General features: G+C 40.7%; 1 protein-coding gene across 11 annotated transcripts; it reads right to left on the reverse strand.

Moving 5' to 3' along the window:
* Positions 1-13,687: 13,687 nt before the first annotated feature.
* Positions 13,688-76,355, reverse strand: chl1b (cell adhesion molecule L1-like b). Of its 11 annotated transcripts, none has more exons than XM_051415472.1 (32): positions 76,218-76,345; positions 71,148-71,252; positions 43,100-43,301; positions 41,689-41,706; positions 40,523-40,631; positions 40,130-40,320; positions 39,407-39,529; positions 38,043-38,213; positions 37,717-37,743; positions 37,444-37,555; positions 37,087-37,268; positions 35,873-36,004; positions 34,635-34,775; positions 33,621-33,732; positions 33,162-33,328; positions 32,916-33,081; positions 32,670-32,794; positions 32,204-32,305; positions 31,683-31,880; positions 31,393-31,463; positions 30,383-30,605; positions 29,153-29,268; positions 28,726-28,930; positions 28,471-28,593; positions 24,295-24,474; positions 23,043-23,072; positions 22,155-22,226; positions 19,694-19,801; positions 19,346-19,504; positions 18,818-18,949; positions 17,767-17,839; positions 13,688-15,608 (listed from the first exon to the last, which is right to left on the reverse strand). In XM_051415472.1, the coding sequence occupies exons 3-32, from the start codon at positions 43,206-43,208 to the stop codon at positions 15,404-15,406; spliced, it is 3,882 nt and encodes a 1,293-aa protein (XP_051271432.1). In that variant the 5' UTR covers positions 43,209-43,301; positions 71,148-71,252; positions 76,218-76,345; the 3' UTR covers positions 13,688-15,403. The 11 variants fall into 11 exon arrangements, with proteins under 11 accessions (XP_051271432.1, XP_051271430.1, XP_051271433.1 ...); XM_051415478.1 differs by lacking the exon at positions 71,148-71,252 and adding an exon at positions 17,546-17,625 and having other exon boundaries at positions 15,514-15,608; positions 76,218-76,355; XM_051415470.1 differs by lacking the exon at positions 71,148-71,252 and having other exon boundaries at positions 76,218-76,355.
* Positions 76,356-143,906: the final 67,551 nt, after the last annotated feature.

Here is a 143,906-nt window from a genome sequence, read left to right on the forward strand (position 1 = left end):
ACCAAGGTGGATGAGAAAATTGCTTGTGTGTAGGCAGAAGCCCTGACTGTGGCCCACCTCAGGTTAATAATCACCAGCCACCACTGATGTGGTGCAAAATCCTATGCCAAGCTGTAGCAAAAAATTAATAAACATATACAAGCCATAGTTGTACTTTTAAAGGAATAGCTCAACATTTTGGTAAATAAACATTCCTTCTGAGATGATAATTTAAAGCAGTTCAATATCTGCACATAAAGTGCAGAGCGGAAGGCAGAGTGTGTTTAGCCTAGCTTAGCATAAAGACAGCAGCAGTGGAGAACAGCTAGCCTGGCTTTGTCCAGAGTGTAAAAAAAGACCAAGTAGCATCTCTTAAGCTCACTTATTAACATGTATTTTTAACATGTAATATCTTTGTGAAATAAACAAACATTGCACTGTTACTTGGTGAACAACAGCTGGGTGCAGTGTCTCGTGTCGCAGTGAGGTTCCATGGTTTGGTACCACTGAACCTGTACAAAATCTAAAACTGTGCTCATTAACCAGATCTGGCAACCCGCAGTATGCCAGAGACACTGCATTACATTTCTGTTAACAGCTGTACTCCTGTTGACTGATTCTTTTTACTGAGAGAAACTTGGATGTGCATTGGTCTGATGGTTACAGTGATTTTTATTTTAATTTAAAAAATGGTAATGGAAGTGTCTTGTCTTTTGACAATACATAACATAACATAAAGTGCTGTCACGTGTCTTGTGAACTATTTTCTCTATAAAGTTCCTGTGCATCATTAAACTATCTGCATTTATTCATTGATCATTGTTATGAGGACAACAAAACACCACAGCCAGGAATATTATACAAGTATAATAAATACTCCTTGTAAATGTTTAGTGAATAATTTCACTTCCTTGTATAAAATATGTTTGTGGGACCTTTATCTTGTCATAGAAATATTTTATTGTCTAAAACATGAAGTCACTAGCAGTGTACTGCGTCAGTTGTTCATTCAGGGCTTTGAAAGAAAAGAAAAAAGGCCTGGATGAAAAATGTGTGTAACTCAGCAGCTCCAGTCACAGTCTTTCATATGTATAGAGTGTGCACACACACACACACACACACACACACACACACACACACACACACACACACACACACACAAAGTTCAATGCTATCATAATGAGGGCAGGAGAAGTTACGAGCACCAAAGACTCATTATTACACTGTGGCTATTACTGTTTCATTTGAGTTTTTGTTTTCATACACGGATTATTAACTCCTCCTAATGCTGAAGCAAAGTGGGTGTGGTAGAGGCCTATGTGACACTGCATGGCTCAGCCCTCAACAGCTTCACCTCTTTTATTCCTACATTTCTAAGGCATAACTGTAACAACTTTGTTGCTTGTCTAAACAAGCAGCAGGAACATTTGTGAACATGGAAGGTTTAAAAGAATGTCAGTGTGTAGTCCTTTTTTACAGCAGACATATTGCCATGAAATGGTATGGTGAACACAGCTGTTGCCAATGCTACTAGTTAAGGTTGCATTCAGGTCAGGGTGATGCTATGGTTCATGTTTGGTCTCAATCTCTTGTTTCAAGTCTTTCATGCAACATGAAGGTAATTTTGTAAATAATGGTCCAATTTAGAATATAATAGACGATAAAGCTGTGTATACTTTTTTGCCAAAGCTACCTTGTGATTGACAGGTCATTCTCAGTGAGTCGGTCCAGCACATCAAAACTTAGAATCTTGATTAATATTTTTGAGTACTGCGTAGTTGGACAGTTTTATCTATTTCTCAAATCGTTTCAGGAACATATTTTAGCGTACTGTTTTGCTGTAATACAAGAATGTGTGAGACCAGTCGTCGTTGTTTCCTGCTACAGATGAGTAGAAACTGCGCAGCTGTCACCTCCACTGGCTCCAACAAACTGTGATGGTGACGACCATAATCCAAAACTCGAGGTTTACAAAACAGTACTCCACAAACCAATCGGTTACGTGTCATGATAGGTTTACACTTGGTTTTTCCACCAAATTAGCTCTGGTTCTTGAACCAGTTACAATCAAGATTCTTAAAACCTTGGTGCTATTTAGTGAACTGGCTCGTTTCTATCAGTTTTAATTGAAGCCATTGTAATTGGATGCATTATCAACAGAGGGCACGATGCACAATAACCTTAAGACACAAAAAAGCAGATGTTTCCTGGTGCAAAGGCTGAATGTCAGCGATGTCCAATATTACACACCCATACTCCTGATTCGTTCACCCTGAAGTATTATAACAACCAAAAGATATCTTTTTCTGATCTATTGTAATACTGTAGGTTTAAAAGGTTGTGTTAACTCCGGGCAAAGCAGTACATTTTATGCAAAAGAGAGAACTCAATGTGTTTCACATCAACATTAAAAGGAAATAAGAAAAAGGAGCTTCCAAATAGAGAAGTTAAGGCTAAAAAAGGAAGCAATATATGATTGAATGTGTGAGTGTCTGGAACGTGCTGTGCCTACAGATGGACAGCAGAAAAGTGGATTAAGGTGCAAAAATGGCTTTAAAACTAAAAACTCCTCTGATATTTTGCTTCTTCTCCACTCTGAGATCAACTGTCATTGTTTTCTATGTAGCAGTAAACTCAAAGACACATTTTAACAGGAGGACTACAGTGGGTGAATGCTTAATATTGAACAATGGTTTGGTAATTTTGCAGATGGAGGACCACTGTAAGCCAAATCTCTGAATTTAGGTAGACCTGAGCTCTAGTGTCAACATTACCGTCTTGCCACTGCCCTAGAAAACTTTTGTAGCTTCCTACAACCCCTCAACAAGTTTCTGTCTGAAGACATTCACCAAACTGCATGAGATTCAGTTTTCCTGAAGGTTACCAAGGACTGTGGGGCTTCCTGTATGAATGATGCCAAAACCTCCCCGACCACCTGAAGGAGAATCCCCACAGCCAGACTCTATTTTTTTAAGTTTTCAATTCCATTGACAAAACATTTTCCACATTGTGTTATTATACTGTTGCAACATCTCTCTGTACAGCAGTTGCAGTCACAAGTTTTGTTGCTGAATTTGAATGTAAGCAATGTCAGTCATACATAATAATTAGTGCTACATATTAACTTCGTCTGTAAATGTTACCCTGCTGTTTCCTTTTATTAAATATATAGCTGCTTGGTGCAATATTCCCAACTTGACTTCTAGATTCTGGAGCCAATGTCTGAGTGAAGGTCACTGCCTATAAAACCAAGCTGACATTACTTGTAGGTATCCATGTCAGAATGTTTAATAAAAAATAAAGCACTACTTGTCAAAAAGGTTTTAGCTGGCTTGTGGCATCAAGGACAGGTTTAACTTTTTGCAGTGAGATTCTTAAAGAGGACCAGTGTAGGGAAAACTATTGTGGCTACAAAACTATAAAACTATATAAAAGCCCCTATCTACAGCCACAGAGTTTGGTTTGTCCATTCTCAGCTACTGTAGAGGCTACTACTGCTACTGCAGGTGGTTCAACATGGCGGACTCCATAGAGGAGAAGCTGCTCCTTCTGTAAATATAATCCTCTCATTCTAAGGCAACGGAAAGACAATGATTCTTATTTTCAGGTGATTATATACTAATGAAAATATACGTATGAATCTTATATTCCATTTCTGACAATAGGAAATCCCTAAATTGTGCACACCTGCACGAACCTTCTGACCATTCTCACGATTTACTACAACTGGCTTGAAACACATCCCCAATTTCATGATTTGCATATGATGGAGCAAATGAAGAAGAGGGCCATTTTATGGAATGTGAATCTGGAGGTTAGGGTGGATCAAATTGACAAAAGAAAAATTTGTGGTACTGAGTTGGAGTGAAGTTGACTAACAAGGTGAAACACAGAATTGGGTGATAATGTTTTGCTACATGCTTTACAACCAGTCAAACCAAAAAAGGGAACAGTAATCTTAAAAGTAGCAATAGAAAACTAGAAAAACTGCTAGAAAACACAGTGAACTGAAAGTTAGAGTTTTATTAAAAATACTTGTGTCCCCCCCACCTCTGAAATCAAAATTTCGTCCTTGTCTGGCACACCCATTACGCACGGTTACAGCTTTTATATAGTTGCGCTTTAACCTGACCTGTTAACTGGTCACTCACACCTAAAGCTGTAGGTTATCATTGTTCTTCAATAATACAGGATGATAATGTCTTCTTTTTAATTATTTATATTTATGTTATTATCATTATAATAATGCAGTAACAAACATATTAACTTAAGATAGAACAAAAATAAGGCTTATCAAAAAAGGTTGTTAATTACACACACATCCCTATGTTAGTAAAGTATTTTTTAACCACAGATTGCATCCTAACACAGCGCAGTGAAAGAATAAAGCTCTAAATAGTGTCACTCACTTTTATTTTTTCCTTTTTTTCCAACTCACAACATCACATTATAAGACCCAAAGGACTACGGTACGCATGGTGTGAAAGATGTGTACCAGTAAGCACGTTTTCCATGCCTGTGAATTTTTACACATCTGGAAACCTGAGTGGTACACATTTCGTGTGTACGCATGGTTTATTCATCTGGCCCAAACACTACACTCATGTCTACCCAAGGTGCCTTTCCTCAAACACTGAATCAACCAATAGCGGGTCTCCAAAGAAGGAGCCAGAGCTGCGTCACATAATTCATCAGTTTAAGGTAACCCTTGCCATGACTTGTGATGACATTATATATGCATTATATAAGAAAAGTTTGATTATTGTTATTAACAGTTAATTCCTTTTTACAAAATGTTACTTTCATTTATGTGGACTGTATCAGTGTATACTATTTGGGATATTGTTCATAAAAATCTTAAAATAGTTACAGAAGGTTATGGTCATTTTAACTGATACTCCCTCCTAAGACCTAAAATGAACCTGAAAACCACTAATCAGTCAAACAATGAGACTGCAAGCAAAAAAACCAAACATAAAGTAGTGTGTGAGTGTAAAAGGAACTATATATAATACTGTACTTATTGTACCAAATTATTCAAAATCACACAGTTCAAAGTTACACTTGTAACAGTAATATCTTTAACACTAAATCATAATATTCACAATATTTATTAGATTTAAGATGTCACACATTGTCAGATTTCTAAATCACACATGAAAGAGCAGAATATTGCTTGGGCTGGTGGCCGAACAGGGTGGTGTCGGGGGTCATGGGGGGAGCAGCGCGGGGGGGGTCTTCAGACAGTGTTTGGTGCCTCGAGGCGAGTAGGGTGCTGAGAGTGGATCAGCTGCTCCAGGGAAACAAAAAACACAGAGGAGTCCTGCCCTATGAAACAGAAAAACAAGTCATGAGTAAGTTTGGACTCAACTATACAACCTTTGAATTATTGGTAGTTTATCACCACTTAATCTCACTAAAGCGGATTACTTACTCAGCCGACTGAAAGAAAGGGGACCACAACTCTCCAGCTGGTCCTGTTGACATCCATCCTTTTCATCCAGTGTGTATCTTCCATGACGACGATCCTGGATGTGGAGTCTCAGTCTCGCTCCTTGTGGGGAGATTGATGCTGAAGGCTGCAGGGCCAGACCACGGGAAGAGCTCCAGATTCCAGAAGCTCCACCTGGGGAGGAAAAACATCAAAGTATAACAGAGTGAGTCAGATGAGTAATCACTGAATTGTTAAATTAGTGATAAGACCTGCAGGAGACTTTCATCAAAGTTGTTTTTAATTATTAATTTACCCTGGTCTGTTACAGCCATCAGTGCCTGGGTGGGAAAAACAACAACAGAGTGAGTAAAATAAATAGTGACTGATTTCTTTTAAAGGTGATAATAAGATCTCCTGGAGAGTTTTCTTAATGTTAGCAATTATTAGCTCACCTCTGTCTGTTACAGCCACTTACACCTAATTAGAAATAGCTATACATGTAAAAATAATAAGTAAAATCTTTGAATGACCGGTGAGTGAAATTAAAAGCTGCAGGAGACTTTTGTTAATGTTTTCATTGAGTATTAACTTACCTTTGTCTGGAATAGGCACCTAAACCTTATAAAGGAAAATATATAACAATATAACAGAGTGAGTACAGTTAATAATCTCAACTATTCACAGTGACATTAAAATGTGCAAATTATTGTCATTGTTAACTTACCTGTGTTGACCTATACAGCTTAGTTAAAAACATCAAAAAACAAGCATGGTAGCTTTATTGTGTTTGTGTGTGTATGTGTGTGTGTGTGTGTGTGTGTGTGTGTGTGTGTGTGTGTGTGTGTGTGTGTGTGTGTGTGTGTGTCAGTGTGAAAGAGACACATTAAGGTCCTTTGGATTTAATGACTACATAAAAGCAGTTCATTTCTTCCAACCCCACTGATACGTGGGATGTATTCCTGGGGCTCCTCCAGCCTTGCCAGATCCAAAGGTTTTACAGTTTTCCTGCAACAAACAGGGCTCTGAGTCCGAATCAGAGTCGCTGTCATCAGCCCACATCTGGTACTCGAAAGCACCCAGCTGAAACCTCCTGGATCCGAGGCCTGAAGTAGATGGAGCTCACCCCCCATAGCTCTCCTCCCTGCTCCTGTTTGCAGAGGATCCGAGGTCTGAAATGGACGGAGCTGACTCCCTGTAGCTTTCCTCACACCTCTGCCTCTTCACACTTACCTCTCTCCTCCCTGCTTCTCTTCGTGGAGGAGCTGAGGCCTGAGGTCGAGGGAGCACACTGTTCTGACCTTTGGGAAGCTGAGGATGGACCTTAATCGGGTGGTTCCACCCACTGCCTAGTAAGCTCCTGATGCTGAACAGTCAGCCGCTGCAGAAAAGAAAGAGGACCGGGGAAAGGAGGACCAGCAGCAACAGGAGGATATACTTCTCTCCATCCCGGCTGAAAGAGTCCTGATCAGAACTGCTGTACGAGGGGGGAGCGAGGTCTGACGTGATCGTCTTCAAAGTCCTCCTCTTCATCCTCGTACATGGAGTTGTCTTCAGAATCTTCACTGACCCCAGTCAGACAAGCATGGTACCTTGCTTCCTTTAGTGTGTGTGTGTGTGTGTGTGTGTGTGTGTGTGTGTGTGTGTGTTTAAGTGAGTGTGAAAGAGACGCTATAAGGTCCTTTGGATTTAATGACTACATAAAAGCAGTTCATTTCTTCCAACCCCGCTAATACGTGGGATGGATTCCTGGGGCCCCTCCAGCCCTGCCAGATCCAAAGGTTTTACAGTTTTCCTGTAGCAAACAGGGCTCTGAGTCCTAATCAGAGTCGCTGTCATCAGCCCACATCTGGTACTCGAAAGCACCCAGCTGAAACCTCCTGGAGCCAAGGCTGTAAGTGGACGGAGCTGGCTCCCCGTAGCTCTTATCACTGCTCCTGTTTGCGGAGGATCCAAGGCCGGAAGTGGACGGAGCTGGATCCCCGTAGCTCATATCCCTGTTCCTGTTTGCGGAGGATCCGAGGCCGGAAGTGGACAGAGCTGGCTCCCCGTAGCTCTCATCCCTGCTCCTTTTTGCAGAGGATCCAAGGCCGGAAGTGGACGGAGCTTGCTCCCAGTAGCTTTCATCCCTGCTCCTTTTTGCGGAGGATCCGAGGCCGGAAGTGGACGCAGCTGGCTCCCCGTAGCTCTCATCCCTGCTGCTGTTTGTGGACAATCCGTGGCCTGAAATGGACGGAGCTGACTCCCTGTAGCTTTCCTCACACCTCTGCCTCTTCACACTTACCTGCTCTGCGTCCTTCTCCTCCCTGCTCCTCTTCGTGGAGGAGCTGAGGCCTGAGGTCGACGGAGCACACTCTTCTGACCTTTGGAAAGCTGAGGATGGACCTTCTTCGGGTGGTTCCACTTGCTGCCCAGGAAGCTCCTGATGCTGAACAGTCAGCCGCTGTGGAACAGGAAGAGGACCGGGGAAAAGAGGACCAGCAGGATCAAGAGGATATACTTCTCTCCATCCCGGCTGAAAGAATCCTGGTCGGAACTGCTGTACGAGAGGGGAGCGAGGTCTGACGTCATCGTCTTCAAAGTCCTCCTCTTCATCCTCGTTCATGGAGTCGTATCCAGAATCTTCACTGACCAGGTCAGACCAGTCTGAGGCCTCAGTGTCTTCATCCTCATCATCAGAAGAGAGTGGGCGGATGCCCTCGCCAATCGCAACCCTACGTTCCTCTTCCTCATCATCGGAGATGTAGATTGGGAGAAGTCCATCGTCGTCGACAATCATGATAACTTCAGGGAAGCTTCCGTCTGTAGGACGTTGCAGGATGTAGTCTACACCACATGAGGGGAACAAAGTTTCAGATTTGATCATATCATTAAACATTTGGGATTAAATAAACAACAATCCAAGTAAAAGTTATAAAGAATACAATCTACACATACATTAACTGCACTACACTGAGCCACCAACACATAAGTAATATCAAATATTGCTTTAAATCTGCCTTACAATAACAGAATAAGTATAATGTTATGCTGCATTTATGGGACACTTAATGGTATCCATTGTTTATGTTAGTTGCTTGTTTTTTTGTTTAGAAATGAATCATGTATATTAGTGTTACTGTACTGAGTATGAGCCATAGGGTCAAAATTATGTAATAAAAAAAGGAGTAATAATAATAACAATCATAATAATAATAATAATAATAATTAAACAAAATGTTATTGTATAGCTCCAAACCACAGTTAAAATGATCTCAGGACACCTTTCAAATGTAGACTCCTTATAAAATGATCTACAGTTTTTACAATAATAGTAATAATAATAACAACAACGATAATATTTTCTCTTTAACACTGTAGGGCTTTTAGTGAAAAGTGTTTAATCAAAGGCGCACTGTGAACGACGCTTTATAACAGCTGGATGGGTCGGAGGATCTCTGCCCATTGTGCGCTTTTACGCACGGCTATTTCCTCTTTTCTTAGAACGAAAATTCAAGCAACAGTAAATTGGACATCATAAGAAACTTAACGTTAAGTGTTTATGACAAACTCTCTATGGTTTGCAAAAAGTTGCGTAAATGTATTTAACATACGTTGCGGTAACGTTAGGTCATTACGCACCGAGAACCATGGGTAGATTTATTAAATCATGCGCAACTGACAGCAAGGCTTCTCCCTCGAAAATAAAACACCGCTCTAACGAGCAAAGAGCATTTCAATACCAACATGTCAACTACAAACTGTGTGATTATCGACAGTCAGACTTCATCTCCTTTACTCGTCCCTAACAACATCGATCTCTATTCTGAGGAATATCTAAAAATATCATTTCAGATATAATGTGATACACAGAGGACGAGGTGTTTCAGCATCATCACCGGATACAATAAGTCAAGCTTCAGCAATAAAAACAAACCAACTCAAGGCCCCATCCACACAGAGGAACGCGCTCTGATCACACCTGTGCGTCCTGACGCATTCGGAGCAAACAGTTCCATCGTTTCCATGGTGCGCAAGTAAAACATATTTTTAGCATTTTATAAAATTCGGCCCAGTCGCCATCTTTTCTCGATGCACAACAATTTGAACAATTTAATGTCCTCAAACCAAAATAACTGTGTTTTCAATTCACTGCAATAATTGTTAATATATTCTTAACCTGTCCCGGGATATTTGAGACATTCTGTCCATCAAAGAGTAGTTTTACACGGAGAAAAAAAAAGTCTGTTTTCACCAAATCGCTTTTTTTCCAACAGGCCAAATAAGATGGTGTTAACTGTCCACCTTTACATTCAACTTGTTACACTGATTTCTGTGCTGATAAAGCTTTTAAGGGAGTGAATCAAAGAAGCAGTAAAAGCTAAAATAATAAAATAACATTAGATGTAAAAGTTGTCTCACCTGCCCGGCTGTTGTCCAACTCAGGGGCGACTCCCATCCGCAGGTGTCCCTCGTTGAGCAGCGGTCGCCTGAAGGCCATACTCACCTTCTCCGGGTTTCCACAATAGTTCAGTGATCCAGTAGTTGTTGTTTGTCCTGTAGATGCTGTAAAGCGCTTCAGTTCTCCAAGAAAGTAAAATCTTTCCACAGTTTAGGGTTTGCAACGATGTCAATTCGTGTCAAAGGCCAAGTGAAAAGGGAAAGATTAAGAATCGTCTGCAGCTTTTATACCTGACCTCAGTCGGGTCATCTTCTGTTGCCATGACATTTACTGACGCACATGCGTTAAGTGACACAGAAAGATAAATATTAGTTTATTATTAATATTATATTTCCATTTTTCTCATTTGTTAAATATAATTCCATTTCATTTTTGTCAGTCCTTTATTTTTAACTATTTATTTTCATTTCATTATACTCCAGCTGTTAACATCAGTTGTGTTGTTTTTTTTCTTACATTCTGAGTTATAATTACATTATAAACCTCATACAACTTGCTTCTGCAATACTAATGCCAATACAACAAATCTGACCATGTCATGTTAGGCAAAGTCATTTCTAATGCCAAATGTCTGTGACACACTGAAGGCCAGAGCTCATTTTTTAGCTTCTACCTCCATTGCAGCACTGAAAAGTGTGGAGCAGCTTATTTTTTACCCTGACAGGCCAATCAGAAGCACTCAACAGAATATAATCAGTCATAACAATTATTTACATGGAAGCATCCAGGTCAAATTGGCCAGCAAACTTCAAGGTTGTATTCACATTTGGTGCAGACTTTCCACAACACAACAGTGTGCACAAAGTCAATGAGTTTTAGGAAGGAAAAAAAAAAGGTTAACCAATAACAAAACATAATGAGAGTTAAATATGTCTCTCCCAAGTCCCCCAGCTGCCCTTTTCAACTTAAAATCCACAGACTGAAGCTGCAACACTGTTGCAATTCATATCAAATGGAAATATTTGAACATAGTATTTTTGTCACTGCTGGCTGGTTCAGTGTGCATCTCATATCTGGGAAAACAAAAGTAAATGACTGCATCCATCGCAATAACCTCCTTAATACCATAATAACTTATTCTCAAGAAGGTATGGGTGAGAATACTAAGGCACCATCTGTGGGCCCCATGGAGCCTTCGTTTGCCTGGGGCTCCCAAATCTTCCCCTGGCTGCGAGGCTGCTAATTTTACTGACATATGGCCTTTGATTCTTACCATACATGCCCTGTTTTTCTTACCTGTTCTTGATGTGTTTAATAAGATAGACGTGAGTGGGGTATGCAGTATGGAAAGACCTTATGGAGCTGCATTGTGAGATGTATACGATTCAGTGTTGAAAAATGAAGGATAAATCATATTCTCATATCTCTGCATTTATTTGCAACATTTTCTTGAACCCCTGCTGTTATATTGAAAAAAAACACATCCATTATGTAACGGATCAAATTGACCTGCACTGTTTAAATACAGCTCCTGTCAGGAGACGGGTTAAAACAAACTACAGAGTCTCCAGTCATGCCAGTGGCTGTGTGAGGCTGTATACACACAGCAGTGCATTGAGCTAAAAATGCTTTACATCAGCATGTTCACAATGACGACGCTAACACGCTGAAACTCAGCAGACACAATGTTTAGCATGTTCACTGTCTTACTTTGCCCTTTAGTGTTAGCATGCTGATATTTGTTAATTAGCACTAAACACAAAGTACATTGCAGCTGAGGCTGATGGGAATGTCATCAGGGGATCAGCTGAGTCAGTGGGATTCATTCTCTGGGAACCATAGTGCCAAATTTCATGACAGTCAATCAAACAGCTGTAGAGACCAAACTGGTGGACTGACGGGCTGACATTTCCATCAATGGAACCATGTCCCTAGCATTGCTAAAGTTGTATTTGGTACACACATTGTATGATATATAACATACACATGTAAACGGGTAACATCTCCAAATAGATAAATAGATAGATGTACTTTATTTTTTTGGGGGGGGTATCGATACTAGCACCAATAGGATTGATACCAAAAAAAAAGGATCCATCACGTTAGATGATGTACAGGGCACATGAACATTCTTCTTTGTGCATCTCTGCTGCTGGTGTGTGCATGCGTGTAGTGATCCTAATTCACAGCAGAGTTGTACGAGTTGTTGTTGCAGGGGGCTGCAGTCAACAGTATACACCATGAACAGGAGTGGGCTGAGCTCACAGCCCTGGGGGGCTCCGGTTGTTGAGCACTACAGTGGAGGAGGTCTGAATCTGTCTGTCTGTCTGTCTGTTTGTGAGGAAGTCTATTATCCATTTAATTCCCTTACATGATATGATATGATATATATGATAGTATATAAGCTGTTGTCAATTAAAAGTATTGATATGGCCCTGGTATTAGTTTGTATCGCATTGAAACCATTTTTCATACCATTTTGTGGTATCACCCACCCCTAGCGCTGGTTTTAAGCTCACCCTGAACACTTAAGTCACCAGACTCTTCACTTCTTTTCGTTATTTCCCTCCACTCTCTGTCCTTTCGCCTCCAGTCTCTGTACGTTTACGAAGCAGATTCATTAAGCCCGGGGTACATGCAGATTTTCAATCAAGATGAAACATTTTCATCTCATGAGGACATTGTGTCAACTGGACCCGTCTCAGGCAAATTCATGTCTAATCACATATTTCCATAGACTTTGTATGCAATCACCACCTCTAAAATTCGCTTCGCCTTATGTCTGAACACAGAGTAATGGTGTGAACAGATTTTTATTTGATTAAAGGTGTATTTACATGTCCATATGATTGTTGAAAGGCTTGTTGGAAGTCTGGAGGATGCTGTCGCCAACTCAGACTGCTGAAGCCCTATTTTAGTTTCAGTTGAACTTTAGATCATATTGTCATAAATGACTGTGGGTTTTGTCCCCCAGCTCAAGTAAGCACTTCACAGCCAGTATAAACAGCAGGAATTATTACAGTGACCAATAACTCTTTCTTTGTTCAATGTGAATGTTGTATAACTTCAAGATAGACTCAAATCCAACAATCCTTTAACTCTCTACTACATGTCACATTGTCTTTCTACAAAGTATTTTCTCTAAGAAGCTTTGTCCACACAGCATTTCTTCTAGCTGTGATGTAATTCAGTTTCTCTCCAGGGAGCAGTAATTGTTATGTTGCAGAATTAAGCTCTGTTAAGTAGCTTCAGCCCAACCATTGATTGCATGTGCACAAACACGTCCAGCTGTTCGCACTGTTGCTCACAAGCTGAGGACCTTCAGTACGGCTACCAGAGGGTCCGCTATCGACACCTGAAGGTCGTATGTGTGAAATCTGAAGCCTCTAAACTGCTGCAGCTAAAGCAAACCTGGCTGATGACCGAGTATCTGAGGCAGATGTGAGCCACGCAGTTAGAGCCCTCACACTCATACTTTCCGCTCCCTACTATCGACCATCAGACATGATTACAGCCCTTGCTCTATGATCCAGTGCCTGTCTGAGCCCACTCCTTTGATTTCTCATGATTCTCTCCTGCAGCCACAGTAATCAAACAAGACGCTCAACTCAGACAGAGACTTGACCCTGGCGCGACATTTGTTAAAGTCATACTGCAAATGGGAACAATTTGTCAAACATCTTCTATTTTATTCAGAGGGAATGAGGACGTTTCACCAGGAACTGCTTTCTCTCAGGTCATATTTTACTGCTGACTGGCGGTAAAGGCAGAGATTTATTCAGTCATTTATTCATCTATGGGGGCAATACAAACAGTACTTCAGATATCAAGAACAATAATAACCTTCCGTTAGTGATGGCTGTGACCAAACAGGCAGTCAGACCATTACCAGGATGTAAGAAAGTAAAGCAATTTAATGACATCAAAAAACACCAATTAACATTCTTAACATGCAATGGCTGAATTTTTACAAAACATTGCAAATTTTCTGAATATGGTGCTAAAGTTAATGCAGAACAACATAGTGGTTGTGGTTTGATTGGCAGTATATTGAAAGTAACAGAGTCAGGCTTGTTAAGACTGGTGTAACAGTGTGTGACTACAGTATATTGTCTGTCAGCAGGGTAGGAAGCCAGATTACAGTAATCTGATTACAAAAAGAGTCTAATCCATCACAGGAACTATACACTTTCTTCTTAAAGGGCACTCCACCAATTCACACATGAAAATAGTTACGTTTATTGATCATGGAGGGAACTACTCAGCGGACATATACCGCTCTGGAGTTTAAAAAAATAACCCTGATGATGTCATGGTGATGTCACCAGGGTTAGGATTTTTAGACTACAAATGAGTGCGTTACTGGGGGCGGGGACTTTGAAAGACTCTGGTTTTTACCTGATAGCATCTTTCTAATGAAAGAAAGATGAATTATGGGAAGTGTGGGATCTAGCACTGGAGTTTGATGTACACTAGGGACTGTTCTGATTTTGACCAACATTATTTAAGAAAAACAACAGATCACTGGAGTACCGCTTTGATGGAATCGTTTGATGTCTCGGGAAATGTTTGGATGAGTTAGCTTAGCCTAGCATAAAGACTGGAAATAGAGGGAAACGGCTAGTCTTTATGCTAAGATAAGTTAGCCGACTGCTAGCCGTAGCTTCATATTTACTCTCTGAACAAAAAGCCCAATGTGTAAAATTATTTCTTTAAAGACTTTGTGGCGACCTGCCTGCCACCAGCTATTGGCAGCAGTAGCATTGTAATATATTTTGTCTTTAAACTGGACAGAACTGTAATTATAGTTCTAACACAGTTTTAACGTGTCATGGATTACATTTTTGAAAGTCTTCCAGATCTTACAGCAGTGACGTGTAATGGGCTGTTACGGTAAGCACAGACTGAGGTTTGTGATTTATACTGTCCAATGGCTCTAAATGCTAAACAAGACATAATAACTAAATTATATTTTCTTCTAACATCACAGGGTGATTCATGACTCGAGAATCAGTGTTTGTGATATGTAAGGATATGCAAATGTCCTTGTTATTTTGTCAGGTATAAAACCACTGGAAAAAAATAAGTTAATAGGCAACCTTTATACACATCTTACATCATATTTAATGACTCCATTTCAAATATAAAAGGTCAGTAATATTCACTCCAATTGAAAAATATCAACTTGATATGCCCACTTATGTGTGGTCTGCTACAAGATGACATCGGAGGCAAAGCTGCATATAATGATGTGCAATGGAGAGTGAAACATTTGTACAAACAGTACTGCAGCTGAAGTAATGGAGATAAAAAAAAAAAATCCAAGCCCTCTAAATTTTTTGTGTAATAATAATTATAAAAAAAAGACAATTCGCACATACAATATACACTATATATACACAGTATTTAGTAATGGCCATTCTGTTGCAACTTGACAAAACAGAGCTTTATAAAATGAGAGTGGCAGTGTGCAGTTGGCAATGACACATTACATTTGACACAAAACTTGTGCTCGGTATGGATAATGTCTGTTTCCTCTTTCATTTGTTCCTCCCAGCAGGTTTAATGAAAACGGTGTCCGGGGGACGATGGATGGATGGCGGTTCTGCTCCTCATGCCGGGGTCTGAACGGTGGCTTTGATCTCAGCAGACACCCTCTTCTCCTTTCGCCCGGCGTATTCGCCGATAAAGGAGCCGTCCTCGTTGAACTGAACGTCCTCGTCGCCGTAGTCCACCAGGCTGTCCCCGCTGTCCCCTGCTTTGATCTCTCTGCTCAGCGAGTGCTGGCTGCCCTTCAGTGGCTTCTCGTCGTTGTCACTGCAAGAGGGGCACAGTGGATTTAGAATCACCTCATTTCACCCATGGCTTCACTCTATGGTTTATTGGAGAGGATGGGAAGGTGCAGGCTGGAGCTATCACTGCCTCTATGATGAGCCTCTGTGACTGACATTACCTCTGGCTGACCAATGGGAAATAATCACACAGGCGCACATGTTGAGACAATATTAATCACTACGCTGCGCATGCATCAATGCGTATGACAAAGCGACGACTGGATGAGAAATGAGATATTGAGGGGATATTAAACTGGTGCTGATTTTTGAGGCTGCACATGCTGTGGTCCGGTGACGCATTTTAACTGCCGGACCACTAAACATAACGCGCTTTTATGTGATTAGTTTCATAAGTAACTTTCTGGATCCTGACCCTGGAGCCACTTGCACCACCTGTCGGTAAAGTCAAACCCAGCCTTGTTATATCATAAGTATTTGCTAAGTGGAGATCGCTCAGTTAAAATGTGTCACAGTGCACAAATGAGTTCTTAGCTGTAACTAAATATTTCAGTGTCAGGTGTAGGTAAGGTATTATACCACAAATTATAAAACGATATGCCAATAATGTTGGCTGACCCAGTCTACATGAGTACTGTTATGGACTGGATGACATATCAAGAGTTTGTGTTACGTTACAGTGTCACAGTGTTCAGAGATGTTAGTTTATTTAGAGAGTTTAGGATAAAAAGGGTCTTAAAAAGCATTCATACTTTCATTTAAAAAGGATGGTCACTTAAAGCATAAAGCATTACTTGAATGAACTCACTGAGTTAGATGGGTTAGATGGGGATGGATACAACTTGCATTTCTGTACATTAAATAGAGAATTGAATAATGTGTGGACAGATTTGTAAGCCTTCACCACCCATGCTGCTGAAGTTTTTGGGCCAAAATGGCTCTTTTGAAAGAAAAGGTTGCTAAAACAACTGTAAACAGAGGGAAACAACTAGCCGGCTAACAAAATCCACCTACCAGCACCTCTACATTAACATACATTATATGTAGCTTTTTAAAAACAAGCTTTATAAAGTCTCATGGTCACCGTACAGTTGCCAGGCAACCAGTAAAGACCCGGCCAAGACATAGTTTCTGCCAGTCTTTGTGCTAAGCTAAGCTAACTGGCTGCTGGAGGTAGCTTCATATTTTCCGTGCAGACATGAGAGTGGTCTAGATCGTCTCATCTAACTCTCAGCAAGAACGTGAATAAGTGTATTTCCCCAAATGTTGAACTATTCCTTTAAGTTTACTATATCATTTGTTCCCCTAAAAATATTATTTTTGCAAGTTATGTTCCAATCTAAAGAAACTTCTTGTTGTACTATGTTGCTGTTGATGTTTTTTTTTTTATTACAGATGTGTCCCAGCAGGAGGTCTGCACATTACTGAAGTCTTTACAATCTGAGACACAACCGAACATCAGCAAAGCACTCGTTTGAAACTAACTAGTAGTTATAAAACACACAAACTTCATGATATATTTATTAATAGCTGGGGCAACCTGCACCTGGAATCAACGGGACAAAGTACACTGAGGCACTTTTGACTTCATCACATCAGGATTTGTTGTGCTGTGCAGATCCCACTGATTGGAGAATTACACTCATACTGCGGTAGATTGTTATGAATTGGACCACTAAAGGATTAATGAAACGTGCCCAGATATTACTACCCTGGAGATGAGCTGCTTTACACTGATTGGTTTCAGCCTCCTGCTGTGTGCTGGGCAGCCTGCATTTAGCTCCATCCGGACAGAAAATGGCAACATCCGAACGACCCTGTGGCTCCCTTTATGATGCAATGTCTATCACAAACACCACCAACACTGTATCTAAGCTCACAGTGTCCTATAAAGGGATGCTACCACTCCTACAACACTGAGGTGTAAACAGCTGAGGGATGCTACTGCTGTTTATCACATACTTTCCGGTTACTCAGTCCGTCAAACGTGTTGAACAGAAGAAGTGTAATGCTCCACTTGAACCTCGTGCATGTGGGGTTGTCTTTTCAGCGAGAGGAGAAATGCAGAGAAAATTACTGAGAGAAGAGGATGGAAAACGACCGCTAGCAGAAGAGAAAATCATACACTGTTGCACGTGACTTGCAGTGAGGTGGTGAAATAGTGCTCCGAGGGTTAGGCTTACCTGTATTCACAAAATGTGTCGTCATTCATGCCCTGGGATTCCACGTCTGGGTGAAGGTCCTCTTTTTCTTTTACTGCTCACAAAATGAAGAGAAGATATCAGTGATTTCCACAAGAGACGGCTGCCAATGAAGATCACTGTGTCCCCTGACTGTTACGTTGTTTGAATAAGTCTGAGTCTCAGTCCCTGATTCCCTGCACTTATTCAATGAATGAAAGATCATGCAAGCCTTAGAAAAGATTGCAACGTGTCAAATAAATGTTTCAAATAGGTTTGAATACATTTGGATATCATGTTTCCAAATCTATTCTAATTCACTTCTAAAATTCAAGCTTTATCTTCTATAAAACATTATATCTACATGTTCTTTTTTAAAATAAATGCAGAGCAAAAACACAATGCAAATGAAATGTATAGTTCTATATGTGATGTAACAGAAAAGAAACACACGGCTCGGGCAAATGAAAGAAAAGGTTGCTGCAGCTACGGGTGATAATGAGAACTTAATAAGAAAACAAAGGACAGAGCTGCGTCTCGCTCTTTTTTCTGCTGACGAGTGAAGCGATCGCTGCCCAGATGACAACCTGATGGCCATTAGCTGTGAATAATAAAGCCGATAAGGACTCTCGTGTCCCCAATAGGAGGAATAACATTGAGATACCACAGAGCTTATGTCATCATTCCCTGAGCAGCCACCCCGTGTGCAGCATTTGCATTTTGTCTCGCTGTGGGCTGCACTTTGTTTAGATTGTAGCTGGAAAAAGCTGCATGTCTAAATGATGCAAAATTCAAAGGCCGGACATACAGTAGAAATGCTCATTTTCCTATCAATACACAAGCCTTTTTTATGTATAAATTTGCATTAAAATAATTCTGTGCCCCGAAATAAACAAAACTTATCAGCTTACGTATTCCTTTAATAGCTTCGAGAATGATTTATAATTTCTTTCATAGCAACAAACGGTGAAGTGGAAACATAATGATCCTCAAAGCAGCAATTAGTATTCAAGCAAGCAAGGTGATGTGTGTGTGCTTATAAGTGAGCACCTACCAGAATACTTCCCTCCTTTATTTCTGTTGACAAAGCAGGCGATCAACACAATGAGTGTGAGGAGAGCGATGGCACACATCAGGCCGATAAACCAGCCCTGGGTGGATATTCCTCCGTGGATGCTGGCCAGACCTGAGGAGAACAAAACCCGGTGACTTTGACACGCCTTGGCCTTTTCATCGGGACACTTGATTGAATGTTTACGATCGACAAAGCCTATCTGATGCAAAGGCAGGAGGTGGCAGGGCGCGCCGCTGATGGAAACGGTCCAATATTAATATTAAACAGCTAATCCTGCTTGTCTAATTAATCAAGTAAGGAACGCTGTACAAATGTAATTCCTCTCAGCCAGTCCGCGCGGCTAAATTAAATCCTAGTGACACCGCGAAGGACCACACACCGCGGCTTGAGTCACCGCTCAAGGACGCACTGGGTGCAGTCTGTTCAATGAGAGGTCAATTAGTTTTGCCTGGCTTTACTTTGTTTTCTTTTAGTTTCAGTTTGAGCTGTTTTGGTTTGCCTCCTCACCTGTTGACCCGGTCGAGATAACATCTTCAAATATACTAGAATTATCAACCCGGCTGTTTATAAGGCGCACAGTGTACTCTGCCCCAGGTTCCAGCCCGTCAATGATGTGGAAATTCTTAGAGGTGTTTAAGGCCTCTGATATCTTCCAGAGACCCTCACCTGTGCAGAGGGTGAATGATCAGGATGGGTTAGTTCTCATGGGAATGATATTGAATGTAGTGAAGATATGAATGAAAAGACATGAAGGAACATTTCAGACACAGCACATCTAAAGTTTCACCTACACAGTCTACTTCAGATCACTCTACCAACGTCCAGAAACGAACAGAGGAAAAAATATGAGCTTACGGTTGTTCATATATGCAATATAAAACTCCCTGTGCTCTCCTCCAGAAATCCAGCTGATATTTGCAAAGCTGTCACTAACAGCTGAGTGAACATTCAACAAGGCCGGGACTGACGGAGAAATGAGAGAAGATGAGAAAGGAGAGAAAGTGGCAAAGAGGGGTTAGTAAAGGACAAAGCAGATCAAAGCCATCGTGGAGGGGTTAGGAGTGTTGTTATTACGTGATGAAGGATGCTGCTCTTCACCTTCTGTGAAAGAGAACACTAACACTAACACTAGTGTAAGGAGGCATCAATTACGTCCGACAGAGGGGGACGTCGGGTGAATCCCTCAACAATAAAAATGACAAGAGTAATGTGGATATGGAAATGGGATCGCAGGTGGAGCCTGCGAAGCTAAATGGAGATCGGCAGCGATCTTAAAGGGAGATTTGTCATCAAAACTATGTGATGATTCCTGAATGTTTTATATAGTTCATGTTTTACATTATTGTCATATCACAGAGAGATATTCTACACGCCCACACTGGTCGATACTAGTTATACTCAAGGCCATAACCACAATTTTAGAAATACAGTACTGAGGTCAAATGACCCCTACTGAAAGGTCAGAATTCAGATTGCCTCTTTTTTTCCTAATTTTATTCATTAAATTCACTGTTATATTATATTTAATGTAATAATTCTGGAGAAATACCAAATCCTTCTGTTTAATATTAGTTTCCAAGTAATAGTCACTTTACAAGATGTTTATACTAATGATTATTTTCATTATGTATTAATCAATTGATTATTCAATGATTCATCATTTAGTCAGTGAAAAAATTAAATGAATATTTTTTTATTTTATTACAGAACACATTAATTAAACATTCCTAGAAAGTTTGCCAAGAGGCTGTTTTTCAGTGGACAGATGATACGAAGTCAACCTGCAACCATCTTCACTGACTCACTGGTCTCAGTGGGTACTGTTGAGTCCCTGTAATCTATGTTATAAGGAGTTCGGTCTAGACCTGCTCTATTTGAAAAGTGTCCTGAGATAACTTCTGTTATAAATTGGTGCTATACAAATAAAATTGAATTGAATTGAATTAAAATGCTAGCTACAGCCCTGATTATACTCTCTTTCTTTGATCTATCCAATTATTAGTGGGCTTTAATAATCATTATTTCATGTTATTAGCTTTGAAAGCAAGAGCATATTTCACTTGCAATAAGCTTCATCTACCTCCGACATATGTAATGTAGCCTTTTGAAACCCAACTGGGAAAATCTAATAATGTAGTGAATGATGTGCATCATTAGTATGGGGAAAGTATGCCTTGACAGCAGCTGTCTAAGCTAGTCAACAGAGCACAATCCACTTCATTTCCCCATGGCAAACATGCAAATCTTCTGCTGTGTCTCCAGCTCAGGTGCATTATTTGCTCAGGTTGATAATTCAGCACACACGGACACCTGCGTCTGTGCTGCCCATCCCAACCACTGCAAATGACACTCTCTGACTAATGTTGATGGATTAGTCTGCAACTACGGTAATTCCAATCATTGGAACTGCACGATGACTTCGACTGACATAGGCCCCTGAACTAAAAATATCCCAAGGCTGGCTGCCGTGTTTTGTCACTGCCGCGCCTCAGCTTGCTATTAAATGCTGCAGAAAGCAGCTGCTCCCCCAGCAGGGAGCTGATGCCCTGCAAGATGCTGCTTCAAAGTCAGCAGGCTTTTTTTCTTTTTATAAGGAGAGGCCAGAAAATATTCTGATATGGGAGCTTTCAACAGCTTCCACTTATCCACTTATCCCAGTGTCCTGTAAATATCACCCTCCCAGTATGAGCTCATACCTCCCCGGCACAGCCCAGGAGGACTTTCCACCTCACTATATTCTCTCAACTCGCATTCTGCCCCGGACAACCTCTTGTCTTGCCGTGTTGGTGTTTACCCTGTTGAAGATTACATGGAAATGTCAGGTGACTGTTGGGTCAATACACTGATGTGCACAGGGGGGGCTGGGGCCCAACAAATCAATCACTGACAATTAGACATATTTGTCCCCTTCAAGTGACTGCACTCTACAGCTACACTGTCGGCTCGGGATATAGATCTAGTATCCTAGATTTCCCTAGTGGTACAGCAGAGAAATTACAACCGGCTTTTTCATCAGTATGCACTTGTCAAACAATAAAATTGAGCTGTTAACCTAAAATTTCAACCCTTGTTTCCACTGGAAACAACATCAACTATAAAAACAACACATGAAACAGCTAATTAGCCCACATAATATTTAGTGTTTTTGTTTTTCAATGTACTTTAAGAGAAAAGCCAACCAAATGAGTCCAGGGAGGTCATCATGTCACCTAGCAACTGCAAAATGTTCAGATAAAACATGTATTTGGTTTCATATTTTTCCATATTTATGATTTCACTGTTTTTTTTGTTGTGTCACAATGTGCTGCAGCTCTACCTATGGTGGAACGAGTGGGTTTGGTCACTGGGGACTTTGGAGTGCTTGGAGGTGAGGGGGAAGCTGACTTGCCTGAAAAGAAAGACAGACCTTGTGGTTACAATTTGGATTAGAGCTTGGGGCACTGCATTCTACTGTTAGCACACATGCTATTTCCTGCTAAACTCTAAAGTTAGTAGCTAATCACAAAGGCTACATGTGAAATGCTGTTTAACTGACTTGATCATGAACCTTTTAAAAGTGAATTCATGTTCTTTTTTGCATCGTTAAAAGGAAGAAGGACGGATGTCTGGCGTGTCTGATGCTCTTCCTGGGTTTTGCTCTTAAAGCATCATTTATTTCCTCAGCTTGAGTTAGACAAGTTGCATTAAGTGTGCTGTTGCTAGGATAAAAGTCAATATTCGTTTACAGTCACTAATGAGCCAAGATTAATATGAATTTATAATTAGCTTACTCATTATCATTCGAGAGGAAGCCACAAACTTTATCTAAGAAGAAGTTGACATTTTTCTAATGAAAGGAGGCATCAGAGTGCTCTCTGCTGATGGCAAGGGCAAACAGCAGACAAGGTCAATTATCTGCAGAGGAACTGAGTGTTTGGCGCTTTGTTAATTCTGTACAGACAAAATAAAATGTGTAAAACTGTTTGACACTCAAAACCTGAATGATTTATTCAGGCCTGTAGCATCCACACCTGTCGACATTGCTAAATCTAAAGCATGCACGTGCTAGCTAAAATAATAATCATGACTGTTTAACATGTCATACCAACATACAGCGTATTTAAAAGTGTATAATTCCAGAATGAAGTATGTTATCAGCTGTATTTGGGACTGTATGTGTAGGTATGACATGCCACAGTTTCTGCATGAACACAGATCTACATACTGAGGCCAACAGTGGAAGCCAAAGTGGAAGCTGCGGGGTGGAAAAAAGAACAGAAAGAAAGAAAAAGACAGAAGGGACAAGCAATGCATTGCTAAGCAGACGTTTACACATTCACACACATTAACAGTACACACTGTATGATCAAAGGTAATGCTCAAAGCAATGCACTTTTTTAGTGGTTGAAGAGGAAGCTGGCAGAGGGCAATTAACAAAAACAACACGGACATACACACACAGTTATAGTACAGCTGCCACAAATAACTTTCATGCTCAAATCTTAAGTCCCCCCCCACACACACACACACGTGTAATAGCTCCACAAAATTGCAATTCAATACATAAAAAATGAGACCTTCTTCCTGTAATCACTTTTGCTGGCTTTTCAGCATGCAAATAAACAAACCCAAAGAGCCAATTAAGTTTCTTTCTGTGATTGTAAGGATTCTTCCAGTAAACACTAAGTAATCGCTCGCATATTCAACACCTGCAGTGTGTTTCAACAGTATATTGAGCTTTTTGTTTTTGCATAACAACTTGAATTACATACTAAATTTCTTTGGGTTGCATTCGTATTAAAAGCGCCACCCAGTTATTTATGCTGACAGTATCTGTTGCTGCAGTTCATTTTTACTGACACTCGGGTGAATCCAAGCGCTGTTTCTTGTTTCATTTCCCATCCAATCATTCATACCACTGCCCGCAATCTCACAGAAGCTTGACTTGAGCTTGAGCTCAACTATGGCGTGCAGTCCTCCACAAATGATATGTAATTGAAAAGAAAAGATTACATGCTACAAGCCGGCTCATTATGATTACTTACCCACCAACTCTTTCATGATTACACAATTTCAGTATCAAAACCTTCAGTTTCCCTCCTGCTCAAAGCAATTTTCTTTCTTAGCTGATTGTTTCATAGCTCACTTTCTCTGTCCAATCAATAAGCACTTGCTCTCTCATGACAGTGACAAATGAAAACCTTCACTACACCCATATAAAATTGTTTATCCACAAAAATTACTTACATGGAGATATGAAAAGCTTGGCTGCACAGGCATACATCATATTCCACTAGTTCAAAGCCATTTTGAAACAGTCAAATGGCTTCGTCACCTACTTGACTTCAATTCTGCCCAGCCAATTCTGCACCTTATAGTTAGTCCGTGTTCTCGTTGTCTCCACCAGGAAGCAACACGCTCACCCACCCACACATACAACGCTTAGTCAATTGCTTTCTGGACCCTCTATCACTCACTTGTTTCCAGGGTAGTGGTGCACTCCTCGCTGACAACGAGCCCGCAGCCCACCGTGGTGCAGGAGCGCAGGTACAACTTGTATTTGCTCACAGGCTCCAAGTCACGCAGGGTCCACTTGGTGGTGTCGGGGTTGCTGATGTCTACTGTCTGCAGGGGGCCCACTTCCTCGGTGTCATTGACTAGACATAAAAGTTGCCAAAAAAAGGTTAATGCTTAAGATTACAGTTCACAAAAAACAGAATACTGGGAATAAGTTGGTAACACATCAGCATTTAGTAGGGACCTAGAGATTACTCTGTACACTAGCTCATACCCTTGAAACAATGAGGAACTCCCACCTCGCCTACTACTAAACCCTGTCTCATACCCTGTAACTTGATTGTAATTACAGTGAACATGTGGTGTACAAGTGCCTGCTGTAGTTTACAGTCCACATAACTGGTACTTAGACTGTAATAAGAGCGCTTTCTCCCAATTTTTCTTTGTCAAGTGGTAACTGCCATTAGCATTGCTGGAATTACTCATGCATGCTTTTAGATAAGTTCATAAAAACAGAGAAAATCCGAAAGGTTGTAAATAATTCTTTCCTAGTGACTGAGTGATTCCCATACACACTGACGGACGAATTTTACAAAAGGACAGAGCGGCTTTTGTGGCCAAATAAGACAAAATAATATTTTCTCAAAGCACCTCCAAAGGGTGAAATGCACCTCTGACTGCAATGCCAGCACGTTTAAATTAGTTCAAATAAGTTTGCCACAAAATTGTCCCCTTTCTATGCAAATGAGCCTCACTCAGTTACAGTGAAAATGATTAGCGTCTTCTGAGAGCAGGTGGTAACTGAAGCGCATTTATAAACGCTTTCAGGCCCAAACATTACAGTGATATTGCAGCAGTGATTGTAGCCAGGCAAGGCCATAGCACATCACATCATATGCGCAGAGATGGTTCAGATAGTACAATACCTAATATTCACCATGAGGGAATGAAACTGCAAAACAACATAAAACCCACTGCTGTGAGAAACGGAGACGACGGTTACGCACTGTAACATTCCAGCAGAGAGCAGAGTAGAACAGAAAAAAGCTCTCCATGTGCCCAGAGGCATGAGCAAGAGTGCACACCCCAAATAACAGTCACTGCATGAAACTAGAGACATTCTGCAGACAGCACCAAATGGAAGAGTAGCAGGAGTTAATATAAAGTAGATACAGTTCAAAAGTATCGTTCTTCGAACTGCATATATAAAATGTTTTGACTCAAAGCGTTTAACCCTATCACGTGACATGCTACACCTTAAGAACAAATATTACTGGGACCACTACAGAAAACTGCAGATGGACATTTAAAAGATGCAAAACTTTTGCAAAAACCTTAATGGGTGCGTTTGCTCTGTAATATCGTCAGCGCAATATCTTTTTTTAGAGATGGACCTAGGGACCGGGCAGATATCTGTTGCAAGATGCACAATTCATGGTGCTTTCACCGACCGCGATCCATTCTTTGGGAATTCGCCCCTGAAATGTTTAACTTTCAGCTTGCACTCTGTTCTGTAGCAAAAGACTCTACAACCACTGGCATTTCAAAATACTTCCAACTGACAATCACAAGACATTTCAGCAATGCCAAAGAAGGCAAATGTCGCTGATCAGTTTGGCCTCCGCACTTGCTATTTTGGCTTTAGCAAAAGACATGCTGTCATTTGCTTGTTTGGCTTAATACCCCCTTCAAAATGTTATTTGCATTTAACAAACAAGTGGATTGTGTCCTGCACATTCACAACAACTAGAATGTATTGGTGTTGTCTCTGTCTACTTTGTGATGGGATATCATTTTTCACTACGTAAAGCAGGCCCAGTAGGTAGGGAGGTGGCATTTATGTTCTTTGTAATAAAAACAAACACAGCAGGTGTTGAAGTGACCTTTGCTTTGAAAGAGTTGCCACGTCTCTCTGGTAGGAGGCAACAGAAACAATGACAAGAATGTATTGGTCTGCTCCTGTTTTTGCCGGGACACCGCCCACTGTTATCAGACATCACGATTTTTTTGTTGGTTTTGTTTTGTCTCTAGGGACAGAAATGGTCCATTTTTGGTAAATTATGCAATCCAGGCTGCTACAGGGAAGAGGCCACAAGTGTCACGTTTCTACCCCATGGATGGATACTTTGTCACTTATCCGGAAACACTCAGGCCTGACAACTGGTGCACATGATCTTATAGAGTGAACTGGCTGAAGGGTGCAGACTTTGGCACTTCCACTGACTTCAGACAACAATATCTCCAAATATTCTTCAGCCCTGCTGAGCCAAATATCAGACCAAGACTTGCAGACACTGAAATCTGAGAATGACTCAGTTAGCATGACTTCAGCTCAAAAGGGAAGGAAAAACAGACTGAACTGAAGGTCATTTATAACTCCTGCTTGTGTAGATATTTCAGATCAATGCAGTGCAAACTTTGCTTAGTCCACTCTTGCCCTTACAGTAAGCCAAATATCAAATGGTCTTAAGCGTTAAGAAAAAAATGTGCAGAGAAGATTTGCAGCGTAAATAAAAACTATAGCTACTACTCTTGCCACAGCAAAACATAATACTATATGCATTGTAGGTATATGATAACTGCTTTCAATAAATAAGGAAAAAAAAAATGAAATGTCAGAATGGATGTTATGTGAGCCCTTCACCTCTGTCACACACTTATCTATGTCTTGTCAAGTGGTCTCACTAGCTTCCTGAAAGGCAGGCTAATAGGTGTTTAGTCTGTAGTGGCCTACAGTGCCCTGGGCTTTAGAGTGGGTTAGCAGCTCTTTAAGTTAGTCTGACCATGCCACCCACTCAGTGGTGAGGGGAGCTTGAGGATACATTCAGCCTTTACATTCAGGAATTTATTTAGAGAAGAATACTAGCAAAAACTTTCTGTATGAGGTCAGTGAACAGCCGTTATTATCAGTGTAGTGGAAGACGAAAAGCTTCTATCATTTCCACATCTACTGGACACATCCCTCTGCTTCTATCAGCAGGCTAGTATACTGATAAACTAACTCATCTTCTGTGTTGACAATTTGATACAATGATCCGGTTTCACAAAGACAATGTGCCATTTCAATACGTAAAGCAGGCCCAGACTGTTTCAACACGCTGGTTTTCCTGCATGTGTTTTAAATGTTGTTACAACAAGGCCTTCTTGTGAAACCTGTGAGATGTGAAGGCTGCTGTGAAGATGGGCGTAGCCCAAAAACAGCTGCGCTGCAGTTTGAAATTTCACTTGTGTGTCACTGATGATCCACTGACAGCTGGCTACATTATCCTCAACATTTCGCACATGACTTCCTTCAAGGGGACTTAAAAAAAAAGTCACACTTCAAAGAGTCCATCAGCTTTATTGCTGTGGCACAATGAAAACGTCCTCTCCTGAAATACTGTATGACACTTGGCCCTCTTGTGCAGCCGCCAAATCAAACTCAATTAGCCGGGAAATGCGGCACTACGATGATGTTGGAAGTTAGTCATTAGCTTGGTTATGACTTTTGTTTAAGGACAGCAGAAGTGTGTGCACGCATGGGATGTGTTCGGTGATGGTATCTCCCCGGGGACTGTGAGCTATGTTGAAGATGTCCCCTGCGGACAGGACTGGGTCAGTAAAAGTGGACCTTAACAGACTGTGACACTGTGGCCCTGGTCAGCACTAGCCAAGGCATGATCGTGACACGCAGGCCGGCAGACATCACCCTGACATGTTTCCTATACACACACTCTGATCTCACAGTGACCCAGACCCTATTAGAGCAACACAATGATTTTCCTCTCTTTGCTGAGGATCACGGGTTAGACAATCACCACCAAGTCAAAGATCCTCCTCCTTTCTTTTAGCAATACACTCCTGTCTGTATCAACACAATGGAATATAATATGGAGGTAGAGGTTGTGCGTTTAAAACAGTGAAGCTGTTCAGGTCTCTGATATGCAGTCACTGTTTCCAAATTGAAATACATGGCCTGTGTGTTTTTATATACACTCAATTTCTTTTTTCTTAAGAGGGTTCAAGCTGAAGAGGAACAGAGGAGTGTAAACACCATTAAACACGGGAAGAAACAATATATCCTCCTGGCAACAGAAAGGGCATAGTTGTTATATTTGAGTTAGTTAAGTCTAAGGATGAGGTGTAGGAATACGTACTGAGCTGATACTCCAGGAGGTACCCGGTGAGAATCCCATTAGGCTCCAATGGCGGTGCCCAGACCAAAGAGACAGTGTGCTTCTGTACATCTGTGACCCTGAAAACAGGATTTTTCTCCGGGACTGTGGGGGCAAAGAAGGTAATACACACAGTGAGCAGTCGAATTTTGCAACCCACTTTCTTTGGCTATTATTAGATTTTCCCTTCAGTAGTTGTGAATCAATACACTCCATGCTGTTTTTCCACAATCCTACCTCCCTCTGGGGTTTTGAAGTTGACGGGATGGCTGCCCGGGCCGTTGCCCCGCCCGTTGAAGGTCATGACGATAAGGCTGTACTCAGAGAAGGGCGTTAGTCCCGGTACGGCAGCATGGTTCCTGTCCCCCGGGATCGTTAGAGTGTGTTTGTCTCCGTGGCTTTTCTTTGAGTCCACCAGACTGCGCAGACGCCACCAGTTTATCTGCATAGTGAAAGAGACGCACAAACTTTGTATATCATAAATATGTATATGTGTGAGAGGACGCTGGATGAGTTATTGGGGTATTTTTCTCGGGGTCTGTGCCCTGAGCTGGCCAAATAAAGGAGACAGAGCGGGGTGAGAGAAGCAAACGTTTAGAGCAAGGTCAGGGCCATTCCTTTTAAGCTGTGTCTAAAAGCAAAGCTCTGTTTTTTGAGGTATTACCCTGTAGCCTCCCAGATGTCCATGTAACTTGTCCTTGTGTACACGCGTCCAGCTAACCTTGACCACTGAGCTGTTCATCACCTCCACAGCTACATCATCAGGTGCAGCAGAGGGAACTGCAAAGGCAAACACATTAGAATTTACAGTATGATGAAAGTGAGTCATGGAAAAACAAGAGCATTGAGTAAAGACTTGCAGATAAACCAGTTTGAGTTATACAGAAAAGACCTCAAATCCTTTCATACTAATACAACATCATAAATGTACAAAAGACAAGAAATACCAAAAATACTATTGTACTACCTCTATTTAGTGATGATCTATTCACAGGAACACCTATTAGGGACGGATATCACCTGACTCTACCCACAGTCACAAAAGCTAACATAAATGACAAAACCACCGAGCTAAAGGGTGTAAATACTGCATTTAGTAACACCATATTTGAGTGAGGACACAAGAGGAAGAGTCATGACCTGAGGTGACTTCCTGGGGGCAAGTCCAGAAGAAAGCTAAACACAGGAAATACAGTAAACTTCTGTACAGATTGTTTTACTCTTTTACTGTAACTTCTACAGTACACAACCTTGAAACTGAAAAGTCTAAGTCAAACTCCAAGGCTAAAATATTTCAACAAGATCAGAAAGCTTATAAATAAATCATTTCACAAAATCCACCTGAATACTGAGCTGAAAATATCAGAGTTAAGCAGAAAGGGGAAAAAGAAAGATTTTAATTAAACCACATCTTTCTCCATAAAATCACATATCCTTAAGATACAGTGGCAGCGAGAGGTGAGTGGAAAGTTTGTGAACCTCAATACGCAGGGACAATACGAGTTCAAGCCAGTAAACTCCAGACACATAATCAATTTGATCCACCAGGAGTATTATCTGCAATGTCTTTTCAACAAAAATAGCAACAAGAAAACAGATGCAAATATTCAAAAGTCTGGCTTTTTCTAGATGGTGCTCTCGCTCTTACTGAAACAGAAACACTTCCTGTTTATTTAATTCGATTTTTGACCAGAGAATGTATGGCTAGACTTGCAGCTGCTTAATGCTCCACTATGTCCACCAGCTCGCCGCTAAGTTTGCCTGCCGTTCGCCTGCCGTTCGCTCCCTAGAGCTACGGGGAAGTTGGGTGATACTTCCTTGCTGTTTCGTCATCCCTTTCACATTACTCATAGACCTTTTATCAAACATATTCGCAACAAAGATCACTACTCACAGTCCTCTCCTGAGTAGCCAGTCACTATCTTGGGGTCGGGGCCCCAGCCCTGATTGTTCTTTGCTTGGATCTTGATCTCGTAGGGCACAAAGGTGGGAGTGTTCTTCACCACAAACGAGTGTCTCTTCACCATGTGTTCCTGCCAGTCCTCCTCCAAGTCCTGTCTCCTGTAACTCACCTTATACTCCAGACCGGGACCATTGTGCTCAATGGGTAACAAGGGCTAAATAATGGAAGGATAAGAAGGCAAAAGAAGGAAGAACAATGGTGTGAATAGTTTCATAGAGACATTCACAGTTGCATAAGACACTTCTTGTATTTCACCGCTCAATGTCACTGCCTCTGTGGGATTAAAATGACAAGCTAGCCCAGTGAACTGTGCTTGGAACACTGGCAGTGTTTTATCCCCCTATCTAATAAAACAATGGAACAATTGACCTGGTCTAGCAGCATGGCTCTGCTTTGATATAGGGCTTGCAAGACATCATAGATGAAAAGATTTATCTCCACATGGAAGTTGGACCGTGAGAAATAGAACAAGATACCATTATCCACGAAAGCAAATCATTAACAGTGGAAGAGCTCATGAATCCAGGATTCAAGGCCTACGTTACCATGACAGGGCAACCAGATAATAAGTGAAGGAGAGATTTATCTTCCTACAATAAAGCTGAATATATTACTGTACATTTTAAAAGAAAAATGTCCTTTTCATAGCTCTTTTCTTTTTCTAATCAAAGGAGCAGCTTTCAATGGAAACCCATTCACGGTGATCCCAGGAAATGGTGTTTCTAAAGATCTGAACCACCTAATGAAATATCAAAAGTGGACCATTCTTATTTTCTACTGGTAATTGCCTATGAAACATTAAAACTTCATCCATGCTCTCTTGGAAAAATTCTTTGCGTTCCAAAAACGATAGCAGATGTGAATAGTTAACTATGTAAGGTAGCCGGCATTACAGGATTTTGCAGTAAGGGAATAATAAAAGAACAAACTCCATTTCTTACCTCCCAGTTGATATCCATTTCATGTGCCAAATGACCTTCGATTTTGATATTTTCAGGGTTCTTGTCAGGAGCTGTGGAAAAGAAGGAATATAGATTTTGTCGGCATTGTTAGTGAAAGAAATCTCTGCTGAATAGGCACACACGAGAACAGATTTTCAACAAAAATGGAATCAATTATGTAGCAGGTCTGAGTGTGTTACAGTTCACAGAGCAGCAGTGTTGGCAGCTCAAGTGGCCTGGAGGACCTTATCAAAAAGTATAATAAACAATGAAAGGAGGAAGCGTCAGACCTGCCGCAGGGGGTTTGTATCTCTCCGTGGGCTCGCTGGATGGACCCCTGCCTACAGAGTTCACCCCAGACACACGGAAACAATAGTCGACGTTGCCGTGGAGCTTGAGGACGGCCGAGTTGTGGTTCCCAGGTACTCGGAGCAGCTCCTTCCAGTTCCCTGGCTCCCACTGGCTTTCCTCATACTCGATAATAAACTCTGTTGACAGGCAGAAAGACAATCAGAGCGATCCCTCGCTGCTATGGCTTTTGCCAAAGGATTGCTTATCTAACCACCAGCTGCGCAGAAACCTCCTCAAACCCCTGCTCTGGGCTTGTATATTCCTCAGGGAGACTAATCGTAATTCATGCTTGGAAGAATCAATAATAGATTGTTCAAGATGGTATCAACATATAAGTCTATTAACATGCAGAATGTCGCCCAAAAATGTGTATGTCATATTAATACCATTCACTGCAAGAAGCACTGATTCAGTATGTACTTTACGTTCTGACACCTGCACACACAGATGTTCCTTTTACCTGTGGTTGAGCTGTTGTGATTGTCCCCAGGGTTCCATTTCAGTTTCACACTTTTGCTCTTGCGTTCAGACAGTACCAAGTACTCTGGTGCATCAGGAACGTCTGAAAACCATCACAACAACATGGCTTTGGAAAATCACAGACACATCAATCTCTGCAGCAAAAAAGGCCAAGGGAACAAATGTTCAATCAAATCATCCCGAGGATACCAGAGGATGTGGAACGAGTTGCATCGCTGCATAGGCTGCCACTATTTCTTTTAGACTTTAAAATGTCACAAATATCTCAGAAGGGTGATTGCCAGACACAGAACTGCACTAATAAAGCCATGGTCTGTGTGTTCATGCTCTGCTTTGATTTCCCTGACATATCGATCCATTCATGAATGTGTCATACGTTAACGCAGCACTGGGGGTGTCTGATCCTTTGGCCTGGGAGCAGAAATATTGCTGATATGTTAGCTCACCTAACACGATGAGCCACGCTGAGGCTGTGTCTTGGTCCACCGGAGTTCTTGCCACACATGTGTACACACCCTGGTCCCAGTGGCTTACATTGATAATCTGGAGAATGCCATCCTCCACAAAGTATCTGTTAACAGAAGGATGGAGACACCATATTGATTGACACACCTGAAAAGTAAAATGACTTTCCAGCTGGGATTAAGTCTGCAATACTGTAAAAAAAAATGAAGTAATATTCAGTACCCTACCTTGAATTCTCAGTGTAGTTGAGGGCTATCTCCATATCATCTTTTTCCCACAGGAGCTCAATGTCGTTTTTGAAGGACTCGTCGTACTCTGCGAGGCATGAGAGCTGGGCCGTGGTACCTATTAAGATCTGCAGGTGCTCCGGGGGTACGACTATTCTAGTGGGATCTTCCATAGGCACAACAGTATTAGTTACATTTCAAGGACTGGAAGCCGTTGCAAACACTTTTACACGTAAAACTGTTTACCTTTCACATAGAGCATGGTGTCGATGGCAGACGATCCTTCTGTGTTTTTAGCTAAGCACGTGTACTGCCCTGTGTCGCCTTTCTCCACGCTGTAGATCTCCAGCGACCCATTGTCGTGAACGGCAAACCTCGGCCCCTCCACGGATTCAGAGGAGTCGTCTTTGCTCCTGGAAAACATTCAGAGCAAACACCCATTAAGGGCTCAAGGTTCTCTCAGGTCAAATCAAATATGAACACAGCAGCGGTTTAAACGGATAAACACTAGACTGTGGCAGCAAAGAAGGAATAAAAGTTACTGAATAGAACATTAGGGTTGAGCAACAGAGTTACTTTGGCGTGTTTTAAAGAAACAGCAGTTTACCAGTATAGAAACCCACTGTGTGCAGAGGGGACTGTATGCATCGACCAGTTGAGATCTACTGCTCTCTGCTGGTGTGTGGGAGACAGGAACAAACGTACCAAGTGACAGTAGATGGAGGAGAGCTGAAGACCTTGCAGTGCATCATCACTCCCTTCCCCTCGACGGCAGAGTAATCTTCCCCCTCCTTGGTCAAAATCATGGGAGGCAGATCTGTAAAGACCATGTGGCAGAATCTAATCATCAATCTAAGGTTGTTAGAAAAAAAGCAGAGGGTGTCCTATGTGGGTATTCCACCACGGAGGGCCCTAGGTGTGGCCCTTAACTGCTGCACTTTCAGAACTCTCAGGCAGTAGACCTGTAACACTGAGAGACAGGTCTGCATTTTAGTGGTTATAAAACCAGATAAAACAATGAGGCAAATGATGGTTGATTGAGAAGACGACACTGTTGTTCCCTGTGCGTTCACTGTAGGCTGCTTTGTGTCAAAAAATGATTCAGCTGTCAGGAATGTGTCATTGTGAAAATGAAATCAAAGACGAAAACAATGGAATAATGAGTTAGCCGAACGCAAGCACCTTATCAGTTGTAGCCAAAGCCTCCCATTAAAATGGTCTGTCTCTCCTAATTGTTTACAAAGGCAGCAGCTGGGACTTAGCATTCAGAGACTGTCCAGCTTTATTAACTCCTGTGTCACCGAGAACAAACTCTCCACGTTTGTGCGGAGCGACGGAAAGCAACATTTTGTCTCTTCTGTTTTTTTATCTGCACTTGTAAAGCAGCACATGTTTGTCTTATGGCCCTGATATCAGTCTGGGATTGAGGGAGGAACTTGTTAGCATATAAATGGCAGGGAACTGGGCTTGTTGCTCTATAGGGAGAGGCGCTCGCCTGAATGAAGGAGTACAGCTTGTAGACAGGCCTCCATCCCTGGGCTCCTCACCGCTTTATGGGCATATGCCGACATCAACCCCAGCTCTATAGCTTGACACATCAGTCAGCAGTCTCCCAATGACTCACAGTGCCTGACAATTACTCACAAACTTGTACTTGATAAAAACATGATGGTGAAACTAAACTGATGAAAGCCGTGAACTAAAAGCTGTCGTACTTACTCATTATCATGATGTTTGCATTGGACAGGAGCGTTCTGTGTCTGTTGGAGGCCTCACACTGATAGACTGCACTGTCAGATGCTTTGGCGTTGCGTAAAAGTATGGTGTCACCCAACACCTTCCTGTTGGCTGCAGGGGCCTCTGCAATGGACCAAAGAGACATTCAGTCAACAGAAAAGTTGGAGATGGTCACTACTCATGCTGTTACACTGTATGCAGATTAAAGACTCAAAACTCCAGTTTAAATTTCCCCCCTTCTTATCTATACTTCACTGGCTACCAGAGGTTCAACACTACACTTGGCCCGCTCCCTTCCCTGGCCAGCTCTCTGCCCTGTACTGACTCTTCTCCCTCCGCACACACACATAGTGGAATGATCGTCCTGACTCAGGCAGAACTGCAGACCCTTTTCCAACATCAACAGACTTTTCAACTGTCCCCTGAGGGTTTCTGTTTTACATTGTTGGCACTTACTGAATGTTGCACTAGATAACCCTGTCTGCTAAATATCTAAACCGTAAACCGTATGTTATCGTATCTCTAAGTCTTAATTACAGATTACTAAAACTTTTTAGCCTCGTTGCAGAAGCTAATACGCCGTATCAAAGACAACACAGACCATTTGTTCACAGATTCTTGTGTGTTATGCTAGTAGCGGCTAATGCAGCCTTGTGCAGCTGGCTTCATGCAAAAATGAGAAGCGGGCTACAGAGGTCTGGTAAGCTCACTTCTTTTCTCACTCAACACCTTAAACCTTCTTTCAGTTTCAAACTTCTTCAGTCCCAATCAATGTGGACTCAAGTGACATCAGTACAACAGCAGTTTATCTGGAACCACCAAAGGCTTTATACAACTTTTTTATACATTCAGTAGCACTCCCCTTTTGAGTTCCCCTTTAATAAAACATGCTAACAATACTTTCATAATTTTACATCAAAATCTACTTTTAAGATTATATTTATTATTTATTCCTCATTAGTAGGGGAATTTATAATAACAAGCCTCTTCCAAAATTTGAAGAATCACACCCCTAGTCCAAGAAGCCAGGGCTGTCTCTCCTGCGCATTACTAAACACTCTCTCCCCATGTTATATGTTATGTAATATGTTGTAATAAAAAGGAGAGCAAGACAACATCAACATCTGGCTATTTTGTTCTTATTAAAATAACCCGATCATCAGGACCAAGAAAGGTTTTAAATAGTCAAGTGTGTCTAAAGTGAGGCTGTTGGGACTGACCCTGCAGAGGTACTCCGTTCACCCTCCATGTTATAGTCGGCTGAGGCGTCCCACTGGCAGAGCACTTGATGAGCACATCTGAGCCAATCATACTGAGCTGGCTCTCAGGCTCAGACACCCACTCTGGAGGCTCTGGGAAGACAGTCAGCATGATGAGTGTCATTATAAGAAAAAGCACTGAGCATTTACACAGAGTGGACAATATCACAGGAACAGTTATGCAATATATGTTATTCAGTACCAGAGTCTTGCTGCGTGGAATGCTACATTTAGAGATGACAGACAGATAAGAGCACTGCAGCTGCTCACTGCCTCACCATTAGATTGGCACATATTAGGCATTCTATATACGTCTGTATGTCTTTGTGGTAAATTACAGGATATCTTATACAAAAGATAATGTTTCACTCCTAGCTGCATCATAGTCATCTATATGTATATCTTACTTTAACAACCACAGTGCACATACAATGTACTAAGTACAGTACATTGGAGGTTTAGTATAATACTGTACAATTTTCAGGTAATCTACTTTACTTGAGTATTTTCATTCTCTGCTACTTTATACTACATTTCAAAAGGAAGTGTTCTACTTTTAACTTCACTACATTTATTTGGCATTTATTTAGAATAAATGAGCTTATAAAATAAAACACATTGTTAAAGATTGTAACAGTGGTATCTAACCTTTTTGTCTAGCTGAATTTCAAATGAATATGGGTTGTTAGAGATTTCCTCTCAAAACTTCTCAAATGGTTTCATTTAAATAAACGGTCTTAGAGGTTAAATTATCCAATATTTCACAAAAAGTAAAGCTTCCTGCCCTATTGATCATCATATAAACCCTCAGATTTATCATACGACCATTATGAGGGGCTGGATTCTTAGGTTGGGAAGAACTGGAATTAAGTACACAACAGTATACAAATCTTGAAATTAGCTCAACTTCAAGCAGCTTTTACCTTCAATGTATTAAAGTAGTATTAAAGAGTTTTTTTACATATTTTAATTTGTACTTTTACTTAAGTAAAGGATCTTTGTACTCCTTTTAGAACCGAACTTAATCATCAAACATTGTTTTGTCAGAGCTTCTGCTCTAATCGCTGCTTTGAAAAAAAGAGGATCTACTAATCAAATGACAACTATTACAAGTATGATTTCAAATAAGTCAGATGTGACAACTAAACTATAACTGTATCCCATGCTGTAGTTACCTTCTATTGTCACTGTGAAGTAATGGACAGCTTCTCCAAGTGCATTCTTTGCCTTGCACATGTACTTCCCACTGTCTTCCTGTTCGACTCTCGGCACAATCAGCAACTTCCCATGATTCTCCAGTTTTGCTTTAATGGGAAGTCGATGACCCACCTTCACCCACTCAACCTGTGGAGTTGGACTAACAGAAAGAGGGCAAAGAGTTAAAGAAAGATATTTCCTACATACATGACAGAACATACATACAAACATGTGATAACATCTTTGAAATATCAGTTTAAAAATAGTTTTGGTTTGTTTTTGGACAAAGAAAATCCTAAAATGTGTAATAAACGTTAAAAAGCAGTATGACTTACAATCCCTCAGCAATACACTCCAATTTCAAGTCCTCTTCTTTGACCAGCTGTGTCTCTGATCTGGCACTAGAGGGCGTCAGAAGAGAAGGTCTTCTCTGAAGGATTGCATTGGCTAAGGAAGTGCACCAGAGAATTAGACAGTATAATAGAAACCACACATGTAATGCAGTTTCCCAAAAGCTACACTTTCATATTCTCACACATGCCTTGTGCACAAAGATGTTAAGAGATGAAGCACAGCACAAGGTTTTACACTTAAAACTTCAAACTTACCAGTTTCAGGACTGGTGTCACTTTTTTCTGAAATGGAGGTGGATGAGACAAAACAAAAAACAAACAAAAAAAATATTGAACATAAGGACAGCATGGAAACACCATGACATACATCACCAAGATCAAAATCACAACATAAAACCAAGGAGATGCACATAAGAAGACAGAGTGACACTTGGATGGCTTTTGAAGTGTAGCTATGAATATGGACATGAACATGCTGGGAAATGATCACTGCTCTGACAGACACATCAAGGTTTGCATCATGCTTGTTTCAGATGAAAACAGTGCTCGAGTGAAGACAAAGAAGCTGGATTGACACGTACTTGTCTGGACAATTACAGACATGGCGTTCTTCTGAACGATGGTTCGTATTCTCGGGAAGGCGGCAAAGCAGCAGTAGTCCCTCCTGCTGTCCTTCTCCACGGCGTGAGAGAAGTAAAGGTCTCCGTTCAAGCCCATAGACACCCGCTCATCCTGTTCTATGTGCTGAAGACCTGAGCACAGAAACAGGATGATTTCATGGACATCTTTATTTATTTATTTATTTTCATATTATTGGTACTTAGTCTTAAAACCACAGGAGTGACCTCTGCTTTCACACTTTAACATACAGTTTTTACCCCGTTAAGCAGTGGTACAATGTACTTAAATACATTTACTCGAGCACTGTACTTCTGTACAATTTTGAGCTATGTATATTTACTTGAGTATTACATTTCAGAGGGAAATGTTGCTGTACCTTTTACATTTATCTGACTACTTTTCATATTAAGACATTACATACAAAATAGTTCCATAAAATTCAAAGAATTTAAATTTTTAAACCAGAGGTTCCCCAACTTTATGGCTTGTAAATGTCTATAAAACAACAGTGTCCCTGATTACATTTTGCAAATCCATGAGTTGCTAGCAGTTAAAAAGGATTTCTCTTCCAAATTTCTCTGAACTTCAAATAACTAAGGCACAAAGAGGTCTAATTTTCCAATGTTTATTTTTTTGTTTCTTCTTTTGTCCCCCGATGATGATCTCACAACTACTAAGATAAATCTTGTGACCATTTGGAGAGGGCCACAAGTCTGGAAAGCACAAGACTAATCTACCCATGTGTATATAAAGTAGTTTAAAACTTGCTCAACCTGCTATAACAGCAAAATGCTGGTTAGGCATTGATGCATTAGTATAAATCTGTCATAATATCAGTGACAGGGAACATCTTCCTGCAGAAAGGTTACTTTTACTTTGACACAAAACATCAGTGCTTTTACTTGAGTAAGATTTGGAATGATTGGAAGATTGGAAAGACTTTTGTGTGAAACTGAGTATTTTGACAGTGTTGTATAATACTTTTACCTAAGGAAAGGATCCGAATACTTCTTCCATCACTGCTGTTAAGTCCCTAGTATGAAATATGCCACATGAGGAACTTTTGGATCGCCAGATTTATTTTTGGTTTTGAACAATGTCTGTTTGCACAGTTGGACTTGGACTGCTAGACGTACTTTAAAGACAGACCAGGTTCAGATCAGTGAGGTATAATGGGTTAATCAGTTCAGGAGGTAAGGGGTAATAAATATATCAAAAGCACATACCACAGCAAATCGTAGGTGAAAATAAAAACTGTATCCTTAAATACTTTGCACTAAATTGCACCATTATTAATTTATTAAAAATAAAGGGAAGCACTTACTGATAGTCATCCAGTAAATCTGCAGAGGAGGTATTCCTTTAGGTGGGTCACATTTCAAAGTAAAAGGCTGGCCCTCCTCCACCACAACAGGATCAAGTGTCTCTTTAGGAAACTTTGGGACATCTAGAAAAAAGAGAACTTAATGTGAGTGCATGAAGCCAGACATGAATGAATAAAATACACTATGCACTTCTCTTCCTCTCCAGAAGATGGCAGTAATATCATTCTTGTATTCAGTGGGAGGCACAGCATTTCTGAGCTCTGTATCATTCACCAGATTGAATTCTATGGAGTTTTTTTTTTAGGTTCTTGGCCTGCAGAAACAAAACAGACATCACTACCACTATTGTGTACGGCTTGTCACCACTGCTGAGTGCTTGAAGCCCAGCCAAATTTAGTAAAAGTCCCCCTTGGAGTGGATTTTCTTTGAGAATTTATGTGTTGTGCTTGTGAACAAAATGAAAAATGTAGCAAAGGAAATGATGGAGAGGCTAGATCACATTCGATACAGAGTTATGGATGAGATGCTGCAAGGGGTGGGGCGCTCGGGAGCCTCAATGACTTTCTGCCACGTCCAATACAATGAAAAGCTCACAATAGAGGGGTGCAGTCATTACATAGGACTACTGGTCCTGAATCACTCTGAAAGCACTGTAACAGAGCACCACACACAGACAGACACACACACACTCACACACTCTCTCACAGATGTATGATACTCACGGGGCACAATGAACTCAATCTCCTTCGATATGGCGGTCCCCAGTTTGTTTGAGGCGTAACAGCGATAGGTTCCCTGGTACTCTGTAAGGTTCCCATTATTGGGTATCACAAAGGTCCCAGAATTCTCCTCTTTCATCAGCCGGGGGTCTAGAAAGGGGTCGAATTCCTGGCCATTCTTCATCCATCTGAATCTACATAAAGAAAGCCAGCATTGAGATGTCAAGTTCTTCAGCTAAGACTGTAGAATGCCAATTTTCCAAAGTCACAAAGTTCCAAACCAAATACAACATGTTGTTGTTGTTGTTGTTGTTCGTTATTGATGTCTGTCTGCTAATAAGAACTCCACTCTCTCCTCCTCCTCCCATCTGAAATGATGCAGGGCTCGGTACTCACTCTGGCTCGGGATTCCCTTTGGCTTCACACGTCATGGGGAAGCTCTCGTCGAACGGGAAGGCGATGAGAGAGCTGGGCGACTGAGCTGTTATGGTGGGCAGCTGCTCAACTGGGCAACAAACAAACAAGCAGGAAAACGTGAGAACCACAACACAGGCCTCAATACGGAGCTCTACTCAGAAGTATCTCATATTCAGAATGATACTAAGGCAGTGGCTCCCAACCTGTTTGGCTCGTGACCCCTACAAACAAAGCAACGTCTGCGTGTGACCAACCATCGCAGGTTACATGACCTTAGTGGTAATAGACCTGTGGGTACTTCAACTTAATATTAGAAATAATCTAATATGGGGCCCCCGGATAGCTCAGTGGGTAGAGCTGGCAGCCCATGTACCAAGGCTGAGTCCTTGCTGCAGCGGCCCAGGGTTCGAATCCGACCTGCTGCCCTTTGTCTGTCTTCAGCTGTCACTATAATAAAGGCAATAATAGCCCAAAAAAAAATATAAAAAAGAAATAATCTATTATAATAATATTGTGAATCGCAATTATATCAGCCAGGATAATCATGACATGAAATGTTCGTCATCCCATGCCTCATGAGGAAAAATAAAGTTTTGCCTGACAGAAATCGTCTTGTGACCACCGCTCTCCTTGGGATCCTTTGCGGGGTCCTGACCTCCAGGTTGGGAGCCACTGTACTATGATGTGTATTATTATATGTCTCTTCAAGCAGAGTTCTATCCCAAAACATTACCTTAAAATATTGATAACTTCACTCAAAATAACTAAAACATGTATTATTTTGTCTATTAGTTAATGGTTTTCCATTTAAATGACTCAGCATTTGTTAGATGGGTCTTATTTTGGCATAAAACTCTGCTATTAGGTCTCATATGATCTTATGATGACAGTTGTGACAGGCTAGGCATGGAAAAAACACAACACAATGAGTATTAACAGTACTATGTGACCAAGTGTAAAGGAAAATGAGGACATGCCATGAGTCCTAGTATTACAGAGTCATGACTGATGACACATGAGATTCCGATCCAACACATATGGCTGTAAGTAAAGCTGCTGCTGTGCTCGACAGCAAGCCAGGAGATTAACAGATGAGAGCCCAGGATGTGACTAATACCAGCTAGAGTATGGCAGAGTGAACTTACTGTTTACATGACCTAAAACTACAAAATCCATGGCAGCCGGGGGAAAATAAACAAAACAAAAACAGTCAGCAGTTTGGGAATAATCCCTTTATTTCAAAGGCATTCTCTATATAAACCCTTTTAAACACACGATTGAGTAATGCAAAACACAAGACTGAATTAAACAGATATTTTGACACTGAGTGAGACCAAAAAAGGCTTTTGCCTTTTCAGAAAACCTGTTTGAACTGTTTTTTTTATCAAGCCCTTAAGAGATATTTCTGAATAATTTAAAGGGAGAGTTTTGATATGCGTTTCCAAGGAAACTGGGATACATGCTCATTCAACACAAAAGGAACAAGAAACCTGATTCAAACAAGATAATAGCTGTAAATATATTCCATTCACAGAATGCTTGATTATTGTAACAGTTCTCTCTGCTGGGATTTATTCTTCTCTAAATTATTCAGAAGTGCTTTTCTCATAAAAGAACTTAAACAAAGGACAAGTTCTCTGAAGATGAGACCCTTATACACAACCTTTCCTTGTTTATATACTTGACTGCATCTTTTTGTCTCATCAATGAGCATCTTGAAGTGGCTTATAATGTGTGTTAAGTACAGTGACGTTAAATTCAAAACTCTAAAACATACATGGACAGGTTTTACTAATTCAAAGCCATTTTAGAACAAATAAACTACATTTACTGTTGAGTCTTCACTAAACTCTTCAAACATGACATTAGAAGACTTCCCAGCATGCATTGCTTGAGGGTTAAAACTCTCCAATTTGTCTTTTAATACATGTAAATCAGTTAATAGAACTGTTTTTACTCAAGTTCAGCTTGCTTTCACATTTTCACAACTCACGAGCCGAGTGAACAATTTATTAAAGTTTTGTTAACTCACATTTTGAAGTTTACAGTGTACGAGTAATGATTAAAGGGTCGGGTAGGGATGTCACGGTACCAGACATTTAGTAGTCGATACCAGTACCAGTGAAATTTCACAATTCTCCATACCAATTCAATACCACAGTACAGGTGAATAGCTCTGCCTTGCATTAGGAAAAAATCCCCTGCAACCAAGCTGTTCTTTAGTGTTTTTTATACATAATATATTAATATGAATATAGCCAATATATATACAGTTATATATAATTATATATACAGTTTCAGTGCAGCCTTTACCTGGGTTACCTGAATTAATTGTATTCTTCTAAGTGTTTATTTTCCTCATCCATCTAAAAAACACAGTCTATCCTCATAGTTTTGGTATTATTTATGATTTTTGAGATATCTTTCTCTAAGATTTATGCCTCCAAAGCAACATAATAGAAGTGAATGGAATTTTGTTACAGTTTCTAAAATTATAATATAGAGAATAATAATAGAGAGAATAGTCACTGAAACAAATACAAATACAGCACTCACCCTCAAGTGGGATGATGACGGCTGCAGTCGTATGAAAGGCACAAATACAGGTGATCACGCCCAGTGCGGCGACCAATCCCAGAATCCTCTGCAACCTCATGGCTTTCATGGTTGAATCTTTGTCCTCAAGAAACAAGTCTTCTCTCTCTCTCTCCCCCGTACGTCCTCAGTTCATTTCTCTGGCACGAAGAAGATGCGGTACCTGTGAAGGCAGCACAGACGGAAAAGGCCCCATGAATCCACCCACGCGCTGGCAGACGGAAAAGGCAAACCCCAAACAGAACAAATCCCCCGTGACTGGGAGCCCGACTGCTCTCTGCTCAGCCAGGCATAACCAGACACACACACCGCACACTTTCATTTGCATCAACAGGGACTCTGTTCTGTGCTAGTTCAAATTTTGCTGCGACAAAGAAATATTCACATTAAAGCCTCCTATCACCCCCTTCCCCCTGGGACTCAAACTGTTTTGTAGTTTGATGTCTGTGGAAGTGTGTAGCAGAAATTGTATTTTCCATGCGAACAATGGAAATAAATAAATAAACGAATGAAGGAGCCTGTGGATTTATTAATGCATGGCAGATGTTCAGCATTACTGGAAGAAAAAGGCATTTAGATTAGAATCAAAATTACCATCAAAGTTAAGATACTATTCAGCCGATTCAATCGCGGTGCTGTTTGGATCTGTGCCTGCATGTTCCTGATAATAATGACTCAAACAGATTAACAATACAGCAACACATTTATCTATCATTGCAGCAAATGTTGGTGCCTGAGGGGTGTTAGGCATAAATAGCATACATAGTTAACAGTCAGAAAGAGTAAGCTGTCTGCACTCGCATACTGACAGGCTGAACAGTACAGAGCACTGGATCATTTTCCAGCCAACAGAGCAGAGTCTGGACCATAATGAGCACATGATCGGTCCAGAATGCAGGAAGAGGACGGAAAAGAGCGATGTATGGGAATCTTAGTGTCTGTAGCAGAGCTCTGTTAACCCTCTGGGGTGTTAGTTCATTAGTCTTCCTCGTGTTGGCTGTGACCCAGCTCAGTAGGTCATGCCGGAGTAATTAGCTGAACAGCGAACACACCCACCATAATATTAAAAACAAAAAGAAAAATAATAGGAAAACATCAGAGCTTTAGAGAAATCTACAGGGAGTTTTGCTGGTGGTAATGTGAAAAAGAACTGGTTTACCATGCAAGGAGCATTGCACTGATGAAGTCCAGTAATTGTAATTGCTGTATCAGTGTTGATGGGGCATCAAACTGGTGTCAAAGGAGGCAAGACACGAGCTGTGTACAGTGCATTCTCTACCAGCTGTGCAGTGTCTAGAAAAGAGCTTGCTGTTCACACTGGTGCTTGAATCCAATTCGGACTCTTTTAACATCTTTTCTCTGGCTTTACAACCTCAATAGGAAAACACTGAGGTCAAACTCCAGTTCAGGAGATGTAATTGAATAATTGAGCAGGGAACAATAGAGTCGATTTCAATGCTTTTGGTGCAGGTCTGTTTTCAGATGAACGTGCACTCTGAACTTTTCAACCGGGCCCCGTGTTAATGGTATTAACTCTGTCTGTGACTCAATACCGGGTTTTCTGAAGCAGCTCATGACCCCTGCCCCACCCACCTACAGCATCAACAAGGCTCGAGACTCTGGGTGTGCTATACATAATACACATCTGCCCCACTCAATCACAAGTCAGGCCTATTGACTTGATTTCCAACTGAAGATTTGTGTCTCGGAGTTATAAGTCATCCAGAAAACGCCTTAGGCTGTGCTTTGTTTCAGTCTTTCCCAGACATGGTGATTTATGTTGCTAAACACAGATTCAAATCAAAAGGTAAGGGCTTTGTGCTAATTGGCTTGCGCTTTGTTGGTAAGATTGGCCTGGTTAAAAGGGAGAGTAGGGAGGGGGTTACAATCCCCAGAAGACAATGTGTACTCATTGTCCTATTGTGCTGGCCAAAATCCTTTACCAACCAAACACCACCTTAGATGGATTACACTTTGTTCACACTGTGCTTGATGGTTTGCCTTCTGATTTAATTTGTTCTCCCCTCGTTAAACATTTATTGAGAACCAGTTTGGCCATCTGGTTGAGGGAGGTCCGCTCTTTGGGTATAACTGCTGGGAGTGATGAGTGAGTCTACATTGAACTCCTAGGGTACCTATATGATGCACACAAGAGGGGTCCCCCCTAAGGCTTGGCTGATTTACAGACCGCGGGGCTGTTCTTAATCCCCGCCCCTCTCAGCAGCGATCACAGCCGCCTGAGATTGATGAAGCTGGCAGGAGGTTAAAAGCTGCTCACTGTGGGAAGGCCAATATGAACCCTAACCTTACTTAGCCAAGGCTCAGAGGGGACAGAAGCTCTACGGTGGAGGGGGGGGAACGTAGAGGGAAATGAAGCGATGTGGGCCAAGTGAAATCTGCCTCCGTACTTTAAAGCTCCCTCTGAGTGACAGATGTAGAGCACTCACCAACAAACTTTCTCCTTGTCAACACCAAATCACTTCTGAATATAGACCAATTTGATGCAAAGGCATTGTAACCTAATTTTTCCCATCATCATTAACGCCTCTTAAATCCTCATTGATCACGTTCCTTTTCTTCATAGCAGTTGGTATTGACATATATCATGACATAAATGAAATCTTGAGCTTGCAGTTTCTTTTAATCTTGTCAGTCTAAATCCATGAATCCCACAGAGTGAAATGTTTACAGCTTACATCTTGGGTCAATTTTGCATCAGTTAAAATCTCTCATTACTCTCACGGTATCTATATGCACGTCATTTTCCATTAAAATAGCAAAGACATACTTGATGTATCTAAGAGGTGAAATCACACAGAAACATTCTAGTTTTTCACAGTTTCTTTCGTTCCACGGGATGGATCTAATTGCCAGTGTTTGAGGGAGTAGGCGATGCTCTCTGAATGCTTTCTGGCATTGCTTCAGGTGATAAATGTAGTCTGTGATATTTCCCCGTTTTTGTTGGCACAGATTTTCAGTTCAGTTAACAGTATCACAGTCACCTACAGTATCTGTGTCATTTTAACCTCTTGTAGCCTATCTCTGTTTGGAACGGTCCCGTTCACTGAGAGTACAAACTGGGCTTTAAGTAGTCAAAGTATCGCCACACCACTGATGTCTTGTTGCCTTGTTTTTAACAGCTCTTTACATTAAAGAGTTGTTGGTTTCTGTAACAAGAAAACATTTCCTCAGAGGAATGGTAAATGGACTGCATTTATACAGCACTTTTCTGGTCTATCGACCACTCAAAGAGCTTTACAACACATGCCAACATTCACCCATTCACACAGCATTCATACTCTTAAGGCAAAGGCTGCTATGCATGGTACCAACCTGCTCATCAGGAACAGTTAAGAATTCAACACTCTCTCTGGAGGAGCTGAGGATCGAACCGGGAACCTTCAAATCACTAGACGACCACTCTACCTCCTGATCCTTGCTATGCCAATGAGGAAGAGCTCATCTCTTCGATATCCGACATTTGATACCAAAATAAAAGCATGTGGTGTGTTTGGCTGACTAAACCAACCCTATGGTACTTATTTTAAAAATGTTATATAATTGGTTAAAAATGGCTTCATTTGTGATTGGATGTAGGACTGCGCAATATGGTAAAAACATCACATTGCGATTATTTTGACAGATCTCTCGATTGTAATATAACTCACCATTATTGCATCAGAAATGTAATCTTAACATTTAAGACTATTAAAATCATGATGACATGAAATTTGGTGGTCTCTTAATGTAGAGAACAAGATCCGTAGGCCAGGGCCTCTCTGCACACACTACACTACAGTACTTCATTAAAATGCTGTTTTGTCACACATCTGTCACACACAACTGTGATTTTCATATTGGCCATATTTTGTGAATATTTAGATAAATTGTGCAGCTTTAATAGGATATCATAGGTTTGTTAAGAATGTAACCTATCAACATAATATATATATATATATTATTATTATTATTATATTTCAAATTGTTGTTTCAAGAAAGTGTCCTATGGCAACCAGCCTTTATACTGTATCACCCAGCTCTTGCACTATAATTCTCTTGTTAGTGTGTTTGGAGAGAGTCTTTCCTCAAACTCTGGCACACTTCTACGGTAAAACTGGCAAGCATTGTCTGTTTCTTGCCTCTTACAGTTCAGCCATCTGGTCCACCATTACACCTAAACTCTGGCCCATAAACACGTTTACACACATAAAGGAACGAAAATAATAAATATAAAGAAAAATGAAGTAACAAAAGCACCGCCACAGCAAGTTGTTTCCTGGAGCATTCTCCGCACTTGTGGATATGTTGTTTAGTAACGGGGTGGGGCCCAGGCGCTACCATTCAAAGTTCACTACAGTAGGCTGTTGAGCTGGCACCATCTGCTTCTTTTTCACACAAAGACAACAGGCAGAGAAGTGTGGGCCTACTGTAGTTTAATGTGCAAGCTTGTAATAGGATTAAGCAGATCCTCGTCTTGTCAGGCTGGATTAGAATATTCTCTTCGCTAAAGACCTGAGACGGGTAGACAGCAGCTCCACACTCCCCTCTCACAGTCCTGATAATGCCTCCACACTGATTCCCATTTGATCATTCAAGAACAATTAAAACAACGGCCGAGCTGATTAACACTAAGCGGCAATTGACTCGCGTTGCTTCTGATGTGTGTAATGGGAGTTTTTTCGGGCGTCATTTTTGCTCATTTAGCTTGCAAATTGTATAAGTTGTAAAACTTTTTGATGTAGAAATTCATTTTCCTCTCTTTTTCCTTGCTCTTCTGAATTTGAAATAGATTGTATTCTGACCTTTGCCAGTGATTCGCATGATCAGTATTCTACTACAAGCTTAGCCATGCAGTTCATCTATTATTAAAACATTAATAGCATGAGAAAAAACAGAAACAAGACGCTGAATGAGACTAGGAAGTGGGAGCAATATTAGATAATATGCTTGTCTAATTGAGATTTGGCTTGATTTTACTGCACTTCAGACGGCATGACAGTTCAATTATCACACCATGAATATTTCAGGGGTCTGTAGCTTTGGTGGGATGAGGGGACTGGGGGCTGGGGCTGGACAGTGACAGGAGGTGGATGAAGGAGGAGGAGGAGGCAGAGGGTGGAGGAATGAGGAGAGGCTCTCAGGTGTGGAGGAATGAGTTTGGAGAAAGAGATAGAGCGGCTGAACTGATGAACTGTGGGGATTGTGACCCGTGTTCTATATGAGCTAATGAAGAACGGCCCTCGTGACCCCACATGAACTCCCCTCGCCAGGGAGAGAGTGGGATACACCATATATAACCTGCAGTGACCCTGCAGAGCCTCATACAGAGCTACAGCAGGATGACGCTGTCACCAGCTGGGACTGGACAGCCTGGAGCAAGTGAATGTATCATGTAGCTCATTTGAAAATAAAAGCGAGAGAACAAGTGAAGAGGTTTTCAACCACTAGAGGTTTTTATCTTGTCAGTGATGTGCTTTCCATTTTTTCATGAACAAAGAGCATGAAGGCCTTCCGCAGCCTCTAATTAGTTGTTCTTTTGTGTGTCTGAAAGCTGTTTGTCTCTGTAAAATAAAAGTTCTGCTCACAATACTCAGCCAGAAAAAGAATAAAAACTGTACCGAATAAAACCTACAGTAGCATCTCCATCCCTGCTTCGGATTACGACTTTTAATTCCATTCTCTTGCATAATTTAAATGTTGAATGAAAACACTTAAACTGATCACCAGAGCGCGTCCCCTGACATGATAATAAATCATGTATGTGACTGTATGTGCTTTGAAGGATAATGCCACATAAGTGATGCTGTCAGAGTCCTCACTTTGAACCTGTTAATATGTTTAAAGCAAAAGAAAAGGTTTCAGAAAGTGCACTGCACCTGTCTGCATCACGGCTTACAGCTTCTTTTTTTTTTTCATTTTGCCTCTGATCTGCTCTCTTTGAAGTCCCACAGGAGTGGCCCTTGCCCAGGACAATAATCACATTAGTGTGTGATCCTGAGTAGCCGGCAGAGAGATGAATTCACAGGCTGGACTGCGGGTACTAGGAATATTATTTTGTGAGAACTAACACAGCGTGCTCCTCTCCACATTCATTCACTTCGTCTGAGTGATGCTGGCAATTTCCCCAGACGAAACTGTGCCGCGGCAAGACATGATCGATGGCTCTTATATCCCAAATCCTTACCTCCATCAGACCCCGGAGCAATTTATTTCTGCCAACAGCCAAGAATTTCTGATGTCCCTACAGCACACACAGAGCAGCAGTGGAACCGCATTTTTTACACATATACCTTTGCTGCTTCATCCATATTTTTTTTTAATCCCTTCAGGTGTTCAATATACACAGAGTCAAAGTCATAATTTCAGCCTGTGAAATGAGAGCTTCTCTGCCGACTGTAATTCGGCATTTGAATTTCCTGTTCCGTGCTGCAGCCGAGCATCTGGACAGCGTTAACTCTGGGTAAGCTGTTTGACGCAGCTGTCGGATATGTGGCCCAGTTCCTGTGCCTCTCCATCACTTAATAGGGTCGAGCTGAGGTTGTGTTGAGACAAATCCAATGGACCAGACGCCCAAGATTTACGGTTTTAAAATATGACAGGGCAGAATCTCACTATTTACACTGTACGCTCATACAGAAACAACAATAAAACCATCGCAATAAGTCATTTAATCTAATACTTTCTTCTTCTTCTTAAAAATGTGATATAGTTGTACATTTCTAGTCTCTAGTTGCATCAAACAGCAGTTTATGAACACATTAGTACAAATTAGTAGCAAAAACTAATCCAGTCTAATACAACAAGCCTGCAATAAATCCTTCCTACAATGTTTAGTTTGTGTTGAAACTAAATCAGACCATGTTTCTATAGTTGTGTCCACCCCATTTATATCAATGTGGGTAGGCTAAATAACAGAAATACCTCTCTGTATGAAGCAATACAATTCAACAGCACTGCAAATAGCAGCTTCCAATGTGATCATAAAGTTCAAGAGCATAAGCTTGATTTTGGAAAATGTTGTTAGTTACCTAATAAACTGGCAGCTGAGTGTATTTCATTCACTATTTGCACTGAATGCACATTTTTGTTACCAAATAGACAGGAGAGACAGGAAGGAGCCTCATGTTTCCACTTTGTCTTCAACTCTCAACTGAAACTAATTTGTCTCTGTTGCATTAAGACCTGCCTCTAAAACAATTCTCTTCAGACAGTGAACAACAGCAAGATGCTTCCGACACCAACTGAAGCAAATTAGTTTGGTTACACTTACACATACAGCAACTACAGTACAAAGCTTAGAAACGCAATCAAAAGCAGTATAAAGTACTGAACATCTATCATTTCAGAATAAGTAACATGAATCTATAACCTTGTATATGAAGAATGAGCAAGCATTTAAGCAAAGTTATCTCACAATAAAAATGTTCTACATTGTCTGTATCATCAAAATGTTCCGCCTGCAATAAATGTAAATAAAACTAATTGGTCTCCAGCGATGCCCCTGGAGTTCAGTTTGAAAGTCATTACCATTACTGTTCAGTGTCTGTCTGATGTAAATTTGCTTTGGCAAGAGGCAGAATGTACTTAAGTGAACATGGATACAGTCTGGATTTGTTTAGTGACTGATCCAGAAATTACCCTGACATACTGCACTGTATATTTAAAAGAGTGAAATTTATGGCTTCTTCAAGCTAAAATCATGAACTATGAGGCCTGAAAATACAGATTTTTTTTTTGGAATCTCATGAAACCCTGAGCCTGTTCCTGTGAAACAAAAGAGGAGCTTTAACCTAGATTGAAGCCAGCTGGTGTATTCATTTTGTGTGACTATTCTCACAAACCTCAAATGTGTTTAGTCATTCAGAAAACAACTGGCACTGACTAAAGGAATTTTAGTTTTAACACGCTTTGCATACTTGCTCCTTATATTAAATCTTATCTAATTGGTATTCTTCCAGATTTACAGCTGCAAACACTACAGCTGGTACATTTAACTTGTCGTGTATCTCACATGTGCTTCACAAATATTACCCTTCTCAGATTAGACATTTTAGTAAACAAGACAAGGACATCAACATTTTCATTGTTGTAAATTGGTGATTTTTCTGCAACAAGTATTTGGATTTGCAAAGTTTTGAAGAGTACTTTGTTTATTCCAAAAGCTGATTTCTGGCTTGGTCTGTGTCTGTGGTCTCATAGAAACAAGACAAACATTTTGACATTTTCACTTACAATAAAATACTAATTAATTATGAATAAAAAACTGTAATGGAGGCTTTTTCTACTACAGGATAGTTAATACGTTTTCATGTTAAAGTATATTATATTCACACAAAGCAATAAAAAAAATCTAACGTAACTGTGGCAATTCATTCACACAACTCATTCACAATGTGAATCAAATCAAATGATTTTCATGTTTGCTTTCATAGAAAGAAAATCTACTGAATGTCTGCCAGAGTGTTTCCTGCAAATGGAAACACCAAAACATGCTTAACCCAAATCTGCTGCCACAGCTTTATATACACATCCCTAGATACCACGGGATACTTACAAGATTTCACTTCATTCTCAGCTCTGGTCCCCATGAGAGGTGTAAATATTCCATTCCAGGTAACAACATCCACAAGAAAGAGGAAACCATGAGTTAGGGTAAAACTAGCTTTGCAGGAAAATGGAGAGTGCTGAGCCTGTTCTGTGTTGTGTCATACAGGCTGGAGACAGAGAGGAACAGAGGCACTGTAGTCACATATGTTGCCAAAGCCTCTAGCTTGGCAAAGACGCTCATTAAGCCACTGACAATCATCCCCACAAAGCCTGATCTAAAGGCTATTCACCGGGTGTGTACAAAGGAGAGTAGAGGAATGCAAGTTCCATCTCGTCCCCCCTCTTCAGTGTCATGAAAGATGTTTGCTGCACCTGAAGGCTCAATGAAAAGTGTTTATTTGCATTGAAGCAATTGAAGAAAAAATATGAACAGTATAGTAGGGGGGCGCACAGATCACCTGCTGTGTGAAAATCTGTTAAGTTTTGCTCCTGCTGCAATCTTCCTCTGTCAGCCTGTGACAATCTGCTTAATTGTTAATACTGCTGAAGATTGTCGGCCAGCATTAGTCCACCACTGTCAGGGCTTTGAAGAACACTTCTCTCTTCCGACTGTAAAAGGACATTTGATGGAAAAATCTATGAATCTGAAATTATAATTTTTTTATTTTGTAGTACGCGACTGGATTCAAGTGGACCTGATTGTTGGATGGGGCCCGACTCCACGACTATACGCATGGACTTGAGAGGAGGCTGGGTGACATGTCAGTGGAAAGCTCAGTGCACAGGGAGTGCTGAGACTGTCGATAAGAGTCCTACACACACACACACACACACACACACACACACACACACACACACACACAAAGCCGCAGTCTCTCTCCCACGACACAGAAGGGGGAAGGGAGGAAGCACCCCCAGTCTGGATGATGTATGGTGTGGACCCTAGACTGAGACTTGGGTTTTAACCGGGAGAAAAGGCAGAAAATGAAAGGGGGAGGAGGGTCATGCTTGAATTATGCTGATGTGGGTCGTAACCGCGGTGAAGAACCAACCAAAGGCGCTGCTGCTTCGCCGGGGCACTTGCAGCCACAAATAAGGTTATTATCACTCGGGCCTCACAAATGCTGACAGTTGGGGAATGGTGGAGGTGAGATTGTGTACCTTTATAGGACTGGACAGATATATTTAGTCGTTTAGCGGCTAGGAAATTTAAATATTCCCATTTTACAAGGGAAAAAATTAATCTATTTCAACCGACTATGACTAATTGCATTTAAAGTACATCGCCTGCTTTTTCTGTTATATTGAATATAAATCAGCTTGATTTAACTTGATGTAGCTTTCTTTGCTCGCTATTTGAGTAAATGGACGGACTGAAGAGAGCAGACTTTTCATTTTATCTAGCTTGAGGGTTTCATTTAGCAAATTGGGTTTAAAAGACAGACGGAGAACATGATGAAGGAAGTGCTGAGACTGGAGGCTGAGATTCTGAGCTGTCAATGGGGAGGGGGTAGGGGGGGGACACTGGTCTTTTCATAATGAGAGCAGTCAGCCAAAGTCAGTAACTGAGAACACTCACAAGCCTCTGCAGCGCCAGCGCAAGGCCCTTAGAGCCCATAAGCACTCTTTGAGCTACAACAGGATGGAGCTGCCATTATGGCCACACAAACAGAGGGAAGCCTTATGAACTTTGCACAAATGCTTAGTGCTCCGGGGCTGGACAGCTCTGGAAAGCCGGGGGGAGATGGGTAGGTACCGGGGCGGGCTGCCAGTTCCGAAAAGCTTAGTGTTCATGCACTCGGGCCAGACAAACCTGACATTGTCCTGGGCACTGCCCCGGGGACAGCCTCTTCCCCTTTCTCTCCGCCACTCCGGCTCATTCACACTTCCAGCCCGGTTGATTCACTGGTTTGGACATGACTTACAGAGGCAAGAAGGCAAACATTTATTCACACTTTGAACCAGTTGTTGAAAATGCCATTAAAAAGTCAGGCAGAAAGTGCAAGCAGATCACAGAACTCAGCGAACTCTCATAAATTCAATCGGCTTATTTTATGCCATCACCATGCTTCGCTGGCACCTGATGTGTCATTTGTCACATTTCTCAGTCTGATACGGTTTGGGACATGCACTCTGACTTCACTTGGGTAGGACTCGTTCAGAAATTCAATTTAAAGTGAGATAATCCACTGCGCTCTCACTGTAAATGTTTACAACATCTTTAATTTATGAGACATCTCTTATCTCCCTCCAGCAGCAATCACTTAATGTTATCTGACCGCTACAAGATGGAGGTCTACGGCCGTATCCTGTCACTGGAATTAAAATAATGCTCTCTTGACCTAATGCCCCCCTTTGGGCAAGACCAAACAACGGCATGCGCATTCAAAACGAAAGCAATGTTGCTCCCCCACTCTGTGATGTGAGAGCAGAGAAAGAAAAATGCAGGTGGTCACAGTTCATGGCCCCACTCACACTTCAAAATGTAGCAATGTGTTTCCAAAGCAAGTGCTCACCAAACATCTCCTTCAACCTGGTAAGATTAGATCAATGTTAAAAACAATAAAGAGCAAAACTAAGATGACAAGGACAACCAGATTGCTGAGGTGGCATGAAGACTGACACTTCTCCCGCCATTTGGCAAATATGCTGCTTACACACAGTGTGAGACTTTTAATTGAACTTCGGGCACACTGCCCATTCCTCCAAAAAGTCGTCTGTTACTCAGTCTGTCAAAAACGGTCAATAAGCCTCTAACCTGGCACTCGCAGATAGAGCCAGAGCAACCTGCCTATGGCTGATATCATGAGCTTTATTCCCAGAGCTCTGAATCAATATGAAAACCAGTGCATTTCAGTGTATGGTTTTTTTTATAAGTTGTCATGGTAACAGGTGTCCCTATCCTTACACTGATCAGTGAGACATTGATGAAAAGTTGTCCTGTGTTGATGGCTTGTGGAGCTGTTTACTGCAACATGCTACGTGAGTGTGTTTATACATTTATGGGAATTCCATCACAAACTCTATTTGAACACAGCAAGAGTCCGTGCATTGTGACGGGATGTGACTGCGGATGTTTATGACCTGTGACTGCAAATGAAAAACAGACAAAATTCCAGCAATGAAATTGCCCACATTTATGTGTAATTCTCCATTATCCGTGGCATTTTAACAATCTTCTCAATTATTTCCAGATACGTGCTGACAGCTGATTTATTCAGAGCGGCTCACTACAGAGAAACTGATCAAACAACAGATCCCTAAAAACACATAAATCAAAAAACATCAGAGGGTGCACACATCCTGTGGTTTATCTGAACTATACAAAATGCTTAATATTGTAATAGTGCAGAAGTGTCTCCAAGCAAGTGCTAAGTGGTTCCAGGTCTTTCAAGACAAGAAAAATAGCACACTCATAGGAGATTGAAGGCCGGACCGACTGCAGCCCTGTGAGCACAGAGACTGTACCAGACTGTCATCCAGCTCTCTCAGCCAGACTGCCGGCCATCAGAGCATCACAGATGGTGCACTCAGTGATCATGGCAGTGATCAGGGGATCTCTACTCCTGATTAGCACACCTACTGAACACAATGTGCACAACAACGTCTGTTCCATCTCTGGCTGCACAACGCCTACAGTAAGCAAACAGGACAGCGAAATTAAGCAAATGCACTGTCTCTTACAAAGCTGCACAGATCATCATATGAGATGACCAGAACTATGTAGCCCCAACTAAAACTTGAAGCAACATAAATGTGTCGACAATTTCTTAAAAAAAAATAGAAAGAAGCAATTCATTTAACCAGATCAAAGAGGAAATAGTATACCAGAACCCGGACAAAAGCAGACTGGCTCTTATCCTTTCTTATCTTCTCTCCTGTAGACAAGTTCAGATGAAGTGTCCACTTAGACCTCAATTTAATCATGTTTCCCCCAAGAATCAATAAGCTATTTCCCTCAGGTCACATTTAGAAATGGAAAAGGCCTCTACTCTACAGCTATTTAGAGTGTGTACTCAGCTGACAGAGAATGCAGAGGCAAACATAAGCTTGAAAATGAATTCATTAAGATAAATGCAGTGTCTCTTAGTAAAATGTGTAGGCATGGTAACCAGACTTGGCTCTGCTTTGAGATACACCCTGGACACACACAGCCTTCCAAATGGTTGGAGGGGATCAGCATACTCATATTGGCGCACACACACACATTGTGCGCAAACACACATGCACAGACCTGGTCTCACGAATGCACACTCTATCCTGAATCAAATCCCCTCTCCAGAGAGGGTGGGCTCAGTTGTAATGCGCTAGAAAGGTCCTGCAGGCAGGAAGCTAAATGAGAAGATGATCATCGTCATCAGTAGCAGCCCACCTGTCAGAGAAAGGGTTCATCAGGAAACACTCAAGGCACTAGCAACGTGTTCTCCTCAATAGTATCATGCCAACAAGTAGGATTAATTATTTCCGGAAAACAAGCTTTTTTTTCCGCCTATAGTCCTATGACAAGGGAAAGCAGGGCAGATAATTTAGTTGCACGCCCACTCATAATAAGCAGTAAGGATCTAATAGCCATTTAAGGAGTGGCCTGCTGGCCACCTTTTCACACACACATCTCGAGGTCAGCCCTTTAGGAGCACTGAGGCAGAGCAGCCCGTCGCGCTACACAGTTAATCCTGCGGTGGAAAATGTCGGTGGGATCCGTCTCACATGGACGCACAGCAAGAGATGAGGAGGCAGACCAATATTTGAGGCGAATTAAAGTGTGTGTGTGTGTGTGTGTGTGTGTGTGAAGAGGGTTGGGGGTGTTGAGGGCGAGGCCTTGTGTGTGTGTTTTTACACAGACATGCTCATCAATAGGCTGGCTGCACAACTTTTCAAGCTCCATCCTCATGGCCATTCACTGAGCACATAAAAAGAACACAGGCTGGTCTACTTCAGTGTGTGTGTGGGCTGACCCTAGTGTCTGGATGTTACTTTGCCTTAGCAACACTGGGAAACCCTTAATTCTCCAATATTTACCTTAAAATATGTCCATTTAGGAGAACGCACCATGCAACAGTACCCCACATGTCTTTGTTGTCTTTAGTTTTGATCATGGGAAGCGTACAATGGTGGGAAACCAGTAGCCCTATTATTCTCAGAGCCTCTCTTGATAGCCAATTAGCTTGTGTCAGTAGAAGTAGCCCACAGGCACAGTTCTGCAAAGTTCACCAGGAGACACACTACAATGCAAATATCCCTTCTGGCTTCACTTGAAGGATTGTGCTTATCAGCGTCTGGTTATATTTCATGCTTCATACTGTATGTTCCGGGAAAATCGAGCACAGCACAGGATACTCCGGGTAGCAGTGGCTTATAAAACTTCAAATCAATATAAATTATTCACTGCGTCTGGAGGGGCCTGTTGAGGAAGTGCAAGAACGTGACATTTGCCAACAACCTCATGAATGACATGGACAGCTTAATAAATTACAGAGTACCTGAGAAATTTATGGATGACAGTAAAGCAGCACTGTGACTTGAGGCAAAACAGGTACAGTTTTCTCACTGGGGCTGATATTGAATGGTCAATCATAAAAAATGGCTGGTTTCCATCATTATTTTACTGTTTATGTGCACCAAAAGCACAATGATGTGGAATAAATCATGAAACAGGAAATGTAACCACAGGACTGAAATATCTACCCTACATCAAACCATTATGACAGATATGGACCGGCTCAGCAAATCAAGAGCTTAAAGCTCTCAGTGTTTCTAAGAGCTGGTGCCACTTGAATGGATGCTCGAACAAATGAAACAAATGCCTGTTTCAAACTGAAACACGAGGCACACCCAGAAAGTTATCTTTTCACAACTTGAAAGGACGCATGGAGCATTAAAAAACTCCAGTGAAAGGGCTTTTGGAGTTGAAGCCTTTGTCAGGCTAACATCAAAAGCTCTGCCTGAAGACAGAATATAGCTTTGTGTCTTCTGTGTGTGGGTGGAGGTCTGCTTCTGTTTGTTGTACTAAAAGTCACATAGAGGAGAAGTAACTGCTGTACTTTTCTTTTTTTTTTTTACCAATTTCTGACTTAGCTTGACAGCTATTTTTTTTTTCATCCATTTCCAGTATTACAGTATAAAGACTATTTGAAACTAAAAATATTGCACACCATTTACTCCTTATTAGAGAGCTCAGCTCAGAATGTGTGGCATCCTTATTGGCAATTTTTTCCTCCTTTGAGCTCTGGAGAAGACGATTAGAACACCCCTCTGTAAGACAATCAATACAATTCACGTGAGGTGACACTGTCTGCAGTTCTCATGTTTCCATTTAGCAAACATTAATTTTGTTCCAGCAGGTTTTGAGAATTAACGGCACACAAAAAGCCATGCAGCCCCTAGTAAAGCCGAGCAAAACATGCATTTAGTTTCAATATTCCATGCTGCATAAAGGGTTAAGCTGTGGGAGGCTGAGAGGTAAAAAGCTCTACATTTCAAATGAGCAAAGAGGGAGTTAATTCGGGTCTCGAGAGGTATCAAGTGGGTAGAGCAAAAGGAGACTAGCATCCTCGGTTTCTGAGTATATGTTTGAGTACTCGTGCAGCAGCAGCATTTAGCTGCTATGCTGCGGTCTAGCATCTGCACTGAGTAGTATCAAATCGAATTTCCTTAATCATAAAATCGACAACCTACAACAGGGCAGGGTGAGGCGAGAAAATGGAGATAAAAATCATTAGTGCTGGATGATATCTGTGTCTATAGACTTGGAAAAGAAAGCTGCACTGCACAAAGCTGTTGTAATCATGACTGCTACTACAAACACTGGTGGAATATAGATTTGTTGTTGTGTTTTGGACCACATTCTAGTGACAGGTTGGACGATGGCGAGCCAGACACGCAGCTGACCTCCCGGTAGCTCAATGTGGTGGCTTGATAATCAGGTTAACTGATGATTGAACACACAGCATTGTGAGCTCAACAACAGGCCATCCAAAGGCAAACAACTCACAAGTGAAGGGCTCTTTTTCACTAAAAGGTACCAGCAACCTCAATCTCATTATTTCTTTTGATGCCCATGTCAACAGTTTAAAAGCGATGTCAATGATGTAATGGTGAAGATGCAGTGTACACTCAGTGTTCTAGGAGAAAAGAACTGTGGGACATGGTAAACAAAGGTGGGTCATCAAAAAGGAAGTAGCATTGACTAAGCAATGGTAAGTGGTTTTTGTCATGGCACAATAGCAGATCATTTGTTCATGGTAGAATGCTTAAACATTTGACCAAATTGTTCTAAAAGATTGCTTTGAACAGCAGCCTTTAGACATGGTGGGAAACATGTCCACTATTAACTTACATTCAGTGCTTATAACCCAAACGGTTGGTTTTACAAAACACAGTTACTGACAGTTATATTTTGAATATTAAAAAATATAGTAAAAATGGCTACTAAAAAATGTTTTAAATTCTAGGGATTGATCAAGCCGACTGAGTACAGATCCAGAACCAGGGCTCTTTGACCCACATCTGTATACCTTACTGTGATTGCAATCCTATTTATGTAGGGTAACATGAGATCAGGGATTACTGGGGCACTAAAATCAAAGTAGCCAGCCAGCCGTGACTGAATGAATGTAACTGATAGTGGAAATTTGACACACCTGGACAAAAATGTTGAGTGGTACGTGTAATTAAGGTTTTTGAACGGCATAAACAATCAAACAGTGATACTGCTCTGGAAAGGACTTGGGAAGCCCTCCCATGCAGCAATTCACTCCTGTTTAAAAGTAGCATTGATGGCAGCTTGTCACTGATGTCCTAGCATTGCACAGTCTATTTACACTAATGTTTAACATGTACTCTCTATCAAAACATCAATAGCTCTATTGACAGTGTAGTCTTCAGAGATCTGATTCGTTAAATAACGTCAATCCAATGTCTGTCTGTTTGAAACAGCTGTATGCTTTGGATCATGAAATGACATATTGAAAATGGAGTTAAGAGAAAAGTTTGATGTACTTCGAATCATTCAAACTGGTCGAACATTGAACCTGTTCCACAGGTTGACCAGAATGTCACTCAAGAAATACCTGTTGAGCAGTTGACATATTATCAATCCAAAAGCCCCTGGAGGCTGGGGACAGGCTCTGCACACTGCCTTCCAGCACCCACACAGATAAGGAATAATTACTTTCCCAAGCAATCACTAAACCCTGCCTGCATTCATTTGCTTGCAGAAAGTTTTTCCAATACATAACCTTGTGTTGCCATCATTTACATAAGAGAGCACATAGTTACTGGAATTCAATATTACCCACTGGAGTGGCCAACAGTTCCAGTGACAGCACCTATGCTATCGGCCACTTTATTGCCTTTTTTCCCTTCAAGTCCACAAAGTCTATGACTACACTGATGTGTGGGCTGTTACAGTAACAAAACCACACAATGGCAGTAACTTTTTATAGATATTTTAAATGTCGCGGTCCATGCTCGGTTCCAAACAGAGGTTTCAGTGACTGCAGCCATTGTGGAAAAAAAACCTCAAATATTCCGTGTGACGTTAAGATGCTTTCGTGCCATCTTCCTGAAGGGAAATAGGGGATATAGATGCCGTGTTCCCCAGGAAACCAGCAGTCTTGTTGTCATATTTGTCATGTTCTGTAATGTGTCTGGCTTTTTCATGCAGTCCCCCAGCCACAGCCCCCATTAGGGAGGACCATGCCATGTCGTGACATGGGAACCCTTATAAACGTGTTAAGAGCCGGAGGCATTAGCATTTTGGACGCTACTGAATAGAGGCATTTGTTCCTCTTCCTGTGCCTCCCTGAAAGACTCTATTAAAGGGAGGTTTAGGAATTGCTCTGTTTTGGACATATTGAAGTTGGGACTGCACGGAGAGAACTTTCAAAAGCAGATTTTCCTAGAAAACATTTTGTTTTTATTCAGTAATTATGCACAATTTTTGACTTTTAGAATTATTTGTATGTAGCTATATAAAAATGCCACAGATAAAATTAAAACATACACAGTAAAAAACTTTCAACCGATTCATGTCTTTCAAACATGGAATACAGATCCCAATACTGTGTTGCTCGCCCTACTAGAGGGTTACTGTGTGTCAAATAGAACGAGTCAATAACAGCAGACTGTGCCTCATTTATGACCTCTTTTAGCTGTGACAGAGGATAAAATCACTCACATATCCAATAGGAAATATGTGTCTTTAACAGGCCCTAAATAGTTAGAATTTACACTTCAATTGGTACTCTGTATTTTTTCACATACCTTCAGATGTAAGACATCATTAAGACAGAAGTGCTCAATGGATTCCACCTTGTTGCTTTTTAGAAAGCTGGTGATGGAACCAACCAGAAATCCCCTCTGCTTTTGGCTCCATTAACGAAGGCTTTGATTGATCTCTGATTCTATCTCGTGCTGCGGTCACAGCAGGATCTGTGGTCAGACCGAGGCAGGCTCTTCACTGTCTGACATCCTGGCTTTCATCTCAAAGCCTTTAACAGTTTACGTGTTACATTTAGACTGACTACATCATCCATAATGCATATTCCCCAGCCCTGCCAAATGATGAACAATGGTTGGTACACTGCATCTTAGCAACGTGGGCACACCTCTCAGTTTGATTCTCCATCACTGCTTGTCTGCAGTGCCCGAGCGCTCAGCTGCTAATCCAGGATGAGGTTATTGAAAAACAGAATTGATCAAAATGCAAGTGAACTAGATACATTATGCTCCCCTAACAAGCAAGTGTGAACCCACATCAATACATTTAGTTTGGGACAGAATTTGTTTTGTTTTACAATAAGCAGGTTTGGTACTATGCTGCATGGATTTATGGAGATAAAAGTCTGGTCCTGTAGAACAACCTTCTACCTTTAATTCAATACCCTAATAACAAATCCATGCATGTCTAAAAACACATAGAATCTGTACCCTGGCGACTGTTCTGAGGCTGCAGTTGTAAACAGCAACACTAAAGGACATGTTTGTCAGAGGACATTTAGAGAGATTAAGCTACAATTAAACTGTCTTGGACAAGTGACTGTAGCCCTCTGCCAGCATACCCAATTATGGGTTTTTGGTTTTGCCATTTCCATAAGACTAACGAGATTACCCTTATTAGTCAGGAATCAAAGGTAATATGATTTAAACCAAAAACTGGAGCCAGGCTGATATATCAGAGGGCTGATATTATTGGCAGATATTGGCTTAACAAAGACAGATTGGTATGATAACAGATGTGAGTTGGCAGAGCAGCATATTATAGATTAGAACATGAAGAATGAGTTTAATCTTTTTTGGTAAAATAGCCTGCTCTACCACTGTTTTGGTCAGGCTCCAACCAAAAAGCCGTACTGGGGATCCCAGCCTCTGCTCCATATACTGGATTGATTGCCTGCAATATTAGTATTGATCAGCATCAGGTAGGACAGAACCATTGAGCTAATCATCATCAATGACGCCCTGTTTGCCAGAAAGAATGACATTGGATTTAAAAGCCAAATCATAAATTGTGCACTATCCAGGGTGAAATCCTGATAAATCCAACCAAACCAAGCAGGAATCCTATTTGTTCAACTGGCTTATACGGAATAAAATAAATGTACACGGCCACATCGAAACATACCGTCTGTGCCAGGACATCAATTAACCAGCCTGTTCAGTGGCAAGGGCAACAGGGAACCACACTGATTTAATTCTACCTATGATATACAGTGAATTTATCGCAAGCTCTCAGGGGCACACAGAGTTAAATTACTGTGAAAGCTTATTGATTTGTAAAGTGTACATTTGGAGGAGGGGACGGTTTTGTCTAAACCCCGGGAAAGAGCCAAGCACAATGACTGCAGGCTCTTCAGTAAAGAGTTCATTTGGATGGCTGAAAATCTATACTGCCACTACAAAAATAACAGAAAGGGGGTTAGACTATGTCCGCCTTAGCATGTAATTGGAAAAAGATGGCCATGTAAAGCTTTTCACCATGACTGAAGAAATAAACTAACTTGATGAATGTGCCTTGTCGTGACCCTGTATTGATTTTCAAATATTCCTTTTAACACTTTCTTAAGAAATAGAGGTGATAAATCTTCATTCTTTTGAAATATGTATGCAGACATTTACTACCCCACCTTTTGATGCTGGATTTTTTTTTCTTCTTCCATTTGAAGATGCTCATGTGGTTATTTGCAATCTTAAAATGCAATTAGGAGTCGAAGGATAGCACATCCACAGCACATCAATTTCACCAGCCCCATCCCCCAGTTTAACACTGCCACCACTGTTTGTCTCCCCTCCCCGCTCCCCTCTTCTCAATATTGAAACGAGTAAACAACGGCATCTTCACCAGCCTTTAAATGAAGATAAACGAGGACAAACTCCCCAATTAGCCTCCTCTGAACATTCAAGGGTGGTTGAAACAGGACGTCACCAGTAATGCACTTGTGGTGGCTCTTCCCTACTAAAGGTTTCTACGGCTTGCATCCTGCTGTAAAGCAGGAATAGGAACAGTGAATTCATCTCTCTTGAATTAATTCATGTGTTCACACCCTCAAGTCTCAGATGGGCCCTCTGAATGTGCCGAGGCAGCAGAACGGGGACAGCCATTAGTGTCCACAGTAGTAAAGCCCTAATGATGATGGCTTCGGACTTGCTGTGCTCTGCATTCTGGGCACCAGAGCTCCTGGCTCTGGTCAGACAGGGTAGGATTCCCCAACATGCTCTTCTATAGATAGTAGCCTTGCTGCATTTACAAGACAGGAACCAAATGGCTCAGAACAACATCCCTTTTATGCACTGAAGCACACAGAGCTTTGATCAAGCCTGTTTTTTTCTGTTTTGCTTTCCCTTTCATCTGAATGTTCTACACAAGCCCTCAGCCTCATATCTGTTGTTATCAAAGTAAGCAGTCAGTCCAAAGAATCTGCAAATGAAACAAACACCAGACTCCTATGGCCACCCCAGCCTTTACACGGGGTGCCTTTTACTGACAGTGACAGAGCAGAAGAGGTATGTCATCAGTTTAATGGCCCCTCCCCCTGCTTTAACACAGCAGCGGGAAACTGGAGACATGCAGGCTTATAAATCAGCCACAGTGTGGGGAAAAAAACAATTTTTGATACCATTTTCACCACTTATTGAGCAAAACAAATCCCCCTCTGGTTCCTGTTGGAACCAGTGTGGGGTCTTTTCAGCCTGAGCATCATAATGGATTCCCCCACCTGGAGCTATGCTCATGGTTGGCTTGATCAGAACTGGCCTCCCATTTCACAATCCACAGAAAAGGGACAGACAGACGTGACTCCACTGACAATACCCACACTCCCCGGCAACAGTACGCTCCTCCAGCTACATACAATATGAATCACCGTACAGACTGTCTCTATACAGTAGATGAATGTCCATTACTTACACCACATATTCTGTGTTTTTCCATCTCTCCGTGGGGGTGAGCATGCAGTCACAAAATGATGTAGGAGGGTACAGATCTAGTAGATTATTTTATCCTTTTTTTGACAAATTCTTTCAATCACAGCTGTTCTACCATCTGTGACAGAAAACCATGAGGATAATTTAGATTACAGCTGCAACACCAGCCAGTGGCAGTGTGCATAAATTAGACTAATATTGTGAAATAAGCAAGAAAACATGATGAGGAAACTGAATCTGTGAAAATTTAACATTTTTGAGTGACAGCAACATATTTGAATAATATATCTCAATAGTACATATTTTTCTCAAAAGTCTTCTCACTAACACGGTGTGCTATCACACATGAAGTGCAAACAGCATCCCTGCACTGTAGTACTTTACATCTCCCTGATGCTGCAGATCAAAATACCACCGCTGTGATTGCTCAAAAATCCTCCTCCCCTCACTGTGATGCTAACATGCCTCTGTCAACTTACAAACTGAGCATCAGTCTCCCTTTGTGAAGTTAAGACACACTCCCACACACACTGGAGAAGACTCATTGTTTTTCAACTCTGTCTGAAGAGTTCTTTACACTGTGGTTCTGTAGCGAATGAGAGGAAGGATGTTGTTTACTTCATGACTGCAGATAGAAACCAACCCAAAGGAGGAGCAGCTTTGCTCTAAACGAGTTTGAAAAATGAGGGTTGTGTACATGGGAAGAAAAGAGTGCCCACTGTTGCAAAATCTGCATGAAGGCTCTTTGAGAGCCAGCAAAGTATGTCCGTGCTCCCTGGAAGGAATGCAGTCTGTTCTTTTATGAACAGTGCAAAGTGTCTGCCAGTGGACTGCCCTTCATAGAAAGGCACAATGCACAGGGTTAATAGCACTGCTTCTGGCACACTTTCGACCCCAGCTAAAATCCCATCACACTGCAGGTGGTAAAGAAAAAGAAGGGCTCAAGTATTAAAGAGGCCTCGGTGGGTTAGTAATGACATTCGACACGGTCCAATAGAAGAAGACCTGCCCGTGACCTTCAAACTCTCTGCACCTCTTCTACGGGTGAACCACAGGAGGAAGCAGAGCCATCTGTAACTCTGCTTTGGCTGCAAATGGGGAACTGGGGATCTGCTCACTGCTCAGGGATATGATCCAAATGTTTCAACAGTAGGTGAGTTACACCACACAGCAGAGCCAAGGGGCCTGTACACCGCCGGTTTAACATGAAGACAAGGAAATGCACCCAGGGGGGAATCAAGACTTGTGGACAGACTTCCATTGGAGGGCGTGTTGGCCAGCGCTTCACCCACTTCACACTCTGAAAAGGATAATCACAAATCCATGACACTGGGTTGCAAACTGTGCCTCAGCTGGTGCAAGTGGCTGTTAGAAAGGGATTACTCGAGTGTAAAATGGTTTCAAAACAGGAGGTATGAATTTGTTATCTATAGTGGAGGGAAGGAACACGTGAATTCATCAGCTGTCACAAAACTGACAGACCTCAAGGCTAATGGTGTCAATTATAGGTGCTTTCTGAGGTGCTCTCTGCCAACACCCTGCGTCAAACTGTCATCCCATGAGCAACACGGCCCCCGAAATTATCATGACCCCTGCAGAGCTGGCAGTCTCCGGTTCCTCTATTTCTGTAAGGTGGATAAATCGCAGAAGTGACATCAGCAAGACTTGAAAGAGCTTCAGAGCAATAAACGTATTTTTCAAGTTAAAAAAACACATGCGAAACAAGTGTTATTCCCCTTATAGTGACACTGGAGCTACAGGGTGATATTGAGGCATGTTTTAGTGTAGGAGCACATGTAAAAATGTGTGAGAGCACACGTCAGTCTGCATTACAAGTCAATCTGCAATGTAGTGTCAAAAGAGCCCCACACTGTGTGGTGACAGAGCTCTGTTGTGTCAAATGTTCCAAATTCAAAAGGAACAGCATTCTGTACTTTCTTACGTACGAGTTTAATTTTCTCACCAATGTGAAGAAATATTTTTCCCCTACTACAATTAATTCATGAGTAAAGCCATCACGCATGACTGAGTAGAATTTAATCTGCAGTTTTGAGAGAATTTGAGATACAAGTGGTCTGCGACTGGCGAGGGGCTGTAGCACACAATGAAACAAAGTTAGACCACGATTTCACTGAATAATAATCCTGCTTCTGTTATCGTACTTGTGGCAGATGCAAGAGAATTAAGAGTCAAAGCCGGCGACAAAACTCTGTCACTCTCCAAGAAAATAAATCACGGTGGCATGAAGTCAATTTAAATGCAAATGTCAATGTTTAAGACAACAAACTGCCTACTATCTCAAGGAGTTATGGGGCTGAAGTTGAAGACCACCCTGACGTCCTTTCCAGGAACGATGACACTCCGCCTCTGGCTCGTGACACACCACAGGAAACCACAGGAAGGGTCAACAGAAAGCTGCAGTGAAGTGAGCATCCATCCAGACAAAAAAAAAGCCTGTGTTACATGTCACATGAAGACTGATGGGAGCATTTCCAGGCTGAAGTCCAGGATATCAAAGTGGGATTTCTCTAGGATCACCTCTATTGATCTGTTTTTGTTTCTCAAAGCCAATTGCTTGGAGCCTTTAAGCCATTCCAAATTGTCAAAGCTCTCACAGTGAAATGGTGCAAGGTTTGTTCATACACAGACTTAAGAATTTTAAGAGAGCTCAAAAAAATTCTGTCTTAAACCGATGTGGATTCTGTTGAACTAGACCAGAGCCTGAACTACAGCAGAATCAAATGAACCCGAACCAGATTAAACCCAGAATAGCCCACAGATGCCTGCTGTTGTACAGGAACAGGAGGTAATTTTATTTTCTCTGCTGAAGAAAAATCCGTCTGTGCTATTCTTATTTGTTTTGAGATCAGAACAAGCTATTTATTAATGTTCTTTAAGCATAAAATAATGTGTAAATATCTGCCTAAAACAATCTGTAAGGAAAATAATACAAGTGCAACCCTAGATAAGAGGATTCTACATTGATGAGTGTTTGCAGATGAGCCACAATAACCTATTACTGAGCTGCAGGGCACTATTCTTATCTATAAGGTATTTGTTCCTCTTAATATCAACGGGATTAATCTGAAACTAATCTGCTTCTCACCACCAACATATTCTAAATTCTCCAACATAGCAAATTAGCATTAGGCTGTTAATCATACATTGCCTCTGTGACAGAACAATGTCATCATTATTTTCCTAATGATGATATTGTCCCCCCCCCCCCCCACCCCCAAGAGATCTTCTTAGGTTGTGCATTTTGTTAAGTTTACTGTACTACTTTATCACAGATATTCTGTATTTGTCTTTCTGCTCTGGAGAAACGCAACAGTTCACACAATGCACAAAAATATGTTTCCTCACTCTTGGGATCATGGCCGACAGAAGGACCCTGCAGCTGTATTTTTGTAAAGGAAGAATGCTATTTCAAGACAAACCCTAAAAGACTTGGAAAGAAGAACTTTTCTAATGTACTACAAAAGCCAAACAAGGGTCAAACAACCATGGCCGTATGCAACATTCACAAAAAGTACTGGCATATTGCAATCCACACTAGCCTGTGTTCCAAGCTGTTACGTTATAGTGTTTGCATGCTATTTTCTAACAGGAAAATAATTCCAATTATAGCAGAAGCTAAACAGGTTGGAATTTCATAATGAGCACTACACTCAGAATTAGCCTTACTCTAGTCGTTGTTTTCAGGAAAGCCTGCATTACATTGATTAGCTAATGCAATTAAACAGTATTTACCCCTACCACTGCCCTCCTGTGCGTTCGAATGAGTCAATTTGTGACTAAAATGCTCAGTAATTCAGCACCAAGCTATTTCCTTTAAGCCTCAACATCATAATAGCTCTACCTAAGCGGAATGAGACATCGTGACCGCTCTCATTTTGTGGTTAAAACCATCCCCTGATACTCATTAGAACTCCACTGTAAACTGCAGAAAATGTTACAAGGTGAGATCGTTTGCAATCCGATATGAGGCCGTAAAAACGTGCTCTGCAAGAACACTTGGTTTCTACCCAAAAAAATCTGGAGCTGTAAAAATAATGAGGTCAAGAAGGTCTGTAGTTCATAGCTGGTGGTCTGCGGGTCACACTTGTAAAAATGGAGAGTGGAGCTCCCCCAAGCTGATGAATTAATTTGGATTCGTACCAGCTTGGCAAGATTCTTTCACTCAACATTTGCTCTGTCTGGGGGTGAGTACATTAAGAAAAAGACATGCTGAGTTCTGGCTCTTCATGGAATACCCTGAAGGATAACTGCAAAGACTTTCACACAACATCACAACATTAAAAACTGCTGAAAATTATTATTATGCGGAAAAAAGTGAGGTTCAAGCTGGCATGACCACTGTACACATCAAAATACCGCCATGGTGCATCTAATGGCCAATAACAGAAGAATGCTGCAGGACCAGGCTATCTCTTCAAAGTTGTATATCGTCAATAAAGGTTTATAAAATCTTGCATCCCCATTTGGTTGAAAAGATGAGGTCATTTGTTAGCTCCAGCTATGATCAAACCTAAAGGACAACGTGGGACTAATGAATCAATGCAACTGCTGCAACAGAAAACAAAAAAAGGATTATGCTTCTTGCTCATGTGTTAGCCCACTTAGCAAATTGACCACTCAGCAGCAGCGCATCCTCTTTGTTTCATGATTCTAATCATGCTTGATCTGCTCTCTAATCTTCCATTTGGAGGATAGTGCTGTGCTTGACTCCAGGCCTCACTGGGCCAGTAAACAGGCTCTCACTATGCAAAGCAGACACCGGGCTCGCATGTTCACACCAAATCAACATACATGGAGCAGCACTGGCTCGGGGCTCCCAGCAGTCCACTTACAGCACCCAACGGAGCCCAGCACTGTGTAATGAGGTCCCAGGGGAAGCCTCTGGACATAGAGCACTGCTGCCCTCACTGTACACCCTGTCACACTGACACATATTACCTACTTCCAGACAGACAGAGACAGCACTTAGGGGATACATTATCTTACACAAACGATCAAATACACCTTTGTACGGTACCACATCAAATTTCTGACAGTGATTTTTTCTGACTGAAATATAGTCAATATAGCCGCACTGAAGATTGGGAACTATATTCGTCAGTGATTTTCTAAAGGTTGTAAACTATGACAAAGTTTTAGTTTAAGTTTAATTGACCTTTTTCACAGCATCTTAGCAGGGAAAGCACAGATGTAATGAGTATCTTACTGGGACACTGAGGCTAACACAATTTGTTTCACCTGTGCTTTTCCTGCTTTATGTCAAAATATCTGCTGTGAAAAACTAAGAATTTGCCTTCTGAGTTTCAGTACAAATACCAAAACAATAGTATTTTTAATTTACTGCATATTTAGCCTTGCTAAAACTAGCACTGTCCACCACTAGCACAGACTGGAACTGGATGGATTTTAAATTTTGTACAGACATTACTGGTCCCAGGATGATAAACCATAACGACGTTCCGGAACCTCTGACTTTTCCTCTAATGCCACTATGACGTAGAGCTGAGCAATAAATGTTTAAAAATGTTGCAAAATTGAGATTTCAACTACAAATAATAACGCAGGGACATACAGCTGCTAAGGACTCTGTAAAACAAGCCCCAAACCACTCATGTGCATAAAACATGTAGAATCATTTCCCCATAGCATCCATTGCCCATAGCAAATAATGAGATAGCAATATATCTTAAAATGAATCAACAATAAGAATTTGTAGAATCAAGTAACATTCAGTGGGTCAAAATGCAGAACATTTGCCTGTTCCAGCTTATCAAATACGACAATCTGCTGCTCTCAATGATTGTAAATTGAATGAGATTTTGCACTGCTATTTGGACAAAACAAGCAATTTGGGATGTGGAAAATTAAGATGGACAATTTCATCAAATTAACTGGAAAATAGTACCAGCATCACAGCCTCATAGTATAGTATGAAGCATGTTTCACTTCTGTCCCGGTACGTCCTCTGTGTCCCCTGCCTGTCACATGTGTCCTCCCTCATCCTCGGTGCCCTTCACTTCCACGTCCCAGGGGTCCCCTTGCAACCTTATCCATGCAGCCACACACAATACCCTTCATGGGACACAAAGCCAGTGATACCACACTCCTCTGCTCCATTCTCTACATTTGTCACTTTTATTCCTACGTTCTTTGTTCGTATTACCTCTGTATGCATGAGTTATCCCAAATTGAGCCTGCAATTGAAATGGAAATCACCCCAGTATCCCAGTAACTTAAGGGCAATAACTTCTTACTCTTTGAGTCATAGCTGTCATGTTTGTTGTTCCTTGGAGAATCTTATGGTTGTGTTGCCCTTTTCACCAAGGTTTTTAACATAAACATTGAATTTAGAGGATATGTACCCAGCGATTCAACAGCGGCGTTATAAATCTGAGCGGGCATGCAAGAATCGGGACAATACGACTGGAAATGGAGTCTGAAGCTGACAGCAATGCACAGGATTAGTGGAATTCTTCTCATAGAACATCCCCTTATTGGTTCTCTTTATTGGTTATGGTTTTCATGTAAGCATAATCCAAATTGATTAATTAAACATAAACATTACTATTTGAAAGCCATATGAGGCAGAATAACAGTAAATATCACTGTCTTTGCACTCAATCCAATAGAGGATGGAAAATTCCCATGAAAAACACATTCACAAACAGCCTGGAGGAAAGGATAATAACACAACAAGTGGAAGATGTATGTAAATGTTGGCGCTTGTACATAACAATAACAAGTCTTATTTTTCCTGAATGATGTCATGTAAACACAAGACATTCTGAAAGACATGAAAAGCTTGCAAGTCTTGTTGCTGGCAGCAAATATCAATATGTCTGGATAAAATGTTCCGGCTCTGAGAAAACAATCTCGGCCCCACAGAGAAAGGATAATGACAAGCCAAACTATACCTCCAGGCGGGGACGTGTATGCAGCACATCGCCAGTTTTGGCTGCTGACCTCTCATCCCCTCCTGCTGGGAAAAGAAGCACTGAACATATGAGATAACACTGACCTCACTGCCGGTTTGTCCTTCAGTATTAACTTTACTGATTAATTGTCCGTACAGCACGAGGAGCCATTGATCACGTTCACCCACTGGCCCCGATGATGCAGTGGCCTGTTAAATAAGAAATAAACCTTGATTCTGATGATCAGCACCTCTTATCTTTGCCTCTCCTCTCCTCCTCCATCCCCAATCAGAGGCAGCATGGAGGGAACCATTTCCAACACTCCTCTATCTCTGCTCTGAACCGGTCACAGATATAAAAAATCTGGCAAATAAATATGCACACTGCCAGAGAGCAAGCACCGAAATGAATATTTCATGTAACCAAACACATTTCCAGAACATACTGGCTAGAATGTGCCTTTCCGGCTGTCATCGGTGACAAACATGAAAGAGGAGGGCTCAGGTACGGCGGCGCTGCAGCACTCTCAACTCTGCCTGCAGCACAGGGAGCACGAGTCGTCACTGTAATTGCTTGTAGTGCTGGAGCCTGAGCTGAACCTCAATTAGGGGCCTGGGTACTTGCTAGGCTCCACACCTTCCTACCGTGTCTGCCAGCCACTCTTCTAACATCTTCAACACGTTCGGGTATCGGTACAATATTTGTCATTATCACAGTTTAGGTTTACACTTTGTATCCATGGATCAGCGTACTTGTTCGCACAGCTGAAAGATACTCCTAAAATTGCCTTTTTTGCATCGCCAGTGGCAACACGTCATCGATAACAGGGCAGCTTATAAGGACAATTAGTCTGACACAGCACTTCCCTCCTGCTCTCTGTTGTTAGGCTGCTTTTTCTAATCTCTAATACCCATCAGATACTCCAGATCCCATCTGACAGACTGAATTATAGCCTGAAATTACATTGCTGATGCTGATAAGAGATGCATCTTCTACACACTGTGCACAGATAAGACGAACGTTTTAGAGTGGTTTAAATGCATACATTTGCAGACAGTGTCAGATACTAAACCTTTTAACGTGGAGAATTCAGGTTCCAGTGTTCCCTGGCTCAACTTGCACCTACGTATCACTGCGCTGGGAGCCTCGGACGCACAGAATCTTGATACATACATCTTTCAGTCTGCTCTGTTAAAAGCCAGGTGTATACACTGTGGGCACAAAGAAAGAGCTCTCTGTGTCTCTGCTTTTCACTCTCAACCCCTTCCTCTTTCATGGAGGACAATAGAGTTCACGCACATACTGTAAGTCCAAACATGTCTGTTGCGAGGCAAACACACACATGCTCGAGCAGAGGATGAAAATAACACTGCAAGGTGTAGGTTCAGGTGTTTTTCTAAGTTTAAATCTGTGTGCAGAAGTAGGATATCATTTTGCGTAAAGCCCAATTAATATGCAGTGCAAAATATTGTTATTTTATCATTTACATATCTAACCCTAATGTTTCTGAACCTTTTCATTGTGCTTTCAGGGCCTATCACTCCACTGAAACTGCACTTAGAAAAGTTGTAAATGATCTTCAGCTTACTGTGGATTTGGATTCAACCTCAGTGTTTCTGTTACTGGATCTTAGTATGGCTTTTAACACCACAGATCATACTCCCAAACTGACTAAAGTCTTATCTGAAAGAGCAAAGTGTGTTTCCTACAGTAATATTATATCAAAAATGCCTGATATGAAATATGGAGTACCTCAGGGTTCTGTTCTTTCCTCTCTTTATATTTCACCTCATGGCCAAGTTATACACAGCTATCTAATTCATTTCCAGTCCTACAACCGGTGATAATCAGCTCCAACTGGAACGATCAATCTCAGATTATTCATAAAATGCCTTCTTGTGAAATCCTGGCTGGAACGCAGATGCTGGTCATTGGCTCTGCTCACACACACACACACATCCACGAGTTGAACACTTGAAACTTCACTGTGTGATTTCTCAAAGTTTAAAAGTCAAATGTCTTGGTCTTACGTTTGATCCTACACTCTCTTTTGATCTCCACATTAAAGAAATCACCAAGGTCACCTTTTTTTCTAAATGGGCACACCAGTCTGACACCAGTGTGATATCCTTCAACCCTATATACCTCCACTCTCAGAATACAGGGCTCCTTGAACAAATTTCCCCCCCGGGGATCAATAAAGTATTTCTGATTCTGATTCTGATTCTGTCTGTCCCCAGAGTTAAAAAGACATCCGCTGGCTGCTATCTTCCTCTAGAAAACTCACCTTGCTGACATCAAACACTCTTCTTTAAATCCACACTTGAAACTCATCTTTTCACCCCAACTTTCAGTTAATTGCTTCTACTTTGATGACTTCAGGCCCTGTGCCTGTTACCGTTATTTGTCCGGCGGGTCGGTCTCAGTCTCAATGAATCAATTAAGCCAAGAACTTCCTCTCCGCTGGCTGTTGTTGCCTTATTCCAGATGTTTTGCATCTGGATCTTCATCCTACAGGAGATCCAGTCTCTCCTCTTGTCTCTCTCTCTCTCTCTCTCTCTCTCTCTCCCTCTGTGTGTTTGTTTATTTTCTGCTACCTGGGTGACTGGTGTGCTTGAGGTCTACACCAGGTCTTCACAGAGAGGAGGATGTGTGGCTCATGTCTCTTTAGCAATGTATTGATTCTGTCGTTCTGATTTTCCATACTGTAATTTTACTATGTCAGTCTGCATGCACAACATCTATTGCATGTAAAAGAGTTTTTTTCTTATCCAAATCAAGATTCTAAGGATAGAGGAAGGCTCTTGAGGCAAATTTGTGATTTTGGACTATATAAATAAAACCTACATGAGAGTACTTGTAAGAGTTACAGTTACTATAAGTGGGTGTTTCTGGACATATGAGCAGAATGAGTAAGCCAGCCACAAACATATGAAGAATGAGTCCGCCTGCAGCTACAAAGGATGTTCTGTTTCCTGCATTTCGTAATCTAAATGATTAAAAGGATGAAAAAGGTCCATGAAATGCGTCAGGTCGGAGCTGCATATTAAGTGGTGAGAAGGCTGGCTGACATGGACCGGCTGGGAGATGGTCGACACTTTGCTTGTCCAATTACTGGCTCTGGCTCAAATTGTTTGGTGAGAAGCATTCGACCTACTTCTGGACAAAGCACCACTGCCCTGAATACAGAGAAGCTGGGGACCACGTGTGATGACAAGTGCCATTAGCGGCTCTTGTCTTTGGCCTAGAAATTAAATTCAGACAACTTACCTGATAATTCTGGCTATGAACACTTGAGAACATATGTGCCTATCGCTTGGCCTGATGGGATGAACAGAGGACAATATAAATAGGATCTGCTCTTCTTGAGGAGCAGCTTGAGATGATTACATTCACTAATGTCAGTCTGACCTTCAGAAGGTCTTTCTGTTTAACATTAAGCAGCCAGGATCAGTATTAGGAGCTCAGCAATGCTAATAGAAATACTATTAGGAGTTTTAGTGGTAGTATGTTTATCACAATGTTCATTTTTGGAAAATGTACCACAAACTGTGTTGCAGACAATATAGGCCAAGCAGATTGTGTTGTAAACAATGAAAGAAAAGCATCAAAAGGAATACAAATATCAAATGATGGGTAAACTATGAAACATTTCTGTTTCATGGGATTCCCTCAAAGGCATAATCTGTAATGACACACTGCACAACAACACTGAGGAAACCAACATTTGAACAATGTGCAGCACTTCCACACACCGTGTGATGAATTTGCATAGCTTGTAAATATTCATACTGAGGGAATCACTATGTTAACCATGTGAGATATATCAGGTCTATAAATGCAACACGCCAAGCACAGAAGCCTAACGCACAACTGTTCCATCCACACCCCCATCTATTACTAGAGCTATAGGTAACAACCCCAACACCAATCCTTTGCTTTAAATGTCCCTGTAATGTGATTTTAATCGCACTCATTGAAGCCTCATCAGTCATTCTAATCTTGTGTCATGCACGCCTTACACTTGTGCAACAGAAAAACACGTAATGAAAACCAATTTAAGTGTGGAGAAGAATTAAAAGAAAGAGGATGTCATTTGTCTGTGAAAACAAGAGTGTTTGCTCGAAAACGTCTTCTAGTGCTCTGTCAGAGGTGTCAGCTGAGGTGGGGAAAAAAATCTCCAGAGTAAAACAACCTTTCATAGACTTGTAAGGCTGTTTCTAGTGCCACAAAACACCACTTACCTTTTCATACTAGCAGAATAAATCTGCTGAAATGGCATTAGCGGTACATTACTATATTCATATCTGCACACACAATATCACTATACTTCAACCATCAGCAGGGCTTCTACACAGTATGTGTGTTCGTGCATTTTTTGCCCACCACTGAACATAACTATCCGCCTGTCACATCACATGCAGGAGGGAATGTGTGCATTTATTGCCAATAGAGAGTGAGATAATGCTATTCACCACACTGGGTGACAAGGTATGATTCAGTCCTGCGGTTCAGTATTCAGCAGGAGAGCGGGTGATAAGCAGGCTGAGATCATTACTGTGTAATGGGCACAGGGTGGTAAATGAGAGGGATGGTAGAGTGTGATCTCCAGGCTCTGATCATTATCAGCCAGCACAGGCACTCATACAAATAAGGAAAAAATTAACAACTCAGAGTGATCACACTTATCAACTCTAGCACACTTGTAGTTCATTTAAAACAGCCTGAAAGCTTAATGTTAATGTTTTCTGCTAGGGGAAAAGAAGAGGGATAATTGTGCCTCTGTAAGGTGGGTAAACCTGGTTAAGCTAGGTTAGCCCTCCACCGGTGCACGTCCCACGCCACAGCTTATAACTGAACTCTAGTTATTATTCCACTCATGAAAAACTGAAGATATTACAACAGGAGTCGTGACCACGTTTCCCTGCGCCAAAATGTCTCTTTCCTCTTTTCGTTTCCTTTTCTTTAAATTCCAGTTTTCAACCACCTGCCATGAAGAGCAGCCGTGCAGGTGCTCAGATCCTGGCACCAACTGAGAGCTCCGTGTTCAAAGCTAGCTAAAATTTGTAAAGTAAAACAACTAACAACACTCAACAGGGAGAACATGTGAAAAATAAGACATTCATTTCTTTTTCTCGGGGCCATATGAAAACACAGAAATTGTGGGAACTCACCCTCAGGTGCAACTCATGCCGCGGCAGCCGTTCAGAAAGTTGAATTTTTTCTCCGCCGCTGGAAGAGGGCACAGGGAGGTTTAACTGCTAACGTAACGCCGCTCCGCCTCGCAGTTGGTCTGAACCGGAGTACCTCCCTCCTCCCCCTGGATGCTACTATCGCCCCCCCCCCTCCCCAAGCCTCTGTAAGAAAAAAGTAATAGCGGTTTCTTCCTCCTCCTCCTCCTCCTCCTCTTCTACAAAGACGGACTCAAAGAAAAGAAGGGACCCTATCGCAGTCAATAGGTTTTACAAAACCCCATGGCAACGCAAAAAAAAAAACCGCGAGCAACTTCCCTGCGTTGTGACCGGGTTAGAGCTCTCCCCCCCAGCCCCCAAAACAGTGACAGCGACATTATTCCCCAAGCCTCGGAACGTGCAGGGTTTCATGGGAGGAGGCGGCGGAGGACCTGCTGCAGAGGATGGTGTTCAAATATGGATGAGAGCAAATCATACTTCACATTTAGTGTAGATACAGGAGCTGTTCATTATCTTGTAGTACCCAATATTCTGTAATATGCCCAGTGGGGGCCATCGTTTGTTCATTTATTTATTATTTTTAGCTTAAGTTACATTTTTAATTTCTATTATTTTTATGTAATATTTAGATTTTATTAAAATGTACTGATTCATTTTACCGGTAAAAGTCGACCTATCCTGTGGCCAGTAATAACAGAGGGGAACGCTTCTCTGACCTAAGCTGCTAGATCAGTGGTTTCCAACTTTGGGGTCAGGACCCCCACTAGGAGTCACCAGAGCTTCATGGGGGGTCGTGAGGTCTTCTTGATTTTAATCAATAGCCAATATCCCTGGTTCACTTCTGTGAAGAAATCAATGTAGAGTAAATTGTTAAGCAAATTGTCTAATAGAACAATGGCCCAGCGTCAGGGACAAGAAAACCAAAAAACACTTAACGTTTATACAGAGAGACAATTCTATAAAACAGTTCCATAAACAGGAAATAATCTGCTCAAAATTCATCCTAATCACTCATTGTACACAAACTGTTTTCAAATTGTGTTCATTATTTGGTTTCATTGTACAGTTTTGAATATATATGTCACTTTAACAGATTTTTCTAAATGATAGAAAAAGGGTCACTTAAAGAAAAAGTCTGGGAACCACTGAACTAGATCCCTAATGTACTTTTCATGATTTAATTATTAATAGTAAGCTTTAGAAGCCTTGGGTTCCAACCAAAACATTTTAGCAATTTAAACTGTAACGTTTTAACTTTACAGAGGTGTTGATAGGATTGATACAGAATTTATGAGGCCAATACAAATATTGAGATTTGAGATTTTACATTTAAATGTGATAACAATATATCAGCTAATGAGAAGAAAACACTGAATCTGTCAAGATTCAAAAGAAGAACACTACTACTACTACTACTAAGTGTGTATGATTGTTAAAAATTCAAACAACACATAATACAGACAGATAACTGTATAAAAAGTTCCAAAAAAGATCAGGGAAACTCATCTCTAATCAATATTCACAGGCTCTAATCTGCTCAAAATTCATTCAGGTCGCTGGTTTTACATAAGCTCCATTAAACGTGTCACTCAGTCATTGATAGAAAAGGGGTCCCTTAAGGAAAAAGGTTGGGAACCAGTGCTTTATGTTATGTGTATGGTATGTATCAGTTATGTGTTTGACCCTGGATCTAAGTGTAGGTGGCTGACACCTACACAACATCACAGCCAATCTGAAAGCCAGTAGGCCTTTTTCACAGCAGACATTTTGACTGGTCCTGGCAGGAAAAGCACTAATATGTTACTAATAACGATGGCTGCGTTCACATGTCATTGTGACAGCATGAACAATACCAGGACCCCGAAAGTGAAGCTGCTTCACGGAATCAACTATCATTAACTGTATTGATTACACCTGTCCTTTCCTACTGTGAGATGTCAAAATGCCTGCATTGAAAAAGGCCCATACCCTGAGAATGGACTTTTCAGGCAAGTAGGAGACATCTTTTGTCCAGCTGTTAAACATTTTTCAGTGGGGAAGAAGGAGTAGATGTACATTTAAGAAATTAACTCACAGTTTTTTGTGGAGATATAAGAACATCTCATAAGGGGATCTTTAACCCATCTTTAACCGCTCCTTTCCACCTCTCTAGTTCACTCCTCAGGCCTTTCACGTGGCCCTCAGTTTACATTAGTTTGTGTTAATGTTATTTTCCTTATTTCTTCCACCCACCCTTCACTCATCCGCACACACTTTACACCACTCTTTATGTTCATGTATGATACATTATCGCTAACACTAAAAATTACAGCTTCAAAATGACCATAAGGTTGAATCAACACCTTTCTGAGGTCTCTAACTGCACATTACAAGCTCCACAACTGTAGTATTCACTGAATGGCTGTTATATTGGACTGCATTACATTAACAAGTGTTCCTATTGTTGTGTCAACCTGCCACATATCAACACTGTTCTCTCCTTTCATCATAATGCCAGCCCGTGTATTGTAGACTAATAGTCTCTGTAGGGACCTGTGATTTCAGCACCTCTGACAGCACAAGATCATTAAGAACTCTTTGCATCAGAGGAGCGGGCAGTAAAGGTCGGCTAGAAATCAATTTATCCAATAACCTCAGACCCACAGACAGGAATGGAGTGGATTTCCAACCTGGAAATGATGGGGTGGGAACCCTCTCACCATTTCCAGTCATGTTCAGAGGCTCACTTTCTGTCATGTCTGACTCACTGGCTCATTTTGAATTCATATCTGTTTGTTGTCAGACAACTGTGCTACCGAGTGACTGGGTTCAGGGTCAAAAATTACAAAGATTTTGTGTTTAATGACAGAACGCAGGACATTGTGACATTTTTCTTATTTCCCATGGATATAATGTCTAGCTTCTTCCTCTCTGTGCTCACATCCATCTCCTATACTCATATCTATGACTGATTGTCAGTGTCAGGAGACAGCTGTCGCTTGTGCTGTGGTCTGTGATGAGTTTCAGTGTGGACCTGAAACCTGTCCAGCCTTGTTTTCTCACCCCAGAGCTACTCTGGGGTGTTATTTATTTGGCTGTTAGTTATTGGTGTTTTCTGTTATTTTGACATCACCACTGTGAGTACAGTCCATTCAGGGCAGTAGCCAGGACTTTAACACTTCTCTACACTGCCAGGAATAAACTTATGGTAGATAAATATTTGCTGGCCTGCAAGCACTCAAACACAAATGTATCGAATGTACAAATACCTTGCAATGATTTTGTATAACCTTGGGTTACAATCTAATGCTAATGTTAGGGAAAATTTGTCACTTTAGTGACTTAAAAGTCAAATAAACATGAACAACATCCTGTGACAGAGCACAAACTCAACCTCTAGTGAATGAAAGTCGAATTCACTACACGGCGACACCATGGCCTTCTTACAAATAAAGCACACTACTTCTTGTATCGGTACTATCGTTGCCATTAGGCTTAAATTGTGAGGAATCAATGATAGCTACAGCACTGAATCCATGCCCTGACACAGTTTAATTCCAAACAGTTTGGAGTTGAATATACTGTAGCCCAGGTGAAAAATGTTCGCTTGCAAATCTTTCCCAAAAACAAAAAGAACAGAGAGCGTCCGATGGCTAACTGGTTTACATTTGCAGGACACCTGAGCACAGAGGGATCATAATGGGGCTAAAGGTATCAGAGTCACAGAATACTGAGTTCTGAGCTGTCTTCCTGTTCTGTCCACAGTGGATTCATCTCCATCCAACTGGCACCACAAAGGGAAGACTAAGACCTCTCTGTTACATAAAGAAGGGAAATGAACAGATTGACTTGAATCCAAATAACCTGATTTAGGGTATCATAGTCGCACTGAATGGATTACACAATGGCTTGACTGAGCAATAAGTGTAACAGGATATCTAGTTGTGAGGTGCTCCTTGTTATAGTGAGTGCTCTTATCAAATCAAATTAGATTTGGTGGAACATCTGCTTCCTTTTTTTCAAGCAGGAACTGCCTCATCTATGAGCGGTAAATGCAATACAGTAGCTTAAGGCCCAGCTCTCAGCTGACCCTGCAGAGGCCCATGTTAAAAGCGGGAATGATGTAAGTTGATTCACTACGTTCCTATATTTTACAGATGGTACCATCTTAAGAACGTATGGCCCTGAAAACATATTTTCTCAATCTGCTTCTTACTTTGATGGAGCATTTATGAGGGAGACACAGTCTTTACTGAGTAAGGAAGCTCAGTGCTCTAAATAAAGAATGCTTTAGAAGGTTTTGCACAGAGTTATAATACGTAAGATTTACTTCTCATGGTCTGCAATTTTCAGCAATAGACATTCAATTTATTTGAATTCTGTGATTATTTATAGTAATTTTTATATTGTTAGTGGCAAAGTTCTGGTTTCAAATTGCCTTCAGGAGAGATTCACAGGAACCAGGAAAACAATCCAACATAACTTGATGTCATTTTTATCAGAGTCTTAGTTTACTGTTCCCTCTCTGCAGCCATATCAGAGCTGCATTGAGTTACTGCTAATGCAAACTGCTGCTGCTTCACATTAAAAGCATCCAACTGGTGAAACACGGGATGGCTTCAAGGTTAGGGCTGGCAATTGTTCATCAGAAATGTGTCTACAAGACAGGACAGCAGACACAAGGAGCTGCCACTGTGAGCTGTTGGATGAAGAGCTGCAGGCGACAGGCTTTTACCTCTAACCGCTCAGCAAGGTAACTTTACTCTGTACTTGAATCGTTCTTCTTTGTAAAACTTTTACAAACATAAAATGACATGTTGAAATTACAGATATAAAAAGGTAGTGTGATACAGTGAGTATCACGTAGTAAGGTGGTATAAATTAGCATGGATTTAGCTTAAGGGAACTTTGGGATTTCGTCTTTATCGTAGATGTCACCGAGTACTGTTGTGGACACGCCAAACCAGTGCTGCAACTGGGTTCCTGCTGCTATGGCCGGCTCCGTTGTTTATACACTTGGGGCATTCCTAAGGTGCCTTTTGATCCTTTACGACACATGCAATTAAATGTCTGTGCACATGTGGGCCCTGTATGCCTTACTTTGAACCTTTGGGGGTTTTTGCCTTTATTACAGTGACAGCTGAAGACAGATAGGAAAGGGGGGCAGAGAGAGGGGACGACACGCAGCAAAGGGACGCAGGTCGGACCCGAAACCCCGGGCCGCTGCAGCAAGGACTCAGCCCCAGCACATGGGTCGCCAGCTCTACCCACTGAGCTATCCAGGCGCCCGTGCAGAAACCGTTTCAATTCAAAGTTCACAAGTACTGTCACCTACCTGTTTTTCCATCGCTCGCTTCACCGAAAGCCCAGAAGAGTCGATCAAGAGACTCGTGCTGAAGTCCCGTGGGAATTCAGTTGTTGCAGGAAGTTGTAGTGTGCAGATCGGAGGGTAGTGTGTGAAGACGTTGACGTTTTTGAGGGGGAAATAAACTTCAAGTTTTTGTCGCTAAGGCATGACCTCCGTGATCGACTCCTCTGGGCTTTCAATGAAGCGAGCGATGGAAAAACAGGTAGGTGACAGTACTTGTAAACTTTGAATTTAAACGGTTTCTGCACAATGAATGAGTTGAAAACACAAGTTGTTGTCACTTAATCATCATGGTGCACAGATGATCATGGTGCACAGACATTTTAATTCCATTTTGTGTCTGTTAAGAGGAGCAAAAGGCACTCTTTAGGATATGCCCCCAAGAAGTGTATTATAACTAACTGGGAGCTTTGGCCATTAGCAGCAGGAACTCCAGTTTGCAAGCACCGGTTTTGGTCATTGTTTTTCCTATCAACAGTACTCGTGACATCTAGCGATCAAGACTCGGGTAAAAATCTGCCGAAGTTCCCCTTTAAGTTAAGAAACTAGCTTAAGTAGGTTAGCTTAGCTGCAATTATATGTCATTAACTATTAAAATGATTCACAATTCACAATAAAGTCTAGAAATGTGCTGTTCTCTACATCAGTACATTACTGATCAACCAATCCACTGACAGACAGTCCGTCTAACAAGTCTCATAACAGTGGATGCAGCAGGATGCTGTTATGTGGAAAACTACTCATGCTTTGCACAGCATGAAATCAGATCACAGTTGCAATTATTATTGACTGACTTCTTTATTCAATGTGAGTTTGTTTGGTTGCACTGTAAAGAGATACACCGACTGCTCCTCTGCTGTGTTTCTGACAAAGTGCTGCTCAAGGAGTATTATACTATAGTATACACTATTTAACTGCACTCAGGATCAGAATCGGGTTTACTGCCAAGTATGTTTTTTTTTTTTTCACGTACAAGGAATTTGCCTTGGTGCGTTGGTGCATAAAAATCACACAAAAATAAAGTAATTTTCAAAATATAAATAAATAAAGATAAATCAAGCATGGGCGTCGCCAAACCAGCCAGCTATGAATTTGTTAGGATTAGAGAAAAATACTAAAGATTTGAGAACAGGTTTTCAGGGGCTGTAATATAAACTGCATTAAATCCAATTTTAGATTTCTCATCAGTGAGTTTATGCCTGTATTAATATAAATAATCTCTTAAAGAATGCTTATTTTTTAGCTGGAACCAGCCATAAAGGAAGGTTTCACAGGTTATTATTTGCAAGCCAATCTATTAAATAGTTTTGCATACACATTATGGTTGGATGACAACCAGCACTTTTATACAGCATGCCATACCCTGTTTTTCTCTCCAGTATTCTCCTTCATAATATACTGCATGTTCAGACCTCATCATTTCTCAGGTGACATGTTGCTGGCCATATAAATATAATTACTGGAGGGAGGTAACCCAAGATATAAAATCATGGCACCTCCCCAGCTAGACAGGGCAGGGCCTCATTACGTGCCAGCGAATGTAAAATTTCCAACGGAGACTGAGCGAGGGGAGAAGAATGAGCTGGTGCCGTCAACGTAGGCTCTGAAAACAGACCCTACGTTGTCAAAGGTGTCAAAGTTCACGGGCAGAGCATGAATGAATGCACCCCCCATTGCCCCGCTTCCGTCTTGTTTTTCCTGATGTGTTCCCCCATCTCTCTCTCCTTCTCTCTCCTTCTGTATTATGGAATATCACTGTGGGGCAGAAATCCCCTCATTGACGTCTGCAGGGCTGCATAATGAGAATAAATGAGCTGGAAGTAAATATGCAGGCTGTGTGCTGTTTGCTGCTCTATACCAGTCAGCCCATAGGCTTTCATCAAAAATTAAGATGGATTGTGTCGCCAAAAGCCCGTAACAATGCCACACAGTGTTTTATTTATCTAAAGCAGAATTCAAAGACCATTTCAAAGGATTTATCATGAACATTCATTCACATTTGGAACATGTTGTTTATATGCTCTTATTCTTGTTGCTGATATTTATTTTAAGTGAATAAGATGGTGATGATCCCATAGGTTCAATGGCATTTGCAGTGCCATTTCACACATACACAAATAAACAGTTAACATGTGTTTTTTATCACAATGGAGGAAGGGTATTGAACCTTGTGTGGCTGTGGAGCTCTAATGATGTGAATCACCCACTCCTTCAGTTGCTCCTCCCCCCAGGCTCTTGTAGCACAGTTGGTGGCTTCATTATATGTATTACAGGCCACACAGGCAAGTCATCAGTTTTTCCCAAGAAGGCAACGCAGAGAGGAACATACACAGTAAATGCAACACGCCACACTCGACATATTGATGGATATCATCAGGAGCAAAGAGTTATGACATTAGATGGGTTGCTCTGTCAGTCTGACTACAGCTCCTAACACAAAATATATTCTCAGCTGTTCCCATAAAAATGAAAGCACAACAACGTAGCACAGGCTAAAACTCACACACCACATGCTGTAAACAAACAATAAGTTGTCAGTGTGGATTAAAGTGCCGCTTGTCAGCTCTGAAGCCACTGGAGAGAAAATCTCCCTCTTGACAGAGTGTGTGTTATCAAATGTGTTACCCACAGTAATACATACACTGCACTGAAAATATAACAGTTGTTTAGTCACATACGCACACCGAGATATCACACAAAAATGAGGGCTTTCAAAAGTTAATTAGGTTAAAGTAAAGGGTAGTTCATGATTACTTATGTCCTCACCTATTTTGTAGGCCTGCTCTGGGTATAAAAACAACTGTAGCCTATAATTTGAGAATCAAAGCATGTCCTTAATCCATCATGACGCAGTACTCTTACCACCACTGCAAGCCTCTTTCACGGATGACATTTTGACATGTAACAGCTGTAAATAATAAAATGAACGATGGCTGAATTCCATTTAGCACCTTAAGTTTCAGGGATAGCCATCGTTAATGTTATTGGTAACACCTGGGCTTTCCTAGTATGACAAGTCAAAATGTGTATTTAAAAAAGGTCTGTTGGGCTACCCAACACACACAAGCAGCTAAAGGAATAACCCACCATTTACTTGCTTTCTTTCTGACACTGAGATACAAAGGTCAATACCACTTTCATATATGTGCAATAAGTGCAGAGCTTAAGTCAGGATAGAGTTAATCTCTATAAACAGCTATCTACATATGAATGCAGAATCTGTAGACAAGGGACCAAGATTTTGGTGTTGGAAGCATTCGGGTTTCTGTTTGTAGTCTGAGTAGTATTGACCAAAAACATTTCAGGGAGGTTTGGTTGCATACATAATAATATATATGTATATTACATATGTAATAATGAGGTACTGAATCTTAACCATCCAACATAATGCACTGATGTCTTCTGATATGTCTCAGAATACAGATGATACAGATTGTTTTGGCATATGCTCTTGCAAATACAGTTTATTTGTAAATCATTTAAAACCCTGCAGATTGCTGAATGAAAGAGTGCGATTGCACACATAACGGAGCTCCTACAGGAACCATCATACAATCAGTAAAAGTAAAAGTTTTTTTTACAGTATGCTGCAGGCGATATTGCAGGAATACATCCTGGGAGTCCACACAGGAGAATCTTTGGCTGAGCACAGGCTGCATGATCATGGAGGGCAGCTGTGATGTGTTGCATGAAAGCTTTCCGCTCAGACTTCCAGTGGCTCGGCTCTTACCAATCCACCTGCAGCAAAGAGATCAGAATAAAGCAAGAGCCTCTCCCACTTTCTACTACAAGAATGTACAGCAACATCTGTAGCTTCCCCGTGGCTCCTGTCGAGAAGCCCCTCCCAGCATCACACAGGAAGAGCCAGAGGCACAAACGTAGCGCTTCGATTCGTAATTAATATCAGCAGCAGGTTGGGAGAGGGCGTTTGCCTGTGGCAGATTGCTCTGTGCGTAGGCGCTCTCCCCTGAGACAACGCATTGCTCTGCTCATAGAGCTTCATCATATGCCTTCGTGGAATACTCTTTATGAGAGCGACAAGGAGCATCCTCACACCCAATAAAGGCTGGGAGATACCGTGGTGTCTGGGTGAAGGCAGGAGGGTGGGGGTGGTGGAGGGGGCTCACAGTATGAAAGCTGTTTCCATAGCAATCCAAATATTGCAGCTATGAAATTTGAGCTGAGATGGGAGACTGGTGCCAAACGGCCGTCAATCATTTAACAAAAGAGGAAATGGGGAATAAGCTTTCCCTCTCTTCCTACAGTAATATAACTGCTGGATCACTTGATAAAGACGGAGTGCTATCATTAGATGTGAGCATGTGTGGTTTTCACGAGTGTGCCTTAGCGTGGTTGTCTGTTGCAGCTTAGTGTTTTGTGACTACTGAGATGAGACAGTTGATTCGAGTTCAGTGCAGGATCAATACTCCAAATCCTTTATTGTGGAAAATAAAAGACAAATCACCACAGGAAGCTGCGCACTTCACAGGTGTGCATTAAACATAAACACCATTTAACTACCCAGCAAAGAGCTGAATTTCAGCCCAAATTTCACATGTGGAGCAGCTTATCTCCATGCACAAGACTTGAAAATGCAGCTGACCATGCTGTGCTGCGAAATAAATGAAGCGCCACAGCAAGAAACGACGGGCCAGAGTCACCGCTCCTCTCCTGCGAAAGAATTTACCATCAGATAATTAAATTTCTGTGTGGTTGGATGCAACACAATGACTGTGTGATCATGCAAATAATTGCCTTTCCGCTTGTACTTGGGCAGATAGGTCGACAGGCATGGCCATATCAGATCCCCGGGAACACAAGCGGGACACGCATTTACACACAGCGATGTTTGTATATTAATTCATTATTGTGTGAATGGATGCTGAGGATAAACAACATCATCAAGGGTTCTGATAAGGAAGATGTCATACAACGGCGTTATTACAACAGGAAAACATCTCTCATGCTCTGACCGGCCCTGCAGGCTGTGTGTTCATTCCAAGATGAGATTTGAAGGTGTGAATGATGCACCGGTGTTACACTCGGATTTGTGGCTGCACAACGCTCCCAGGGGAGGTGCATAAGAAGGTAATAGAATCGGGCCCACGGGATAACAGGGGTGTTATTTTGTCTGTTTCAATTAAATGTCTTCGGAGGCCATCCGAGGGGGCGACTACATGTTTGGAAGAGGGGGCAAACGCTGCTCACAGGGGAGCGGTAGGGGTTGGTAATAACCAGCAGAGGGGCTTTAAAGGAGTCTACCAACAAATCAATAGCTTTAGATCCCAAACCCCATCTAATCAAGACTCAAGCCCTGGAGCTAATTAAAAAGAAACAATGGTAATCAATAGAAATAATCCTTCACATTTGCTTCTGTGTCTTCACACTTTTCCTTTAATATCTGGAGCATTAGTCAGAGTGAAAATTCACACAATCGCTTATTATCTGCTAAGATAATAATAAAAATGATACAATTCTTATGGAACGTGTTTTCTATATTTCTAATGTGTTTCCCCCTCCCCCATTATCACACTGTCTATACGGTACATGAAGACATTAGCATTAATATTGCACATGATATGACATAAGGATCTCTGTGTCATCATTACATTATTAAGTGTGACATTTGCAGCCAGTGGCAAAATAAGTTTAGCAATTAGTTTGTTTCTCCGCCTTTTCTGGACTGTGACCTTATTTTAAGGTCCCAGAATTCCCCAATACCCCGACAGCTAAATGATTCCCATGCAAATTCAAGAGTGACATGTTCTGTATTCCATGACTAAGCATAGAGGGATTTCCATTTTAATATACTACATTTAAAAGTTTACTAGTCATGGGGAATACTCCACTTGTAAAGGAAGATTTTGAGTTTGTTTAGTCTTTTGACAAAAGTGCATTTGTTTTAGTCATATTTAGTCATTTGATTATTGATAGTTTTAGTCTGGCTTTAGTCAACAAAAACCTTTTATCTTAGTTTTCAGCAGTTTATTTTAGGCATCTAGGAGAGAAGATTTAGATTTCTACATTAATACTGCACTCATTTGTTAGCATGTAGGCTACACATGAAAGCTAGCCAAATGAAAGCAGTGTTACAGTACAGCCACATATAGTGCACTTAATAATTTAACATAATTGTTCGCTTACTGTTTTCCAAGCCGTTTGGCTGAACTGCTAACGTTAGCTGACGGGTGTGGCAGATGTAACAGTCCTGATATATTTGATATGATATATATCCATATTGGATTTTCTGTTTTTAATTCATACCAATTACTATATACAAGTCCAATATTAGATTGTTGAAGTACCCACCATCAGTGTTGGGTTAGTTACTCAAAAAAGTATTATTACTTATTACGAATTACTCTTTTCAAAAGTAATTAGTTACACTACTAGATCTATTACTTTTCCCCAAAAAGTTGGTAATTGTGCTCATTCCTCCCAAAAGTCCGACTTACAACGATTCAAATCCAGTTTTGTTTGTTAAATTGAAAGTAATGGGATATTTACAGCTGCTAAATGTATGGTTTCCATCTTTCAAACTAGTTTCCTCCACGATTACAAAAACAATCCAAGGATGTGATTGGATTGTTGGATTACAGATCAGTAGGTGGGGACCAACAAAAGTAATACTGTAACTAATTATTTTTAGTTTAATTTAATTAATTAGTAATTAATTACTGGGGATGGTAATATCATTACTGTCGTTTTATTATTACTAGTAATGAGTTACTGCCCAGCACTGCCCACAATATATAAGTCTTTAAAAATCTCCTACAAACCCAGCTGCTTATATGTTTTGACCCTACACGGGGTCCTGACTGCAGGGTTGAAAAACTGTGCATGACATACAATATGTATTTTGAAATAACAAGTTTACACTGATGTCAGTGTCCAACATGGGCAGAGGAAGCCAAGCTTAGCGAACCAAAAACAAATCAAGAGTTTGTTTGCAGGAGCTGGTGTCTGTAGCGTGTTCTCGTGCAATTTACAGCATGTTCCTGCGAAGCCTACTTCCTGTGTCCCTACAGCAGGACGAGACATCCTGGATCTTGTTACCCGTCTGATGTGGATACACGATCTGATCTATGGGGGGTCAGTGTGTCAGTGAGGGAGAGGGATTCACAGAGGCGCCGTCAGGAGGCCGGCAGCAGTGATTCAGGACTGGTTGATGTCACTTTGACAGAGAACAGAGAGGGCCATGTTGGTGTCAGCGGGGAGCCAGACACTCCGACAAGCCCTGCTCCTCCTCCCTCTCCCTCCACTGCAATCTCTCTTTTAATGGCCTTACCTCACAGCCTCTGCCTTCCATAATCCTGCCTTGTACATCTGAGTCATTAATACACATGCTCCTAACAGATATAATCTGTGTAATCATGTGCTGCACTGATTAAACCTCATTATTCCTTTAATAACATTAGCAGCTAATAGTTTGGAATGAGTACAGAGTTGAAATGTAATCATCAATGTATTATTCAGAGAAGAAAAGAGAACACAGTGAATGGAGGCTTAAAAAAAAAAACTTTCCTCCTTTTCCTACGAGTATGAAAAGAGATGGCTGGTTTAGTTGCCATGGAGATATAGGCTACGTGGAATTCAGGAAGTCAATTAGCAATCTGGCCGCATCTCATTAAATGTTGTCTGGCAGCGGTGAGGGGTTGAGTTTGGGATTTATTTTTATCAGGGAGAATTACTCTTATAAGCATTCATGGTTGTCTTATCCTTGCGGTTTGCTTCAATGAGCAGCAGCTAGTTAACAACCTGTGCATCTGTGACCTGTCAGCAGTGTGAAGGTTTGACGACCCAGGGCTCCATTTAAAGGCTCTAATGCGGCTATTGTACATCTCAAATGGGGTATAATCTGGATAGACCACGTGTTAGTCTCCACTCCCTGTGCTGGAGCAAAAGGTGCTAGAGGCTAGGGACGGTCACAAAAGGCCCTGCTGATAAATCTGTCTGTGCAACAAAGTCCTCAAAAGACACACACACACTCACACACACTCACACACACACTTAGCCTGGCGTGATTTGCATGAGCCTCCAAAAATACTCTGAAGAAGTTGCTTGCTTTTCTGTCTTGCAGCTCTTTTGTGTCTCTGAGGATCAAGGGTGGAGCATGAGCAATGAGCAACACCACCACCGAAGCAACCCCCAGACGCACCGAAGAGCAGCGTCTGATATTGCAATGTGAATTCCAAACAGCATCACACCAGTGTTAATGAAAAGCAATATGGATTCACCAAAGGCGGCGCAGAGCTTATCATGAGCACAGGATGTATCATAGCGCATATCAAGTCACAAGTATACGGGAAAATGCTAATGCCTTCTCTGTCCATTATCACTGCTGTGACCGGTTTCATTGTAGGACCTGATGAATCCACCAGCAGAGCCCAGTCATTCATTCATTTACGTGCGGCTCCCGGCAGCAGCGAGGCTTCCTGTCATTGTGTCTGACAGGCAGATGACATCAGCATGCCCTCGGGCAGCTCTGGGGATGCGGCATCTCTTCCTCATCAAGCAAAATAAAGGAGGACTTTGATGGTATCATCTTAGAGTCACAGCCCCCCCACACTGTCACTGTCACACGACAGGAGACTTCCATTTCCCAGTAATCGAGTTTCTGTCTCGCCTCTTTGTGTTCAGATGAAGATCTGATGAAGTCCTCCCTCCACAAAACCTCCACAAAACCTCGCCCCCCTTCTCCGCATAGAATACCACCCCCCTAACTGTGTTTGTGTCTGCTTATTTCCCTCTTCAGTGCACATAATGAATATTTATTACAAAAACTTAAGCAGTTAGAACCCTCGTATTGCAATACTGGCTGGAATTGTTTTCCATGTAAATTTTGGATAACTAATTAAGAGCATGTTTATTTCATTTAGCAATGGGTGGAGGTCACCTACATGTTTTGATTATATTATGTATAGATGTTGCTCATCATTCAGTCTGCCCTCTCACCCTTCAGCCAACCATATAACGCTTGCCTCTTAAACCAGGCAGCCACCAGTTAGCACCAGTAGCAGCAGTGTTAGGTAGCTCGTTTTGGTTGGAGTCTTTTTGCTGTTGTGTGTCTGAGGAACTTATTGCAATTCAAAATGTGGTGAAAGAAACTGTGAATTAACACTGTTGACACTGCGTCTCTCCACTTTGATGCTGAGTAATAAACGAAGCTCACAACCCCAACTAGCTGGTTAGCCGGCTAGGTAGACAGCATGTGCAGCCTTGTTGAAGGTCCAACTCACTCGCTTCACGCTCCCCTTGTAAGCATGAAGGACAAACTACAGACGCCACAAAGTGGACAAAATGGCTCATTCTAAGGTAACAAAAGCACAACGATTCTTATTTTCAGGTGATTATACACAAACTAAAAACATACCTATGAATATTCAATTCAATTTCTGCCAATAGATCCTCCTAAATGTTACACACCGGACCTTTAAACTAAATCAAGTATAAATCAAATAAAACAAAATAATAATTTTGCAAATTGTTCATTTAGCTGTTTATATACTTTACACAATGTGCTCATATGAATATTTATTACGTTATGTCTTTTTTACATTTGATGGCAGCCATTCTGAAAACAGAAAAAAAAATCTATTTCCTTGCTCTTGTTAAATCTTTTTTGTGCTTTTCTTTTTACTTCCACGTGTGTTGAATAGTCGATTGGCTGCTTTAACGAGTAGCAGGCTTTGATAAGTAGATTTGTATCCACCCTGTGTTAATAATTTGTGCCACACCGTGACCTTGCATCAGTGGTAAGATCAGTGATGTACTTAGGGATTAATGTTTAGCAGTCTACTTTGTCAAACATCATCGTAATCCTTTAGAAGATAATGGGAATTTGAAGGTGAACTGTAGAGAAAAGATAACCTCAGATGTCTCCTTAGTGGTCAGCGACTGACATAAATTGATTCATGGACTAAGAGCCACTAAAACCATCAAACATTGGTGCAGACTCCATTTTTCCCCAACAGAAGCCTGCTCTTAAGTTGTGTTCTGCCTCCCTCTGTTGGTCGTATCAAGAATTACACTGTTTAAGCAAAACTTATTTTCCTTTCATTTTTTTTGTCTCAGTCGCCCTCCTCTGGCTGTACTTGTTCCTACACAGTTGAAACCAGTCCTCTTGAAAATCCAGCACCCTCAAATCCTCAACCCCCCCCCCATTGGATTTAATTACATATGTACTTAGAGTAGAGAGCTGACTTTTTAACATCAAGATCTCACCATGCAAATTATATCAACCAGTGTCAATCCTGTCAAATCCTTGAAAATGATCAAGTATCATAATTTAACACCTGTCCACAGAGGGGTAGAGGGTACTCTCACCATCAAAAAAAAAAAAAAAAAAAAAAAAAAAAGTGATGTTTTTAATTCAATATTCTTTTCAAGCTCCTCTTGACTTTGAGATCCCCTTGCCACTGGGCTATCCCATTATTTCCCCCACCATTTTCTCTTGAATATATAATTAAAGTCCCCCCTTTTTTTTTTTTACTGTGTCAGCAGGGGGTATTACACAGGGTCAACAGCCTAGTGATTTAACACTGGAGAGATGAATCCAAGAGCCACACATATTCATGCCCTTGAGCAAGGTTCTTGTCCTTAATTGCCCCAGTAAAAATACAGTTGTTCCAATGTGCTCCGGGATGTATTAAACACATCATATTTCTTAAAGAGTTATGGGCTGGGATTGTTATTAATGAACTCCAGCAGCAGTATCATCCTACTTTATGGTAGCAATAACATAAAGAAGTCTATTTTTCCCAGCGCAGCCGTATGCAAAGTAGGGCTGGTCAGTGATTACTTGTAATTCATCCTGTTATATATAAACTTCTGGCACACAGTTCGGTCCAGAGGGAGAAATGGAGCATAAAAAGCATACAGTACTCAAGATGACTGTTTGGATTCCTTTAAGAGGAAAAAATTGCGTTTAACATTCTTCCCCCGAGGTGCTGGAGTAACACCGTCTGAAGCTGAGCTGAGCCGGCGATACAGACACGTATGTAAATCTACTCCTCCTCAACACTTCTGCTAAATCCCATGGAGAAGATCTCTGAACTCCACTCTCACCCACAGCAACTTCACACCAGCACTGCCTCCTGCCATGTGTCAGTGCCAGTCTAATCTCACACCCCACACCATCTGCCGCCAGCTCCCCAATTTGGCACTGGTCGCTCTGCGGGGAGCGACCAAACATGCAATTCATGCCTCTGCACATATTGACCACTTTCACTGATGCTGACTGGAGCATGCAGGTTATCAACCAAGACACAGGCAGCACTTCTTACAATAAAACCACCAGACTATAACATTTAAAGCTCTTATGGCCATCATGAGTTAATTAGTTAAGCGGCCACAGCATAAATGTTTTGACCACAGAGGTTTTATATTATTTTTGGTACAGCCTGTATGACCTGATATGTGATTTGTAATGCTTGCCTTTTTTTCTGCAGCTTTAGCAGATCCTTTGCTCTGTTTCTCTATTTGTAGTTGTGCCACTTTAAAACCAAGAGACACACTGGCCTCCACTAACGGCCCTAGAGACTCTGTTGCTCTTAACACCAAAGTGGTCTGAACAGACCAACAGACAGTGCTGTCCTCACTCTTGCACTGTGTTTGTGAACCATCAACAACTTGCTTGAAGCATTGTACTTTTAGTGTCAGTGCTTTAGTGTTAGTCCTGCATGCAATTCTTTCTGTATGCTATTAGATAGTTTTAAACCAAAATGTTTTAATTCAATGTGTTAAAGCTGCAAGTAAGTCATTTTTATCAAAATACTTTTTTTGTCATATTTTCTGTAACTTTCACTATATCCTGACAGTAGCACATCAGACAGGTAATGTGTGAAAAAATCAGGTTCCTCTGGCTCCTCCTAGTCCTTCTAATGGCATTTGTGAGAATTCACCAGGCCTGAATAAAAACAACTAATCAGAGCCAAGGAAGATAGTTGATACTTGAGTCTCGTTCCTAGGGCATCAAATACAGACATTTTCTCAAAAATCAACTATCTTTAAGCCTCAAACCCAAAGCGTCTGTCTATCTTTCTCAGCTCTGATTGGTTGTTTTTGTTCAGGCCAGGTGAATTCTTGCAAATGCCATCAGAAAATCATGTTCCTCTCGTTTGTTTACGCTGTTGAAGTTGAACTAAGTAAGTAGAGGTTAACTGAACTGAACTGAACCCCAGTGAGAAAAAAAGGGTTTCGAATAATATTAATATTAAAAATAAAATAATAACAATAATAATAAAATGTTATTTATAGAGCTTTTAATAATGGATAAAAAATTAAAAATAATAATTCAAAATAAATTATCATTCACATTTTTGCCAAAATATGGCACAACTTCTGTTTATTGCGTGCATGGTTAGTTGTTGGCAGCAATAACCAACAGGCTACCCTGGTAGCAAAGTTGCTCATTTACACATCCAGCAGTCACTGACTAACTGTTGTTAATCATTATTTTGGAATTGTGTTTCTGGCAACCTAATAGTCCAATATTTACTGTCTTTCAACTCAGTCTCTACCAACTACTGAGGGAAATATCAGACTCTTTAGCAGCTAAATGCCTCACTATGTTCACTGGTAGTTGGTCTCTAACTATGTCTGTCAGTTTAGTGCTGAGCAGGTAGTGTGCAGCTCTCTCTGAAAACAGCAGCGGCTGAAAATGACGCCATGAGAGTGAGAGTGAACCAAAACAGTAATGGACAGCCGCAGTAGTGTGAAGGGACATCTGAACAATGGGCTGAAACTCACTGTAAAGCTCTGTAAAGCTGAGGGCAGCTGCAGATTCAACGCTATAAGCGACCCTTCACACTGGTTTCGCATTGTTGTTTGATGCATCCTTATTAAAAAAAATATTGATTATAACAGCTTCAAGTGAAGTACGAAAGCTTTATAAATATTAAAAGCAATGTTTTTTTATTCAAGCATTTTAAATCTTTCATACAGACTTTTCTCTGACCCATAAGTAAGGAGTGAATGTCTTAATGTGTATGATGTATATAATATACACACTCAGAGGGGAACACTGCAAGACCCTCGTTTATTATGTGACTGCCTGCATTATTATAATTTGTGACATATTCAGTGAGCTACTTTTATACTGCTGTGTTTTGCATTGCACGCAAGAGATCAATTGTTAGTATGGTAAGGTATTCTCCCTTGGATTTGCCATTGGTGCAGTTTGAGATGGTGTTGGTGGTGCTTATTACAAATGAACCACTGCTTCTACTGCAGGGAACATAAAAACATATTATCTTATGGTCCCAGTGGACTCTTCCCTGGAAAGACACTAGCTATAAAAAGAAAAGGCGAATATAAAACTTTTCATCAGCTGGCTTGAATCCCAATTGTGGTAAATCAGTTTTTAATTGTGAACAGAAAGCTAAACATGTACTGTTTTCTGGCTTTATGAGATTGACTTAACAAACTTGTGCGCCTAGGCCATGTGAGAATGAGAGCATCTGTTCATTTGGACTAATTGAAAACAGCTTGTTTGGCTGGAAGGTTATTTGTAAAATCTGTACAGTCAGTAGTGACTAGCAGCTAAAATTGTTGTGCTGTAACCACATACTTCAGATTATTTGAAAAATTGAATTAGTTGTTGCCCAGTTGGTGAAATTGTGCTTTTACATAGTGGATAAGATTAATTGCATCCTTACAAAGAAAGGTTGTAATACAGCTACAGTACATTATTAATAATAATTGTACTTACAAATAGAAATAATTATGAATATATTCTTTAACTCAAATCTATACATTTAGCATGCAGTAAGAATGTGTTGGTTCTTTATTTCTCCTGGAACAAATGCACTGGCATTTAATAAAATACAGTAGTCATGCTCGCAGTGTTAAGAACACACACAGCTAGGAGGCTGTAGGCTGCAGAATGGGGTCTGTGATGAAAAACGGCTCAGCCAGCCTTGTAAAAAAATGTGTCTTGAACAACATGTGTCCATAATCTGCACGTGCACAAACGCTGCTGCTGCTGCTGCTGGTGGTGCTGCTGCTGGTGCTGCAAATATTTAATTACCGCACTGGAGCACATTCGCCACCCTACTTTAGCCTTGCTAACAAGGCCAGCAGAGTTCCCAATTATTACAGCCGTCAAGACCACTTCTCAAGGGCTACAATCTTTCAAAAAAATGCAAAAGTGAGCAGCAGAAGACCTTATTTGATTAATCGGTGCAGCCAGTGTAAAGTGTGTGGCAGGCCCAGAGGGAGCAGGGCAGGGGGTAGGGAGCAAGCACCCCCGACTGGCTGGAGAGGCACTGGGGAAGGCTGTTGACAGTCACCAACCTCATTAGAGGGCTAGTCAGAGGCGGCTTGTTGCAGTGCAGTCTGCTGGAATGTGTCTCAGCCGAAACACTGGAAGGGCTCTGAAGCCTGCTGGTGCGTTGTAGCCATGTCAGGCCGAGAGCGGAGCCAAAGTCTGTTTGTACCCCTGCACTGTTTTGACATTAATTATCCTCCCACAGCCAGCAGGCTGGAGCTCATGGCCAGCTATTGAGAACTTGCTCTGTAGTGGTGTCTTTAATTTCCGATGTTAGCCTTAAAATGTTCCTTGGAACTATTTTTACATAGAAACTACGTTAGCATTTTTGTCTTTGTATATCTGGAATTTTTGTTTCCCTATTTTCCTCACATGACATGCCCTATCTTTGGGTTGCAGAATTTTGTATGTCAAATTGTGTCTACAGTATGTAATATGACAGCAACCTCACCAGCCAAGTGCTGAACTTGCTAGTATGCATCGAGCAGCGATGCAATGCAAATTGAGACAACCCTTTAAGAAAAGTGAATGTGTCTGAACAAAGCAGACATTAGCAGCTGTACTCTGGAACGCTGGCCTGGCTCCAGTGTCCCAGAACTGGGTTGAGACTCTGCACCACCAGTGACATCCTGCAGCTCAGGTAATGTGAGATAAAACTGACAGAGCAATAACATTTCTACCCTCCCTAAACGGCTGCGATGGGAGCGGGGTATATCCAGAGGAGCAGACGGGGTGGTGAAAGCGGCGCTTGGGTACTTATTTATCACAGACTTCAATAAAATGGGTTGAAATCAGCCATGCCTACCTCATATCCTCGGTTTAACTGCAGCAAAACAAATTAATGCAGCTTTACCTGAGAGGAGGCAGATCACCAGTGAATAACCTGTTGGGGGATAAAAGTACTGTAAAACGAAGGGACCCAGGCGTTCATTCTTCTTCTTTTTTTCCTTTTTTTTGAGTGAAAAATAGTGTTGTGATGCTCCCAGATTGCAAGAGTGAATACAACAATGCTTCAGCGCTCCCTGGAGAGAGAAACATTACACTATTTACAGCCCTGCTCTGTCCCAAGAAGCAGCTTGAAAAACAACCTGTGTCACTCGCCGATGGGATCTGGGGCCAAAGTGATTGCAATGCAAGGCGCAATTATCAGAGTGGGGCGACATGCAGAGGCAGTGTGGCATTACAGCAAACTGCTCTCCACAGCCTCCTCACTGCTGCATGAACAGCACAGTATCATACCAGTGATGTAGAGGTGTATAAAAACAATGAACTCCAGTTGGTATGGTAACATGAACAAATATATAATATCCAAAAACAGAACAAATATTTACCATAATGATACATTATATGCACCACAACATGCAAAATAATGATTTTTGTGTTTTTCATGAGGGAATACGCTACATTAATAAAATAAACGAGATATTTGAGATCTCTATGCACTCTATAAATAGGAACATATTTAAGAGAAAATAGGTTACATCAGTCAAGATGCTCACACACACACACACACACACACACACACACACACACACACACACCTACACACACACACACACACACACACACACACACACAGGTACAGTATGAGGCAGTACTTTAATATTTTCTTCATCATGTCTCGTGTTTAAATTACGTTATTATTCTTTGTACTGTTGTGTTAAAGCTGTGGACAGCTACATTTGCAATGCATTAATTATCTTTAAAGCTGCACTACTCAATATCTTTTTATGTTAGCAATGGATTTAATTAATGCGGAATATGAAAGGGGTCACTGATGGTAACAAACCCAAAGCGAAATATTATGCAACTTTGCAGTCCCCTTTAGCTCTTACTTTATGTTGTATTTTTGCCTTTTTTAGCTTATTGTTTTGGTTCCGGCCACACCACTCTCATCAGCCTCCTTTCCAGCTGAAGCAGGTACCTGTTTGAAACAAAAAAGCTACGATAAACTGTCCACTACTGGCTCAGCAACAAGCGGAAGACAAAGTTAGCAACTGGCTGGTGAGCATTTAGCAGTTAAAGAGCCAGATATTTTTCAACGGAGTTGTTTAAGACCAAAGCAGAGCTAAAAGGAGAGTGAATATTAGACATACTTTTGCCCGGAGGCCAGAAACATGACTCTGAATGAAGGCAAATGATGCTCCTTATGATACCTACTGTATGTGTAAATAGCCAGCTGTTTGCTAATGTGTTATAATACGCCATAACTATTTAAAGTGACAGTATGTGACATGTTGTGTTTATAGCTTGGTCCACTGCCTCCAATCCAGAATCAATTTATGCAATTTATCCAGTGAGTTACCTGTGAAGCACGTATTGGCCAGTACTTTATAGTGGAAGTCACACCTCTGTTTAACGGGAGAGGAAATTAGTATGGGCTACATCTAGGCTGAATTAACAGAGTGCATTCTATTAAACTTGCACCACTGCTTTGTGCTAATTTGATAGAACAATTGTTTGGGAATATCCTTCAATAATAACAACTGACATGATCAGAGCGCTAACACTGGCCCTGCTTTAACATCTTTTAGGTCCTTCATTTGATATTTGTGCTTATAGTGCATATCTTGTAACTAATGTGTTCAATTTACCAAACAGATCATATTCCTCCACAGGAAAACTGTGCACACTGAACATGAGTAGGAGGAATACGGGTTAATAGGGGTCCAACAGCTCATTTCTGCCCCAGGGCCCTCTGGCAGCTTAATCAGGCTATGGTATACATCAGCCCTTTAAATGAAGAATACATATACAGAGAACATCACCAAGTGATATGAACAAATCAATTCAAGAACAACACTATGCAAAGAAAATCGAATTGCACCTTCACCATCACCATATTAGTCACATATTGCACTTATTCATGTTTCCTTCAAAGCAATCAACACTCAAACTCCTGCTGCACTTCCCCTTCATGGCGACAGTGAAAGGACATGTTATGTGGCTGCTGATTACAGCCGAGTAATCACCCCGAAAATAATTCTAAAAGTCATACTTGACTGTTACCGTATGTCTGTGCCATTGGATGTTAACAGATTCAGTGCAATACAGATTTCTCTTTTATTTCCAGTGGATGTGTGCTCTTGGTGTGCGGCTGGACAGTCTCCCCCTGTCCAGCTTCCTCTTTCACCTTGCCGTGTTTCGCCAGTCCAGGAAACACAAAGAGAATAGACAAAAATGTGGGGGCTCCTGGAGACTTGATGTTTGAACCAGGTATTCCAGCCATAGCTGTCAAAACCTAAGTCTGGAGTGTGAAAGTGCATCTACATCATCGCACTGCACTACAGTGAACAAAGAGACTGAGGCATGAGACTGTACTGTACATGCTAGACCAAACCAGGGATGTTCCTCACGAGTAATATCAGCATCCCGGATAGCCACGTGCCCTTGGCCTAGGTCTCATGATTTACTATTGATGCAAACAGCATTCAAATCATCATTACTATCTATTATCACTAAACCACAAGCCAAGCTCCATAACGTACATGAGCAAACATACATTGTACCACAGTGTACCCACATTGAAGTGCAAAAATATGCACCTCAAGAAAACTATAAAAGTACAATATCCAAACGGAGTATCACTAGACAGCCGTTCCCTTTTGCAGCAGCACTCAACGTTCTTCAGACGTTGCTCGCACAGTAACTGATCATGGCTGCGTGCACATATCAATGTGTCAAGCCCTTTGTCCTTGAGTTGCACCCTGGAACTAATTTGCAGCTGGTGAGGAGCATGCAACGAGAGCTGCAATCGCACCAATTAAATTGACATTCAGCTTTCTGTGCACTTGTCTTTCAAAACACACGAGGGCTAGTGCTCCGAAGCCCAAATGAGAGGAAGTTCACAAGTGAAATCCCTCGATCCCTGAGAGAGAGTAGAGGCAATAATTACTGGCCAACACATTTGATTTATTGTAGTGCTAGATCCCACTGGCATGGTTATAAAATACTCCCAAGGCCCGCATGAGCGTGATGCAAAGAAGCATTATCATCCCACATACATGCTTTGGAGGTACAGTTTATTTCTGGCCTGCTATTACAACATGAATATTTAATCTTGCTTTGGCTTCACCAAAACTTGATGAAGTCTGGTGGGTTTAAAAAGAATATTTCAATGAACTAAAAGGATCGCCCATGCAAATTCAACTCCACCTCTCGTGATCTGAGTTTCAAATGAACACGGAAGAGAAGGGGACATCTTGAGACAGACAGATTGACGACATTATTGGTGCACGGAGAAGGAAAAACATTGAAGACAAACCTGATATCCCTCTGAAACCTGTGATTGAGTCCCTTCTTGGCATATGCTGATGGCTGAGCCACTCACAAGCTTTAAATATCAGCCAGTCAATACGACGTCGAAATAATGAAATAAAACGGCAACAGAATATGTATTAACGCGGAGAAGTACAGCAATGTCATTTTGAAAATATGATACAGACTGCCTGACTCAGTCAAATTTGAGATCACTATAAAAATCCTTTTACCGCAGATCAATCCTGAGCCATAAGGTCAGATCACATCTCTTTAAGAGCTCAACGCAAACCTCTTGGAGGCTCAGTGCTTCCCTGACAAAACTTAAATACTACAACATACAGTATTTCCACTAATAACTTGCACAATGCACAGCGTACACACCATCACTAAGTGGCATTTAGAAAACGGAAATTTGCAGAAACATGTGGTTTATGAGGTTAACAGGCTCTAATGGGTAATGCATACTGTAATCACGTAAAGGTTATAACAGACAGTCATTATCCATCATACATTCTCTCTGTTCCAGCGGTGCGGCAGCCGCAGCTGCTTACCTTTTAGTTCATGATCGGGGAGTAATAACTTGAATATTTTAATGTAAATGACACAGTAAATTAGGTTCACAAGTTTTACACCCAGAATAAAAGCTCAGGGTCTCTGTCACCTACCAATATGTATTACACTGGATTACCGAGAAACAGTGCACTTTGAATAAAGGAATGTGAGCCGACTAACTTGCATATTTTCAATGTAAAAGCACTTAATGAGAAGTCCGTCACGTAATATATTATCTAGCATGTTTAATAAAAACAGAACATCTCTCCTGTCTTTATAAGCTTTGTCTTACAGTTAATTACCTGTGGGTTTAATTTTAATTTTAGCCTATGATCATGCTGTAAACTGCTGCAGTTTCTCTGCCCTTTCTCTTATTATAATAAAAATGATCTCATTCAAGACTGGTTGGTTATTTCTGTACGTGTACTGTGAATATATAACTAATATATGGCTAAAAGTAACATTCGCCATAATGACTTTTTCTGTTTTCTTTGTATTTTCTTTTTTGTGTCAGTTTCAATAGATATTGCAGTGGTTTGTGTCACAGTAGCTAATGGCCTCTTTGCTCATATTGTTAGCACAAAAGTACCTACTGTGAACTGAGAATATTCTTCTCTTCTTCTACTTCTCCTCTATTTGTATTGTAATCACACTTTAAAATGAAATGACCCCGCCTGAAGCCAAATTATTCCAAGGTTTTAGACTCCAATTCAGGAATGTACAGAGATAAGAATAAAAGGAAAGGGTTCTGGAAAAACGAGTGGAATTCCTAATTAGTTTTGAGATCAGTCAGAGGCTGAGCTGTCCCTCGTACACACAGTTGGTACTGTTTTGCCAGGCAAGATAGTTACAGCTAATGTCTGTTCATTTTAGTCACACCATGGATGTATAAAGAGAACTGGATACAGTGTTGAAGGCGGCATTCTGTTCATTTCTATGAAAGCTGCTCACTGGGGCAGGATCCTAAAAAGCACCCTACCGCTGCAAAGAAAACACTCGAGACTTCTGCTGACTAACTTCCGGTTTAGCCCTCTGTTTACTTCAATGGGGATAAATAATTTAATTGTGTGAATCTTCTAGACTTTAAAAATGTTATTGGACCAAAATTTTTTTATAGCCGCTGCTTTCACTTAAAGGAAAAAGTGTTTTTGGTTAAGTGTGCATCACGTGACAGATGCCATTGCTGTGATTACACGGTTTGGCCACTATGCAAAATTGGCTTCAAAGCACGGTGCTCTTCCTGGGGGCTTGGGTAACACACACAGTTAGCACGGTAGCTAGCACAAACTACAAAAACACTCCATTGGTCAAAGTCGCTCATGTGTTCAGTCTGTCTACGGTAACATTTTGTGTACCATATTTAGCAATTTCCCAAAAAAAGTTAGTTTAAAATCCTTTGTCCAGATGCAAAAATGAAAACGAGAGTAGCCTATATAAAACTACCCATGTTGAAAATTTACTTTATATTTACAAAGCCTTCAAATTATAACTTAATTAAGTTACATGCAATTCTCAATTACAAGGATAACTCTCTGATGGCCTCATGGTACAAACCTTTTTACCGTTAAAGCTACAAATAAAACTCCACGCTATGACATCTGACCAACTTATATCGGAAAACTATCAAAAGTTTGCATGTCATTTTAACAAGAAAAGTTTCTTTTTATGATGAAATAGTATGATTTGTCTCAATAATGAGAAAAATATGTCATTATAACATGAAAGGACTGTACCTTGTTATGATGGGAAAAAAGATATAACAAGATATTTTTTGTTGAGGAGAAGTCTTCTGTGACAATATCTTCCTGAGGAAATGTCAAGGATTAAAAGGGAGTGTGATCACTGTGCCTTTTCCTTCCTTATGCTACCCACACAAACAACAAACACCCCCAAGTTATGGCATATTCTGTGTATGCTTCCAGAGTTTCAAACTTTTTTTCTTATTACAGTGTGTCATTTTAGGCAGAAGCTCTTATGGTTTTGTGGTCACCTCAAGGGCTTGAGCCATTCCTCGCTAACAAGGCAGCGATACCCACAGTGCACCAATAAGCGCTTGTTGCAGGGCAAAAGGCTTGAAGCTCTCTACTGATTTGAATTCATTCAGCTCTACAATATAATTCAGCTTTCATGGTGACTTAAGGTATTGAAGCGTGTGCATTTCAGACAGCGCTCATGTGAGGTTATTCTAACAATATGGGATTTTTGTTTTGGAGTTTCACAGCAGGCTGTTGTCTTTTTTCTTTAAAATCTCAGCTTCATGTTACAGATGACAAATTTCCTGGCACCTGTTTCCTTTTGTGCTATCTCAGGTTTACAGAGAATAATAACAGCTGTCATGCTTTAGAGCAGAGCCATTTCAGCAGAGCAACTTAAAATCTCGAGACAGTGAATGTCCTTGATTGAGTGAGACTAGAGAGATACAGCGATGCATCAGTTCAGCATGTTCAATTGTAGAAAATCAATGGGCAACACAAACTTTTGTATTACATTGTCTGGAAGCTCTGAGATTAATCATATTTCATGTAAATGAATGATATTATGATATTATCAAGCCTTCATTATACTTATTATTATTACCAAAACTAAATGGAAGGTGTCCTTACTGCAGACCATCACCATCCCTTTCACACTATGTGTCTATTGTGCAGTTCCTTTCAGTGTGGCTTCCTTTAGTGCTCTCCAGCCTGATAAAATCTAGATGACATCTTAATAAAGGCTAGATGACCTTTCCCTTGCAGCATGGAACGTATCATCCACACACCTGACCGTCTGGTGGAGGACCATACAGTGTTGGTCTGTATTATGATGATGCTTTATTTGATGAAAACAAAGGATCCATGCAAATGTTTCGGCCTATTTCAACACAAGCGTACAACTCAACCCTGCGGGTGTTTTGCGCTTGATGCAATAAATGTAATGGCATACAGCCTGTGTATATGCAAACTATGAAAATAACATTACTGTGTATGTTTTATAAGCACTTATAGTATTGTAGCAGTACTGCGCATCTGCCAGGGTTGAAGTAGAAGCAGTTTACTTTCCTGAGAGAGTGTTACATCTAATACCACAGGAAGGGGTTTGATAATGAACAAAACCTGACATTTAAATTTATAATTATTTTAGTTCAGAGGTGTTTCTAAAACTGTATGAAACCTTGTACTGTGTCTAAAACTGTATGAAACGGTATACTGTATCTAAAACTGAATGAAACATTGTACTGTATCAATACTGTATCAGCTTGCCCAGACTGTGCAAGATTTAAAGTAAGAACATAAAATAAAGTATAAAAATTGTACAATGCCAATAATCTTGACAAATAGGCCTTCTTTCTATCTATAAATATGATGCCAACACAACATTAAACTAAATATGTGGGCTGTCAAAATATATAGAATTATATATGCAAATGTTGTCAATATTAGTGATTAAATAAGCATAGAGTAAACACAACATGAAGCCAGGTTTCATAATGAGCACTGAATTATTGCTACCCACTCCAAGCAGAAGTATGTATTTTTTCAAACAAACTAACCTACACACCAGTTTTAACATGATTATGTAATTACCTTTTCTTGTGTTTGTGTGTTTTGAGTTTGTTCATTTTAACTATAAAATAGCTCAAATTAATTATAAAATGATAAAATAATTTCTCCCTGGGATTATTAAAGTATTTCTGATTCTGATTCTATCCAGTGTTGTTTACATTACACCCTGACTTTCTCAAATCTCTATTAAACAATGTTGTTGTATAACAAGAAATATAAATATGTTTCGATTGATTTCATTCAGTGAGATAAACATTTATTCGTATGTCACTTATTTTTTGCTATTTTAAGACGGACTCAAATATTAAAACTAATATCTGTAGTGAGATGTAGTGGTGATACACAGGCAGCAGTGTTGTCATGATACATTCATTTCTGAAGCTTCTGAATCAATAAAGATACATTTTAAACAGAGCAAAGGCATGTAATGTAACAGAAAGTAAACACAATGTCCACATTTAATGGACAAGTTTTAAATACCAGCATAAACGTGATTAAACACAATGTTTTTTAGAAAGTGGGCACAGGATTGGTGTGAAGTTAATATCTCAGTTTCATAATAGTGCTTTGGTTGTTGTTTACACATTTGCCCCTGTAGTTAGAAGGAAAAAATGTATCCCTGATTTTAGAATAATAATTATACCTTTTCCCTTTATTTCTCTTAAAATTGCCTGTACTCAAAAGTATTTCTTCTAAAATGCAATCAGGGCTGTGCATTTGTTATTCTTTGTCAACCGCTGGCAGTAACACAAGCTTGTTTATCATTTATATAAATAATAATTTATTCTGAATTTCTTTACTCTTTGCATTTTAGTGCAATTAAACAACAGTATCATGACCTGTCTTTGTCAGATGGAATCAAAGGGTGCTAGAATGATCAAAACTGTGGTTGTGTCAACTATTAGCTCACCAAAGACTGGCCTGCTATATATTTTCCTCTAAAGAACAGCTTTTCTGTTTATTCAACTTTTCTAAATCCTGTATTGTCTGGAAACGGCTGCACACAGACTTGTGCTATGTCAGTGTTGCCATGGCTGCTTCTTTTCATCAGGTTTGCAACATCGCTTAGAAACCAGCCCAAATACAAAAACTTAAGGCCATTGTATCAGGCCGGGCGCCAGGATGAAGTGACTAAAGGGGCTGTTAAAAATTGCGAGGGGGCTGTTTATTCATAAAATAATATGTATTGATTAAACAATGCAATAGTTTCAGAAATATAGCAGTTTCTAAATAATGACAACATAAGGATACTGTTTTGAGATGAAAGAATATGTTATTAATCAGAGAACTCACATAAAAACGTATCACTGCAGAGCGCTAAATGTTTTTTGAATGTATGAACAAAATTATCAGGAGAATGCACATAACAGCTGACTGTCCCTTCACTACTGTCCTTTCCCTTCTGTCTGTAGATTGCTACAATGGGAGAATTAGAAAAAGTTCTGTTTATAAACCAACTAACGCAAGCAGGTGAAGAAACCGGTGTCGTGTTCGGTCTGTCTATTGATCTCCTCCTCTCAGCTTTAGTACAAAGGACAGCGTGGCCCTGTACAAAGATAGATCTGATGCATTCTCTGCCCAGACGTATGTGCTGTATTTATCAAACAGATGCACCAGGCTGGAGTCGCAGTTTACATATCATTTGTGCAAGTGTTTGCACGGTTCTGGTATTTGTCATGTTAATAAAGGTAAGTGATGCCTCCTCTTCTGTGGACCATCTGACTGTGGTGTTCCCCAGGGCTCCATCCGTGGTCCCTTGTTGTTTTGTATGCATATGCAGCCACTAGGACATATCTTCAGTGCCATTGTTATGTGGATAACACGCAAATTTATGTTACATTAAAAACAGTGTAAGAAGGCTACTTGCATCGGTTGTTTACTTGTCTGTTAGAAATAAAGAAAAATAAGACAAAACAAATCTGAAACTATTTCAGTCTATTCCATCTTGGCTCCCTGTCTACAGTTGTAAAAACCTGCAGCCAGAGGTGTATTTATATTCAACTTCTATTCTACCAAAATCTAAATGACATAAATGGCAGAGATGCTTAAAAAAAAAGTTAACTAAAAAAATAACCAATTAATGTGAAATACAAACTATTAATAAATATCAAAAGAGAGAAAGATTGAACAATAATTATCAATGAACCTATGTGATTATTCACATCACAAATATACTGTATGCTAGACTTCAGGGTCATTTCTCTGTATATCATTTGCTGTGGCTGTAGTCAGGCAGTGATAAGGCTGTGGCTTTGAAGACCTCAACATGAGCACATAAACACATCGCCAATCTAGGAAAGCAGCAAGAAACAGAAGAGCTGTTTTCAATCTAATTCCCTTTTGTCTTCTTTCCAGACGCAGGTTACGTCAGTAGGCCGGCTGCTGTTTCAAGGAAGACAGCTCATCAAAATGAGTGAAGTACCAGGGCAGGAACTTGTCTACCCGTGGGCGGAGGGGGGGCTAACAGCACACTCCGTGTCTTAAAAAAGGGTCTACGAGAATAGTGTCAGACAATGTAATGTATACAGAACATGTACAGACTGTCAGTGCTTCTAATGAATTTATATGGTCCTGCATAAACCCTTATAGTCATTTTTGAGTTACAACCATACTCTACTAAATTATGTACTTTTATTGTGTCTAATAAATGACAATGAATGGTCTGGAAATGTTCTAACACTGAATAAATTAGGTTTTCTGGTCTCTTGTGAAGGATTGTCAAGTATTTAATTGATACCACCTTTTAAATACAGCCATCAAGGTATATGAAGATAATAACTTAGTGAAATGTAATAAGGACAGTTTATATAGCTATAGTCTGCACCACTGTTTTTTTTAAACTGACTTTCTTCTTTTTCTTTGATATTTCCTCTTTTCCTGCCTGGTACCTTCCCTGCGAGGTGCTTGATTACCTTCAGCACTGAAGCGGGGGTGTATGCGAAGTCTGGGCAGGGCTTTAATCAGGGTACCAAAAAATCCTGATGAGTTACTGATGATGCAGGGGAAGCCTGGCAGACTGCTTCTCTGGCTAAGTAGAGCAGGAGGAGCAACAGCTGCAGCCCACAGACCGGGGTCAAACTGATGCAGCCTGAGATGTCTGAAAAGTCCAGCTGCTGCGGTTCTGGCCACACAGTCCTGAAATCATGACCTTGAGCCAAAGATTTGACCCTGCTCAGGTGTCGCCCATCATCCAGGCTGCAGATGCTAATGGCTTTATAGTAATGTAGCTGTTAGTTAAGACCACCGGTATCTACTGATGCAGAGGCTTTTAAGTGTCCTAATGGAGGTCTACAGCTATGGCGTCGAATAATGGTATTACTGAAGTTGTCAGCGGTCTCTCCGGGTCACTCTGAAACAGATCCCAAAATTAAGAGAAGTGCCTATGCAGCACAAACGCTGCTGGCAAGCTACCGTGATGAATTGGTGAGCTATTTTCAGCTGCGATCCCAGCAGTGAGGCTGGCACCGTGCCACGGAGGGGTCGGCCTGACAACTTCAGATGAGGCCCCAGGGCGGGAGGGACGGGCCGGGCCGGGCAGGGCGCCGGGCTTGCACTGGGCCTCGGCCAGCTCTCTGAAGTGGTTCCTCCAGGACGGCAGATGGAGGACTATGTGAGCAGGAGCTGCGTTCCCACAGCTCAGTCAGCCGCTCCAGAGGAATCAACCAGCTGGGCTTTGAATCATCCTCAAATCATCTGGCTTCTGTCGCTGCAGGTCCCAACAGTGAAATCAAAACTTGCTCTTCCAGATGGAAAGACAGACAATGCACAATATGTCCTGGTGCACTCCGTGTGACAGACTCGTGCCTGCCACAAATGAAGCATCAGTAGTAGACTGCAGATAGAGAGCAGTTGTGCAGCGAAAAGTAGTCCTTTAACCGTCTTGGCATCTAATGCACTGTAATTACTTTACAGTAACATGTCAGCACGTCCAGCATGATTTATGTGACTGCGTTTCCTCAAATATCTCACTATAGTCACACCGGGATCAAACTGGCCTCTTAAAGTGCACAGTTAGCGAACAGCAATAATTAATGTCCATAAATGAATCCTCCATGGTGAGCATGCAAGTGACAGTCCTGATGTTATGAATTCCATTGAGTCCTCTCCCGGCCTCTCTCAGAATCTGTCACCAGCTAGTCAAGGGCAGCATGCACTTCACACCATACCTGACTGGCTGTGAATGTGTATCTGTGTGTGTGTGTGTGTGTGTGTGTGTATCTGTGTGTGTGTGTGGGGGGTGTGTTTTGGCGATAGAGGGCCCAGATTTAATGAGGCACACCTGGCCCTCATTCATAATGGAAGGCAGATTTCATATTTATTAGGTGGCGGTCTCGGTGTCCAGGGTGATGTCGAACAGCTGTAGAGATCCAGTTACCACTGCATAATGTATGATATCTCACATTTATTTAAAACCAAAGGAGTGAAGTCTTCATTGTTCAGGCAGTAAACAACACAAAGGCAGCTGATTCACTAAATGCTGAATTAAATCTTAATGAAACAAAAAACCTTTAAAAAGAAAGACAGCCTGAAAATAAAAAAACATTTTTCAAACCTTCAAGTTTTTGTGAAGTATTTTTTTTCTCCCACTCAAGCACCTGGTGGGTGGCTGGGTGAGTGTCAGCATGAGTGCAGACTGCAGGTGTCATGTGTGCCTTGTGTGAGCATGTGCAGATCACGTTTGTTACTCAGTGCAGGAAGTTACTTCCCCCAGCCAAGGGTTATGTCTATTAACCACAACTTGCTGTTATTACACTTCACATTTTGTACAAATAAACACAAGATACAAGATAACATGTTAACTAGGCTCTGTTCACACTGTAGACACAAGTGGCCCAAATCAGAATTTATTGCTGAGACTCAGTTTTGTCATGATTTGGGCCACTTTCATGTGGTCCAAATCACATATAGGTCTGATTTTTTGCAATGCAACCTCAGTGTGAACAGTCATATCAGAATTCACTTTCATATCATTCTAGATCTACCTCCATCATCTGGGTCACTTCATGACCATGACTATGATGATAAGTCTCTTTGTTTAAGGCTGCAGTCGTCTGTCATTTAAAGGGCCAGTGTGTAGGATTTAGCGGCATCTTTAGTTGCAGATTAGTTGCAGATTGCGATTCACTAGCTTAACCCTTCCCTTTCCAAGGGTGAGGGAGAAACTACGGAAGCTGCGAAATGCATGAAGAACCCAAACTGCCCTATAGCCAGTTTGTCCATTCTGGGCTACTGTAGAAACATGACGGTTCAACATGGCGGCCTCCATGGAAGAGGACCCGCTCCCTCTGTAGATAAAAACAGCTCCTTCTAAGGTAACAAAAACCCAAGGACTCTTATATTCAGGTGATTATACACTAATGAAAACATACCTTTGAATATTATATTCCATTTCTGCCAATAGATCCTCCTAAATGTTACACACTGGACCTTGAAACATTGTACAGAGAGAAATCCTGAAAGCACTAAAATGTTTTAATCTTATCCACATTAGTTACTTCATCTGAACACCTACTCGCCCAAAGATTGGATTAACTAAATTCCTTACAATTGTAAATGGTTCCAAATTACATAAAAAGCAATCATCAACCTATTGCACTGAAAAGCTTCTGAGAGTCTGTCCTTGTTGATTGAAAAAATAAGTTTTTTAAAACTTGACATGACATATACAGAATGAAGGCTGTCTTATTAAAGTGTAATGCTTAGTATGCCACAAAGGCAGATCTGATGCATTCTATATTCAGCAAACAATAAGAGCATCTGGGTGTTTTTTCCCACACTCACTTATTCGCTTGTGGAAAAAAATGTGTAAGAATGTTTTAAGAGGCTGCAGATTTTAAGCAAAGTTCTCTGTGGCTTCAAACATATTGATATATGTGAATTACTTTCCTTTGAGCACATGCCCAGATATTCTGTTACAGATACAAATTCCATTGTACAGTTATTCATTTTGCTTCATACTGTGTGCACCTGTGTATTTACACTGATTCTGGATGATTCATTGAGAACAAATAATCTCAGAGCATTGGAGCAGTTATTATTATATCATACTATATGTTGAACAGCTTGATACCGGATATGATGTGAATGTAATCAGCCGGTCATCACAACACACACATTGCAGCATGCAGATTTCACCTCTATTAAAGACCACCCACAACTTCATATTGTAAAAAATGAAGCCATTTATCTGAAAGATATTTACATTTTAAAGACAAGCATAACACTAACATGCAATGCCTGTGGCCAATATGTGGGAGTCAGCCTTTAATATTAAGGTTAACATTAATTCTAGTACACTACTCAGGCTGCTTAAGAAAGATTTGAGATTAAAGGCCTTGGACACCCACACAGGTATTTTCAGTTATTCTGGCTAATTAGACTTCTGCTTTGCTGGGACTTAGAGGGGAGTCGCTGAAATCCATGTCCTAATAAGGATGACAAGGGTGCAAAATGGTCCCACAGTCCTGGTTCGATTCCATGTGTGAAAAATTTAAAAATCCAGAAATACACAACACTTGTAAATGGAGACTGAAGAAAACATCTTCACAAATTTGACAACACGTAGGCAGCTTTACTTAACATTGACCAGCTGTTGTTCAAAAACAAGCTTACTAGTAGCCCAGTGTTACTTTCAAGGCCATGGGGAACTATTATAAGAAAAAAATATGTTCAGTTACCTTCAGTACTTTCTGAATGTCTTCCACAGGGAACATCAGCTGGTGAAGATGCTAATTATTTACCTTGGAACTATTGGCTTTAGCCTCAGTCTTTTAGTCCAATAGGCCTTCAGATACCACATCCTGTATGTAGCCTGCATATTTAAGAACCCTTTGAAAAACTCATGAAGCTTACATAGCTAGCTAGCTACAGCTGACAAAATTATCTTTGACAGATTTTATTTTTACTTTTATATGACATGACATGATATACAGATCTGGATACAGGTCCATAAACCTGTATACCATTGGATCTTTTCAGATACCGTTTTATCCAGAGATGACAAAAGAATTTCAAGTAGTGCTCACTTTTAACTGAATATGAGCCGTGTGAAAATGGAAAGCTTGACACGCATAGCAACAGTACCTAAGGCAAGCAGGGCTTAATGAATGGTTGGTCTTGATGTCCTACATGCTGGCTCACTATGGATTACTGGGACACTAAGGGAACTGAGCAATCTTTTATATTAGCAGTCGCACCTGTGCTTTTCCTATGACAAGTCAAAACGTCTGCTGTGAGAAAGGTCCATTATCTCCATCAATTAGGTTCGCACACGCAGAGAGGTTAATGTTCCAGGCAAGCCCAAGTTGTTGTGTTTGGAGAGTTGGCGAGTGTCCCAGCTCATGTGGCCACTGAAATGCCAGATGAGATATATCATTATCCGGCAGTCCCAGGGACCTCCTACTAGCCCCCACCATGTGGCCGCTCACTAATAATTCTCTCCTGACTTATTATCCTTTGGGCACATACGAGAATTTGATGCATCACATTCTGTCACATAACAGGTAAAATATTTATTTTGTTGGTTTTGCTCTCGGTTTCTGCTGCCAGGGAAGGTTGATGTATTATACAAAGGGCTCCACAGAAGCAATGCATGACAGTGTACAACAAAACACTTTATGTCTTAAAGTGAAATATGATATTGATTGATACCGGGTTGTGTTCACCTGACAGTGTGCCACAGGGCTCAATAGGAGAGGGCATTTTCCCTCAGAAGAATAGGAAATGTGAGAGACTTATACAACAAAACTTGCACACATTTCCATATTAACTCTATATTAGACTTTGTTTGCAAAATGTAACTTAAATATCCATTCAAATCTCTGAAAAGACATGAGATGCAGTTTTTGTTGTGTTATTTGATGCTTCCAGTATGATGCACTGCAGCATCACAATGAGTTGTGTTACTGTATCATATTCTCTTGTCAAAAGCATCCTCAGCAGGTCGATTCACATGTTCAGAGACTTTGGTTACTGTTTTGTCTATGCATCAGACTTGCTTTTAGCTCTGTATAGCACCAATACACAGTATTTTGCTGACAGCTATTAGCAGCCATTTTCTTTACCCACATATTCCTCGTTGGGGTTAAATGAGGCTGGAGTCTCCCCCAGCATACACTGGGTAAAATCAGGAGAATCCAGAGGAAACTTAAATCACACACACAGAAAGGGCCTCTGGGTTGGGAGTTGAGCCCAGGCCCTTTTAGCTGGGAGGAAAGCATGCAAACCATTGAGCCACACTGTTGCACCCCTGGAAATTTTTTGATTTTGTTAATTAGCTTTTCTTCATCCACATCTTGGCATACTGCGGCCTACTTACCATAATTATAAAGATGCACATAAACACAGTAACACAACCCTCCCTCATTTCATGTTCCAAAATCAAATTAAACTCATGTTGGTGGTGACAGTCGAAGCGTTCATTTAAAACAATTGCATTTCTGATGTTTTGCCCTGAAGCTGCAATAATAAGTTTCTGCTGCTCCGCTGCACAAACTGACCAGGATACGCAGTGCATGTTTCAAAGTTGACTCTAGGACTGCTGATCAATCCCAGTGACTAAATGACTACTTTGTCAGGTGCTGAGACCTCTGGTTGCAAAAATGCACTCCTTGCTTTAGACCAAAGTTTTCTTCCCAATGGAGTTTCAAAATCTCAATCCACCACCACCCACCACTTTGGCATTTGCTCAGTGATTGAGACACAGCAGACTTAATGCAGCTAAAATGCCTTTTTCTTGAGCTAACATGCAGATCATAAGCAATATTATGATTGGATTACTTTACATTATCACATATTCGTGCTCCTTTGACAATATCTGTGGCTCAGATGAATTATGCTCTTATTGGATGATTCCATAAGGCATTTATTTGCATTACAATTATCAAATGGTGAATGGATTGTAATCATATTGCGCCTTTTTAGTCTTCCGACTACTCAAAGCGCTTTTACACTTCATGCCTCATCCACCCATTAATACACTATACTCAATACTGATATATCATCTTTTAAGTTGCAATGGAAAATGTGTTAAACAGTTTTCCATTTACACATCCAGGAGTAATGGAGCAACATTAGCATTCATCATGTTTCTTTACTTGATGTACCCTATGTAGGTCCACTATTCACCCTCCTTTTAGCTCTGGTTTGCTCTCCATCTACCTTTGAGGGAAATATTTGGCTCTTTAGCTGCTAAATGCTTCACTGCCATTTGGTGCCATGCAGGTAGTGCACACTCTTTCACTAAAACAGCTGCCTGATGTAGCGTGAAACGTCACTGACGACAGTGGTGAGAGCAAGGCGCTGAAATGCTGAGGAGAACTGCAGAGTTGGGTGATAATTATCTGTTATCTGTTCATCACTACGAGTAACCCCTTTCACATGGGCTTAGTTATTTAACCCATTGATAAAAATATTAAATGTAGCATTTTTATTTATTCATTTATTTCACTAAGTGATTAAGGGTCTGAGTACAGTACATTAAATATTCCAGTTACATCATTGCCGTTTCTTTAAAACATTTTATGATTTAATATGAATATCATCTTCTATCATCTTTAACCATGTAGATGCCATATGCAGATAGTGTAGAAATAATTGTAGCTAAATATAAATAATAACATTGGAAATCTGTGTTTTTAAGCACTGGTATCAGTGTACTGCCTGGAAGTAAGGTCCATATCTTTTGTGTTAGAGTCTCTGTTTCAATCTGCAAGCTTTGTCCTTTTTATTGTAAATATGTGACCAATTTTGTGATTATTTGTGCTAAACACTTGACGCCTTGATGTCCCTTTAAATGTTATATTTTGTTTTTGGTCACAATGTTATACAATACTTTACATACTATTTTTACTACCAGCATTGATCTCAATGTCAGGCTGTGATTTAGCAAAAAAAACAAGCCACTGGCTCCATATCAAGTGGACATTATGGCCATAATATGCATCTACTAAATCCTGCTCCAACTTCTATTAGGAGTGTAAATTCTAGTAGGACAGTGCCTCTGTGTTGAAGGGGCTCAGAGCTGCTCCCAGTACATCCTGGTGCTGTCTGATGGTGTCAATGGTGCTTATTCAGCACCCAGAGGCCAGTAAATCAATGATCCTTTAACTGTTAATCAATCACAACTCACTGCTATTCTCATAAGACCACCGTGGCTTCATTACTGTTCAACAATTAACACTGCCAGGAGAGAGATTGGTACACTGACTGCCATGATTAATGCGACTATAAAATGGGAGGAGGCCCAATGAATTCAAATTTAGATGTCAATTAATTACAGGACTCATTAATTAATTATAAGTTTTAGTATTTGGTTTCTTCCTCCTAACAAATATCAACATGGCTCGGACTGACAGCAGCAGGGTGAACGCAATTATACACAATTTACTCTCTTCTCTTTGTTGAAAATAAAACCTTGACTGTGTATTGACAGAGGAAGCTGTCTTGTCTTTTTTTTTAAATGCTGCTTTTCTCTCTGCAAAGACTCGAAAATCACAATAGTGCTGGATCTGTCTTTTTCTGTACTAAATCTTGTTAAAGTCTGTCACAAATCAGTGAGCCTGGTAATTGCTATTTGTACTCTCTCGTGCCTGGTATCAAACTGTTTTCAAGCCATACACTTTCGGACGCCTTGGACTGTTGCAATTGATTTTTATAATCAGCTGTTTATAACCAAACAAAGGTATGGCTCTAAATGAGATCCTAAGTGAGAATGATTTTTGGAATGATTGAAGAAGGTAGCAGGCAAATGGTGAATTGTGTCCCAAAGATGAGATGACTCAAGACCAAATCACAGTTCCTCCTACACACTGTTGTCCCAGATGGCACAGTTACAGTACAATACAGTGAAATGCCACACATAATCCCCATGCACTGTTCCTAGTGCTAGATTTTAGCATTTGCTGTGCTCTGTGCATCTTGCCCAGTCATTTATTCATGTATTTATTTGCAGCATGTGTCTAGCTAGCCGCTGAGGTTAGCATTACACTACCTGGAGACTTGAGAGTGATCTGATAACAAAACAGCCGATAAAATAAATGAAGTATCTTATCAGCTGTCATGTCTTACCGTAATGAGTGACACTTTATCTGTTTTTTGGACAGAAGGCTGTGCAGGACAACGCTGAGGAGTCAATAAGTCTGCCTCTCTGTTCATATCCTTTTGCGTCCAGCCTCAGTTCACTGGCACATTCTGAACTCAATTTTGCACATTTGCGTCAGTTCTCTGCCAAAGCACTAATCGCATGGGAACCTTCAGCCACACATCCCAGCAAAAAAAATAAACTGAACGTTGATTAAATTTTAATACGACAACCTGCAACAACACTGAAAATTCATGTAAAGGCAAATGCCAAAAGGAAACAAAAGACCATAGTCAACAATAGCTACTACATGCTATGTTTTAAATGAGAGCCTGAGTTTCTGATAACAGATTTTTCTTAGATGCATTTCTGAAAATAGTTGTTGTTTATGTTGAGCCTCTATACCATGCAAACCTCAGAGACTGGACTGCTGCTATCTTCTCTGTCAGAGAAACCAAACAAACAAAGCCAAGGCAGGGATCAAGTACAACTAGCACAGATAAATTTAATATCCAGTGAGTCAGTTTAGACAGAGAAACCTACCTGCCCCTCTTTAAACTTTAAAACCCCCAAAACTTGGTCTCAAAACTTAAAAAGTAAAAAAAAGAAAGAAAGAAAAAAAGTCCAACACTTTGTATTATATATTGTACTGTGTAAAATCTGTTCATAGAATATACCAAATATTTGTATTAATGTCATGCATAGCAGCAGGTTCATTCTCTTTGTTTTCCTTGTTGTCCACAGTAGCCCTTTGTGTAGCTTTCAAGAATAAACACTTAGCTGGAACTTTAAGTGCCATTTCGGCAGACTCCTAATTTCAAAATAGCCAACAATACAGACATATTACAAGGGATTAATTTATTTTAGCCTTTCCTGCTGGCCTCCCTATATCCAGTCTTTTTGAAGCCAGCATCCAGCTGCCATTAGCTGTTCAAAGCAAATTACTGGTCATTCTTAGAGTTATATTCTGCAACAATTTGACTGCTCTGCGCTGTACATTTTATCTGCGGCATGGAGTTTGCTCCTGCTATTGCTTTACAACAGGCCCCTGTGGAGATTGAACACCCTTTTATCCCTTCGCCTCAAGTCGCAATCAGATAATTGTTTCTCTGAGCAACCGTTTGAGACTGCAAAACCATGTAATCCCCAGTGCTGCTCTGATGGCGCTCTGATGGTGCTACAATAGCAGGAGACTGCTAGGAACTCTAAGGGTCTCATTGTGAGCTCATTTCTGAACAGGAATGCTTTTCAGAATTGTTTATTGTTAAGGTTGAAACCATGAGTCATAGTGAACTTTCACGAAGACAAGATGCATTTTTTTCAAAGGTTGCACTTTTGATTCGATCCCGAAGGATGTCTCTGTGGAAAGAAGGAGTTGCATCTGTCAGCTTTTGTTGTTGCTATAGTAGCTTGAAATGGATGAAAGGCCTAATTTCTTCTTCAATTAGGACAAAAAAATCTGCTTTTGCAACTATTTGAAATCCTGTTTTTGCATCGTGCGCGCTTGCAATCCTACACTGAGCGTCCCCCTGGCATTTATCATTACTACATTACCTGTCAGCTCCCTGCCTCTGTCATGTCCTTTGTATGCCATATGGGAATTTCTGTATGCATGTTCTACTCAACCAAGACAGTCCTGTGTGGGCTACTTTAAAGACACAACTGTAACACTGCTGCCTGTGCCAGAATCCTGCTGCAATATGGTGGAAATTCTCAGGAAGGAGAATGTGTTAACTTGAAATTGTGAAAATCTGGGAAAAGAAAGGAATGAAGAGAAGCGAAGAGGAGAGAAAAGAAGAGAAGAGAAGAACCTTTAGATTGACCTTTGGAGACAGACACTGTGAAATCACAGCCATGGCATTTCAACTAAGCCAAATTATATTTAGAAATGAAATGACTAATTGCAATAGAGAGCTCCAATTCCCACCTCTCATTATTTATTTCAGCTATTTCATCATTACTCAGAGTAAAGAATTGATTGAAATGTATCAAGGATTTTTTCCCCTCCTCTAAGAAACAACCTCACCAATGTAGTGTGTTTAGTAGAAGGTTCTCACTCCCCCAATGCCTCTATTGTATGATCTAGGAGGAGAAATAACAATGAGAGTTTGCATTCAGGTGTAATTTTCTATCGGTCTGTGTGCATGCTGAATAGTCTATTTATAACATACTGGCTACTTTTCAGCTTTTTTGCAGTTTAAAGTGTTGTTATTCCCCATGGACAATCAATTTTTCATGAGAGCTTTTGGTTGAAGCCCTTAATGCTTTTAAAAGCATGGAGGGACAGAAAGCTTTGCTGCACATTGCTTTTGTTTTTCTCATTTAAAATGTAATTTAAAAGAAGAAAATTTGCTGACTACTTGCAGAACAAATATTTAAAATGGTGAGAAGTGTTAGCAGTAACGCTGCTGGCATACAAATTGTTTTAGGGCACTTCTCTCCAAATCAGTATCTATTTCATTTAAATTCACAGCGCCAAAGCTCCATTGTCTCCACAATGCAGCACAGCACTTCTCTAATTTGTGTCCATCTCTCCAGGATTTGAATGCTATCTTGTCATTTTCTTTTCATTTTTCCCTGGCTCCAGACACAATATAGCCTTCATGTCAAACTGAAGCCGAGTGATTTCGGAGTCGCCACTTTCTGTAGAAATCAGCCAAGGCCACTGCCTACAGGTGTTGGTCTGTTCAACAGCAATGATGAGACGCACTGTGCTGTGTGCTCGTCTCCAAGGTGTCAGTCATGTTAGAAAAGAACCACTGTCTGGGTGAGTCTCATTCCCAGCCTGGAAGCCTTGGGCCTTATGCCTGCAAGGCTGACAGACAGGTGCTCTGCAGATGGAGCCAACTTGAAAGAATGCAAATGAATTGGACAAAAGATAGGAGTTCTATTAAGGGAGGTAAAATGGCCTCAATATTCTCCATACACTAACAATAAATTTGGATCTTAACTAAATTAAATATTTAGCAATGGAAGTGAAGGCCAAACCTGTGGAAAAACAGATGTAATAAAATGGAATTACTCTTTAAATATGGTTGGGCGTGTAATATAACTCCCCAGTTAATTAATGTGTAGGATGTTCAAAACATCTATATAAACACTACAAGGACATTTTGACTCATTTTCATAACTTTCAACCTCAGAACTGGTTCATTGCAAGTAGGTTTTCACATACAAAGTGTTTGCCTCCGTATTGTGGTGCTAACTATTGCTACTTTTGAAACTCTCAAGCTATATACCACCCCAGTTTGGTGTCAAATTTAACACATACATTTAGATACATTTTTAAAATAATGAGTTAAAAAACTGAAAGAACACATCATTTAATGATCTGTTATGGCCACATTTTAGCCTAAGTGAGTTAAGTTCAGTGCAAAAAGACAAAAAGACTTGAAGATTTGAAAATAAAACAGTAGATTGATTTCTAATGACACTATACTGTATAATACTAACTAATGTTCCACAATAATGTAATGTTTTTGACTTCAAATTGTCATAGTTTTGGGTTTAGTTTAGTTATTTCCTGTTTTATTTTGTAATATTCCAGATGTCAGTTACTTCACTTCCTGTCTTCCCTCCAGTTTTCATTGTTTGTCCCGCCCTGATTATTCTCTGTGTAGTTAGCCTCTGCCCCAGCAGTGTGCTTAGTGTGTGTGTCTATTTGCATTAGTTGTCAGTTCATCCCGTGTATATGTGCCTGTGTTGCCTTTTGAGCTTCTGTCACCCAAACCTGTACCTGAACCTGTCTACATGCCTGCCTGCCTGCCTGCCTGCCTGCCTGCCTGCCTGCTTGCCTGCTGTCTGTCTGTCTGTCTGTCTGTCTGTCTGTCTGTCTGTCTTCCTACAAGCCAGTAAGCTGTCATCATACAATACGCCACTGACGTCACCCTGGGGCCGGCTCTGTTTGTTGAGTCCAGTCCTGCATTTTCAGCCTTGAAACAAATATCTTTATTTCGGGGGCTTTCCTAAGCAAATATTAATTTATAACAATATTTATTAATATTAATAAAATATAAAAAAATAAAATGTGAATGTTTGCAATTAAATCAGCATTTATTAGCTAGCTTTAGCTCCCTGCTGCTGTGTTAGTTCAGTTGATATTGCTATAAAGTTTGCAAAGCGCTGTAGCTTCATTTAGGAAAGTCAAGTTCACATAATTTGTTTGAATTAATTCAAACCCAATCAATATTGGAGCACAACCACTGGGGTCTGCACCCTGAGGCCTGTGTGTGTGTGTGTGTGTGTGTGTGTGTGTGTGTGTATGGAGGTTTAGGGAGAAGAAAGACTTGTCAAGATTAGGGAAAGTTAATTGTTAATAAAGTAAAAACATTGTGTCTTGTGCTTCTGGGGGTTGTTGACTTTTTCTGTATTGCACCTACACCATCTTTTCCTAACCTTAACCAAGTGCTGCGAGCGCTTTCACATAACCATAAGAAAGTTTACTCATGCTTTATTTTCCATGAGCGATATTGTTTTGTCATCAGATATTTCAGCTAAAAGCAAAGAAATATGTGGTCAATAAACATTTTATAGATTTGTTCAGTTTCAGTATTTTTTATTTCTTTTATTTGAAATGAATTGTATATAAATGTAACTTCTAGGCTACAGCAACTGCAGCAACTGATGTATGAGGATCAGCTCGGCAGGTCGGTCACATCTCGCCTTGCCAGACAAAACACCACAAAGATTACAGTGTAAAGAGAGACAGAGACAGACAGACAGACAGACAGACAGACAGACAGACAGACAGAGAGAGATGGACTGAGAGAGAGAGAGAGATAAACGAGACGGAGGGAGTTCCCTGAGCGGTACACACAAGTTACAGATGAAGCAGTCATGCAGTCCCGTCTCCTCACCTGCACAAAATGCACCCAGGCACAAAAACTCGCATTCCTTTTCCTGTTAAAAGCTCAAAACTCAATGTCTTGACAGACTGGAATGTTTGTAGCCTGCACAGTGTATCTTGGTGGAAAACTGTGAAATGCAAACTGACTGTATGACTGCCTAGACCTATACTGCACAGTGTGCTGTGGGGAGTCTTTATGTGACTTGATGCATGGTATATGTGAGGAAAAATGTGTAGTATAGAATATATAATATGTTTCTGTACTGTAGCTTATAAAACATTAAATCATCGATTAACTTGCAGGTACAATGTATAATTTCAGTGAGAAATTCAACATACAAGTTACCCTTTAACCAGCTGTTTCTATGACTTGTGGCTTAATGTAGGAACTCTAGTGTCTAATTTATCCTGTGACTGTGAATACCACTTTGAGTGGGCTGTGATTTGTATCACTTAAAAAATGCCAGCAGCACTACAGCACCCTGTGATTTACATCAGAAACATCTTGCGATGAAAGTGTCGGTAACACCGACAACACTGCGATGTGAGATACCAACATTTGATCAGAAGTGTGGAGGCTCTGAAATGTTTATTTGGAGTTCTGTGTGGGTGTGATATTTGAAAAATCCAAATGCAAAAATGAGTTTTGTGTTGTGCTTGTGAATCATTCCAAGCAGGCATTTTTATTCAAATATGCCTATTGAGGCAGTCATATTCAAATGCTAAAATAAATCTTCCTTGATAACATAAAACAGCATGTAACCATCATGGCGATGTCAGGGAAAGAGATTTGGCTCCAGGAAAAAGTAACACAGGTGTTTAATTTTTCAAGATGTCAGGTCTGCAGTATGTATATTGCATGGGCTGTGCCTGATAATAAAATTCATATCTGAAAGACACTGTCAAATGATTAATACAGCGGAGTCAGTTGTGATTTGTGCGCATTGTGAAAGGAACAGAAGAATGATACCACGCTAATCTTTCAAAAAGGACATGAATAATGACAAAGCAATGTGGTGTAAGTAGGCATGGTATATGGTTTCATTTACAAGTGCTTATATAGATCTATCACTCTTTTCTCTCTGTTGTCTCCTCCCTCTATCTCCTCACTTTTGCTTTGAAAAGGAAGCTCTGCAGCAGATGCAGTAAACCAGCGTGCCCTAACCAATACTTATTTTCCTGCCATCCACTTGAAATTGTGGAGCTGTTTCTCTCGCTCAGCTTTCACTGTAAATTCATGTGCATAGATCAGAAGGCTATCTGGCCTCGGCTCTGTGGGCAAAGATTGTTGTCCAGACCTGCCGATCTAATCCGGGGCCACACTACTTGTTGTATGGGAAGAATAATGAGAAGATTTTTGGCTGAAGCTGTGAGCATGCCAGAGGCAAATCTGCCCTGCATGTGTCTCTCCAAGCATGAATACTGTGAACAGGCAGACCCCAAAAGTTTACCAAGTGCACAAAGGAATTGTGGACATAAGGGTATATGATTAAATCCAGTCTGAGACATGTTTGAAAACAGCAAGGGGATGTAACTGGTATATTTCTGCATTGTGAGAGTCTCTTGGGAAGAGTATAAAATACACGGTTGAACCAAGGAGCAACTCACAGTATACAAATATGCCTTTGAAAGCTGAAGTTAATACTGATATTTTTTTTTTTTTATTGTGGCATCAATGAAATGGTTACATTTAAAAAATGAAAATAATCCTGAAATACCAAAATATTCAATAATGTCACAATTTCACTCTAAAACCTCCATAAACCAAAATACTATATTGAAATGTAAACCGTGGCATATTAAAACTTGTAAAACCTTTCCACTGACTCACTTTTGGTAGTAGTAATGCACCAAGAAATGTTGCAATGCAGCAGCAAACAGCAGAGAGAAGGAGGACTGCTAGCTGGCAAACATAATTGTTAACTAAACAGTTTTCAAAATATATATTAAAAAAACCCAACACTAATGTTATATGAGGGAGGGAATGCTTCGACAACAACACCAGATCTCTGATGTGACACCATTATAGTACATAGTTATATTACATAATTTTTGTGTGCTTGCACGAACAGCCACCTCAAACATCACTGTAGAAACAAATCACTTTGCAGAGGTCTGCGCTCAGCATAAGTTTAAATATGTTTTTGGTGACTTATATTCACTCTTTTTCTGGTTAGTTAGCTTTGGTCTCCGCAAATTCTGAGAATATCTGGCTCTTTAGCTGCTAAATACTTCCCTGCTATCTTTGTCTGTTGTTGTTGCTGCAGCTGGAAACAGCTAGTTGATCAGAGCACTGAGAATAAACCAGATACTGCCAAAACAATGAGCTGAAAGTAGGGCTGCACTGTATGGTAAAAATATGCAATATAATACATGATTAGTGGGAATGAACATATTTCCATCACAATTAAAATTTTCGCTAAAAGAAACCCCCCTAATTAAAATCATGGTCAGAATGACTTTCTTACATGGAGAACAGGATTTGTGGTGTCTCTGCAGCACTACAGTACTTAATTATAATTCTGTTCTGCCACACATTTTACCTAAAAATTGCAGATTTATTGCACTCGGCCAAATAGGGCCACAATAATATTCAGATTAATTGTGCAGCCCTAGCTGATACTAGATGCTAAAATAGTCCCGAGGAGAACTCCAAAGGTGCGTGTTAATTATTTGTAGGTTTCTCTGAGCAACACCATTAACGTTACTAATAGTCGTTTGATGCACTGTAGAAATAAAAATATCCACTCAGCAGCTTTAAGGCTAATGTTATGTTAAAGTCACTTGATTTGTTGGCCCATCCATCCAACCTGACCTCCTCCCATCAGTGCTGCAGCCAAACAGTCGTCATTCGCACAATCAAAATAAAAGGTGCTTGTCAGGAAAATGTAAGCGTTTTAGGAAATGACCAATGCTGTTTTTTTTCTGGTGTGGACAGTCTCTGTATTTAGACCTCAAGGATACACACATTTTGATGTGGAACACTGAATGTTAGCAAAAATGACGTACTTTTTAAAGACCTTGAAAACACATTTCCTGAGGTAGTTTTTTTTCTGAGGAGCAATGTGGACCCACAAAAGCACAATTTTCTACCAAAGGTAGATTAGAGAGATTTCTGTTTTCTTCTCAAAAAAGTCATGTCACAAAATGTCTATTATGTTGCCCAATTAGATCAAACCAGACCTACACACTAAGCAGATTAGCTATGTTCTTGTGAGGTAAATGTTACAAAATATACATATGGAGTTTTTTTTCCAAACCTTAACTTTGATTGTTGCTCATTTATATGAAAAATACAGATGTGAATCCAAGTTTTCAGTGGCTTTATAATATGGTATGGAGACCCATTACACCTCAGTATAACACAATGAAAGCAATGATTCAAGTCCTTTATTTGAACATTCAAACAAACAGAAAATGTAAAATACACAGCAATGACTGGCTGTCACACGAAATGTAATTACATGACGGTAACAGCTTGTTCTTGAATAACTCCCAGATAGACAGACACTGTAGATAGAGCAATATTAGCATATAAAGATTGCGGGTCTGCATATACCCTCGCACATATAATAAAACCAGCCGCTCCCACAGTAAGATGTGATGACAGAGCTGCGATCATGTGAACGTGGGAATATGTTTTGAATGCACTGCTGAGGAGCCTGGGGTGGGATTTGACGTGCGCTGGATGTGATTGATTGTGTTGTTATTGCTAAGGACTCTCTTCCGGCTGCCTCCGGGACCCTTTTCGATCCATCCACTGTCTGTTTGTACTGCTGCTCATAAATTTTACAGCCTGCGCTGGAACCTACTGGGAGCTTAAACAATTGCTTTATTGATGAATTTTGCTCATACAAGAAAGAGCACCACACCAGGGCTGGCATGGTACTTTGCACCACAGCAAAATTAATATTGCTGGCCTCTTTATTTATTTATTTAAATCTTATAAGTGCAAGGTGCTTGTGTAGGTGAGGATTGCCCTTGAAAATGTTTTTACCAGCATGCTTTATTTACAGCTTTTTTCCTGGTCTCTAAAAACCAAATGTATCTTTAGATGGAGGGGTGAAATTATGGTTTATGTTGTTTGCAAGGTCTGAGTTGTTTCATTACCTTCCCTGTGGAGAAATACATGTAAAACTGTGACATTAAACAAAGACAGCCTTTGGAATCAGCATTAGAGGCTCGAGATTGTTTATTATAAAAGTAAACAGAGTTGCTCTATAGGACATATAAAGGAATTACAGCGAGTTTAGTGCTGTAGGTGTTGTGTGAGTAAGAAAGAGAGAGAGGGGCAAAGTTTATGGTTGGTGTGTGTGTGTGTGTGTGTGTGTTTGTAATGCTATTTATAGGTGCAGATACTCAGTGGGGGGATAAAATGTTAGTGGGAGGATTATTGGTGTTATTAGTCTTGTGCTACTAACCTACATGAAAGAGAGCTGGGGAGATACAGTATATTATGTCATTACAGTGAGCATCTATAAATGGACACCAGATCAAGCCCGGTCACAGTGACCCCCTTGAAATCAGCAAAATCAGCAAGGCAGTGGCTGTTTTTTAAAGAATAAATATTGCAAGGAAAACATGTTTAATTCTTGCCCGGATCAGCTCCAGGTTCCTGGTGAGTCAACTGGGGGTTGGGGAAATGGAGTACTGAAATATTTATCAGAGCGTTGCATATTCAGCTGAGGGTCCTTTGTGCGTGCTCGTGTGATCTTTCACAACACGTTCACAAATTAAATATTTATCGCATTTAAATAAAAAGGCGAGTGCCAGGTCTCGTCGAGTGGGAGTATAGCCTGTGTGTGTGTGTGCGTGTGTGTGTGCCCCAGTGCACAGGGGAAGAAGGGAGTCCTGCTCTATCAGGGATGGTTGGTGTGGAGTCCCGAGAGACGGGGGTGTGTTGAGCCTGTCAGGATGGAGATATGAGACTCACCTCCCTATCTACTCATTCACAGAGACTGGAATCAGCCTCAGCTTAACCAGTGTGCTGTGGCTACTGAGGGGGCTGCAACAGACAAAGAGAGCACTGTGCCTGACCTGATGCTGCAGTATACGGCTACATACACTGCTATATATGGAAACAAATGTCTCCCAAAAAGCCAAAAATGCTAATCACATTTTTATTGACTTTTCATTTGTGATTCTCACATAAACTGATTGGACACAAGACATATTTTCTGATTGTTATTGATTTAAAAAAAAAAAAAAAGTAAATCAGATGCAGCTTTTGCTGGATTCTCTCCACCAGTGCACCACTGTGAAAAAGGTACTGGTTATTTCTGTACAGTAATGTGCAGTGGCTTGATTTTGTTCCAGATTTAACAAGAGTGGGTTATTAAAGGTTATCTTGCTGTTGACAGTCATTGTGTGCTTCATACAGAGCAGTTGCATGCAAAAGTTTAATTCACAAGCAGTGAAATGCATGTTGTTGTTGTTTGCACAGAATTAGCTATTAGCTGCAGTGATCTGGTCTGAGTAAGGTGACCAGACGTCCTGCTTTGTCTAGGATCATCCCGGTTTCAAACTGATGTCCCAAGCTCTGACAAATATCTGTAACATTCCCTATTTACTTGACCCAGTTTTCACCACAATTAAAATAATAATTTTAATAATATACTTAATTTCAGCGCTTACATAGATCTTTTATAATGGTATATCCCACTCATTATTACCTAACCCAATATAGAAACATAAGAAATGCACCACACCTCTGAATTCAACACTGATTTGTATGTGTGTCAATCAGTGTGTTGCTAGCCATCAGTCAAAGGCAAGCATCTGAGGCTATTACTGCCACCCTGTCACTATGCTAACAGTAAGGTGTCATGCTAAAGAGTAAGTCGGTCTTTTCTAAAGAACTCATTAAGAAAGCCAAATGCTGAAATAATTGTGGCCCATTCTGATGGAAATGCCTATGGTGGGTGTATAAGTATGTGCATGATACGCAGGGTCCCGGGTTGAAAATATGGTCACCCAACGTAGTCTATGGTGTTGCATTTAAACTGCAAGACTAAACTCCTCGTTTTTAAGGACAGCTCACACTGTTACTGTGTGTTTGATGAAGTATTTGAACGTGATCGATGATCAGTTTGACGTGCGTTTAGCGTTTGATTGTGGGGCTTTGGATGGTAAATGCATCACTTTGTTATGCTTAAGAGTTTCTCAGTGAAAATCCTGTAGTGACATAATTTCTTATGATTGAAGCTTTTCCTGTATACACTGCAATCATCTAACATGAATGTCACTTAAACATCAGACATATTTGTGTCCATACCTCTGTGCTCCTCTTGTCATTTTTAATATTTATTAATTAACAATTAAAGTAACAATACGTGTGTGGGGTGCTGCCTGTGGATGTTTTGGGGACACTCACTGTTCATGTCTCGCTACCTGTAGAGCTAACGTGGTGTGCTCTGCGTTAGTGTTATCACTGCTACTTGCTGCACTTTCTCACTGAAATGTGTGTCATGTCAGCTCAGTGTTGCTGAAGTGAGATTGTGTTGTTTTTCTCTTTTTTGGCAGTAGCGGTGGTGGTGGTTGGGGGGGGGGGGGACTTCAGAGATTTTTCACATTACAATGGAGATGCAAATTTCAACAAACCTCACTGTGGACAGTTTCATACAGACTTGTTTCTTCAGTAGAAAATATTTGCATGAAAATTGTATTAAGTTAAGTTTATTGCTGTGGATTATCTATTCAGCTCCATTGTGTTTGGCATGGATGCTGAGAAGAGATGTTGCATTTTAAATACTTTTTTGTCAAATTAAATTCCATTCATCTTCAAACACAACTGGACAAAAAACTGACTATCTGGATGGGCAGATACCATAGAAGTTATTAAGAAATTAGTTATTTTAGTAGTTTTGTGAACTGACCATTATAAATGGTCTCAGAACACTATAATACCCCAAATAATTCATACACACCACTACAAATATGCTGTCTGTCAAAATCTTATTAGTTGAATTTTTGATGCATGTGTAGTAATGGTGTATGTACTTTAACTACAGTAACTTATGGAACAATAGGATTGTTACATTCTGTTATTTACTTTAATGATTGGAGAGGCTGTGTCCCGTATGTTGGAATGCATCCATGTGCACAATAATGCCACAACTGCAAATACTGAGACTGTAAGCAGCAAAACTGAGAAATCCCTGGTAACAGTAAACTTGACAGGACAGAAAATAAGTTTTTACTTTCCACAGTAAACAGGCCTGACTTTTACTTACAGTAAAACTAAAATGTCCTGACAGCTCTGATGGAGCTCAGGACTCAACCTGAGGACGGCTGCTGTGTAACAAATGATTTCACTGTAACCTGAACTGGGAATCTATGTGTGTGTGTTTGTGTGTGTGTGACAGTCTACCAGTCTGAAGTATAGGAAAGCACGTCTCCATGTTGTGGATAATTAATAGTTGTAAAGAGTTAATGAAGCTATCTCTGTTGTGCCATGTAAATGTGCACATTAACCTCATTTTGCAGACTCATATGGATCCTGGTGCTGTATGATACAGCAGCAGAAGGCCTATTAGTGTATAAACAAGACCAGGATTACATTTTGTGGCATGATAATACATTATTCCTAAGCCTCATTAATTAAACAGAGTCCCATTAAAAGTTGCATTTTTATAGACTTTTCCATTTTTAATAGATGTTAAATGTTTTGGGATTTTGGAGAGGTGTGTGGGTCCTCCATCAACTAAACTGTGTCTTCTGCGCTCTCTGTTACATTTATATTGGTGCTAAAATGTGGAAGAAGGGCTGGTGTTGAGACTTTACCCTCTGCGTAGATAAAGGTTTGCTCTTATTTGGCGAGAGATTTGTTTGGGTAACGTCAAACATAGCCTTAGAGCGGGTGTCTCACACCAGAAGCGTTGGCAACCCTGTGTTAACTAGCATGGCAATTCAGATTACTCTCAATCCTAATGTTTACGAGTGTTAGCAAAACCTCATGTTCACAAATTTAAGACAAATATTGTTGTGCCTGCTCCTTAAATTGTTGGTTTCCAGGTTGTGGTGACAGATATTGAATTGTATCTAGTGTGTGGATTGTGTTTCATAGACGATCTCGAAAACGTGAGTGTTGTCAGACAAACTGTATGACAATTATTCAGAGTAAACTTTGAGGAGGCTACATTCACACTGTAAGCCTCAGCGCTCATTTGGGATTTATTCCTCAGATCTGATGTTTTTTGTTTGGCTGTTCAGATTATTTGTTATATTCCAGCCTGAACAGGTCAAAGTCCTGAAGTGACCCTCATGAGTAATGTCAATCTAGAGTAAATAACATTCTGATATTACTGTTCACACTGAGGGTTACGCTGCAAAAATTCCGACCTGTATGTGATTTGGACCACATATGGAAGCGGCCCAAATCACTTATGAACAAAATCTGATTTGAACACTTGTGCCTGCAGTGTGAATGTAGGGGACTTGTGCCATAATTCTGTAGTGGCAATAGTTACCAGGCAGAAGCTGTAAAAATATGCATGTAACAAATATTAGATTGCTAAATCCACAATACTGTATGTAAATAAGATTATTGCAGACTTTGAGTTGTTTTTTTTCTCCCTGACTTGCTGATAATTCCTAAAGGCCAAACGCCATTGTACTACCTACTTACTAATGACACGAGGAGGAATCTGTTTAAGTCCTTTACGACACATTCAAAATTCCAACAGCAGCAGGGACATTTTAATCACAGCATGTTCAGATCAGACCCTATCTAATGTGGCAGATATTTTATTTACTTTTCAAACACACGCACATTCCAGTCAGGTATTGAAGTTACCTTCAAAGCATAACAAAGCATGAATATGGTATTCACTGTTCCTGGGGTGAACTTGAAGTGCGGGTCAGCGCGTGCTGCGAGGAGAGGAGCCAGATAGAAAAGGCTCAGGTTCTGCTTTAACAGTAGCACCGTGAGCGCAGCCGACCAACTGTGAGAGAGACATCAAAAATGAGCTAGACCATAATTAGCATTGAAAATGTCAGCATGTGGGGGTGTTTTATGTGCAAAATAATACCTCATCAACATCAAAAACAGCTATTACAACATGACGGAATGCCTCTATTGATGAGCGCCGCCCAGCACGCAGCACACCGTAAATCACCGTATGATCCCTCTGAGGCTTAAATTGGCCTCCTTTCTGAGAATACTGCATGGTTATGAATACAACTTAACAGTGTAAACTCAGGTATATTTCTTTTCATATCCAAAAGCAGCTCTTTAACTCAATTACTAATGCTGTGTCCGACAAAATTCTCTGTCTTGAAAATGCAGCACCAGTTCATTAAAGGTTAATGGGATACGTTTTATTCACCTCCTGTCTTTTGGCCTAATGCTACTCTGCTTGTTGACATCTTTCAGATAGGATGGATGGATGTTTGAGTCTTTGGATAAGGTGCAAAGGGCTTGCTACTGGCCAATGTAGCAATACAGTTGTTTGCAGGGAAATTCCAGAAGTTCTCAGAGATAGGATTTACAACTCAAGGCACCTGTATTCTCACCTCACCAGACATGTCAGTAAATCTTCTTTCGTATTGAAAGGATAAATCTAAGATGTTATGATGTGTTTATAGCCCCGTGTATTAGCTTGCTCGAGGCTCCAGCACTGAGTGTCATATAATGTTCCAACACTGAGACTGAACTGAGAAAAGTAAAAAGTCAAATTCTAAATATTAGACACGTGGGGGAAGGACATACTTTCATATTTCAACAACTGCTTTGGCAGTGATTACAAAGAAAAACTGTAAGAACTTAGATTGATTTGTAATCTAACTCATGGAAGCATAAACAGTTGGGGCCACTGCACCATTTATTTTCAAGTGTTTTTAAATGGAAAGTGGCGAGAGATAGGACTTTATAGTGCTTATATATTAGCTCCGGATAGAAGTTACTGCAGTTAACATTCCTGGCCAGCGGCCAGTGTGATCTAACTTCTTTTTAAAGGGAGAGGTTGGAGATTTTGATAAGAGTTGAAATATCTATGCATAGATATTAACTTGGAGTCATGTTAAACAATAGATGCTCTATTAGAATTATAGATGCTCTATTAGAATTAGAATGCGGCAGCCAATCTTAGTATACCCAAAGTGCAATATTCTTAAGTAGTTTCTCCTGCTTCCTGCACAATAACGTGCATTTACATTTTTCATTGGCTCTGCATGGTTGACTACACATGAAAAATAATATCTTGATATGTCTCTTGGTGGCTTTTAACTAAACATTTGTCTCAATGGTTGGAATTTCATTACTTGTGTCTTAGTGGCATCACTAGCCTGTTAATCTAAATGAATTGCCATTTTGTTTTCTTCATATGTTGAGTCTGATATCATGTTCATGTTAGCTTAATTTTTTTTTTGTTTTTTGTTTTTCCCTGTGTTACGTCTGTATGTTTTTGCCTCTGCTGTCCTATTCCAGGTACCGCCCTCCCGTCCGACTGGTCAGGCACACCTGCAGTGGTTTAGCTATCAGAACGATTGCTATAAAGCGACTGTGAAGGGAGCAGACGGGGCCAGTTGGCCAAAAACCACCAGATAGAGTCGTGTCGCGGTCAGGTGTAAAGCAGAGTTGTGTGGTGCTCGTCCCGCGTGTTTTGCCATTACTCCCTCAGTGGAGGGATAGTGTTATTCATATTTATTTGTTGTCTCAGTGGTTTGTTTAGTTTAAATGATTTTCGCTTCCTTTCTTTTTAGGAAGTTGTTTTGTGTTAACATTGAACTCATTTACGTTGAAATAAATCGTTTAAAGGTACAAATTTCTATGTTTCCTGCCATTCTTTAAACGCCCGGGTAAATTATTACTTGTTACACCTCTAATCCCCTTTACCCCACAACGGAGGTCATAACACCCTGACAGTAGTTTTTCCAGTAGCAAGTGACACATTGTTTTCAGTTAACATGAAAGTGGTGGTAGCAGTAAACAATCAAATAAATATGACAGTTATTTCTTTAAGTGGACTTACAGAAACTCATCTCATCAACAGTTGTCCCCATTTTTCTGTTGTTACTATTTTTAACTGTAATTGTAGATGCAAACTAGGTAGGACTATAGCTCTATTACCGAACCTGCCTAGTAAGCCTAAACTCAGATTGGCTGACAGTTCTACTGACTGCCAGTCAGCCAACAGGCATCAAGTAAGCACAGTATCAAACCTATTGGAATCGCTGATCGTGATGATTCAGAGGCCTGGAACCAAATGAGGACATCACAAAAAGTAACCACAATTGCAAAATCAGCACACAAAATAGTGTGTTTCAGTGGGTCTTCACTTTAGCTTGGTGACCAGTGACTGGTAATGGACCTGATTATCACATCATCGAATCAGTGAGAGATTGAGTCAGTTTGGGACTGTTTTGCTCTGTAGCATCTTGATGTTCAAAGATATTTGTGAGAGTTTAGTTTGTGGACATCTGCATATAATGTAACTCTTCTCAAAGGTGTCTCAGCTGACCATGCTGGCATTCTGGATCACCATCATCTAAAATGTATGAGGCTAGGAAATCACTTACTCCTAAAGTTTGCAGATGACACTCTACTTAAAGTCGCATATAGAGTTTTTCTGTGTCCTACTTTTGTATTAGTGAAGAGTGTGAAATTTGACTTTTATGTGAAAATTAATTAAGTTGAAATGTTTTTGCTAATCCATGTGATGGAAACACGTTAACACTAACAGATAGGCCTATATTGGAACTAATATAACAGACAAAAATGAAAGCCATCATGAGAACAAGACGACATAAGAGCTCATCAAATGGGCTGTTGAAATGTGAGCCAAATGTTCAGATATCATATTATATTTCTTTACATTTTTAAAAATCTGCACCATTAAAAGTATGCTGAATGAACTATTGGCATTTTCTGTTTGCAGTGCACCCAAGGGAATACAGACAACTATATATTGATTATTCTGACACTGAGGAAAATGTTAAAATTGGATGATCAGGGCACCCAGGTAGCTCTCCTGGTAGAGCTGACGCCCCATGTACAAAGGTTGTCCTTGCTGCAGCGGCAATGGGTTTTAATCCGACCTCTGGCCCTTTGCTGCGTGTTCTTCAGCTGTTCTATGTAATAAAGGGGAAAAAGCCCCCGTCCCTCCCAAAAAAACAGTGGGCAGGCAAATTCTGAAGCATCTTTTTTCTTTAATTTCGATGATAGCAGTATGTGTTCAATTTGGTGTGTCAGTTTCCTTCCTCAGTTTTACTCCGAGAAGGAGAAAGATTTTTCACTCACATTCATCTCACGCATTAACTTCGCCTCCACTGCAACTCTCCTGAGCCCCCCTGGGGAGGCTTTTGGCTTTGTCCTGTGGAGTGTCAATGTCTATTACAGACCATATCCTGTAATTTCCCAGTACTGAGGAGCACAGTGAATATTTCATTCCCCCACCCTATCCAAATAGGCCTTATGTCTGCAAACTGTCAACTGCCTGGTCACTAAAATTGTCTCAAGTGAGGAAACCATGTGCTACGAGGGTGTTAGCACCATATAGAAACACTTAGCTCCATTTGGGACTGTCTTATTCCCTGTGTGTGTCACAACCCCAGATTTTTCCATAGAAAAGCTCAAGCAAGCTGCTGTGTGCTACTCTGTATCGAAGGTGGGGAAATTAACTAGATGTGCAATTGCCAAACCAGATAGTTAGTCTTTGTTCTTACAGTCTTTGGCACAAAAAGCCAAACATCGTAACAGATACCACCATGTCCTTAATGTTGGATGATGATGGTAATTTACTGTAAGTGCTAAAGCAACACTGCTGTATTAAAATAGCCTGATTGGTCACGCCCAACCGGCCCACGTCCTGATTCTCAATGTGACAGGTGCTAATTTCACTTTTACATGTGCATTGGTGGCCGTTTTTCAAATTATTGTTTTGTGAAGAATATATTAACACGATATTAAGTGCACAATGCTATTTATTTTGTTAGTTAATTTAGCTATTAATGGAGAAACAGGTTGTGTAGTTTTACTCCAGTGATGCTACCTATGCCTATTTTCTTATGTCCGTTATCATTTTGTAACACACTGCAGGCTTCACACTGTATCAGCAGATGCTATTTTAGATTGTCGTTGCCTGCCCATGCAGTCTGCACTGTAACGTCTGGTAGTGCGTGCCAACATTTCAACATTTCAGAAGTTCCCTCAAAATGGACTAAAGGAGAAAATGTCAGTTATGTAGCATTGAAAAAAGTAAAGTCACATGTTCCTCTTTGATAGCAGGATCCAGGGTTTGCCTCCTGTTTCAGACCTTAACACCTCAACCATTCTGTATAACAAGGATCTTACCCTTAACTGAACGACATGGTTTTAGTTTCCTAACCTTAAACTTACTCTAGATACCAAAAAAACACTGGTATTGAAAGTTTAAAAAAAATGTATGCTTGCCAGTAATCCAATCATCTAATGTCTGCATTCTACTTGATGAGTGGGTTGTTAACATCCACTGCCAGGTTACTTTCACACTGTTTCACTCCTCCACCTACTAAGTGCAATAACTAACTGTGCAACAATTTGTCACCTTTGCATTATTATGTACTCCTGTGTGATAATGTGCACTGTGCCTTACTGTAACTGCTGCTTTAAATAGCATATATGGTGCATACAGTAATCTGTCAAACTCTCTAGCTGCATACACAAGGATTTATTCTACACTTCTACTTTTCTTAAACATGACTGGAGCCAGAATTTTTGTTCTGCCAGTTTGCTGTGCCAAAGGTTCAAATGTTCTGAACTTTAAACCCGCCATGAGCTGATGTCTTTAAGAGTCAATGACTGAAGGCTACTGCTGCCATCAGTAATGTGCTGCTGCTGTCAATAATGGAAGAAGAATTAGTATTCAGAATTTCCAGAACTCTAAAATGACAGTAAGAAACACACGATTAAGGTTATGGAATGATCACAGTCATTTAAAGAAAGTGATATTTTGTTGACCGATCCATCCACTCTGACCGCCTCCGTATGCTGACTTCATTTTGCTATAACGTCACCTGACTTCCTCCTTGCTCATGTCATAATTACTATGGCTGCTAGAGGGCGCCCCAAAACGAAACGCTGTCGATCTTCTTAAGAGGTCGGTATCTTTTAACATAGCATCATTGGGCAACAATAATGAATTTATTTTGTTGGACTAATTCGCAAACAGTGGATTTGATTTTTATTTACAGGTTGTAGAAGGGAAATATGATTGGTGATTTGATTTTATTGTATTACAATAACTGGACATCCTTCAGGAGCAGAGTGCCTGTTCTTCAGCAGCCACATTTATTGTATATTTTGGTGTTTTGTGTTTTTGGAAGCATAAAAACACATTTGCAGGTCATTTAGATTAACAGATTTGCTAACAGATGCTTTGTGACTGTACTGTAAATTACAACTTCTTTTGCTTCTAACCTTACTATCATCACCCATTTCAGATGTAAATAAAACCAATCTCACAGCACAGCTGATCATATTAACCTGCATTTTGTTTTTGTTTCTGACAATGTTGTGATCTTTAGTACAGCATTATCACTGAACAGGCAAAAGTAGCAGCACAAGGGAGGGCAGCAACAACAAGGACAAAGGAGTAAAAAAACATGCTGCCTTGCGTGAAAAGTGAACAATGAGAGCATTTTGACATTGGAACAGTTCCTTTGGAGCCACGAAGGTCTCCAGAGTCACTTTATTTTTTCTGAAATTGTGGAACTTCAGAAACCAACAACAAGACAAGTTGTTTGGCAGCTAATTGTGGAGCGCTGAGGTTGTGCCAGAGCTGTGTTGAAGCTCGTTCTGGTTTTAATTAATACCAGTGGACCTCCAAAGGCCTCTGAGTGAGAAGTCCTGGAAGACAGGTGCTCATTCAACCATGGAGTAACAGAGGTCTGCACACCAGCTAATTGTATTGATGTTTTGGTAGAACGTACTGTATATGTTTGTGTGAGTAAACAGTTTTGATGTTTGGGTATTAGAACAAGAATTAATTTTTTATTGTTTTGGTCTTTTAGCACCGTTACACTGTCCTCAGTCAAGCACTCGTTTCTTATCTTTTGATGAACTGTATAATTGAACACTCTCTTACTCAGTAATTACTTCTGAGCCCAAAACTATTAAGCATTTGAGCTCCGCCTTTGGCCCTCGTTGGTTTCATGTGGTTTCTTAACTGACAGATGTGCTATTTCCAGCACGTTCCATTAGCCTACTGTTAGTGACATGCAATAGAAAAAGCAATGCAAACAGTTTACTGCTGAGGTGTTGTAAGGCTGTCACTGCTCACTTGTTAACCCCAATTGCTCACCCAGACACCCAACATGTAAGCCACTTTTCTACATTTCTACATCACTGAGAAAGCCAATGGCAGGAGGAGTAATTAGTTAGATCGGTCTTTTGTGTCCAGCTGTGCAATATTGTTTTGGCTGACTTTGGCCTAGATCAGTCAGCTTTGCTACAGGAAAGTGGTTTGAGAGTCGGTGTAATGACTGATCAGCTTTTCTAATTCTCTCTTTCTACAGTTGGACACCCAAATTGTACTTCTAATTGGAATTTTTTTCAGTGACTGATTTAGAAAGAAGATAATTGAATTGCTACTATGTTAGAAGGCTGCCTGCTGTTTCTCTGTACAGGAGAGTGATATATTGCATTCTTGCAAGTTGCTCTTTGAAATCTTGTTTTTCAAACTTTCTTGCTGAAGCTACACATACCGAGCCGAGATCGTGGATAAATCTCAGTTTACAGAGAGCAGTGAGGCCTGGGGGTGAGCATGTGCCTTAATAGATGGGTAGTGATATACATAATATTTCAGTTTTGACAGCAAATCTGTTCTTAAGTTGCCGTGACAGCCACTCAAATTCTTGCCAGAGAGCTATCAAATGGAATGGATTATTCCCTGCGTTCCCTGTCTACAAACCAAACTGAGTGGGGCATGACACAGTTCCTCTGGCAGTGGTTTGTGGGGTGGCATGCTGCCAAGGAACAAAGGCCCCAGCTTGGCAGGGCCATGTGACGGAACAACAGGAACATCTTCATAGCCCCAGCTCAAACTTCAAAATGGTACAGGTAAAGAAAAACAGCTGTGCTCAGTCGCAGCCGCAGAGGATCGCAGTCTCACTCAGACGTGAAAACACAGCTGCTTATTGTGCTCAGTAGTGGAGTGAATCATCCCAATTAATGTCCTCGTGATCCTTCCTTCCTGGCAAATTTGGATAAATGCCGCCATCGGTTCTCTCTCGGAATTTCTTACAGTACATCTCCGCATATCAGTGTATCAACATCTGCAGAAAAGGCCATGTGTGATCACTGAGAGGCTCTCAGCTTCATGCATTATTTATATTTCTCCCTAAGAGATCTCCGCTCTTCCTTACCATTCATGGAAATAAACATCCAATTCATACTGTTGTGTTCTATCATTGCCTGTTCAAGACAGTTTCATTAACATATGACAGGACTGTGGACATGTGACACGACTTTTATTTCATTTCAATTCGATCCAATTAATCTCCAAGTTAATTGCCTGCAAAAGAAATCTAGTTTGCAGACAGGTTTTACAGCCCACATGAGCAGAGAAAAACATAATAGTAACTAATGAATAATAATAAATAATAAACAAATGCGAGTCAACAACTTTAAACAAAAATTCTTGTTCACCACTCATTCAAGCATGGGAAACAAACCCCTGCAAGTTAAAATTAACAGTCGACAAGGTTCTTTTAGTCCTGTATTAACACCTAAATTGGCACCTAGGGGCTGTTGGTGCAGGAGAGAACAGCATTAGCTTTCTTCATCACCACCATGCCCCTCGAAGACTCATACCAGTGAACATAACTGAAAGACAATCTGTTTATTAATGCCTTTGAAAGAAAGCAGACAAAACTGAAGACGCCACTACTTGCCACAAATTTGTTGCCATTTGGCGCCTACAGTGCAATACCACTGTCATAAATATGGACAGCTATACAGGTGCATTTGTTCTGACTGCATTACTTATAATCAAAAACTAGCGAGTTGACAACTTTGCTAACATGGCAAGCCAGTATGGGGACTAGATGTCCGAAGAAATTTGGGACAGTCCCAGATTACGAGTAGTGGTCCAGAATCCCGAATCGTGTCATGTTTATCTCGAAAATTAACCTTTTTATAGTTAATAGGAACATACAGCCATACAGTGAGTGCAGTCAGACACAATGCTGAGGAGACCTGACTTGGTGACACAGCAATATTGAAAATTGCTGCACTGAACTATTGTGTATTTTCGAGCCCTTGGAACCCTTTCACTGAATTATCACTTAGCCTACATTAGTATTATTGATTTGTTTTCACTTGTCTGTTGCACTGATTAGCCAATTCTAAATAGCCTAAAGGACAGTTGACCCACACTTGCTACATTTTGAATAAAATTTCTTTTTCAGCTTTATAGCTGAAAATATCATTGAATGATGTCTGATTGAGTTCAAATTGACAAAGAAATGTACACTATGGCAGCAGCTGTTAATTCCTCCTTCAAACTTACCTGCATTTGTTTTACTGTTTACTGTTTTCGGCTTTATAGCTGAAACACGTTTCCTGTGAAAGAAATAGCCGACAGTCTAAAAGGAAGCTTGGGGTTTGGATTAAAGAGCAGCGGACTTTCAGACGATCCACCCAGCCAGATCAATGGGTCCGGCCCACCACACTGGGTGCTCCAGAAGGAGAGGAAGACAGCCAGATAGGAGCCATGCGGGCCCAGCAGGCTGCTCCTCGCTAATGTCCGGTCTGGACGGAATGGACAAAATGGGATTCAGGCTGGCCAAACAATGGGAAATCAGAGACTGTTGTGCCCACATTTTTACCGAGACCTGCTCCATCAATATCCCAGCTCAAGAACTCGACGGGTGGACAGAGGGCAGGACGAGAGGAGGCAGACTCTGTGTTTACATCGATGATGCCCGGGGTGCAAACACAGTCAAAGTGGATTGACCCTGTTACAGCACTGTAGCATCAGAACAATTCTGACGGTGTTATTTTAATGTAGAGAAGTTACATAATTGGGCTTTAACAAATACAAATAAAACTAATTCATCCTTGTCTCTTTAGCTACAAATGTGATAAAAAATCTAAAATATCGCAAGCATGTGGAAAGAGAATAGAAAGGGAGAGGCAGTGGATGAAATGAGCCACTATGAGAGGACACCTCTGACCCAGATAGAGTGAAATCTGTTGGTACAGAACCCCACCATCCTGCCCATGATGATCATAATTTGACATGTGATTTGACCTGATTTATCATTTCAAATATCATGTGGCGAGCATTTGATTTCTTATATACTGTGACCTGAAACACTTTATCCCTCAGAACTTTCTCCATAAAGTCTGTTCTTGTAAATCTTCAACTGTAAAAGCTATTTTCCAAACTTTAGTGATATTTTCTCTCTGCATACCATCTTTACAAGCTCCCTCCTCTAATTCCAGTATCTGCCTGCAGTGAATCAGTTTGTCGAGGCTGCTTGGAGGTGTATAATGGCTAATGTTTTCCAGACAGTCTAATTTGTCCACATTTTATCTCTGTCTTTATGCCTCCCTAACCTCCCTCTATAACCTCCCAGCCCCTTCCTTTGTACTTTTTGCTCTTTTTGCACTTAATAGGGATGCAGTGTTTGATCGGCATAACTCTGCAGCACCTCATCAGTTTAGTGGTCACAACATGTCACTGAGGTTCATGTGCAGGTCAGAGGTCAGCAATATTACTGAATCAGAGTTGAACATGAGGATATTTTAGCCTAAAAGTTGAGGTTGAAGAAGCTCATGGTCTCTGCTGGGCTGTAGCCTGCTACTGTAGGAACTACTTTTTAAAGAAATGTGAAATATCATTAATTTTACACCTCCATTTTTCCTCCAGGGGAAAACTGTGGTAACTTATTTGGTCAAATTCTGTGAGTCACTGTCATACTTACTGCACACTGTCGCTGATAGACACTCAACACGACGGCAAACGCTAAAACGCTATATCAAATGTAAGCTAGCTGTCATAACTATCGCTAGCCTAAGCTAAAGCTAAAATCAAGTTTACTTACTGATTCTTCCATATCCGCTAACTGTCACTGAAAAATATCCATTTTGCTTTTGTGACATCTTGGTACTATTATTCAGTTGTTTATTTCACGTGACTAAATGAGGCAGTAGCTAAACCCAATCATGATGGAGGGAAACGCCAGAGCCCGTCTACGGAGAGCCTGGCCACTCTCTATTAAGCCCCATTGTACCGAATTTTGGTTGCAGTTCCACCAGAGTTCCACTGGGGGCGATCGCCCATGAGTGCAGAATGAATGGGAGCAGATGGAGCTCGACGGCTAAACTTGTCTCTTTCACCTGATTGTCGTTGAGAAATCTCAGATTTGATTGTAGTTTTTGCAAGTTCAACATGGGTTATAGGTCGAAAGTTGAATGAACGAGTTCTTATGTCCTTTCGATCTCTTACAGGACGAGTTGTTGTTGCCCATAACACGCTAGCATTCTGCTAATGAACGCTGATTGGTCAGTGAAGGGACCAGAGACCAGAGATCCCGCTTGATGGCATCGTGGCATCCGAAGCGGGACCAGAATGTTAAGGCGGATTTTTTCGCCCAAGTTCTTTTTTTTTTAACACAGGAACTTTTTTTGGGTTGCTGGTACTTTTATCTGCCTATCGTTATGTCTGTGTTGTCGATGCCTCGAGAGAAAAGGAAGTGCCGAGCGCGGAAGCACAAAGAGACTCGAGGCTTGCCGTAAAGCAGTATCTCTGGCCGTAGCCGTACGATGTGTATGACGTCATTGACATTTTAAAAGACTTTTTAAAGCAAATAAGTGACTCTAAAAAAATCTAACACCCAGCAAAGTGTAATTTCTTTGCATCCCCTTTCGAATGCAACATTCAAATTACTAGACAAAAAATTATATCCTGAGAAAAGTGGATTGATGATACAACCTTTCTATCTGTTCTGTCTTTTTTCTCAGCATCAGTGGTTTTGTAGTGCAGTATATCAAAGAATTATGAAACCATTGTTAAAGCTTCAACATTAGGACTAATATTTTTGCAATAATGAAATAAAGAAGTGGTTTCAACATGTTGTAAACATTTTGTAGGCCTAATTAAAAAGTAATGAGACTGTGTAATTTAAATAATGAACATACATTATTTGCTTCCCAGGGGCACCAAAAACCTATAAATTAACAACCTTCACAATGGCCCATGACTCAATGCTGCCATATCAGCCTATGAATTTATATATTCCCTTTTCAGAAATTGTGTCTTATTCTGTGGCTGCATATATTTCAATTCTCTTTCTCTATTTATTGTGTGTAGATGTTCAGAATACTGTATTGTACACATGTTACTTAATTAAATTTTCATGACTAGGACATGATCCAGCTTCTACTGTGAGCAATTGTTGGCTTATAGTGATGAATAAGTAATGACAATTAAGCTGTTTGTACAGTGTGGTGTTATTTTTACAGTTCGGCATAGTCTCTTTTTCAAAAAGGTGAAGATGAAGTTGCATGTCACAGTGTTCCTTCTGTTGATTTGACTTGGTCACATTTCTAACAGAGGTCATATATAGAGTATAATCACATGATCAGCTCTGGGGACTGTGGTGTCCCAGATATCAGTTGTTTCTATTTTAAAGGGGCTGGTAGGTCATATGCCTGTGGATGCATGCAACAAAGAAAATTAAAGTTGGTTTTCCAGGGGGTTTGGGGTGACTAATTCTTTGTGAGGAGAAACAGATCCAACACGTAACTGAAACCACTAATTATTTTTTCACAGTTTGTTTGGTCTTTGCTAATTGTTTGGTTGTCGCATTATATTTAGCATATGGACATTTTTCTGGTATCTATCTTCTCATCATACTCTTGGGAAGAAAGTGCATTTCTCAAAATGTCTATTCCTTTAACATGATTCTGATGTTGGATCTACAGTTTCAGCATTATGGATCTTCTATACTGGCTTTCGCTTCTAATGACATCTCACTAGGCTTCCACCAAAAATAGTTCTCTGTTGCGTCAGTGGCCAGCAGACTGCTGAGCCCAAAATAAACCTTTCCACGTATTTGTTTAGGGAAATGAAAACCAAACGATAAACAATTATACAGAGAAGCAGAGGTGCCTCACAGTCTCACCTGCACAGAGGAAATATGGTACTGTACTCGAAGAACAAATAAATATGAAATAGTTCAGTGAAAACTAACAATGTTCAACAAGGTATAACAAAGTGGCTCAATACCTCAACTGATTATGCAAAGTGAAACAACACATTCACACACTCAGATATATTCACTGATAGAATAGGTCAGTGAATGCAATACAGTATGTGGAAACATGATGTGAGCATTCAGGCTATTTCAAACTTACCCCTAACTGACTGGATTTTCTACTGATTTATAGTACATTTCATGCAATTAATAGAGTAAATGTAAAGCAGCCATCACAACATAAGACACAGACAACACAACTTAATTCTTGGTTAACAAAAACACAAAGTGTAAAATCTATTGCCAATGGCAATGTGTTAATGACAAGGATTGGGTCAAATCCTGGTGGGTTTTGGGCTTACTTGTGGGCTAACTAGTGGTCATCACATACAAACACAAACACATGGGTTAGGGAATCAAACAAAAAAGAAAAGCAATACACTGGAGCAGGATGCAGACAAGTGCTTTATAATAACAAATAGACTCCATGCAGGTGGGCAGCACATTGCCAAATGTTCATGTTAGAAAGCCAAGATTCTGTCTTCACAGTCCATGATTTTTGTTGGTTTGAACAATACCTGTCCACACAAAGAAAGATCAGGTCACGCATACATACACTCAATGATTTAAAACCAACAGCGGTCAATAACACTGTCCTCTCACAACACAGGTGAATAATCAAAGCAACTGTCTATTTCATTCTCTCTTGTATTCAGTTTTAAAGGATGTATACTATAACTTTTTCAGAGATATGCCTTCACACAGTAGAGAAATACAAAGCAAGAATACCTTTTCTAAGAAGAGCTTGAAGCTTAAACTAATACTGAAAACCCATCCACAGTAGTGAAGCAAACAGGCTGGCTTATGAGGGGTGCCAATAGACAAAAGAATACCAAGAAAACATTTACCAAATTATTACAGGGTCTTCAGAAGCAGAAAGGGAATAATACTGGATTTATGAAAGGAGAATGGGAAAAGGAAGTTAACATAGCATTCATCCACAAGCTCCAAGAAGTGGAGAGCATTTGGTTGGAAAGGTTTAGTCATTTTTTTTCATTACACCCCACATTAAGAGTTAACAAACCCAGACACAACAGCAGTGCTGGGGACAGTGCAGGCATGGACACCAACCACTCCCTTATGTCCAAAAATTCCAATATTCTTGGGAGGGGGGTTTTGCTCTAAGGAAGATTTCGGGATATTAAATCCCTGATGATGTTAAGGTCTTGTATCTTGGTTTAATAAGTGAGGATGACATTATTAAAGAAAAATACTGGTATCTGTGTAAAATAATGGTTATTGCCAGTAAAAAAAAAAGAAAAAGAACAAAGAATTTGTACAAATCTGAGCCTCCAAGCCTCAAGCAGTGGATGGACATAATCTTTATAATTTCTGTCTGAGAGTTACGGAGCAAACCCTTTTTTTTAAAGGGGGAGAAATGGACTGCGTATTCTATATTGGATGAGGACAATACCTTCCTGTGATTTCCTTTGGGCAATAATAGACATCTGACACAAATATCATGAATATTTAATCTTGACATCTGTGAACTTGTGCAGTACTCTGTAGGTTTGGATTTAATGCACAATTACCTTTAATCTTTAAAGTTATGTATTGTGACTGCATTATCTCAAACACTGCACCCTCCTACAGTTGGAAGGAATTGTATAGGCTACATTTAGATTTTCTTCCTTAGCATCCTTTGCTTTGTGTGGGAAACATCATACTGTATGTAACATTTTTGTTTTGTTTTTCTTTGTCTTTTTTTTTTATTTCTTTTTGCTTTTTCCACTTGTTCCACCTTTGACAAGTTCACAGCGAGGTGTTACCCATATCTCTTGGTTTTTCTTTGCAGCGCAGACCCAAAGTGCACTAATAAAACATAGAGTGTTATTCTCGCCAGTGGATGTTGTTATACCTCCAACTTTAGATAACTGGCAGTAACAACAATGAGAGCTGTACTGCCAAGCCTGGAGCTTAAAAAAGCTCACTAGTCTCTCAGTCAAAGCTGTGTATCTCACTGGAAAGCACTGTACACCTTCAGGTGGATTTCATCTTTCAGATCACTTTTCACTTGTTTTCTTTTCCTCTAACGTCTTTCCCCATGCAGTGTCCTTTCAGAAGAACAGCTTCAATTCTAAGTATGAAAAGAGAGACGGCCTGTAAAGTAGCACAACATTTTCATAATTAGACATATAACATTTCCTTTCCATGTGCACTGGGGGGGGGTCAGTAGAGCCAGTTAGCTACAGAGCAGCAAGCTCAAAAGCTTCACAGCCACATGACCTCTTTTTAAAAGTTTTCTTTCTTTTTTTTACTGGTTTGCACATGTTTATGCCAACATATGGCTTCTTAAAGAATCCCTCAGTTTGGTGCACTTAACAATTAACAAGAGTTAGAAACACATATTGGCAATGCACAGCAGAGGAACCCAACTGCTGCAGTTTGCATTAAAAATCTCTGCCCTTGACACAATCATAACTCAGTCAGACCAGAAAACACATCACGTGCATTGATGACAAAAAATTTACACTTTACCACATATACATACTACTGGAATCAGCGATTCAGTAAGCCCTGTTTTTCAAAAGT

Source organism: Dicentrarchus labrax, unplaced genomic scaffold (genome assembly GCF_905237075.1).
Source record: "Dicentrarchus labrax unplaced genomic scaffold, dlabrax2021, whole genome shotgun sequence".
Taxonomy (NCBI): Eukaryota; Metazoa; Chordata; class Actinopteri; family Moronidae; genus Dicentrarchus; species Dicentrarchus labrax.

Bases quoted from the DNA above. Each gene is read 5' to 3' on its own strand.
- chl1b (XM_051415470.1), bottom strand. From the start codon at position 43,208: ATGAAAGCCATGAGGTTGCAGAGGATTCTGGGATTGGTCGCCGCACTG. The intron at 34,776-35,872 runs GTCAGTCCCAAC...GGTCCATTGCAG, and splicing joins GAACGGAGTACCTCTGCAGG to AGGCCCCTGCAGCCAACAGG. The intron at 24,475-28,470 runs GTACGTATTCCT...TTTTATGTCTAG, and splicing joins CCTCCTGGAGTATCAGCTCA to TCAATGACACCGAGGAAGTG.